The sequence below is a fragment of the Andrographis paniculata genome, unplaced genomic scaffold (genome assembly GCF_009805555.1).
Source record: "Andrographis paniculata isolate CXL003 unplaced genomic scaffold, ASM980555v1 Contig76END, whole genome shotgun sequence".
Taxonomy (NCBI): Eukaryota; Viridiplantae; Streptophyta; class Magnoliopsida; order Lamiales; family Acanthaceae; genus Andrographis; species Andrographis paniculata.
This window is the reverse complement of record NW_026137613.1, coordinates 814,928-937,897: the sequence shown is the minus strand read 5'-3', so window position 1 is coordinate 937,897 and position 122,970 is coordinate 814,928. Positions and strand designations below refer to the sequence as shown.

At 31.7% G+C, this 122,970-nt stretch overlaps 9 protein-coding genes, 4 long non-coding RNA genes and 2 pseudogenes across 20 annotated transcripts; 9 read left to right on the top strand and 6 right to left on the bottom strand.

Annotated features, from left to right (window-relative positions):
- Window positions 1–1,779: 1,779 nt before the first annotated feature.
- LOC127266487 (cell division control protein 48 homolog C-like) lies at window positions 1,780–7,656 on the bottom strand (annotated as a pseudogene).
- A 3,028-nt stretch (window positions 7,657–10,684) lies between these two features.
- On the top strand, window positions 10,685–13,582 carry LOC127266551 (uncharacterized). Its single transcript, XM_051296821.1, has 2 exons — window positions 10,685–11,075; window positions 13,116–13,582. The coding sequence occupies exons 1-2, from the start codon at window positions 10,785–10,787 to the stop codon at window positions 13,539–13,541; spliced, it is 717 nt and encodes a 238-aa protein (XP_051152778.1). The 5' UTR covers window positions 10,685–10,784; the 3' UTR covers window positions 13,542–13,582.
- A 555-nt stretch (window positions 13,583–14,137) lies between these two features.
- LOC127266574 (increased DNA methylation 1) lies at window positions 14,138–21,631 on the bottom strand. The gene is made up of 7 exons (XM_051296856.1): window positions 19,616–21,631; window positions 18,807–18,939; window positions 18,649–18,716; window positions 17,523–17,758; window positions 17,314–17,400; window positions 15,776–15,875; window positions 14,138–14,769 (listed from the first exon to the last, which is right to left on the bottom strand). Exons 1-7 carry the CDS (start codon window positions 21,299–21,301, stop codon window positions 14,572–14,574), a joined length of 2,508 nt encoding a protein of 835 aa, XP_051152813.1. The 5' UTR covers window positions 21,302–21,631; the 3' UTR covers window positions 14,138–14,571.
- Window positions 21,632–22,267: 636 nt separating this feature from the next.
- LOC127266486 (zinc finger BED domain-containing protein RICESLEEPER 2-like) lies at window positions 22,268–25,470 on the top strand. Its single transcript, XM_051296744.1, has 4 exons — window positions 22,268–22,281; window positions 22,604–24,649; window positions 24,739–24,802; window positions 25,268–25,470. Exons 2-3 carry the CDS (start codon window positions 22,607–22,609, stop codon window positions 24,769–24,771), a joined length of 2,076 nt encoding a protein of 691 aa, XP_051152701.1. The 5' UTR covers window positions 22,268–22,281; window positions 22,604–22,606; the 3' UTR covers window positions 24,772–24,802; window positions 25,268–25,470.
- A 7,737-nt stretch (window positions 25,471–33,207) lies between these two features.
- On the bottom strand, window positions 33,208–34,979 carry LOC127266485 (uncharacterized). Its single transcript, XM_051296743.1, has 7 exons — window positions 34,941–34,979; window positions 34,659–34,856; window positions 34,476–34,517; window positions 34,409–34,422; window positions 34,089–34,269; window positions 33,726–34,004; window positions 33,208–33,645 (listed from the first exon to the last, which is right to left on the bottom strand). Exons 1-7 carry the CDS (start codon window positions 34,977–34,979, stop codon window positions 33,388–33,390), a joined length of 1,011 nt encoding a protein of 336 aa, XP_051152700.1. The 3' UTR covers window positions 33,208–33,387.
- A 4,342-nt stretch (window positions 34,980–39,321) lies between these two features.
- On the bottom strand, window positions 39,322–41,596 carry LOC127266519 (uncharacterized). Its single transcript, XR_007842152.1, has 3 exons — window positions 41,251–41,596; window positions 40,258–40,340; window positions 39,322–39,854 (listed from the first exon to the last, which is right to left on the bottom strand). It is a non-coding gene; the product is annotated as an uncharacterized LOC127266519 (long non-coding RNA).
- Window positions 41,597–44,078: 2,482 nt separating this feature from the next.
- Window positions 44,079–49,130, top strand: LOC127266571 (probable LRR receptor-like serine/threonine-protein kinase At1g67720). The gene is made up of 9 exons (XM_051296853.1): window positions 44,079–44,270; window positions 44,467–45,031; window positions 46,111–46,580; window positions 47,110–47,245; window positions 47,324–47,395; window positions 47,477–47,545; window positions 47,695–47,766; window positions 48,507–48,578; window positions 48,676–49,130. The coding sequence occupies exons 1-9, from the start codon at window positions 44,201–44,203 to the stop codon at window positions 48,716–48,718; spliced, it is 1,569 nt and encodes a 522-aa protein (XP_051152810.1). The 5' UTR covers window positions 44,079–44,200; the 3' UTR covers window positions 48,719–49,130.
- Window positions 49,131–52,877: 3,747 nt separating this feature from the next.
- On the top strand, window positions 52,878–60,467 carry LOC127266541 (cyclin-T1-4-like). Of its 6 annotated transcripts, none has more exons than XR_007842156.1 (8): window positions 52,878–53,013; window positions 53,807–54,449; window positions 54,564–54,645; window positions 54,835–54,963; window positions 55,449–55,624; window positions 55,877–56,513; window positions 58,011–58,449; window positions 58,531–58,669. XR_007842156.1 is itself a non-coding variant. In XM_051296809.1 (7 exons), the coding sequence occupies exons 2-7, from the start codon at window positions 53,812–53,814 to the stop codon at window positions 60,131–60,133; spliced, it is 1,203 nt and encodes a 400-aa protein (XP_051152766.1). In that variant the 5' UTR covers window positions 52,878–53,013; window positions 53,807–53,811; the 3' UTR covers window positions 60,134–60,467. The 6 variants fall into 6 exon arrangements, 1 of the variants encoding a protein (XP_051152766.1); XR_007842155.1 differs by having other exon boundaries at window positions 55,877–58,290; window positions 58,408–58,449; XR_007842154.1 differs by having other exon boundaries at window positions 55,877–58,290; window positions 58,531–58,673.
- Window positions 60,468–73,639: 13,172 nt separating this feature from the next.
- On the bottom strand, window positions 73,640–76,172 carry LOC127266561 (OVARIAN TUMOR DOMAIN-containing deubiquitinating enzyme 7-like). 2 transcript variants are annotated; one of them, XM_051296837.1, is made up of 4 exons: window positions 75,793–76,172; window positions 75,313–75,665; window positions 75,143–75,218; window positions 73,640–74,095 (listed from the first exon to the last, which is right to left on the bottom strand). In XM_051296837.1, exons 2-4 carry the CDS (start codon window positions 75,633–75,635, stop codon window positions 74,009–74,011), a joined length of 486 nt encoding a protein of 161 aa, XP_051152794.1. In that variant the 5' UTR covers window positions 75,636–75,665; window positions 75,793–76,172; the 3' UTR covers window positions 73,640–74,008. The 2 variants fall into 2 exon arrangements, with proteins under 2 accessions (XP_051152794.1, XP_051152795.1); XM_051296838.1 differs by having other exon boundaries at window positions 75,313–75,496.
- A 2,014-nt stretch (window positions 76,173–78,186) lies between these two features.
- LOC127266576 (uncharacterized) lies at window positions 78,187–79,024 on the bottom strand. Its single transcript, XR_007842165.1, has 3 exons — window positions 78,904–79,024; window positions 78,616–78,773; window positions 78,187–78,506 (listed from the first exon to the last, which is right to left on the bottom strand). It is a non-coding gene; the product is annotated as an uncharacterized LOC127266576 (long non-coding RNA).
- Window positions 79,025–83,433: 4,409 nt separating this feature from the next.
- LOC127266560 (uncharacterized) lies at window positions 83,434–85,551 on the top strand. Its single transcript, XR_007842161.1, has 2 exons — window positions 83,434–83,476; window positions 84,250–85,551. It is a non-coding gene; the product is annotated as an uncharacterized LOC127266560 (long non-coding RNA).
- A 12,232-nt stretch (window positions 85,552–97,783) lies between these two features.
- Window positions 97,784–101,382, top strand: LOC127266421 (uncharacterized). Of its 2 annotated transcripts, XM_051296666.1 has the most exons (9): window positions 97,787–97,959; window positions 98,527–98,636; window positions 99,121–99,155; window positions 99,236–99,339; window positions 99,423–99,531; window positions 99,749–99,762; window positions 100,191–100,292; window positions 100,456–100,574; window positions 101,134–101,382. In XM_051296666.1, the coding sequence occupies exons 1-9, from the start codon at window positions 97,912–97,914 to the stop codon at window positions 101,171–101,173; spliced, it is 681 nt and encodes a 226-aa protein (XP_051152623.1). In that variant the 5' UTR covers window positions 97,787–97,911; the 3' UTR covers window positions 101,174–101,382. The 2 variants fall into 2 exon arrangements, with proteins under 2 accessions (XP_051152624.1, XP_051152623.1); XM_051296667.1 differs by lacking the exon at window positions 101,134–101,382 and having other exon boundaries at window positions 97,784–97,959; window positions 100,460–100,795.
- Window positions 101,383–103,351: 1,969 nt separating this feature from the next.
- Window positions 103,352–104,973, top strand: LOC127266581 (uncharacterized). Its single transcript, XR_007842166.1, has 3 exons — window positions 103,352–104,391; window positions 104,486–104,623; window positions 104,698–104,973. It is a non-coding gene; the product is annotated as an uncharacterized LOC127266581 (long non-coding RNA).
- A 1,779-nt stretch (window positions 104,974–106,752) lies between these two features.
- LOC127266484 (uncharacterized protein At5g39865-like) lies at window positions 106,753–107,558 on the top strand (annotated as a pseudogene).
- Window positions 107,559–110,055: 2,497 nt separating this feature from the next.
- On the top strand, window positions 110,056–111,569 carry LOC127266483 (exopolygalacturonase-like). The gene is made up of 4 exons (XM_051296742.1): window positions 110,056–110,190; window positions 110,266–110,580; window positions 110,715–111,233; window positions 111,318–111,569. The coding sequence occupies exons 1-4, from the start codon at window positions 110,056–110,058 to the stop codon at window positions 111,567–111,569; spliced, it is 1,221 nt and encodes a 406-aa protein (XP_051152699.1).
- The last annotated feature ends 11,401 nt before the right edge of the window (window positions 111,570–122,970 follow it).

Sequence of the window (122,970 nt, the reverse complement as noted above, 5' to 3'; positions counted from 1 at the left end):
TAAATAATCATATCACTGTAAAATTATCCTTATTTTTTTATTATTATTACACAATTGCCACTACATTTTATACTAATATATTCACAGGGCAAAAAAATTATTTATCCTTATTTCTTATCGACTACTAATATAATATAAATATTCTTTAAATCGTGTGCCCAACACAATAAGATTATACTTTTGGGACAGAAGAAATAGTTTTATGTTAAAATCCGACACAAGTTCTAGCAGTGTAGATCTAAGTATATAGATGTACTTGTGACAAAGCTACGAAGTGGAGCTAATTATCACCACCACACACAGCCACGTGAGAGAGAGACAAATTAGTTTGATGGAAAAAAATGTGTTTTTGTTGGCCAAAACATTTTTTCTATTGATTCGATTTTCGTATATCTATATATATATATATATATATATATTGGTCTGGTCAGTTGGTCATCGGTTGGATGGTTAGCGGTCGAATAAAGTAGGTCGGCTCGCTTGGTGGGTGCGGCCAAGGAGTTTTTTGGTTTAGCGATTGGTCTGTGGATTGGTCGGTTGGGCTATTTGAGTTCTGAAATTGATGGAGGCGTTTGATGTAACCGACCAGACGACGTTTCAAAATGTTTCGTCTTGGGCGGTTGAGAGCGGTTGCTGACGATGGTTTCAAAACGTCATTTCAAACCCGTACAAAAGTAGGTTAAAGGCTAAATTGTCATTTTCGAAATGAGGGGCATGATAGACTTTTCAAGTGGCAGATCCGTACAAACTCGTCTTTTCAAACCAGTAAAAAGGTAGGTTAAGGGCTAGATTATCATTTTCGAAATGAGGGCATGATACACTTTTCAAGTGGCAGATCCGTACAATCTCGTGTTTATATGATACTCCCTCCGTCCGCTTACAAAGTTTACATGTTTCTGTTTTGGGACGTCCAATTACAAAGTTTACATTTCATTAAATACCCTACTTTTTTCCACAAATACCCTTACTTTACATCACATCATTACTTTTACACAAAAAAGTAAAGGCAAAAATGTCATTACACTACTTTTAACTACTCACTATAATTAAAATGGAGGGAGTATAATATATATATCTACGTCCTATAATTAGATATCTATTTGTTTTTTGCACGTAAATTTAAAAATATTAATATTATATTGGGATATAGTAAAAATAAAATAAAAATAATTAAAATAACTTTATTAGTATGTATGATATATATTGTATTGCCTTGCCGTATTTTAAATTTTTAAGCATTATATTTTAATAAAATATATATAATATGAATATTATTTTGTAAATAATAAAATTTCATATAATACAAATAAATAAAAAATATATATATTTATTTATAATTGAGGTAAAACTAATTTAATAAAAAAAAGTTTTAAATATAGACATATTAGAAATTTAATTAAATTAATTTATATTTATTAAAGTATATTTAATATAAATAAATTTACTAAAAAAAAAAGTAATAACAAAAAAAAAAGATTATATCTAATGAGTGAGTGTTATATATATATATATATATTTTTGTTAAAAGTTAATATTTAATACAAAATAACAAAGGATACAAATGAGCTGACTGATGGAATAAAATATATTAGTAAAAATAATTATGGTTTAATACAAATATATATAAATTAAGATAATTAAATAATTTAATTAAAAATAAAAATTATAAAATTTAAAATGTAATTAAAATGTTTAATTATTTTTCAAACACTGAAAGAAATAAACTATGTGGGACAAACTAAATATAAAAAAATATGACATTTTATGTGGGACAGACAAAACTTTCAACACTAAACAAATAAAATTCGATGATTAAACAAATTGATGAAAACTCAATATTTTAAACTACCACTATTTAAATTAAGGAAAAAAAAAAAAAAAAGGTCGTAATTGAGAGAGGATAAATGCTTATAGACCTTACAAGCTCATCAAAGCCATCCCTTGAGTATTTTTTTTGCCAATCGATTGTAGTGTCTTAATTGCTGCACCAGAAAAAAAATAAAAAAAATTAAATATACTAATTGTAAGGATTAAACAATTTTGTTAGTAATCCAATAAATCATATATAGTGCATTAATAATTAATAGAATGAAGAATCACCACCTTATCTGAAATTGAAGGAGACACTTTCCTCAATGCTATTTTGAAATGAGCTTCTTCGATTGTGTCGGGTTCAAAAGGATCATCCCTTGCAGCTTTAGCAGCTTCCTTCATCTGTCATCATAAAAATTGTAATTACACTTAACATCTTTAAAATAATAATAATAATAATTAAATTGTAATTACGTTGACGGGATTATAACCCACCCGATTTTTGAAAAATCTGAAAATTGCACAAGTTTTCCTCGCATTTTACAAATTATTGCACATCTCCTATATATTACGTGAGGCTCTCGTATTTTTTAAAGCATACAACAAAATTCTGTGCAATATTTTATAAAATATGAGAGATCCTCGGGTAGCTTCTAACTCACAAGGGGCGAGAGAGAACAACGCAAATTTTCAAATCATATGAGTTATAAATAATTTAGTCAATCTAGACGGCATTTGCAATTTAAGGCGAACATCTAGAATAATGATAAGCTCTTGCAACATATATATATACCAGTTGTTTTAGATCTGCACCACTGAAATTCTTACAAGCATCATCTCTCCCAAGGGCCATAAGATCCACACTAGTGTCGACAGGTTTTTTCCGACCAAGAGCTTCCAAGATTAATCCTCGATCGTCTGGACTAGGGAGAGGTACATATATGGGTTTACCCAATCTCCCTGATCGGAGAATAGCTGGCTCTATTTTCTGAGGCCTAGCAATAAGTCAACAAAAAATATTATATCAAAAACTAACCAAAAACACTTAATTCAGCACAATGGTTCAGCCTCCATGAATAAGTCAGGAGGCCAAGAAAAAACGAAAAAATAAAACTTATTGTATTCACCTATTTGTTGCACCAATTATATAAACACTGTTCCTTTTTACTGCGCCGTCAAGCTCTGACAATAGCTGTATGATACAACATCGACAATTTCATAACTATGCTAGCATGTTTCTTGAGATGATGAGATGGTGAAAGGAATTTGTAGGGGAACAAGAAATAATCTGCTAACCTGGTTGATGATGCCCTCAACAACCCACCCCCCTTCCTGACCATGTTTTTTTGTTATTGAATCGATCTGATAGAAAAACAAGAGTGCAGAAAAACGATCAAATTGTTGTAGACAAATTACAATGCAAGGCTGGAGTCAAAAGCATAATCAATCTCCCTCTCTGTTTCCGGTGAAATAGATAAGTCAAGCAATAGTAACTAATACTTTAAGGTAACTACAGTTGTGATTTAAGCAAAGATTGACCCTGGTTGAGGATCTTATTTTGGAATCGTCTCAAGCTCGATTCTTTGAAAAATGTTCTTTTTTAGTCGAGCTCGAGTTGAATCTATCATATATCAAAAACATAAAGTGTTCATTCTATCAAACTAAAAAACAGTACCTAAAAGTGTTATTTAATATGGTATCTGAACGATAGGTCCTATGTTCGAGTCCCACTGTCCTCCTTCGTGAAATATTGTCCACGTGCAAGGTTCGTGTGAGATGAATTTCACCTTGCACGTGAGGGGTGCGTTTAAAGACTATATAATGTATAATTATATGATACTTTTTCTTACTAACTTCAATATTTAGGTAAGATAATCATGTAGCAATAAACAACGATCAAGGTTGGTGGAAACATATCAAGAATGATCACTACCCCTTAGTTAGGGGTTCAATGTGAACTATATTAACGGTTTTGGAAGATCTATCAAACCTTCTACAATTTTTAAGTTTAGCCTTAAGCCAATTTCTGGCTGGAAATTGATTGTTATAAGTGAAATAGTTAGTAGAACAATATTCCAGTTCGGTTTCAAAATAAACACTGGCCATTGTTACACTAGAAACAAAAGCAAATTGGCCTACGAAAACAGTTATCTTTCTTGCACTCCCAAATCGTCATTAATATGTAGTATTTCGTAATTGTCTTTATTTATACTTTCATATACTTTGCTACTAAGAAGGGCCTCTAAGGCTCTATTAGAAGTCAAATATGTCAATAGGACATTGCAAGGTATTCGATCACCTAGATGATAGGATTCAATATTCGCAAAACCTTCAACTAGGAAACAACAATTTGCAACACAATAGACTCCATGTGAAATCCATTATTGCTTAGCAAAAATTATCAAATGAGTAAGAAGAGGAATAAATCGTTTAATATTTTATACAAACACTACATGACCATGTTTGGCGCACCTAACATTAAAAGACATTAGTGCAACAGTCTTGTTAATGCCAATAACCCATTCAATCTCAGAGTTGAATTAAAAAGAATGAAATTAATTATGAACAGGCGAAACTGTTAGTGTAAATAGAGCAACTATACTAATAGAAGATGGTACCTCATCAAAAAATATTATACATGGAGCACATGTCCTGGCACGACGAAAGAGGGTCCGCACAGCTGCCTCGCTTTCGCCAACATACTTATTGAGGAGCTCAGGGCCCTTCATTTAAAACAACAATAATGTGAAGATACTGGTGAAGAAGAAAAAAATAAAATTGAGATATATATTTTTTAATTATAGCAAATTAAAAATAACCTGGATATATATAAAATTAGCTCCTGCTTCATTAGCAACAGCTTTGGCAATCAATGTCTTGCCGCAGCCTGGAGGACCATGCAGCAAAATTGCAGTATCCAAGTCTACGTCAAATTTCTGCAAACATGAAAAAAAAGTTATGTTGCTTCTCCTTTTTCCACTTATTTACATATTAATCCTCCAACAAAAAATGACATGGTATATTTCGCCTTCGTTTACTTTTTCTTCCCTAATAATTTATATTCTTCTGCAATTTATTTCAAATTCCCTAAGCATAAAGTGAATGAATCCAAGTGTAACAGAACAGGGTTTCACAGTAAGTGGAGCAAAAAGTGGAGAAATTATAAATATGGAACAGTGTTTTTTTATTTTTTTTGATGAAGCTAAAAATTAAAGAAGAAAGTAGAGCCCAACTGGTACAACAAGACCAGGACATGGGTAAAAAGAGAGCAGCAAAATTACCATACAATATAAAACATAAAATTCAATCGAAAAACATATACCAATCAAAGAGGAGTATTACCAAGAGCAGAAAGCCAAGAAAAAATGCAAGAATCAAGATATTACCTTGCTTTTTTCAGGATGTTTAATACAATTAATTATACTACATTCAAATTTGTGTCTGAGCCGATGAAGGCCTCCAATATCATCCCGTTTCACATCTGGTACAGTAGAAAAACCTTCTCTTTTCAAGGAAGGTTGAACGAATTTAGCTGCTTCCTGCAATCATTTTAATTATATGTATTGTTAGAAGTTTGAGTTGCAAACCACAACGATAATCAAATTAATGAGAAAGAAAGTTGAAACAGGATATTTCACGTTGTTACATAAACTGAGAGTTTCATCAAATATTTTAAACATATATTAACAATTCAATTTTTAAAATGTGACAGAATTATAAAACAAAGATATGTTTAAATTTTTTAAATATATATCATGCCCAAAAAAATTGTCCATGACATATACATGCGCATCTTATGCATAATCCCTTTTTAACGAACGAAAGAAAAGGTTTAAAGGGAGACTCACTTCCATAAACATCTAAAACAATAAGCAAAAGACAGTGATGTAATACTGAAGCCTAACGAATCAAAGGGCCTATGTAGATTAAATATATATTTGTGATCATTAAGTTTTATAGTGATTCAATAATATAAAATAAATAAATGAATTATCACACTACTTAATTTTTATAGTGATTCAAGAATATACTCCAACATCAACACAATTGACTATTTATGAAGGTTATGATCGACTAAATAGGAGTTACCTCAAAATCAGCCATAGTCATGCTAAGCCCCTTAATTTCTTCCTATGACCACTGTTGCCTCCACCATAACTTGCCTATTGCAAGATCAGAAGGCTCGGTAAATTTCTTGGCTATAATTCTATCAATTGCAAAGTGACCAGCATTCTTGGCAAGCTCTTCCAAGTCAGCTCCAACAAACCCAGAAGTGGATCTAGCTATTTTTAAAAAATCGAAGACTCCTTCAAGACGCATATTGTGTGTGACTGCCGATAAAATTTCAGCCCTTCCACATTCATCTGGGATACCTAGAGCAACTTCAATATCAAATATTCTGGGCCTCCTTAAGGCAGGATCAATGCCATCGGGTCTATTGGTTGCTCCCATTACTAGAATATGGCCACATTCACAATCAAAACTTCCAGAAGATGCATTGCCCTCAGTAGATTTTAGAGGCCTATTTGATCGGTCCATGCATTTCAGCAGTTGTGTTACAATGCGTTTCTCCATTTCTCTCTGCATATTGACCCTTTTTGAAGCAATTGCATCGATCTCATCGTTGATGGAGTGGTCCTGTATGCTTTTGCAAACAAATTTCGTATGCTTTCTTCTGATGCACCTGAAAAAATTTACAAAATAATCCATTCATAGATTTTCAAAGGCTGACAGTTTGTTGGAGCAATTTTTTTCAACTTATGTCACCTCAATACAAATATCATGCTAGTAAATGAGGTTCTCAAAATAATTTCTTATCAATAACAACCGTGAATCAATCTAGGATCATATAAAAGTCTAATGTTTAATTTAGGTTACACAATCACACATAAAGAAAAGACCATTGTCATATATAAAACTTGAGGGATAAACAAAAGCATATAAACACAAAAAATCAGTTTACTCCATGTTAACACAACAATTAATTCACAATTTCCTCAATGAACCAATGGATGAATGAAGAACATATAAACAATAAACAATCCAAATCAATTTACTCTGCATTAACACAATAAGTAACACTGAAACACAATGGATTAGGTTAGCAGAACTAATTTTAACAGTTCCAATCAAGTCACAAATTCATTAGCTAACCGATAGATGAATTAGCTGAAACCCCAGATACCAATTCAGTAGCAGAAACTTCATAAAGAGGTCCTCCAACTTCATCGGCAATGGCCCGCGCTAGGAAGTTTTTCCGCAGCCTGGTGGTCCGTGCAACAAAATTCCTCCATGGGGCTGCAATCCCAAAGAAAGAGGAATATGCGGATGTCGCAGAGGGAAAATAACTTTCTTAATCAAATAAACAATCTCACTGCTCATTCCCCCAAATGTCTCAAGCATTGAACCCTTAGTCTCAACCTCGCCATTGTTGTTGTTGTCATTCTTCGTAACCGCCTTACGTAAATCGCATACTTCGCTCAATACGTTTAATTTAACATCATTGTTGTAGACAACATCGAATTCTACGGCTTTGGATTCCTCGACCTTCTCAAATTTAGATGACACAGTGGACGACGCGGCGGCGGCACCGCTGCTGCTGTTTTGAGCGTCGCCGCCGGCGTTCCTCTTACGAGTTTGCTGAGACTCTGAGAGAATTTGGTGGACGCGTTTGGTGAAGGGCTGTAGCTTGTGGCGGGCGTACTATGGGTATGTCGTCCGGAGGTCTTCCACTAACCTTTCAACTGTGGAATGATCTTTCGTAGTCGCGGACTTGATGTGCCGGCGAAGAACGCGATCAAAATTTGATCGATTCTCGCCGCCGCTCCTTCGTATGCTTCGCATGGCCGCCCGATGGCTTGTGTTTGTGATTGAGACAAACATGAGTTGCTTTTAATATGTATATATATATATTTGTTATACGTATATACCTAAATATGAATGATTGTGGAATAAAGAAAGATGTTTGTTTTTTTTATTTTTTTTATTTTTTTTAATTTTGATTTGGGGTTGGTATTAAAATAATATTTGACACAATAATTATGAAAAAAAAAATGTATTTTTTAAAAAAATACAAAATTCAAATAATAAAATTTGAAAAAATTAGAATAAAGAAACATATTCCTCCAATAATTTAGAATATATTTATGCAATTCATATATCTATATATCTATATATATCTACCATACATACATATATTTATTCACATATCATCCTATGTGCTCTCTCGGTCGCCAAATTTATTTTCACTTTTATTTTTAGTAAGTTCATTAAATTTATTTAATTATTAATTTTGTCAAAATCAACGAATCAATATTTAATTATTACCTTCAATTCAATATTTATTTACAACAGATAACACAACTTTATTACGTTGTCTCTTCATATATTTTATTTTTTAACTAAATTTTCAAAAATACTCTCAACTACCTATCATATTTTCAATAAAATTTTTAATTTTCTTTTAATTCTCGTATCGAGCCCAAATGGACTAATTTTAATGAATATATAATAACACACAACATACTATACATATATTATTATATATATAAGCCGCACACACATTTATATATACACAATATATATAATATAATACAATATATAAAATAGTAGTTAGCCCTAGAAATAATTAATATTTTTATTAAATAATGTTATACTAATATTACAACAAAATTTAGATTAAATAGGATATTTTAAAAGTTTTAAAACTTATATTTTACTTTTTATAAATAATATTTATACTCCCTTTTTCCCACTCAATTGATAGGATATTTAAGATAGCTATGTATAGTTAATAATTCTCCCTCCGCTTAAAAAAATGTCTTATTGAGAGTGAGTACGAAAACTAAGGGATAATTAATATTTAATTAAAAATGGGTATAAAATAGAAGGTAAAAATTAAAATACTTTTACTTTTTGAATAATTTTAAAAAGTCGAGTAATAATTAGGGATAGTTTAGAAAAATAGGAATAAATTTGTTATAAAATGGGGACCACGATTACTAAATAGGGAAACAAGACACTTGTTTTAGGACAAACGAAAATGAAAAAATAAGACAACTCTATTGGGACGAAGGGAGTAATCAATTATGATATTACTATTTTATTTTTTATATAATTAATAATATTGATATTTTAAAAATAAATTTAATATATATAATTAAAAAATTAGAATATATATTTAAATATTTAAAAATTATATTGCAATAAAAAATATATGTAATATATATTATTAGAGAATAAATTTTTATAATACAAGTAAATATAAAAAATATATGTATTTATTTATAATTAACATAATCTAATGTTATAAAAGAGATAGAGTTTAAAATGTATATAAAAATATTTATTTTTTTTTATGAGAAATTGATGTTATATACTATCTCTGTCCGGCTCTAAAGTCTCATTTAATTTTTGCGTATTTGATATTTGAATATTAATTATTATATGAAAATATAGTACAAATTAAGGGGAAATAATAAAAATATTTTATTAGTGTATTATAATACTATTATAATGACATTTGTGCAAAAAAATATACAAATATAAGGATATTTTTAATCCCTCCGGTCCACGTATAAAATATATATTTACTGGGTAGTTAAAAGTAGTGTAATGACATTTTTGCCCTTGCTTTTTGGAGTAAAAATAATGATGTGATATAAAATAAAAGTATTTGCGGAAAAATGTAAGGTATTTAATGAAATATTTACTTTGTAATTGGACGTCCCAAAATAAAAGTATGCATATTTTCTAGTTGGACAGACGAAATATTAAATATGATGATGCAAAAGGTAAATGAGACCCTTAGAGACGGATCGATAAAACATTATATAGTTAATTAAATTAATTTATATTTGTTAAATATATTTTAATTTAATAAATTTATTCAAAATAAAATATGTCAATGGTTATGAACAGCTAAAAACAAAAAAAAAAAAAACTATTAATTAAGATGAGATTGATAAAATATAGTATTATTAATATTTAATTTATAAAAATATTTAAATTTATAAATAGTAAAAACAAAAGTAGGCAAAAAAAAAATCGTTTCAAAACACTAGAAAAACAAGCCCTTATTATATTTTTCTTAATTTTTATTTATTTATAAAAACAAACCCTTATTTTTCATTTACATATTCTAACTTATGAGTTTTTGTTGTAGACTTATATCGAATTCAAAATTAAATAAAAATTGCTAATTAGTATTTCTTCCGTCATGGCCCTTTTTATTTTTTTTATTCGTCCATAAAACATGATCATTTTTATATTTTTAAGTACTCTCTCCGTCCCATTGCAATGTTATAATTTTTCATTTTCGTCCGTCCCAAAATAAAGTTACTATTTCCTAATTTAGTAATTGTACTACATACTTCACATAATAAATACCCTTTCAACTTACAATATATTACACAAATATCATTACTTTTATATTACACTATACTAACATATGGGTATTTTTGTCTTTTTTACTGCAATCCAATATAATACTAATATTCAAAAATTTACATGTAAAAAGCAAACACCACCATTGTTGCTGGACAGATGGAGTAAATTTATTTCTCTTAAAGATACTTAACAAATAGAAATCAATAAATAAATATTTTTATATATATTTAAAACTTCTCATCTTTTTATAATAAATAAATACTATATATATTTTTTTAATTTATTTGTATTATATAAAATTTTATGTAAAAAGTTTATCGTTGCCGGGATCGAGGAAATATATTTTAGAGATGAGTTTTTGGAGTTTTTGAAATTTAAATTTTTTATAAAAAAATATTAATATTTAACTTCAAAAGAAAAAATGTATTTAATATAATATTATTTTAAAAATAAATATTCTCAAATGAATAAAAATTTGTAAGGTAAACTAACGAGCCTTTCTCATACTAATTTGTGTTTAAATGACTTTGGAAAAGATAGAAATTAAAAAAGGCTGTTATAGAAGATAAGAGAAGCCTCCCCCAATGGCGGCAATGGCGAAGATCGGGTTTCATCTGCATCACCACCTTCAACTTCAACTTCCATTTTCAATTCCGCCTCCGAACGCCTTTTCCTTACTACAGATCCAAAATCCCCTTCGCCATTTCCATTCCTGTACAGTTTCCACACGCAGTCGCTGCTGTCTACACAGGTCTCGCCGGTTTGACTCCAACGCGGAATCCTTCAATTTAGACGACAACGACGGCGACGAAAGCACCTCAGAGCAGTGGCTTGAAGCTCTCGAGGATTATATCGACAGCATCTGGATTTTTAAGGTGCTTGTCCTCTTCAATCGCGTTTTTTTTTTTTTAAAAAAAAAAAAAAATTATATATATACAGATACATGTGTTGTGTGTGTGAAATTTACTGTGCTTATCAGTTAGTTTGTTGGATGCTTCGATTGGATTATACGGCTTTCAGTTCTGTATTTGCTTGAATCGATGATTAAGTTAGTTACAATTAAAGTTGTTTGGAGTTTGATTTGTCTTGGAAGATTTTCCAAACCTAACCAATCTGCATTTTTCCCCAAACTTGTTTGTGCCTGAGATTCTGTGCCGAATGAACTGGTGATCTTATTGAATTTAAAGGAGAATAATTGTTAGGGTTGTGATTAGATAAGTTTTTGAAAGTGTAGTACGTTTAGACACAATTTTTTGAAGATTTTTGTAATTTTGGAAGTGATGATATTTTTTAAAAAATAACTAAAGTCATTTGAGTGAAAATTGGTTACCTAAATAGAGCTTTAGTGTAGAGCTTTATTATTTATTGTGTATTTTTTTCATTTTTTTTAAAAAATATGAAAATTAGTAACGGTTACACGAATTTCAAGTGAGTTTTGGACTTCGAATTAATTTTTTTGGCGAATCTATAATTTGCCAGTTATGTCCAACAAGACAAATTATACTGAACAATCAGACTTAAAATAATTAGAATTAGAATGTACTCCCTTTGACTCCCTTTTTATTTATTTATTTATTGTAATAAAATGTTATTGAAACTGTGTTGAAAATTTGATATAAATAAAGGAAAATGATTAGATGTTGAAATCATAATTTTAGTATATGGGTTGAATGGATTAAAACTTATTTACCTAAGTTACATAATTAAATAATATAATTAACATAATTAAATATTACTCCATTTGTTCCAAAAGAAATAGGAATAATAATATTTAATTGAAAGTAATGACTAAAATGTCCCTACTTTTTTAAGGATTTTAAAGAATATGTTAGAGTAATATTTAGAAGTAGTTTGAAAAAGTAGGAATAATTTTGTTATAAAGTGGAGATAACAGTTACTAAATAAGAAAACAAGACCCTTGTTTTGAAGCGGACAAAAATTAAAAAACAAGACAACTCTCTTGGGATGGATGTAGTATATAAATTTAAGGATAACATGGGCGCTGAAACTAACAATTTTGCACCTTATTCATACTGATAAATAAAAGTGATGTTTTGAATAGAAGATTATTATATATATATATATATTACCTCTGTCCTACTTAAATTGTCCTATTTTGCTTAGAAGATCAAGATTAAAATACTAAATAGTTAATTAAAATAAAAAATTATAAATTAGGAGTTTTAAAATGTAATTAAAGTATATAATTATATATATTTTTTAAAAAAGACAAATTATGTGTATGAACGGAAATAAAGACCGTAGACAAATTAAGTGGAACGAAAGAAACAAATAAAAGATAGACATTTTGATGGTTTTTTTTTTAAAATAAATTGTTAGACCTTAAACAAACATTTTGGTGTGAGAGATCTAGAAATAGTAAAGAATTAAATAAAATTAAGTATTTTATTTTTTGATTTTTCTTTAAATATTTTTTTATAGATAGTTAAGATCTTAAAGAAATATTTTGGTGACAGAGAGTTTCAGAAATTAAGTAGGTAAGTGTTGGACGTGATGTTTATATTTGAAAAATATATTTTTGATATAACATTAAAAAAAAAAAGGTATCTTTAAAAGAACGATCATCGGTAGAATATTATGAAAAGTGATTCGAAAAGATACTTAATTGATCCCTAAGTATGAATTGGATGATTGTCCTTTCGAGGATATATATATATATATATGTTAAGGACATTTGGCATATCTTGTATCTTTTGCATGATGTCGAGGTTTCATCTCCGGCCGGATATAAATTACATTTCCATTTGAACAATTCATATGATCAATACATGTGATTCGAAGATGGTTTCTTTCGAAGTTATGATGCAATTACAAGGGGTCAATTTCATGCTTTCCTTACTTTCTAAATGTTAAAACTTGCGGCGATTTTGATCAAACAATTGTCATCTACACAGGTGTTTAGATCCTATGGTTGGATGCTACCCGGTATTATAATATCGATGCTTCTTACCACGGGTCTAAAAGCATTTCTATTGGCATTAGCCGTCCCCATCGGGCAATCAACCTTTGCATTCGCAATACGGAGATATCAGAATCGAGGGAAGATCAACACAAACACGAAGACAAAGAGAAAGGTGAATCGAAAAAGATCAACTCCCTATAATGGTTCGAGGATTTTTAAATTTAAAGACAAACAAGAACAGAGTGTTAAACAAGAGGTGAGAAAGAAAAATAACGGATATAAATCATGGGGTTCGGAAAATGTTGCTTCTGTACGTAGAAGTAGTCCGAGTGTGTCAAATTTTGGCGGATGGGACGAGCTGGATGAACTAGTACAGGAATCTAATGTAGAATCCGCGAGACGGACGCCCACAAAGTAAGATAGGCCAAAAATTGACGAGTTGAGGTGTGTTTCTTTCGAGTTTCTATACAGTTTTTTTTTTATGTTTCTCGAAAAAAAATTGTTTTATTTCATAAAATATTATACGAAACTTTATTTAAGTAAAACGTAAATTGCATAATATTGTGAGCGGAAGAAGTATATATATATTATATATTTTTTTAAGTAAAATTATTTTAGGCCATCAACCATAAAAAAATTTCTAATGGAGTTTCTTCAACATTCCACATTTTACTCTCTTTAAGCTATATTACAAATATATATATATATATAATATGTATTTATATTAAAATTATTTATTTTTCAAATTAATGTTAAACAAATATATATTAATATTTGTATCATTATATAAAGAATAAAATTGACAAAATAGAAAAAAAAAAAAAAGCAAATATAATTATTATAATTATACACAAGAAAGTTTGTTCATTTAGCTTAACGAGAATATTTCTCCATAAATATTATTAAAAAATATAATATACATATATAAATACAATATATATACATATAATAATATATTTCATACATTTACAAGAATCAACGATTAAACACAAATTATTATTTTTCCTATTATCAATATAATTCTTTATACTAACATAAAAAATATACATTTAAAAATACAAAGTAAACAAACCTGAGCCAAAATAGTTAACATTTGTGTGTAGTTAACCTTCCTTAACTATTTTACCTGAAATCCAAAATTAAAGATACTATTTTAATAAATTTGCTAAAAATAATATAATCCATCGTCGAAAATGGATATTCACGAGCAAGCACCATATGCGAAACAATCTCCTAAACCTTGAGATGAGCGTAACAAAATTTCGTGATACAATTGAACCTTTGGAGAACAACAACAATTTTTCTAGTATATCCTCAACTTCCTTTGTAAGAAATCCGTCAAGTGTTTCTTGTATCGTAAAGATGTCCGATGTACCTCGTGTAAAAATTCTTAGCGAAGTGTCGTTTGCAATGATTACATTCTTCAGTTATAATCTCTTGTCATTTCATCACAAACTCGAATTTTCTTGCGCCACCAACTGCTTCTGCAGCATATCCGTTCCCGGAAATACCAACATGTTTAAGGACTTCATTTCTTTCTTGGCGGCATCCTCGACTTCATGGAAACCAAAAGCTGCGGTCCATGTGTTCATATGCTCCGATATAGCAGGAATAATCAATTTCTCGACCTTCAGAGAAGAAAGTTCCTGGAATCGCAAATTTATATATATCAAATAATCGGCTCGCCAAGCCAAAGAGAAGAAGATACAATTGTTCATTTTCAGACAAATTATTTGCAAGAGCTCAGCAGTAATGAAAAGTTTTTAACGAAAGCATATCAATTAAATAGAAAGCTATACCTATGTTAAAAAAATAAAAATAAAAATTAACTGGATGCGATCGATATGTTTTAACCAGCTAGAGACCTACAATTGAATAAACAATGTAAAATATATAGTGTGTTTGCTTTCATTTTTTTTTTTACAATTCTCAATACACCATTTCCGATAAATATTCCCTCCGTGAAGGGTTTCATTTTTCATTTTCGTCCGTTGCAAAAGAAGGATACCATTTCTTAATTTAGTAACTGTATTATCTTCTAACATAATAAATACCCTTTTAACTTACAATATATTACGCAAATGCCACCACCCTTATATTACAACCCAATATAATACTTAATATTAAAAAATCTACGCGCAAAAAGCAAACGTTAGTCTTTACATGGGACGAAGGGAGTACATTTATTTCATCCTAACTCAATGTATGTATTGTAGGTCTTTTTCACTAAAAAATATAAATTTTCTATGATAGTAAAATAGCCCTATATACATTATTTAACTAATTTATCTTTTTTCTAGAGACAAATCTAACTTTTTGTTTTTCTATTTATTATTTATAAATGAAATATTAATATTCTAAGATCTAAGCCTACAGATAAATAGATAGATTCAAGGAGTATTTTAATAACAATTTCACTGTTCTCAATAACTACCAAAACTTATAAAATTCCTAAACGCGATCCCAACCTAAATACTAACAAATGGACAATCAGAATCTGGAAATTTGATAAAATCTTCACCCTTCCAAAATATTATGTACTCAAAATTAATAAGTACTCGTGCAAGTTAAAAATTCAAGCATTACTCAAACTAAATCGATATTAACTACGTAATGTTCTTTGAGAATATATATATGATGAATATGACTTACCTTTTCAATCACGGACAAAAGGCGACGGCACATTCCTTTCCGTCTATAGATTTCACGAGTTCCAATAAAAGGCATCTCAGCGACACGACTTCCATGCAGCCTGACGAGGGTATGAAAAAATCCATTAGATTGCTTTATCTATTTGGCTATAAGCACGACCAATCCACTTTAAAATGTACATAGTGCAGAAACTAATCCATGAATTATTTTCCCATCATTTTTATCGAGGTCATATTAGCTAAGACATAATATGTCATTGATCTTAATTGGAAAAACTGTTTTTTTAGTCTCGTAACTGACCTATTTATCATTTTAGTTTTGTAACTGGAGCATGTATAGAAAAGGTTCCACATGTCCATCAGGTGGCGGCGCCTACCTGGTGTGACAGGCGGGTGCCACGTGTGCATCTTCGGCGCCAAATGACCAATTGTGCCCAAAAAAATTTACTTACGGAATAATTTTTATACAAACTCTATTTACGGGACTCAAATGATAAAGGAGTCCGTTACGGGACTAAAAAACAATTTTTCACTCAAACATTAAAATTTTAAAATAGTATCACAAGGCTCTAGAATGCTCATTTGAAAACAATTGTTACATATAATTATGTAAAATTTTGTTTATCATCACAATATAATTTTATATGTTTATCATAACCTTAATATGCATTAGCTAATCCGAAATTTTATGCACAATGACCATGCCATGCCATCGATTGATCTTTCTGTGTAAATGGTCACTTCATCAGGAGTGTTTAGTTCAAGACAATTAAATTGACCGCTTAATACTAATGAAAATTTCGATCATGGTCTTTATATTTCAAATGAAACCAATTTTGATTGTTTAAATTTGGAAAACAATCTATAACATGTACAATGTTGAATATAATTCGTCTGGTAATAGTAGAAATCTTTTAAAATCCTCAAACAGACTTCTACTATTTAACAAAAAAATTCTCCTCTAAAACATCCATTCAAACATTTATTTTTCATTTTTTTTATAGACTAAATTGTACAAAATCCACTCGTGGTTTCATGAAATTGCACAAAATCCCCCATATTTCTAAAGCGTCAAACTCCCTCGTGGTTTCATAAACTTTGCGTCTAATCCCTCAGTGGTCCCCTAAAATAGTAAATATACTTAAAAATAGTTATTTTTCTCACGTTTTAAAAGTTTATTTTTACTATTTTTTTAGGCTAAATATATAAAAAATAAATATATTTGTAATTTTAGAGGTTTAGAAATTGAGTATGTAATATTTATACGCAGTTTGAGAGCATTTAGATTAAATACCGTTAAACAAGGACTGCTGAGGGGGTTAGACGCAAAGTTTATGAAACCACGAGAAAGTTTGACGCAGTTTTAGAAGTACGGAGGATTTTTTATATTATATTAAAAATCAATTTTACATCCAAAATCTAAACCTCATACAAACACACTTGATTTTAATACCTCAACTATGCTTTATGCTTTGCAAGTGATCCACCGTAGTTGTAATGCAAAAAAAAAAAAAAAGATCCGCAAATAGTGTTTATTACCTGACAGCTGCCGTAGACATTATTTCGTCACCTCGCTCCAATATAACAGTATAAAATCCATGATAATTGAGCCGGTTAAAATTTGATCTGCAACATTAGAGAAAAAATCAGTGGAATGCTCACGACGACTACGCTCAAGTGTTACAAAGGCATTTTTATCAAAAACAATATTTCGATCTTCTGCTTTTGCATAGTCGAGAGCAATTTACCTGCAGTTATGAAAAACATTATGGATTATATTTATCCCACTCCTTCTGTCAATGATGGGCAAAAAACACTCGTCCATGACAGATAATGCAACAGATAGCTTAGAGTTACATTCTACCCGCTGTGCAAATCCACGGTCAGAGGTATCCGAAACATCAGATCGTTGAATAAAAGACCATGAAAAGCCACCATCGAACTCATGTTTGACTCCAAGAATCTTTTGAAAATGATCGTAGAGCTGTAGAACGAAAGTGACTGTGAGAAAATTTTATGACAAAATCAAAGCTTATTTATGAAGGCTTAAAACAGCAGAATCAACAATGCAATCAATAAATATCTAACAATAACATAAATTCTGACAAAAACCGACGATCCCAAATCTTGCGCGATAAACATGGAAATTATTGGTGTTCTTGTGCAATAAAATGTAGATTCACAAGATGGAGAGGGACAATATGATAATGGTATATAGTATGATATTTTCGGGCATTCGATAGTTCAATATAATAGCGAAAATACTGCATATCGTTTTGATATTTTGGTATTCGATATATCGGTATATATCGATACTTCGGTATATTGATGCAAAAAATATAATTCTTAATTTCAGTATTTTGGTATATACTGATACTGTACTAGCGATTCGGTACACTAAATTATCTGCATATACCCAATATTCGGTATATTGATACCAAAATTATCATTTTTAACTTCAGTATTTCGGCATATACTTATAATGTACTAGCGAATTGGTATACTAAATTATCGGTATAGTAATACATATCTATCATACTGAATTTTCGGTGCAATATCGCTAGGTTCTTTTCAACATACCGAAAAATTCGATATGGTTAGATATTTTCGGTATAAAGTACAAATCTATCTCTAGGCAGGCCAATGCTACAACATTCTATTATCTAAAGGAAATGCCCAAATTAGTTTTCTCTTTGATGCCTTTGGTTCACTATCTTTCCACATTCCAACAAAAAATTTGCTCATTCAGCAGAATGAAGTCATGTAAACAATTTACGATTTCTTATTGAAGACCTCAGCAGTAAATATCATCATTTAAGTTCTCCATTTTTAACAGTTGATTGCATAAGGAAATCTAATGCAATACAAAAGTACCTCCCGGCACTTTAGCCCACAGAAAGATGCATCATTTGAATCGACAGCTCCGCAGCATGATTTGTGATCTATAACAGAAACATAGATTTCAGTATAGCTAAATTGGATGAATAAGTGTCTTTGTGAAACTGTAACGGCCAGTGGTTGCAACGGCTTACATTTCTTCTCACAGAAGCTGCATTTGATAAGTTCGTCGCCAGTAGTATCATTTTCTTCAGAAACATTTCCACCAGACGATCCACAAAATTTGCATGTACAATTCGGACAGTGCCAATCACCTTGAGGAAGCATCTGCAATAACCAAAAGGAATAAATAAAATCGAGAACTCTGTTTCAAACCAAGCACCAAAAATGTGTGATTAAAAGTGTGTTCTTTTACAAGATTTTGGCAAATCTACACTATTCACCAAAAATTTTCCAATAAAATAAATCAATTCAAACACTTATTTTTCATTTTTTATATTATACTAAAGTATTTACATTCAAAACATCACATCAACACTTATTTATATCATATCATACAACTACTCAAATTCAAAATTTTTACTATTCAAATCACAACTCAAAATCCAAACCTCAAACACACCCTGAGTATGTTCCACAATCTACGACATATTGAAAAAAAAAGAGAGAGAGATGTTAGACTCAAAAGGACTACATATAGCTTCGAAAAAAGTTCATGGAGCAAAATTCACACATCTTCAGCTTAACCCGTAGATGAAAAATATTTGTGCAATTATAAAAGAGCAACAACAACAACAACCAATATATGAAATTATGTCGGAAAATAAATCAAACACTTATTTTTCATTTTTTATATCGTAAGCAAAATCAATTTTACATTCCAAACAGCAAATCAACAACTATTTATATCATATCAAACAACTATTTCAATTCAAACAAACACCCCCTAAAAATATAGCTAACAAAGTATGCAATGGGTGAGCCATAGCCATAATCAAAGTACCTGAATTTCCAAACAGAGCTGATGAAACGTCGACGGACAACTATCACAACAAACCAAATCACCTCCATCGCCGCAAATGCCGCAAGTATCATCGTCCGGATCATCGCCATCAACATCAACAAAATGGAAATCACGACGTCCAGACTTCTCCCGACTGTTCCAGGCATCAATTTGACACTGCAACAGAGATGATCCCGACTCCAAATGTATATTTTGAAATGGCTGACGCAGATTGCTGCCGGCGTGCAGCTCAAACTTTGAAACCGTGACGATCTTGCTGCAGCAACTACAATGGATTCCATCTTTCGTCAGCCAGCCTTCCAGCATTACCCGACTCTTTTTCTGGTTCATGTATCGAACTTTTTCACTTAATTTCGCCACTCCCGCATCAATCAGCCACCCCAATATTGTTCTTTTCCCTTTATACGGCACATATCCGTCAAAATCGGAAGTTTTTCCTTTATCAGAGCCGCGAACCAAAAGGGTGCATCTACCCGTTACTTTAGAGACAATATACGGCCTCTCCATTTTCCGGACTTTTCCACTTCTCGACTTGAAATTCCGCTCCACATCAGAATTTTCCGAGCTATCCGTAGCCTCCAAAACAGAGGACTTCTTAGCACTCTTTCTTTTCGTTTGTCTTGTAAGTATGTTTACCAAATCTTCGGAAAGATCGTTTTCGCCGTTGTCGTCCCCTAACTGTTTTTTCAATGCATCATAAGCTTTAATAATCGACCAGTACGCCGTTCCATTAGGATTGATGTACACGGCATCCAAGTAGTTTCGGTTACGCCGTGGCCTATAATCTATCGTCCATTTTGCATCAATCAGCATCCCTCGAATCTTGTCGCGCAACATTTGCTTTTCTGTACTCCCGCCACTGCGCTTAGCCTTTTCTTCGATCACTTTTCCTTCAACCCTTTTCTTCGAGCTGCGAGAGCCTGCATTTGGTGATTCCAATTGGTTTTCTGATTCATAGTCATTCTTGCCTCTTTCCAATTTCCCCTTCTTCGATTTTGTCAACGATTCGTCCTTCTTGACATCATTTTCACAACTAGAATTTGTTCTTCTTCTTTCTGCATTGCCACTAGAATGTGAGCTAGAATCGATCTTTTTCTTCTTGTTCACCATAACCTTCAGCACTCCATTCTTTCCTTGCAACCTTATTGCTCGATCGCCATTCTGTCTATACTTCAACCTCAATAATGAAATCGGCATATTCGCCTCCTCGTCTTCATCCTCGTCTTCCTCCAACTCCAAACCTTTGTTCCTACTGCCAGAACCATCAAAATACAACAAATCTTGTTTCCTTTTCGACGAAAATTCATTGCCAAATTTCCCACTGTTCTTTAACCTACTCTTGAAATGATCATTCCTCAATGTATGTCCATCAAATTCATCGTACTCGTCGAACTCAAATAAATCCAACCTACTCTTCTTCGGTGCACTGCCATTCTCAATCCCAAAGTCTCTGTTTCGAATCTTACCATTCAATTTTTTGTCACTCACTCTTCTTCTCATAAACTCCAACGATTCTTCCTCATCACTCGAACCTGAAACAGACGGAATTGTTCCTTTACTACCTGAATTCTTCTTATCCTCGATCTTCTTCTTCTTGATTATCAAACACCCAGACGAGCTGGTCTTCTTCTTCAACACTTCCCTCGATCTTCTGCCCCCTTCCATGGCGTGCGTCTATACACGAAATCCTTTGAATTCCAAACGAGTTTCCTACTTCCCAACGCGTAGTTTGAAAAGGCTTCCCAATTCCGCAACCAGATCTGAAGCGGAACGAGAAATCCACCCAGAATACCAAACGGAACTCGCTAATTGGAAAGAAATTAATGACTTTGTGATATCAATTCCAACTCAACAAGGCTGTATCTGTATGCTTGGGAAATGGAGAAAAGTGTACAAGGGAAAGCAAGGAAACTGGGTAAGGAGAGATGATGAAAAGAATCAACAGTGTGTGCCAACGCGGCTCTCTTTGTAAAATGTAATCCTCCCTCCTCCATTAGAGACCTTCAAAATAATAGTAATAATTATTGGGTTTGTTCGTGAAGTAGGGGTGGAAATAGGCCAGGCGGCCTGTCAGGGCCTATGACCTGGCCTACATCAAGCCTGGCCTGGCCTGTTCTATTTATTAGAAAGATCAGCTTCAGATTTTTTTGTTAAAGCCTGTTTATATATACAGAATAGGCTTAGGCTTATGAAAAAGCCTATTTACTAAACAGGCCGGCCTGTTTAATAATAATATTATTATTATATAAAATTATTTTTTATTTTTATAAAATAAGAATAGTTTTATATATAATAATGATATATATAAAAAAAAAATTTAATTATAAATTTATTAAAAAAAAACAAAAATAAAAATAATTTTTATCCCAATAAAAAATTTCAAATATGAACAACTACTGCATACATGTTCCTTTTTTGGTTTCTTTTATCATAATTCAAATATTATCCCGCTGTAAACTGAACAACAACTGTCCATATTCCTTTTCCACCGCTGCAAGCCTGCAAGCCTGCAACTGCTGCCAGACCTCCACGCCGTCCAGGGTTTTGCAATCTTCTTCACAGAGACCCACTACTTTTCTTTTTCCTTCTTCTGTCTTCATCGCCTCTTTTTTTTTATTGCTACCGGTGGAATTTGGAAAAATAAGGTAAATATCGTTTTTATATGTTTTTTTTCGTTATTTTTATTTAGATATGAATTTCAATATATATATTTTTTGTTTTTTTGTTATATTTTATTTATCTTATATATTTTTTTATGACGTTTTTTTTGTTTTTTTATAACGTCATTTTTTTAAAATAGTTTTGTTATTTTTATTTTTGTGTTTTATATTATTTAGATTAAAATGAAAATTTTATATTTTTGTAGAAAAATATAAGATATATATTTACAAGAATGAACAGTTTCTGATATTTTCGTTTATAATGTATATCATTAATTAAATAAATTTTTTATTTATTTTGAAGCAGGATATGGCTTCGATGGATGAAACAAATATTTTTGATCTTCCATCTGATACACACAATAGTATATCAGTGGATTCCCTTTCAAGCCAACCTGTGGATGATAACAGAAATGAAGACGAAAGGAATTCAAATCAAGCAAATGAAGGTGCCAATAGGAAAAAAAGGAAAAAAACTTCAATTGTGTGGAATGACTTTGATGAAATTCAAGTTGCTGAAGGTGTTAAGAAAGCTATTTGCAAATACTGTAAAAATGCATTTGCTACTGGGGGAAGAGGTGCGAGCACAAGCCATCTAAAGAGACATTCAGAAGGGTGTTTGCAGAGGTCAGTACAAATGGCTTCACAAAAGAAACAATGTGTCATTCCTTTTAAGCCATCCAATTCAAGTAATCCGTTTATAAGTCCGGGGTTTAGATTTTCTAATGAAAAGATGAGGGAAGTCATTGCCACTTCTATTATGGTACATGAGTATCCTTTTAGCATTGTAGAAGACGATGCTTTTATATGGTCATTTCAGTATGCGAACCCTGAATTTCAGAAAGTTTCTCGTAAGACGATACGAAGTGATTGCATAGCAATATATGAAGCAGAAAGAAAAGCATTGAAGGAATTATTAAAGAGTGTGAGCAAGATTAGCTTGACAACAGATATGTGGAAATCCAGTCATCAAGTGATTGAATATATGGTAATCACTGGTCATTTTATAGATTCTGGGTGGAAGCTTCAGAAAAGGATTTTAAGCTTTGTCAAGGTGCCTGCTCCAAGGCGAGGAATTGATGTAGCCAATGCCATTTTCAAATGTTTGAAGGCTTGGGGGATCGAAGATAAAGTGTTCTCAGTATCAGTTGACAATGCTTCATATAATGACTCGTGCTTGAGGTATCTAAAAGACTACATATCACGCAGCACCAGGCTTGTCCTCGATGGAGCTCTATTTCATGTTAGATGTTGTGCACACATATTGAATCTTTTGGTGCAAGATGGGCTTAGTCGAATCAAAGATATCATCCATAATGTTCGTGAAAGTGTGAAGTATGTAAACTTCAATGATTCAAGATTGAAGAGTTTTGGTGAAGTAGTTGAACAAAAGCATCTAAAAGAAAGGAAGTTGATAATTGATTGTCCAACAAGGTGGAATTCTACATATCACATGTTAGCCGCTGCTTTAAAATTCAAGATTGTCTTCTCAGAATACCAAGAAAGAGAACCTCATTATACATTTGCACCTTCAAATGAAGATTGGGAGAAAGTCGAGAAAGTTTGTAAACTTTTAGAGGTTTTCAACTTAGCTACCAATTTAATATCTGGAAGTGAATATCCTACTGCCAACTTGTATCTTTCAGAGGTCTGGAAAGTGAAGCAAGTAATTGATGATGCGACAAAGGATGATGATCTTTTTATGATACAAATGGCAACGCAAATGAAAGAAAAGTTTGATAAATATTGGGGTGAGTGCAATCTATTGATGGCTGTTGCAAATGTATTGGATCCGAGAGTTAAATTTCATGGTGTTGAAATATGTTTTCCAATGATATACAAGTCTGAAGAAGTTGCTGCCGAGTATGTGAACAAAGTGCGTGCTTCACTGCAACAACTATATAATGATTATGTGGCCTTAAGTGTTGAAGAATCATCCTCAAGTCAGTGCAATATGGCTAACATCTCCTCTGCCACCACCCAATCTGAATCTGCGATAGTTACTGGGTTTGATCAAATTATGAGTCTTGTAAGAGCAAAAGAAGCAATTCCTGTATCAAAATCTGAATTGGATGCCTATCTCGAGGACAGTGTTTATATTCCTGATGGAAATATGTCTTCATTTTGTGCCTTGGAGTGGTGGAGGAACAACAGCATGAAATATAAAGTTTTATCGAAGATGGCTGCTGATGTACTTGCGATTCCAATATCAACGGTAGCTTCAGAGTCTACATTTAGTGCTGGAGGTAGAATTATAGATGAATATCGTTCAAGATTGAATGAAGAATCTATTGAGACACTAATTTGTGGAGGAGATTGGCTTCGACATAAATACAACTTGAAAAAAAAGAAGGTAAATTTTATTATTAACTGTCTTTTCTTTATCTTATTCATCACCCACAATATATTTTTTTCTAATAAAAATATTTCTCTCATTTGAAGGTGAATGAGTCTTTGAAGGAGATAAGCTTATAGATTAAAGAAGTTCTTTAATACTTTGGTTGCGGTACGTTTTAAATTTATAATATTTTCTGAAATTTTTTATACAGATTAATTGTTTGAAAATCTGATTTTTTTAGTAAGATATTGTTGTTGCATGATGTATTTTGGGAGGATTCAACTTTGATTTTCTGAAATTTGTTGCAGGATGTATTGTTTGAAATATTTAGATAGGTTTGCAGGTGGTTGTTTTGATATTACAATTATTTATTTATTTTTTTAAAAATATTTGGATAGGTTTGCAGGTGCTGAAATTTTAAATTTTGATTTCAGGAGTGGAAATGCTAATGTCCAGAAGATATTATTGATCTATTTGCTATTTTTCTCTTGAAACTTTTATTGTATTGGTAAGTAAGATATTCCTTTTTTCTTTTTGTTCTAATATAATTTTTTGATGCTTTGCGTAATTTATATATAGAAGGAAGAAATTTCAGATATAATACTAATTTGATCAACTTTTGTACTTGAACAGATTTAATGGTTTCAGAAACTTTGGGGGAATTTGCAATTCTTGTGGCTTGTGGCCTGTGGGTGACGTGAACTTGAAAAACTATGTTATTAATTTCTAAATATTTTTGTCGAATTTTTTAATATTGCTTCTGAGTTAGCGTTGCTTATTTCTTTGTTAGAACAATCAGCTTAATGACAATAGATTGATGTAAACTGTTTTTTTTTTTTTTTAATGTCATTATGCAGTAATTTCTATCAGCTTTTGTCTGGAGTTTGCAAGACTTATTCCCAATAATTATATATATATTTGAATGAATTGTAATATACGTTTTTTTGCAAATTATTAGTATAATATATTGTATTTTTATATGGCAATAAAAATGATTATTTTTGTCATTAAAAAACAGAATTTTTTATTTTTTTATATATAATATAAATAATTGTATCTGTTTTATTTTTTATTTATAGTACGAAATTTACAAAAAAAAAAAATAATAATAATAATAATAAATTATTATGTAGCCTTTTAAACAGGCTCGTAGGCCAGGCCAGGCTTTTAAAAAGGCCAGGCTCAGGCTTTAAAAATATTTTTTTTTAGGCTGGTAGGCCAGGCTCAGGCCATATCTTTTTAAGACAGGCCAAGCCTATTTAACCAAAGCCTGGCCTGGCCTGGCCTATTTCCACCCCTATCGTGAAGTTAATACTCGGTCCAACTTAAATTGTCCAAAAATAATTATAATTTAATAGTAATAATTATAAATTAAAATTAAAATACTAAAAATAATTTAATTAAAATATATAATTATAAAAAAAAAAATAACAAATTACATGAGATTAACTTAAATAAAAAAAAATACAAATTAACTAAAGGCAGACCAGGCCCTTGCCCAGGTCCATAATCTGTAGGGGCTCCAATATATATATACACTTTCGTATACTAATATATAAATATATACTATTATTATTAAATATTTTATAGAATATATTAAATTAATTTTAAACAAAATATTAATTTCATATTATTTTTTAAATAAATTGTGTTTATAGATTTTTTTAATTATTTATTTTAGTATGTTTATTTAATTGTATGATTTTATATATTTTTGTCGTGAATTATGTAAAATTACGAAGATACGATGAGGAGTACTATTTTCTGTGTTTTTTATATTTTTATTTTTATGTTTATACATTTAAATTTGTATATTCTATTATATTTTTTGGTAATATTTTTAAAAATTGTATTTACATAAACATTAAGGGTGTGTTTGTTTGGGGGTTTGGATTTTGAGTTGAGATTTTTTAATAGTAAAAATTTTGAATTTGAATAGTTGTATGATGTGATATAAATTGGTTTTTATGTGATATTTTGAATGTAAAATTAATTTTTAGTATAATATAAAAAATAAAAAATATATGTTTGATTTGATGTTTTTGGAGAAAAAATGAGATGAATAGTGAATTTAAAATTCAATCTTCCAAACAAACACACCCTAAGTTTATTTCTTTACCAAAAAAATTTTAATATATTTTTTTACTATTCAAATCCCAACTCAAAATCCAAACCCCCAAACAAACACAGCCTGAGTTGATTTTGAAAGCATTGGTTTAGCTAATTGAATTGTTGTAATGGGTCATGGAATCATTTTATTTTTTTTTTGTTGATGTGTTTTAATTTAGGTTTGCTTGTTTTATTTAGATTTTGAGTTTGCGAGGTGATTAGATCTTTAAAATTTTATAGATTTTGCTAAGAAATGAAAATTTAGTAATTTTATAATTGAATGATTCCTCATTTTGATTTAAAAGATTATATAGAAACCAAAATATATAAGTCGAAGGGAAATTTCTATTTGTATTTTCAGTAATGTTTATTTTGTTACAAATTTTGATAAAAGTAACTATGTCTGATAGTTCATCAAAGGCAAAACATAGAAGCAATATTGGCAAATTCAATTTGAGATATAAGAATCCATTATGTCAATGCGAAAGATACACTGTTATTAAAGTTGTCGGTCCACAAAAGATACCGAAGGTAAATTATTTTGTAATTGTAAGTTTGGACAATTAGACTTTTTTTGTTGGTAGAAACATTTGAATCCACAATTAAAAAATACAGAAAATCCGCACAAAATACATGATTTCAATTAAATAAGACGAACAAAAATAATAAAAATATACTTTGAGATGATACGAAAGAAATATCTCAAAACTCAAAACTAAACTCTCAACTAACAAACTAACTAATTGAGTTGGGCTTAGGGTTAGGGCTTGGGTATGGGTATGGGTTTGAACTCAATTTGGTGGCTGAATAAAAGTAGGCCAATTTTATTACCTATGGATCCATTGGATTAGACCAATGCTAAAAATAAAATTCCTAACCTAAAATATATATTGCTTTCTCTAAAAAAAAAAAAAATATTTCCTCCATTCTTAATATCATGACATAGTTACGGTAGACACCAAAATAGGTATAATTAATAATTAATTAAAAATTATTAGTAAAATTAATTACAATATAATACATGTACAACGGCACGGTGCTTCAACAATTGGAGAATGCATTTGTTTTACTTTGCATATTACATATGAGAGAAAATAAATAAATAAATAAAGAAGTAAAAAAGAGAACAGTTTAGGAACCTTATATTTCCTCATGTTTAGTATTTTGTCCGCTTCAGTGTGGACACGAGAATTTAGAAGGAGTATAATTAATAAATAATTAAAAATATATTAGCGAAAATAATTATTGTATAATAAATGATTAGTATAACTAAAATTATAAAAATTATAAATTAAATTTTTTAAAATAAAATTAAAGTGTATAATTTTTCGGACAATTGAGCATAAATCCCTCTGTCCATTTATCAATTGGGATTCAGTTACTAATGATAAAATATTTGTCTGCACTCCCCCCTTTTTCCTTCTTCGTTCTTCTTCCTTCCTACTTGTTTTTTTCTTCATTTTGTTTCTCTTCGCGCAAAAAATTCTTCTCAATCCGTTGTCCTCTTCCGTGATCTTGAAAGCCACATCCCGCGCAGGTAAGGTTCTTAAGTGTTCGTCTGATTTTACATCGCCGCTTCTTGTCTGGTTCGATTGAAAAATTCCCTAGGGCACTCTCCGACTCCTGTTCCGGTTCCCTGTCGTCGGCGGTCGGTTGATTCGGTCGAAGAACTCCCGAAGGCTGTCACCGGTTCCCTCGCCCGTCTTTCTTGTTTTCCGGTGAAATTAGATGTACCGGGTGTGTTTTTGTATCGATATCTTAGTTGGGAAATTATTATTTGGAAGAAAATGTTTGGGTATTATTTTGGGTGATTTTGATAATAAATTTTGTTGCTATTTAGGGTTTAGGGGTAATATTTATTTTGTGAAATGGGTAATTTGTTGCTATTGAGGATCAAGACATTACTAGAATTCCGTAAGAACATATGATTTTAGTGTATTATGTGTAAGATTGTCTAATCGCCCATACGACCTAATATAGTTCATACATCCACTGGTTGGATCGTTAGGTTCCGATGGACATGGAGCAAAGTAGTTTGAAATTATTAATTATATGTTCCTATGAAGGTGAGCATTATGTAATTGGTTTAGAAGAGGGCACCACGCTCGAGGATCTTTACCGGAATCTATCGAAAAGATGGAATAAGGTGAGTGTTGAGGCGGTGAAACTCCAATATATTGCACCTATTCAGAAAAGCTGACGTTATTATGTGACGATGATTTCGCCAATATGTGGAAAATGCATATCTTGTTAAAGGTAATGTTTGTGGATATGATTGCACGGTGTAAAAGCGAGCACCAGAGCGTGCCTCTCCGAAGCACGGTTGGACGCAGGTACTTTACTCATCATTTGTAATTAAGTAGTCTTTATTCAACTTTGTTCTAGAATGCAGTCACAATTGTGCCTTATGAAAGAATGCAGTCTGTAAGCACTTATAATGCAGTATGTAAGAATACAGTTTGTAAGCACTTATAATGTCATGTTCAATACATCTAAAAACATGTTGTTTATAGGTTACGTTAGTAATAATTCTTTCATGATATTGGCATACAACAATACCGTGGTATATTGTTGCGATGTTGTTTGTAGGTGGTAAGTATCCACCTCCGCGATTTTGTAGCAACGCGGTGCAGAACGAACCACGAAGAGATTGTAAAGATATGTAGTGGGGATATAACGTCTTGAAGGTATTTAACGATTTTCACTCCTTCTTTACACGCCACTGTCAATATCCTCTAGCAATCCGGTTTAGGTAGATGTACCATGATCGATGTGTTGAAATTTCCGTAGCCCGTGGCATTTACTGCATCACGTAGCCTGCTGCGGTGAATAGATGCAGTTGTTCTTTAAATACCCTGGATGACACGGTAGGTAACCGTAGACACCGTGGACATACTCGGTTGAGTAAGATGGGTACCCATGTTTTTCTATTTACGAAGAAAAGATCTGTTACTATATAGAATTAGAACTACTTACATCTGACAGAATTTTCATTCTTATTATTGTATTTGTACTGCAAGGGTGAGACCGAATGTTCGGGATTGAATGAAGATGGCGCATGTGGTATCTTTATTCCCGACGAAAGTACTAGTCTGATTGCAATGCAGAGATGCATTGTCGGGGAAGGTCAGACATTCAAGGGACCGCAGGAGTTTAGAAAGTTATTGAAGAATTATTCTATTGCCACTCATAAACACTTCAAGTACCAAAAGAATGATTCGAGCAAAATTATTGCGGTGTGCATCGACAAAGGCTGTGGTTGGCGTATTTATGTATCCTTCCATGCTTGTGATGCGTCATTCAGCATTCGTAAGTGCAATTTACATCACACATGCACTCTGAGTCTATTGCAATCAAGTGATAATCCAACAACCGATGCGAATTGGATTTCTGAAGTCTACAAAGATAAGATACGCTTTATGCCAGCATATAAGGCATCCGAGATCCGGGAGCATATCCAAACAGATTATAGGATTGACGTGAAATATCATAAAGCATGGCGTGGCAAGGAGAATGCCATAAGGGCAATTAATGGTGGAGGTAGAGACAGTTTCTCACAATTTCCGTGGTACTGTCATGCACTTCGGGAGTCAAATCCGGAAAGTATTATAGATTGCGAAGTTGAGCAGGCAACCAAACATTTCCAGCGTCTTTTTGTTTGTTTAGGTGCATGCCGGCTGGGTTTTTTGAGGGGTTGCAGGCCCCTACTCTTTCTTGATAGGACGCATATAAAAAACAAACACAAAGGGTGTCTGCTAAGTGCAATTGCAGTGGATGGGGATGATGGGATGTTTACTTTAGCATTTTGTGGTACGTAATTTGATATTAGCTACGGTTGTCATTTTGTTAAAATGCTGGGTATAGCTGTTCGTGTGTGCTGTTTTCCATGCGATTTGTTATACGTTGGAAACATTTGTAGTTATTTGTATTCTTATTTGTTGACTTGCAGCTGTGTCTACGGAAAATAATGAAAATTGGGAGTGGTTTTGCTGGAAGCTGCGATCTGTTTTAGAATGTGAGGGACGTACGGATTGGAAACAGTACACATTCTTCTCGGATTGGCACCCGGGTTTACTAAAGTCAATCCCATGCTTCTTTTCTGGAGCACATCATGCGTACTGTCTTCGACACTTAGTGGACAACTTCCGTACCTAGGTATATGTATGTCAATATTAATTTGTAATGAACATCACTGGTTATGATCAGCCAAACAATGTCTTCTTTTTTTAGGTTATGCGGAGATACCCAATGCATAATAAGAAACGATGGACCGCTGTCTTCAACAAGGCCGCCTATGCTCCGTTGAGGAGAGATTTTGAAAACCACATTAGTTCTGTGGTCGAATCAATGCCATTGGCCCGGGACTTCATTACCCAATCACACCCAGAATGTTGGGCAAATTCACTATTCAAAGGCACTTGTCGGGGAATAATAAATAATAACATTGCTGAGTCATGGAATAGTTGGGTGAGATCCGCGAGGTCAATGCCATTCGTTGGGATGTTGGATGCCATTAGAAGGCAAGTGATGGTAAAGATGAATGAACGCCGCGAAAATTCGGAGATAATGCACGGAAGGCTTTGTCCAAAACAGGAGAGCAAGTTGGCACTGTTGTACATGGCGTCTCGACGGCTACAGTGCAGTTCATCCTCTAGAACTGTATTCGAGGTAACCGATTGTAATAAAAGATACGCAGTCGATTTGGAGGCACACAAATGCTCTTGTCGAGAATGGAAAATGTTTATATTGCCCTGCAAGCATGCCTGCGCTTGCATTGAAAAATGCAGTATGTCAATTTATGATTTATGCGATCTTTACTATAGCATTGAATGCTACAGAAAAACGTACCAGGAACCAATAAATCCCGTACCGACGCATGATATGGACGTGATTGTTGAAATTCAGGCGGACCAAATTCACCCTTTTCCGTAATCTGTCCAATCAGGCCGGCCAAAGAAGCGAAGGCTCGAGTCCCAACAGGTAAAGAATCCACGATAATGTGGTCGTTGTGGGTGTCTTGGACATAATAGAAGAAGTTGCAAGCAACAAATAGATTAGCGAACCTTTTTTTCATTGTACATCTTTTTGGCTTCCAAGAGTATATATTAAGACAGAAGGTATGGATTCAATAGCTATATTGTAATTGCTTTTTTGTGTCTCTAGGATGTAACCGGTTGAATCCACCGACTTATTTGCAGTAGTAAGTGGTATGTACCCCTTTCACGCAGGTATATGATGAAGTTGTGGAGGTTCATAGTTATATTCTGCAGGTATATTTTTCATGTACTGAGGCATTTGATGATGTAGCTCTGTAGGAACGGATGGTTAATATAATATCTAATTGTTTTGAAGGTACATGCTATCCTATTTTTTGGTTATTACTAGGAGTTATAGTTGTATTAAACTCGTCATACTAACCAACTGCATATGTCATACAACTTAAGTATTTGTTGATGCATTCTTTAACCATCAGTAGTAAATACATGCTATTTGAAGTAAAAAAAGATTGTTTCCCCAGCCACAGGTAACCAGGGCATACATAATTGCAACTGAAGTATAATGTCACGGTTGTTGTAAGTATGCAGTAGCTTACGGAGGGTATATGCATTAATGATTCCAACATATAGGGTTGCGGTCCGAGTACAAACCATATCTCATTTTGTTTCTACGGTATTTAAATTGTATTACCGTGTAATAACTTGGAGGCGTAGTATTGATTAAAATTCAGCACACAGCTAAGTACCAGACTTCCACATGCCACACAACTATATTGTGGTTATATTATCGTGTCTATTCTATTGTGTTCTAATTCAATTAACGGGTAAGCGATGTAAGTTTTAACCGTGGCCTAAAACACGCCATTCAAGATTATAGGGTTGACGAGAAACACTACCATGGTTAAACCAATACACTCTTACCATCATTTCGTGAATATTTTAAGAGAAAAGGCCGAGTCCCCACCCGCAGGATACCAGAGCATTTGAAATGGTAACGGAAGTATAAAGTCTATTTCTGTAGGTATATAATAGATACTATAGGGTATTTGTATTAATGACTCCGTTACTTATGCATCTGAGCCGAGTACCGGACTCGCTGAACGAGGTACACAGATTGCGTACGCGGGTATCTGTGTTGTAGTTGTAAGTATCCTAGTTGTAGGTATAGTAGCACTTATCTGTAACCACGTGTTTCTTAGCATTTCGCAGGAAATAGTTGATTGTAATCTAGACGTTGGCCCACACGCAATTACTAGATACCCATGTCCCGCACAAATAATTTGTTGTAATATTATCATGTTGTTTTAGTAGTGTTTGTTTTAAATTAACGGGTAAGCCCTTGCAGTTTCACCGGTCGATTAAAACATGGCGTCCAGTAGGGTTTCATGAGAAACGACGACACGGTTGAACTAATTCAAAGTGAACGCTATTTCAGTGATCAGTGCAAAAGAAATGGCCGGTCCCACAAACGCAAGTGACTTGAGCATGTAATATATAAATGGAAGTACATACTAGTTTAACGTAGGCACATAAAAGCTATCAACGGGTATCACCACACAACGCAGGTATATAATGAAGATGACAAATCAATCCACATAAAAGACATTTACCAATTCCATCAGGGGTTGGATATTGTTCCATCGGGGTCTACGTTTCAGAGGGGGGACCTTTCAATATCCTCGCCGCAATCATGTATCGGTAGCTCTTGACATCACCGAAGTCCTCGCCGAGGACGCCCACGACATTGACATCTGGACCTGCCCGCGCATAACACTCTGCGAACATGCAGACTAAAGGTCCACAGGCCAGCGTTTCACCCTGGTGTCGGCATCTAATGTACTCGGGCGTGTCGCTGACCATAGGCCATAGTCGTGACGCGTTCATGTACAACGATAAAAATCGCGTCTGCACAAATAACGTTACTCTTTCGTTAAGGAATTCAGCCTACCCATAGGCAATTAATTATGATCATTCGACAAACGTACCAATTTCTTTGCATTCCCCTGGCCGAAGGGGTTGCGCATTGAGTTACATTCCAACACAACGCGTTTGACGGTATCCAATATGCAGAGATGCCAGTGGAACCGGGTGTGTACGGGTAGAAATATGTACCGGCACCCAGACCGGATTTTGTCCATGATTCCGACGATCTCTTGGCCTACGGTCACTTGTAGCGAGTTGGAAAACGCGAGCACATTACCCCTATTGATGATCGGCTTTTTCGCTCCCCTGTTTGGTCGTGATAGCGCGTCGTTCACGGCTTTCTGAAAATCAAACACAGCAACCAACGCAATAATAACAGTGTGATTTGTAATACTAACCGTATAAATTTCAAATAGGATACTCACAGCTACGAACCATGGCACACAACCACACCGCACCTGCGGATTGTGTTGGAGCTGATATTCATTGCTGCATAGATGATGTAGGTACGCGTCGATGACTTCGCCTTTCACAGCTTCGTCAAACAGTAGTTCTAAAACGGCATCAGACGAGACAGACACCACGCCCTGCTGCCATACAGTGTCCCTACAAGATGATAGTCGCAAACGGATAAAAACATCAATTGAGAAAAATATATAAAGCCTTAATAGTGAATAGCAATACCGGACGGCGAATGACGCGAGAAATTATTCAATGGTGTTCGTCTCATCCTCAGATAAGGTACCCTTTCCACAATAGCTGTCGTTATTGCGATATCCCTCCCATTTTTGTGCTCCAGAGTATGCTACAACCGTAGCATCCAAGTCTCCATCGTCGCCGACAACAAATAGTTCCTAAACCAACAATGAAGATAATCATGTTTCCGTATGTATCTGTATTTATTGTACAGGTATTGACTCAGAAACACTGGGTATTTAAGAATCTATCCGAAGTATTTCAAGCCAGACGACTGATATTTGTATCAAACTACGTACCTGCTCATTATTGACGTCGGCCGCTAACTTTCCTTTCGCCCTCCATGATTTTCTGGCTTTCTTAATTCGCGGTGTCGACACAAGTGTCACAAATTCAGGCTTCTTCTTTCTCTTCCGATCCTTACGTGCCATTACACCACGTACGATCGATGAATCTGCGGCCCTGCTACAAGTCTCACGGTCGGACTCATTGGCCTGCTACAATTTCAACAAAGCAAACAATCATTCAACAGATAGACAACTACGACTTACAAATTGTACTTACTATATTAATTAGCTTACCTTGACATCTATCGGTGCAATATAAGGAACAATGGCCATCAGTTGGTTAAACTTTTGCAGGCCATCAACCCCTTCGTCATCTGACTCGTTTATCGGATCAACTTCGGCCAAAAGGATGTCCATTTTTTTTTGCTTCGTCGCTCGGTATTCGTTCGCTCTTCCGCTGCCTCGTCGGGATCCTTCTCAGTCTGACTCTCCTCCTCCTCAGTTTGTTTCTCCTCCTCCTCCTGACCCTGACTCTCCTCCTTAGTTTGCTTCCACTCCTCCTGACCCTGTTTCTCCTCCCTGTCGGCCTGCTTCTCTTCCTCCGAGTCCTCTTCGGTCTGATCTTCCTCATCCCCGTGCAGTTGTTTCCTCTCTGACTCCACAGCCATCCGGTCTGCTGTCTCCTCCTCGCCATCGCTCTCATCTTCGTACTCACCTTCACTGTCGTCATCGACAACACCAGCTCTAGCTCTTTGCAATTTATGAGCAAGTTTGGCAATTGCAGCGTCTTTCTTCCGCAGCTCCACCTTCAATGCCGCAATTTGCTGAGCTGCTTCCTGCAACATATGTTAATAATGTCATATAAGAAATTATTTTATCAATTTACAATGGTAGCAACATTAAATAATGCATTTACCTCTTAAGCATGGCAAATTGCACGAACAAACTTTTCTTCCGTGCCTATCCGATAGAATTCCTGAATATCTGACCGCTTTAGGGATGTCAATTCACCAACTGCATGAACCCTGGACATTGGACCGAGGCTATTCAGCTACCGAAAGAGATGCGGTACCTTCGGAAGGCACCGTGCCTTGTCCAAAGTTGGAACCCTCTCATTGAACCAAGCCTGCACATATTGTAATAGACATTACTGCCAACAATAATATATATTGTGCAATATGCCAAAATAAGTAGAAAAAATTAACAAATCCGATATTACATTGCTTACAAACAAACCGGCGGTGCAGCCTGTCAAATATTCTTTCCCGGACTTGAAGTCGCTTATAGACTTCAACAGATAACGGTGACTTGCGGGTCCCCACGCATAGTCACCAATCGCAGTCAGGTTTTCCACCAACGGTAACAAAAAAAGGGGTACAAAATAATTCGCAGAACAAAATAAAATATTTACAAAAACAAGCAAAATAAAGAGACGGGCAATGTCCGCAACAGAAAGAGGCTCCAGCCCCTGCAACAGAGCCTCACGCAGCTTCTGCAACACCTAACCGCGGGTTACAGAACGCGGCTTGCTCCCAAAAATCCGAACAAACCATTCGCTTTCGACCGATGTGTGTTCGGTCACGTAGACTCCTTTCGCATGTAGTCCTAAGACTACAGAATATTCCTCAACTTCAAAGGGAAGCTCAATGTCACTTCCAATCTTGAAGGACATAGATTCTGAACTAAAGCTATTGACGAGGGCAACAAGTCGGTGCCACAGAAACTTCATTTTCAGGCAATCTAAAAAATGCCCGAACGGGATCATTTTTATGGTTGTGATGTGTTCGTCCATCATGTGTTGCTTCAGTTTCCCCACCTCATTATGAAAAAATGGTAATGCAAATCAGTTAATTACTAATTTGTGCTTTTTCCCTGGCCTGTAAGTAAAAACCATAAGTCCACTTTATCAAAATATCTAATTTAGTTAAAAGTTTTTCACAATTTATCAGGAGTAAAAACGCATTCCGAGTATACAATAGTTCTATACAGGTATATTACTTAGCAAATTAGACCAAACAAATGAAACTCCTGGTACCTAATAATACCATATTTGTCAACCCACAAATATGACTAATTACCGAACAATCCACCAAAAAACTTAAAATATGCAACTTCGAGTAACTAACAAATATACATCTCCAAAATTAACAAAATCAAAGGTAAAACAAATATAATCACCCAAAATCGGTGCATAAATAGAACGCCAAACCGGGTTTCCTGGCCAAAAATTTGAACAATTTCAAACTCGTTGAACAAACACAACACCGAACACCAAGGGCACCTCATCACCGAACCGAGGCATACAAACACGGGACCAAAGCTTCTACCCCAAACAATCGAATAAACTACGGTATAAAATTCGATTGTCAACAAAATCATAAAACGAAAAGGGTTTCAACCATAAACTTATTTCTTCGAACTCCTCGTGGGGGATCACGGCGGGTTCGCTCACTACAAAAAAATATCAATTTTGTAACAAGATTTTCTCGTTGTTAAATCCATTTTTTCCGTTACTAATGATATTAGAGACGGAATTTGAGATGAAATTACGTTAGCTACGTGAACTTTAGGAACGGAATTCCGTTACAAATATACTAGTTTTTTGTAGTGGCTGTTTTCCTCACCATTTCGCTCAACGAATGTGTTACTGCTTGATCGTCGAGTTCGCGATGGTCGATTTGCTTCTCGAAGAACTAGGGCTTGGACGGAGAGTGGGGGAAGTTAGGGAAGGTTTCAGCTCTTAAATCGTACGTATTTTTTGTGATTTTTTTTTTTTGAAAAAAATCACAAAATAAGGTTCGCAGTATTTAAATGGAATTATCTAATCGTATACTGGGGGTAGAGCGGGAGGTAATGTATGTATATATTATAAAATTGGAAGTATTTATTAAACAATCGTAAGTACATGTTGTATATACAACTGTGATTGAGTGGAAAATACAAAAAGGGAGTTATAACATATCTAATCAATAAAGTAGGGTTGCAGATCAATTAATTTACAATGGGGACTGAATTGCAAGTAAATTAAACTGATAGAGATTTTAGTCCAAGTCTCCCATAATTCTTTTCCAAAAAAAGAAAGTGACAAAATAAGTGGGACGGATAGAAATGGAAATGTGGACATGAGAAGTAAGGCAATGGAGTATTTTTATTTTCGTATATTCTACATAATTTATTACTCTCTCCGTCCACACACAAAGTAAACATTTACTTTTGGCGCGATGTTTAAAAAATAATAATATTTTAATTATAGTGGGTAGTTAAAAGTAGTAAAATGACATTTTTTGCCTTTGCTTTTTGGTGTAAAAGTAATGATGTGATGTAAAGTAAGGGTATTTATGGAAAAAAATGAGGTATTTAATGAAATGTTTACTTTGTAATTGGACGTCCTAAAATAGAAATATGTATACTTTATAGCCGGACAGAATGAGTACGTTTTAGAAAAATCATACTATTTTGGTCCCAAAAGAGTTGTTTTATTTTTTTATTTTCGTTCGTTTCAAAACAATTGTTTGTTTCCGTATTAGTGAACGTGGTCCCCACTTTACACAAAATTATTCTTACTTTTCTCCAACTACTCATAAATTATTACTCTAATCTACTTTTTAAATTTTTTAAAAAACAACGGTAATTTAATCTTTTATATTTTACTTTATAAATTACTTTCAATTAAATACTATTATTCCTTCGTTCTCGTGTCAACTCCTAACAAGACATTTTTTATGGACAGAGGAGTATATTTAACTGTTAATTCTACTAAAATCCTTGATTCGCAAATTACTTTCCTTGTGAGTCCTGTTTATATTCCTTGTAACTTCTTATTTCTTCCCCACAATTCCCAATTTACAATTTTACATATTTTTACCAATAAACTTCCAATTTTGCCCTCAAAGTAATATTTTATTTATTATTATATATACCTAGTGTAACAAAAACCCTTAATTTATGTAAATAATTATTAATTTAATTTTTTTTTTTCAAAATGACTGCGAGCTAGCGGTATAGAATGTTCGAAGTATATATACATTCACTTATTTATAATTTATTAAATCGAAGATTAATATTCTTTATAAATATTTTGTATTAAGATTTAATTGTTGCAAACATTTAAATACATATGTGATTTATTTTTTATTCGATCAAAATTAATATTTTTTTATAAATATTTTGTATTATTATTTAAGAGTTGCAAATATAGTATTTCTTTTATAATTATTTACTTTTTATATTTTTTATCTATCCACTTATTTATTTATGTTAATGGTAAAAAAGTGATATTATATGAATAAAAATTAAAAACTTTGTGAAGATATGAAAAAAAAAAAAAAATTGAAGTTAATAAAACAAAATAAATAAAAGTATTTTAGGAATTTCAAGTTTATATGGAGTAAAGAAGAATAAATTAATAATAATTGAGAATAAATAAGAACTTAGTGTATAAAAAGTAAATACAAAAATTGAATTTAGAATTAGACAATAAAGTAAAAATTACTCATATTTTAATTATATTTAAAATTTTTATAATAATTATCTTATTTTTAATATATAATTATTTATATTATATAATAATTATTTTTATTTAATACAATTTTTTATAGTTTCATTGCTACTAGAGTACACGATTTCATCAATCTTGTGTATATGTTATGACATGGAGTTTCAAAACTAATACCCCTTCCTGCAAACATTTAAAATTGTCTTATTGTTACTCAAACATTTAACTCGCATTAAATAATAAAATATAAATTATAATTAACTGACATATCATCCCAAATTTTCATCTTTCTTTACACATACAAAATTGTCTGACTTTATTTAGACACCACGCGCCGGACCCCCCGCGGTGCCCGGGACCCATGAACCAGATCCACAATTTATCATGAATTTCAAGCTACCGTCTACCATGATCCACCTACTACAACCCACAACCCATCACAAACTATGAGCCACCACCTACTACAATCCACAAAGTTCAAAACCCAATTTGTGTCCAAAATTCAAGATGATCGGTAATCCTAATTGATTCTTGAAAATTTCAAAAAATTTCTCTAACAAGCAACTGATTTTTAAAACCACCCAACACGATCCACAACCTGTCACGAGCTACAAACCACTATCTACCATAATCCACCTACCACGATCCACAATTTATCACATGAGCTATGAGTCATCGCCTACCACGATCCGCAATGTATATAGAGTCACTGCCTATCATAAACAACCACTTTTATAAAATAAAATATTTAAAAAATATTTTTTTTATTAGAAATAAAATAATGATTTAAAAAAATATATTGTAACCATGGGTATGTTTCATTTTATCAAGTTTGAAAATTGTAGGTTTAGATTTGATATTAAAATAAAGTATGATGAGATGTTTTATCAATTGTGAGAGAAAAAAATATATTTTTTTCAAACAAAAATACAGAATACAAATAGTAGATAATTGAAGTTTGGAGTGTAAAAAAACACAACCTATATTTCTAGAATTAAAACTACGTAAATACATTTGTAGATTAGAGATTACCTTATTTTATTTTTTTTATATAGACTGCAATAAAGTTTGACAGCAAAGTAATTTGACATATGTTTACAAATTTAGAAGATTCACCTGTTCAATGGCTGAAGGCCAAAAACAAAGCCAGACTTGCGCCTAGCTTTTTTCTGTCCAAGAAGAGCGTCCAACAATACCATCTGCATTTTTATAACAATTATCGTAAATTTCAACAATAGTCTATGAATTTTAATAATTACAAGGCTTGATAAAAAAAAAAAATACTTGAAAAAAATGAAACAAATAAACAAATAGTGAAATGTGTATATATTTATGCTTTGTCTAGAAATTCAAATTTTCAAAGATTGGAGCTAGCTGATGAATTACGATAAAAAGCATACTCCTCCTCATGGCGAAGAGCAAAAGCAAAATAAAAGTAATAATTTTTATAGCTTCCATATGAAAATCACAAACATACTAAAAAATTTTCCTATTGACATTTTAAATCAGGGATCTTTACATATGCAATAAAGGGCGAAATGAAAGGCTACCATTTCTTAATAAGTGACCACAAATAACATATAGGGCATCGAATCGGGGTAAAAAAATTGTCAAATTATTTTTCGGCACACTGAATTAATGATTCGGGATCCTCACATAAGTTCAAATAGTAAGAAACCATTGAAATCAGCCAAACAAAAGCAAGATTCTCGATTGAACTATAGCTTCGAACAATAAAAATAAAAGATAATCAATTCTTGCAACTAATTGAGCATTTAGGAATTATCAAATCTTTATATTTAGTCTGATGGGAATCCAAAGGCAAAAAGAATTGAAGCGCATTTCATACTGTCTACTTTCATTTAACAACAAAAATTAACATTCCATAAAGAAAATCTCCCTTAGACAATGTAAATCAACCAACAAACAACAGATCTACAATTCTGATAAAAAATAAAATGTTGTTCAATAATGGCGAAAAAATACTGAAGTTAGGGTAAAATTATTGTAAATAAATATGGAGCATTAACAATTAGGGATGAACATGTACTAAAAAGTACTAAAATTTTTGGATCTAGATAAGAGTTAAAAAGATAGATCGAGGCTTACCAAATTTCCCGATTCCGCCCAATCCCAAACTAAACCGAAATGAATCATGCATCCCCGTTGTCGCAGCGGATGAAGCTATAGACTTTAATTCGTCCATGGATGACGAAACTGTACCCTCAGATCTGAGTTGATGTTGCAGGCAGGCTTATGCGCTCTTCCAAAATCGATTTCGAGTTTGGTAAATTTTGGGCAAAATGAGAAATGGACTTTAGTGCGAGAGATTAGATAGCAGTGGAGATAGAGATTTAGGGTTAGGGAGAGAGGGCAAAGGAATCCATGGCTGCGCTGGAGGGGAAATGGATTGAAGCGATGCAAAGGCTACAGGGTTAATTAGGGTTGTGATATAGTCTATGGCTCCTTTCACCCACCGAGCGCTTTTACATTTAGGGTGTGTTCGTTTGTAGAATTCTACCGTTCATTCAATTTTTTTTTCCCAAAAGCATCAAATCAAACACCTATTTTTCATTTTTTATATTATACTAAAAATTAATTTTACATTCAAAACATTACATCAATACCTATTTATATCACATCATACAATTATTCAAATTCAAAATTTTTACTATTCAAATCCTAACTCAAAATCCAAACCCCGAACAAACACACCCTAAACTGATTTTTTGGTGTTATTCGTAATTATTTAAAATATATTATTATATTTTAATTTTTTAATAAATAATTTAATTTTTTTATTTTTCAAATTTCTTTTATTTTTATAAAAAAATATTTTATATTATTTATTATTATTTGTAAAAATCGTAACTAAAAAATAGCGTTGATGAGCCCAGCCTATTAATTTAAAGATTTAATTGGTTTTTATTAAATTTTAAAATGATTTTTAAAAATATGAAATGACTATATTTTAAAAATTCAACAAAATAAATCTGGATTAAACAGTAAGTATTTGCTGTATGATTTTATTATTATTAATATTTAATTTGTGCGTCAAAGAATTTTTTTTTTTAATTTTAAATCTCAAGTTTTTATTATTTGAATTTAATTTTTTAAAAATATATATATTTTTTTCTAATAAAATATGTTACTATTAAATATTATTTTAATATCAAATTCAAACTAAAATTGTAGTCTAAAATGTTGAGTTGTCTCAAGCCATTTAGGGTTTATTTGTTTGGGTATTTGATTTATTTGAAGGGTGTGTTTGTTTGGAGGTTTGGATTTTGAGTTGAGATTTGAATAGTAAAAATTTTGAATTTAAATAGTTATATGATGTGATATAAATAGGTGATGATACGATATTCTGAATGTAAAATTGATTTTTGTAATAATATAAAAAATGAAAAATAGGTGTTTGATTTGATTTTTTGAGGGGAAAATTTTGGATGAATAGTAGGATTTTGTTAAAAACCTACAAACGAACACACCCTAAATATACTATACATTCCATTTTTTCTCTCATAAATATCAAATCAAACATATATTTTTTATTTTTTTATATTATACTAAAAATAAATTTTACATTCAAAACATCATATCAACATGTATTTATATCACATCATACAATTATTCAAATTCAAAATTTTTACTATTTCAAATTTTAACTCAAAATCCAAATGCCAAACAAACACACCCTTGGAATGAACGGAAGCATCAATTACATTTCAACACGGACAATTATCATTATCTTGCATTGAAATCAACATCGAATGAATGCTAATAAGGAGTAGTTTTGAAAGTTCATTAATTCTTCCGCCCATTCGGTATCCTATCACTACGAGACGGAATCATTTTTATAACGAGATTTTTTTTTGTTTTTAAATCTATTTTTTTTCGTTACTAATTATATTAGAGACGAAATTAATGATAAAATTATGTTAGCTACGTGATCTTCAGGGACGAAATTCCGTTATAAATATACTATTTTTTTTAATGTATCATGAGCTTTCTCCTTAAATTTATTTTTAATTCATAAATTCTATTTATAATTTTAATTTAAAAAATATTTTTGTTACAATATTTTTATTTTAATCATAGTTCTATTTTTTACTAATATTTTATTTTATTTATTATTTTTAAACTGATTTTTTATATTTATAATTCACATTGATTTTAAAAAAAGGTTAAAAGAAAAAAGCTAAAATAATAATTAAAATAATTAAAAAATAAAAAAGCAACTACTAAAAATTAGCATGAGATTTGGGGTGTGTTGGATCTCCGACGAGATGTCTTGGTAACAAAGTTATCATTTTTGTCGTGTAAAAGATAGTTTTATATGGAATAAATTTAAAATCGTAGAGTTATAAATTTAAATTTTGACGCCTTGAGATCCACGTATCACACATGGGATGTGTTTGTTTGGGGGTTTGAATTTTGAATTGAGATTTAAATAGTAAAAATTTTAAATTTAAATAATTATACGGCTTGATATAAATAGGTGTTATACTGATGTATTGAATGTAAAATTGAATTTTAGTATAATATAAAAAATAAAAAAATAAAAATTTTAATTTAATGTTTATATGATAAAAATAAAGAGAGAACAGTAAATTTAAAATTCAATCCCGAACAAACACGCGCCAAAGTTTACTCATATTACACTGATGAAATAAAGGTTAGAAAAATTCTACACTATAAAAGAAATACAAATATATCATTCTTATACAGTACAACAAGTCCCAGCTATGGCAAACTATACTTCTCCAATTAATCTACTCCATTCAAAGAACGGGCCCCACATAAATGAACGGTTCCGATTGACACAACCTTAGGAACCCGTCAAGAAATGCTTTTGACTTTGGCGATGCTTCTTTCCCGCGTTGATCAAATGCTTCACCCTCTTCCCTTCGTCTTCTTCCCCAGTTCGATTGCAGTTACAGTTGCAGTATTCTGCCGACGCCTGACCTGACCCATTCATCGTCCTCCCTCGTTTAATTGCAAATGTGTACTTTAATTTCTCCGCCTCTCCTTCCCTCCTCATGTCTACCCGTTCACCATGATCGACCTCTTCATCTCCTACATGCTCCTGCTCCTGCTCCTGCATTCCCTTTCCCAACCAGTCAGAGGTAGTTTTAATTTATTTATTTTTTTTAAAAAAAAGGGAAGAACAGTAACGGAAGGGGTACATCATATGATATCTGATTCTGTGTTTTACTTCTACACTCGCTCTGCAAAATTTCAGCAGTTCTATCGATTTCGATATTATTTGGGTCTAGGGTTTCTTAATTTACCCCCAAATTATTCCCTGATTTAAATTGGCAGGCGTGCTTATAGACTGTGGATCCAACTTCCGTTCCTCAATCAACGGCCAGGAATGGCTGCCAGACACTGGCTACATATCCACCGGCACTTCCAAGACGATTACGGCGCGAGGGCAGTCCCAAATTCTCTCTACTGTCCGTACATTTCCTCTGCAGGGAAATCTCTTCAGGAAGTTTTGCTACGAAATTCCTGTCAATAGAGCTCAGAAATACTTGATCAGGACGACTTATTACTATGGTGGAGTGAATGTGAATGGGAATAGGAATTTGAATTTGAATCCTCCAGTGTTTGATCAGATCATAGATGGGATATTTTGGGGTGTGGTGAACACAACTGAGGCTTATATGAAGGGAAATTCGAGTTATTACGAAGCTATTTTTATGCCAAAGGGGAAGAATTTGAGTGTGTGTTTGGCTGCAAATGCTTACACTGATTCTGACCCTTTTATATCTGCCCTTGAAGTTGTGGTTTTGTTGGATCAGGTTTATAATTCTACTGATTTCAATCATTATGCTTTGAATTTGATCGCCAGGAATAGTTTTGGGCATGATGGGCCGGGGATTCGGTGAGCTTTGCGATCTTGTTTATTTCTATTTGATGTGTTGAAGTAGTTTTTGGGTGAATAATTAGCTTTTTGTTATATTGGTTTTGTGGCTAACCTTATTTGAGTGAATGGTTGGGAATTTTTCGTGTTTGTTTTGTGTTTTTGGATTTTCATATCGTTACTTCTATTGAATTGTCTGTGCATTGTTTGTTATTGTTTAAATAGTAGTATTGTATTCATCTGAAAATTCGAAGATTACATGCTTGTTTATTGTTGGCATGTGGAATTTGGATTATTGGATTGTTTGATTCTTAGTGTACAATGATTAAATTGTTATAGTAGTAAATTTTATACTTTTCCTGTTCATAAAATATATGTTCATTTGAGTTGGACATTGGTAGTAATGAATATAGTATTATATTAGTTGATTGTGACATAAAATATGAGTATTTTGAAAAATATACGAATGAGTTAATAAGGTGAGAGAATTTTGAGAAATTGAGTGTGTAATGGTTGTTGTGTATTTGTAAATAAGTAGAATATTGAATAGGATAAATTAAGTAGTGTGTAAGAGTTTGTTGTTATAGATAAAAAATGCATATTTTTGTTTGGTAAAATAAACATATATTTGGTGGATGTATTGACTTCAAGTTGCTCCGGTGATTATAAATCATGTTTGATTTTTCAAGAAGAGTAATTAATCCTCGGTGGTTCTCCCATGTTATAGACTTGCTGTATTTAAATTCGAAGAAACCTTGCTTTTGCATTCTCACAAGATTATCTCATCAATGCAATAATGGAAGAAGAATCTTGATGGCTGCAGATCCTGTGATGATCCGGCCAAGTCAGTATAGTGCTAATTTGATTGGGTTAGCATATGCTATATGGGTGACCAACATATATTTATACTCTGTGTTATAAGATAACATATGTTGAATTATAATATAATATATGTTGTATTATAAATATATATTGGTCATTCCTATAGTATATGTTGATCCGGTCAAATCAGTATCATGCTGACTTGATGCCCAATCTTGATCATGTTGTTTTGATAGTTTTCCGTTGTCTAGCTAAGAAAAGGTATGTTTGTTCAACAGATACCCTGATGATCGTTTCAATCGCTATTGGGAGCCGTTTGGACAAGACACATTCCCCCAATTGAGTTCACAAAACCTCTCTGTTTCAGGCATATGGAATCTGCCACCTCAGAAGGTGTTCCAAACACGATTGGCAAGAAGCCAGCCGGAACCTCTAAGGCTAATGTGGCCTCCAAATCCTCTTCCAGTCGTCGTTCCTCCATATAACTATTCCATTGCTCTTTACTTTGCGGATGATCAAATTTCACGCAGCCCAAGAACATTCGATATAACCATAAACAGGGTTGATTTTTACAATAATCTGACTCTAACTCCATCTGGGGTCGTCATATTTGCGAATGAATGGCCTCTTGCTGGAACAACTGACATAACCTTGTCGCCTGCTCCTCAATCTACTGCTGGCCCTTTAGTAAATGCTGGAGAGGTTTTTCAAGTGATTCCTGCTGGTGAGAGGACTCTTGTGCGCGATGGTACGATGCTCTACTCATAATTTGGCTGTGTGACATATAACAATATAGATTTTATTTTTTCCTTTCAGATTTGCTCGTGTGTGTTTTTAAAATGATCATTTTTTTATATATGTTTATGCTTATAGCCTTGAAGGTTGATTGAGCTTTGAATTTTTTGAAATTTTCTAATTTGAATTCATTCTGAAATCAATTAGCATGTTGAACTTTTCGAATTCGCACAGCCTTTGTTCTTCGTGTTAGGTATCTTTGTGGGCTTCAGCCGATCATGGCGTGTGAGATCATATGAATTTTGCGGCTATGTATACAGAAAATTTTGAAACTTTCGGTATGATTCATCTAAGGTAACTTTTTCAAGAACATCATATCAAATACAAATTTTCTTTCACAAAACATTAGTAACATTTTACTATTTTTTTTTTTTCAAAACTCCAATCTATATAAACAATATTTTGTTAATTTATTTTCTTAGCTTATCTTATGAATATAATTTCTAAGTATAAACAAAATGTTGTGGCTTTCTTATTCACAGCAATTGCCATGGTTAGTTTGAGAAATAGCTTCAGAAACCCTCCGATTGACTGGAAGGGCGATCCATGCTTACCTAGCCGGTACTTGTGGACTGGAGTAACTTGCTCTCAAGGACCTCGGATTCGGATAACTATTCTGTAAGATTCTTACACACTACTTAATACATCGTAATGCTCAAACTAATGGAAACTCGTCGTACTCTCTGTTCTGTTCAGAAACCTCATGAGCATAGGTCTTGAAGGCTCAATTTCTCCGAGCATTGCAAAATTGACAGCACTGACTACTATGTGAGTTATTACATAGCTGCGATTGATATACTTACACTTACATCTATATATCTTTTGTTGATTGCTTCTAGATTTTAACAGCTTGCTCGGAAATAATACCTTGCATGGGACAATTCCGGACCTGAGTTCATTGAAGGAATTGGCTATTTTGTGAGTTAATAATCTTTAGATTTTGTTAGATATCGATTCATTTGAGTTCGATGAAAAGGGATATACTGATCCAAGGTTTTGCATTTGGTTAAAATCTTCTACTTCGCTTTTTTATTTTTTTCCTCAATATGATAAAATTTTCATTTTAGGCATTTGGAAGATAATTTGATCAACGGGATACTTCCTCCGTCGTTAGGAAACTTGACAAAGTTACGTGAAATGTAAGTTATATGCTTGTTTCATTTATTTATTTATTGTCGTTGAGTTTGAGTTCAACGATGGACTTACGAATAGCTTTTGATATAGCTTATCCCAAAATTCCTTTGACTTACAACATGTGCATGATCTACCTATATTTACTTAAATTAATGTGTAAATGCCCATTGTTTGTCGAAATTTTAGCAATTTTGAGGATTCGTTTTCTTTGATTTTCTTTTGATATAAAGTATCTCAATTTTCCTCGAAAACACTATATTCAATACACATTCTCCATACATAACATTCGCATTCAATAACTATTTCATCTCAAAAACATTAAAATTTAAAATGCATACATGTACGCACAAAACATCATAGGAAAACTCCGTCGTGTTTTCATTTATATTTTGGTCTGTTTTTATGATTTTTATATAATCTTCTAATATTCAATTTCCTAATTTTTGTCAAAAAAAACATAGCATCTAATATTAATTTTTTATTTAAAACATCACATCCAACAAATTTTTCATTTGAAATAACATCAAAACACAGAACACAATAAAGAATAAGGAGTGAACAACTGTCTTTCGATTTTAAAAATTTTGAGAAAGAAATGGATATTGAATGTAATATTTTTTTAGAAAACACAGATGTAAGCATAGTTTTGTCTAAATGTACAAGTTTGTGTTATATGCATTCTGTTGGCTTGAATTGTAACTTTAAAGACTGAATATATGTTTGATTTTTTTTTTTTTTTGCTCAGCTTTGTGCAGAACAACAACCTATCGGGTGATATACCGAAGACACTTGTTCAAATCCCGGGATTGACACTAAGGTACCCTTCCTTCAAGCTAATACACCTACACTACTATCATAAATCTTCGATTAGAAAAAACAACCAAAATGAAATATTTTTCTTCTTATCTTTTCAGATATACTCCGGGAAATCCATCAATCATTCCACCCCCGTCATAAGATTGTTTGATCAACCATTCTTTTGGTGGCTAATAAACAATTCTATATCTTGTGGATTGAGGTCAGTCTTTTTATGGTTAGTCCAACTGCATTTCGAGATAAATGTTTGTTTATTGAGTGAAGTAATGATCGATTGTTGTCGAAATCTCTTAGCCTTTTTGTTGGGACTGTGGTGCTTTGTGAAGAAATTAGATCTTTTTGAAACCTTTTCTTGTGTAGTTCTCAGCTAGAGCTAGTAAAGAATGCTTCCTTTTTCTGATCTATGTGGATATCCAACGTTACAAAAAATCAGCTTCAGAGCTAGATTCAACACCTGATCCGTCTCCTATTATGTTGTCCTATTCGAATTTTAGGGAAAAATTCATAATTGTCCCATGCGACTTGTCATGGTAACATTTTTGGCGGTTGTTTGTGCGCGGAATTAAGTTATTAAGTATTGTGCTGACAACACTTTGAATATTGACAGACATTATACATGCGACTTGTCATGGTAACATTTTTTTGGCGGTTGTTTGTGCGCGGAATTAAGTTATTAAGTATTGTGCTGACAACACTTTGAATATTGACAGACATCATATAACATATAAATAAACAATACAAACTTTGTGATAATATAAAATAAATACTATCATATGAATAGACAATGGTCAATGCATAATAATATTCCATAAAACATATATTATCATTGAATTCAACTCATAATATATATATATAGAAACAGCACACCATTAAAATATGATTTTACTGCACATGATTGCAGTATAGTGTTGATTAGTTCTAATCAATACTTTAATCAGTCCCAACACTTTTAGTCTAATTATTAGCTTTGTGACGTATTTGGTGCAATTCAAATAAAAATATTTCGTATTTGGTCCAAACGGCAAATAATAGGGCCTTAATGTATATATTTAAATTAAACATTTATTTTTGAAATTGAATATAAAAAGTACTGATATTTGTATAATAATAATAAAAAATAGAACAAACATAAATGATAAAACGTGTCAATTCTTCTTATACAGAGGGAGTATTTGATTATGAATTCATTAATATACAATTTTAGTGACATTTTTTTCTCTTTTTCATAGGAAAAAAAATATGCTATAATTTATTTTAGAAAAAATAAATATTTTACGAAAAATGTTCGTACTATTAAAATGTTGACTTACATATTTGCACGTATCGTAAATTAACAACTTATCTAAATTTGGAGTGAACCGAAAATATCAGATAAAATTTTTAGAAATCAATTTCAATAGAGAATAATTTAATTTACATGTTTACTTACTATCTATTTCTCTAATAAGATCTTTTATGTTTGACTCTTAAAGTAAGAAATTACTATTAGTTAAATTAGTATTTTTGGTTTTTAGGTCGCTTTGGTGAATCATGTGAATTTTGTATAATTAAGATAAAAAATGTAATTATATTTTTTCTTAGTATTTTCAGCTTTTAGGGCAGGGCCTAAATAATTTTAGATGGCCGAAAAACAATGCTGATTGAATCCGTTGGGTTGTCCGACTAATATTTTCTAATTTTGAAACAAAAAATGTTTATATAATATATATATATTGTACTTAGGATTTTTAGGGTCTAAAACAATATTGGTTAGTATAAACATCGTCAATTGGTTCATTGGGTTGTTTTGTACAAATATTATGAATTTCATCGAATTCCAAGACAAAAAATAAGTACATATCTTTTTAACGTTTCGGGTGTCATGACCTTAAACGACCATAGATGACATAAACATTGATGGTCATTTCATTAGATTGTTTCAAATGAATTATGTGAATGTTAAATATTTTATTAGTATGTTTTATTTTCAAGACTAATAATCTCCGATGGTCGAAAATATAGTTGCTATATTCGGTTGATCATTTTAGATAAACCATGTAAGTTTTGTCAAATAAAAAGAAATCATATTTTTAAACATTTAGGATGTTTATGATTCTAAACGATTTTATATATGACCAAAAATACTGCCATAGGTCACTTGCCTCGCCTAGTGTGACTTGCCTGTCGAGCGTAGTTTGCATGGTATTAGGTTCGGCCGAAGGCTTACTCAGTGCGCACTTTCGATAGCGACCGCGAGTTCTCACGTCATTAAAAAAAGTACTGCCGATTAACAATTAAAATGATTTTTTTTTAAGTATATATTTTGTCATTTTTTGTTATTCAAAAAAAAATATTACCTTATTCAAAATTCATTCCAAATTTTAGATTTGTATATCTCTTTTTAATATATATATATATACTCAAAACTGCATGTTTATTTATAAAATTAATTTTTATTAATATAAATAAATATTTATACTTCCTACATTTAGTAAGCATATATTTTGTCATTTTTTATCATTTAAATAAAATTATCCAATTTTTTTTAGTAAATATGAATTTCATTACATACTATAAATATCTTCACATTTATATATATACTCAATTATAAAAGTAAAATAGTTTTAACATGTCAAAACCATCATAAACTTAAAAAAAAAGTATTAATTTATAAGTGGAAGGGAGATTATATTTTATTTATGTGTATTATTTAAAATTTTATTTTTATTCATATTTTATATATTTTAAAATCAGAGTATTATTTTAAAATATTATTATTTTTATATATTTTAAAAATATTAAAAATCGATTATTTTTTATATTATAAAATAATTGTAAAGTTAAATTATAAATATATATATCAAATAATTTTAACCAAAAAGTGAAAAAAATAATAAATATGGCCTACAATATGATTATATTGAAAACATGGTCGTGAACATGGCTGTGTTGAGAACATGAGCAGGAACATTGTGTTGAGAACATGGGCATGAACATGACTGTCGAGAGCAGGAACATGGCTGTGTTGAGAACATGGACAGGAACACGGCCGTGTTCAAAAGTGCAGGGTAATCAACACGGCCGTGTTGAGACCAACACGGCCGTGTTGGCTGCCTGGAACACCCAGTCATCTTCTGAGTCATCCAACACGGCCGTGTTCAGTCCCAGTCAATGAGACTAAAATTGATATTTTCATTTGAGCGAGACTAAAATTGATAATTTTTTTTTAATGGGACCAAAATTGATAATTTTGATATTAAATAAGACAAAAAATAATTTTTACTCTGAAAAATTATATTTGAATAATTATTTGATACGATATAAAAAAAAATTAAGCTAATATTTTAAATATAAAATTAAATTATACTCACACTGTCTCACTTACCATGTACATATTGCTGTTTCTGTCCGTCCCACGTCTCAGGTTACTTTTTTTTTTTAAAAATGATTATCTTAATTTTATTTTAAATTTTCTAATTTATTTTCTTTTAATTTTAATTAAACTAATTAGTTATCTTAATTTTAAAATTTATATTTTTAAGTTAATTATTTTCATCAATATATTCTTAATTATCTACTAATTATAATTATCCTAAATTTCCGTGTCTATGGTGACCAAGACACCAAATGTGGGACGGAGATAGTACTATAATATAAAAAAAATAAAAAATAGAACTCTCCGTATCCATCCATTTTTATTTGTGTTTCTTTTGATGAGTTTGAAAAATATTTGATTTGAATTTTGTATAAAAATAATATTTGATAGAATATTTCGTGAAAAAAAAAATTATATATATATATTTTTTCTGAAAATACAGAGTAAATAGTAAAATCTGAAAAAATATTAACAAAGAAACATAGTAAAGCTAATTCTAATTAAAAAAATGTAGAAACTTTTCTTACACTTGGATTAGTTAATTATTATTTTTTAATATGAAAAAATCCAATAAAATACAGAATGAAAGTAAGGGTGTGTTTGTTTGAAGGATTTTGGTGGATTTCTATTATTCATTCTATTTTTTACCCCCAAAAACATCAAATCAAACACCTATTTTTTATTTTTTATATTATACTTAAAAATCAATTTTACATTTAAAACATCACATCAAACCCTATTTATATCACATCATACAACTATTCAAATTCAAAATTTTTACAATTCAAATCCCAACTCAAAATCCAAACCCCCAAACAAACACACCCTTAAGTGTTTCTTTTACTTGAGTTTGAAATTTTTTTTGTCCGAGTCGAGAAAAAAATTAAAAAAACAGTGGCCAAATAGTAAAATTAGAAAAAATTTGATTGTAAAAATCAATTCAAACATACCCATTATACCTTCCTTTATTCTGCCGTAGGAAAATCAAAACAAACGCAAATCGTTTATTCCTCTTCTCCCTTTCCCCCTTTCGCAATTCAAGTCCAAACCTAATCAGAAGTTTTCGATCAGCGTTGATTCGGTATGCCCGATCGGATTTAGATCTGTACCTGCTGTTGAAGTAGATTTTTATAAATTTGTTTATGATCGTGAATCTATCTTTTGAGTTTCTTGCCCCTTTTTCCATGTTTTAATGTACCGGAGTTTAAGGCTGAAATTTGAATTTTGTTGATTGCCCTTGTTCACATGGATCGTCTTCAATAATGTTTATCTATTTTGTGGTTAATTTTAACCTTGTGTATCTCGTTTTGCAGAAATTCAGTAGAATCCGCTGTATTTATTTATTTTAATAGATTGGCTAGTGATGATAATAGATATTGAAGAGCAATATTGTCTTAATTGCAGTGAAACATATTGTTGGATCAGCAAGAGATTAGTTTTTGGATTTAGACAATTGGAGTTAAAGTAGATAGTGTGATGCTATGCCTGTCTTGGAGAATAATTTACATGTGCTCTGTTTTCCGAAATTTTTAGGTGTTAGTTTATATTTCGGCACCGTATGCAATCCCTCTTAAGTAAAAAAAAAGCACCGAATGCCTATTTTTCATTCAAAGCTTGTGTCAGAAAATTTATTTTTCATTCAAAATATCATATCCGATGCCGATTTTCCATTAAAAAAGATTTCAAAAACACCCTAGATACAAACAAAAACGTCCATATATATATTTTTTTCTCATGTTACGAGTCACTTGTAGTAATTAAATATGTTTATTATGCTCTGTGTATATATGTATCTTTCTTTCTTTAGCACAAAATTTTAAAGTTTTAATTAATATTAAGGTGAGTTTACATACTCACTGTGAGGTATTGGACAGGAGTTATGTCGGTTGCACAGCCTCATCAGCCACAAGGTGGTCATTTTCGCACAAATGGTAGACAAACTTATGGTAGAAACAGCAGAGCAGGCATGAGAGCCCCAGCTGCTGCCGCTACTAATTACAACTGTTACTACAATAGTCATCCAAACTTTTATCCCATGAATCCTGGTCTACTCGGTGATTTTTCTCAAGGCGTAATGCTGGATTGTCCCAATTATGATGTGGTCTGTCTTGATGCTTTGCCTTCAAAGAGGAGAAAGGTCTCACATCCGTCTTGTGCAAATGCTGGGAGAAACCATTCACAACAAACAATGCAACAAAATGCTCTTACAAATAATGCTGAATGGTGGGAACACGTACCTCAGTTTGTTAGAACCTTCTGCAATGCCCCTTTAGTCAGTGAGAACCATTCAGACATTGTTGCTGCTCCAAGGTCTGATAACGCCAATGCACATGCTTCAACGACCTCCAAAAGGAATAGGTCTGATTTTGAGGATGATGCCGCAGCTGTTTTCATGTCCAGAGATGAGATAGAGAGGTGTTCTCCTTCCAGGAAAGATGGCATAGACGTGTTACAAGAGACACATCTACGATATTCATATTGTGCATTCCTTCAAAATCTTGGATTTCAGCTTGATTTGTAAGTTATTTATCCTGTAGGAAATTTTGTAGCAATTTGATGTGGGTTCTTATTGCTATTATATTTTATATATTTGTGTTTACATATTGACACACCATTTCCATTCATGTCCAGGCCACAAACCACTATTGGAACTGCCATGGTTCTGTGTCATCGTTTCTTTCTTCGCCGTTCCCATGCATATCATGATAGATTTGTAAGTTTCATCCCTATAAACTGGCACTTTGTATTGTTTTTGAAACGAGGTTTGGATGCTATAAATCTTCTGATTTGAGGAAACTCATTATATCTGAACTACTTTCTTAATATTTTCAATCTCGTAAACTGTATTGTACTGTCGAGTGTCAATAGAAAAGCTGATTAACATATATGCTTATTGCCGCAGCTAATAGCTGTTGCTGCACTTTTCCTTGCCTCGAAGTCTGAGGAGACAGCACGTCCTCTCAATGATGTATTAAGAGTATCATGTGAAAGTTTGCACAGGCAGGAGCTAGCGCTTCTCTACATGCCAATTGTTAGTATCTACTGTCTTTCTATGTTGTGTGCATTTTTATCTCCTTTGAGTGCAGTGGCAATCCAAATTCATAGTTCTCAAAGTCAAGCATTTGTCTATTCTACAATAAATCAGTGGTTCAAATGCTTTCTTGAAAGCCCAACTCTTTGATGTCCATGGACATAAGTATTTGTTTGTATTCTTCCATATACATCATATTCAATCATCAATGTTCTATGTATATAGATAAGCCAATGCAAGTATAGAATGCTCATGTGCCTTATTTCTATTTCCTAAATATTTTTATGGATGTTAATGACGATTCTTGCAAATGCTCAAATGATTTTATCAGTTTAACAAAAGCTATTTATTCTACGACCCAAATTATTACATGCCCAAGGAAGTCAAATATTATGTTAAAAACAATCTTGTTTCAGAGCTCTTGTTACAACTATCATGATATTGCTCATGCAATTAATATACAAAATTTATTTGATTTTGAATAGGATTATTTTGAACAATACCGTGAGCGAATACTGGAGGCTGAACAGTTGATTCTAACTACGTTAAACTTTGAGCTAGAGGTGCAGCATCCATACGAATCTCTGACATCCACTCTTCATAAGTTAGGCTTTTCGCAACCTGTTTTGGTGAATCTAGCCTTGTGCTTGGTCAGCGAAGGGTGAGTATGCTGCTTAAAGTATCTCTATTCATACTACTTTTTTGGTAAACTTGATTAGGCAATCACATCTTTGACAACGCTGCTTGGCGCACATACTGCTGTTAAAGGAGTGCTGTGATATCTACAATTAGTAGGATAAGTTTGAAGTTGTTAATGATGTCATTATTCTTGACTTATGTTGTAAAGTGCTATACTTGTCTTATTTCTTCATGGAATTTAATATTGATGTTTTGGATTGGCAAATAATTGCAGGGTCTATAGGCGATTAGCATGCTCACCATATGATATTAATAGCTGGTGGTTGATTTGCTGTTCATCAAATGTTTTGTTTTCATCTGAAGTGAACTAGAGATACCTTGTCGATGCTTTTCCATGCTGGCATGTTAATGACATTGTCACTGGCTTTAGAAGATAGTTCATGGATGAATTGAACTAAGTTAACAATTGGATCTTTCTGCATTTGGATATCTCTGTGGTTCATGGCTGTGGAATATGCCAAGGTTTTAGCTGAGCTATTTCAGGCTGTGGATTAACTGTCTTCTTGTTGACGATGACAGTCTAGCTGTGCACCATAAGAGAACTGGTTTTCTTTCCCTCTCTCTAAAAGCATTTGCTCCTAACAATGAATTGACTTTAACCTCTCCACCTTAAGAACTTCCTGGAACTTGGACACCCTTGTTTATCTTTTCTCTCTGTGACTAATTCGAGCTTCACAATTCCATTTTCATATGGCTTCCGATTCTTGATATTTAACCTTTCTTCTGGGAAGTTTGGGCAATCCATTGTTTATCCTTTATCTAACTGTCTATCCACACGAGATGGAAACAGGATCTGACAGCCGCTTGATAAGATTTGGGGTTCCCTTGACATTATGTTGGAATTTGAAAAAGTGAGGAAGGGGGGAATAATTTAATTACTATCAGTGCATTGCACGAGGAGCATCTTGTCATCTTCCTTCGGCAATTTACTAAGTTTTAGTCATTAGTTCTTCTCAGCATGTTTTTGTTCTTCAAAGATCATACACATTACGGAAGCAAGCTTTATAAGTCTTGGATGGGTGTAGATATATGACCCTCCTCCCTCCATGGGACAAATATATAATATAAGAAAGGAATAATCACATGGTGAAATGATAAAATTGCTTTCAAAGTACATGTAGGGGCAAGGACTACCTGAATTTCTTTTGGTTTTTTAATTTGAGTTCTTATATGCTTATCTATAGGTCTTATATATGGTAAATATTTATTTTATCTAATCTTGTAGATGTGGCTAGAGAGTAAGTGAAAGAAATGCTAAAATGTTGTTGTCTTGGATGCTGTTACATTATTCCTATCCATCATCTTTGATTTGTACACTGCAGTGTGCTTTTAGTGTTTTAGGTAGAGATCTTACTTGGGATTGGGATGTAAAAGTTAGTTGCCTCCAGGTTTTCAATATATGCTAATGCTTAAGTTGATAGGTACCTATATATGTAAGTGAGTTATGGAAGGTAGTGTTTGGAGAATATTTAACTTGAAACTTTGCAACATTAACAAGTCACTGTTCTTTACACTCCTTGATGACTATTCTTACATGTTTAGAATCTGTTCACAAATCATGTTTAAATTGTTAATTTTTTTTCTTTTTTTTTGAGAGTCCATTAATACAACTTTTATAATGATTTGTCGATACCTTCCTGTGATTGTTGTATTTACAGTATAATAATTGAACTTTCTCCCTATTTCACAAAGAACTTTCTTGAAAAAAGTTCAATCATCAATGGTTTTTTATAGTCAAAATATCAACTTTGGTTGCTCGGCTAGTTTACAAAAGCATGGTTATTGGATGTATATTTCAAGATTTCAGTTCAGCCTTTTCTTTTCTTTCCTTTCTCTTTATCTGTGTAAAGAATAGTAAATTCTACTAAGAAACTATTACGGGGAAGCAGCCACTGCTGCTGGACTAGCCATTGCTGCATGTCTAGATCTGGCTGGCAAAGAAGGCTGCCCCTTACACAGGCCTGATCGTGGCCCAAATGTTGTGGTTGTCTTAATAATTATGTTGCGAAAAATGTAATTTTGGCTCTGTAAGTGTCATTCATTATTATTTTGGTTTGTAAGTGATACCCCTTATTATTTAGTCATTAATTGCCAATGTTATTAGATCATCACAAAGTACAAACTAAGAAGTTTCTTCTAAAATTGATTTGTTATTTCTTTTCTTCGGAAGATGTAAAACCATTAAATTTATGATTACATGATTTTTTCATTGTTGAAAGCTGCATGTATATATTGTGTAAATGGCAAAAATAAATGAACAATTATATTTTAAGTTCACAGATACATGCAATTTACAAGCAGTTTGATATTCAACTTTTGATGAGATTTGGCATTTGGCTATGTAGCAGCTGTTACCGACTCACTTTTGTACATGCATTATGATATCCAAGTTTTAAGGTGGTTGGAATCAGTCAATGAAGTTTAGCTGGCATGCTGTCTATTCTGCTATTCTACAGCCCGTTTAAATCAGTATGGTTTTGCTATAGTATGGCAGCAGAGGGGGGCAGGGGACATGAAGTTGATATAATGTGTAGTCAGATGTAACATGTTTTGTATATTAGGGTATTCTACCAACACACTGCAGGCAAATCTTGGGTTATTCCATCTCGGTTGCTGCTTGCCTAGTTGGTACGAAAAGATTGTTTTGGTTTTCATATTAGCCCTTTTAATTGAATAATGTCTATTGCATAAATTTACCTTCTCTAAACAATTGTGAAATGACCATAGCATTTTCCTACATATCAGCATAAGACTATGTTGGTTCAATCGTTGGTGTTTTTTGAAATGGTATGTTAGCTATCTGTTGTGTCTAGACATAAACAAATAATTTTTCGTGCTTCTGAAGCCAAGTTTCTTTTTTTTTTGCAGGCTTAGGAGTTCTCTATGGCTTCAGTTCAAACCTCATCAGATAGCTGCCGGTGCTGCCTACCTTGCTACGAAATTTTTAAATATGAATCTTTCTTCGTGCCATGATATCTGGCATGAATTCAGAACGTCCCCTTCTGTGCTCAGGGGTAAGCTATACTTATGCTCATTAGAATCTTCGAGGAAAAGTCAAATGAAGGAATAAATAAAATAAACAAATTTTCTTCAATTTTGTGAAGATTGTATACGAGGCTAGGTTTAGTTTCTTAGCTATTTTTGCTTATTAGTTTCCTTGGGGAAGAAGGGAAATAAATATAAAATAAATAAGCAAATGTCGATTTTGTGAAGATTGTGTTATGGGGCAATGCTTAGCTTCTTAGTTAGATTTATGTCTTCACCCGTGTTCACTTGGTAGGGTTAAAATGGAAGAACAATTTTTGAATAATACAACTTATGATTATACTCAAACTTGGTATAAATGAAGTAAATCTAGGGACGATTTATTATATCTGATGTTTGGCAACAAATCTACATCTGATCCATGTTAATAAAATTGGTGTGATCTGTCGTAAAAGATTCTTTTATTGTATCCTATCATTTTAACTTGATAGCATTTCTAATACTACAAATTATTGATACTGGTGGACTTGCATGGCCTTTTTCTATATATGCAAATAAATTGGATTGAATAATTAAATATTTAAATCCAACTCTTACTTAATTCAAATGACCATATTGATACCGATCATCGAATAAAATGAATGGGTTAAAGGAAAGGCACGTGTAATGTTGATGATATGCTTGTGCATAGACACTGTCTGAATATTTGAGTACATCATTGAGAAAATATAGATTATACAGTTCATATTGGAAGGAGACAAGAAATGCCTATGAATAATTTGGAAAAATAAAGTAAAAATAAATATACGACATTGAAATTTGCAGCTGAGTATTTTCTTCGAATATGATGACCATTTATGATTGATGCTGTGAGGTTCACATCATAGGCCAAGTAATGGTGATGATGATTCTATGTTTGTAAGCTTTCCATATTTTCGTGATTTATTTTATTTGTGTTATATGCTTCGATTTTTTACTCCACTCAGCTTATTAAAATGGTAATTATAAATAGTCATAGGTCATGTTTACTTGAGTTCTTACTGCCTTTCCTTTGAGAATCAATATCTTTGTTCCCCCAGTTTTTTTAGATGGATTAATTTTTTTTTTTTTGGTATGGAGAATTGTGTTAAAAAATATAAAATATGTTATTTTAAGTTGAATATTTGACTTTTTGATTTTTTGTAACGAATATTTGAAGTTTTTTTTTTTTTTTTTTTTTTTTTTTTTTTTTTTATAAAAACTTTAAAGTTATTATTATTAAATTTTTTAGGGAATCGCAATGGAAAAATAGTGTTGAGAACATAGTGAATATTTACTGCCTTTTACAGTAACATAAGTGGCTAAGAGATGTGCAATGATTACTCTTTGATAAGCATCCGATGATTTTCTCACAGATTTTCTCATCTATTTTTCGTGCTTGATACTTATATTTACAATGAAATACTTGTTTTCAGATGTCGCCTTTCAACTGATGGAGCTATTTTAAAGAAGTCGAGAGCGCGATTAATCTTGTGTCCACTCGACTCCAGAGTCTAAACCACTGTTTGGTTTGCCGTAATTTTAGAGGTAAACAAATTATACGGCTTAGTTCCACAGCATGTTTTCTTTATCTTGTGTGTAGAAAGATGGATATACACAAATATGGGGCATAGATGTGACAGCTTGAAATGCTTGATATCTCGATATAGAATCTTTTTTTTTTTTTTTTTTTTAACTTTGATGTATCTTCTTTTTCTTTATTTACAGCCCTTGTAAGGTATGCATATATATTATCCCTATTAGCTGTTCTAAATAGATTTGTCTGTGATACTTAAAATGACATATGTGTTGGATGAGATTTTATTTTTATTTTTATTTTTATTTTTATTTATATATTTTTTTAAGTGGAAAATTTTAAAAATACAAGGGTTTGTTACTTTAGCTTTGTATTTTGTGTTTAGATTTTTGGTTTAATTTTAAATCATCATTGAGGGAACTTCTTCCACTTATCCCATTGTATAGATATGGATATAACAAAAAATAAAAAATAAAAAAAAAAAAGAAAAAAAGAAAAAAGAAAAAAAGTATACCCTTCCTTCCAAAAAATATATATTTTTTATTTTTAAAAGTTTGTAGGGTTTGTTTGTGTTGTTATAAATTTTAAGTTTTTACTATTTGAATTCTATTTTAAAAAAATATAATTTCTTTATCTTACAAAATATCTCATCAATATATTATTTTAATATCAAATTCAAATTATTATTATTATTATTATTATTATTGTTATTATTATTATTATTTTTTTTTTAATTTTAATCTATCAAAAGAAAAATTTATTAAGTCTTCGGATTTTCAGACTTAGATTGTGGAACACAGTTCTATACTGATTTTCATAGCATTGGAACAATTGATGCTTAGAGTGCCGAAGGATATTTAAATGTATTAATAATAATTTCTACTAGATTAAATTTAAAATAATTAATTAGTATAATTAAAAAATATATTAATTTAAATTTTCAAAATAAGATTAAAACTAGAAAATAATTAAAATTATGATATCAATTTACTCTAAACCATAAATCCTTAATAAATTTCTTATAATATTTTATTTAACATTAAAATTTTTATGTCTCCAACCAAATCTACATAATCTAATTTACATTATGTTTACTTAGGATAACTGATTTTAAGTTTTGGCTTTACTTAGATTCTTGGGAAAAAAAAATGATTATATTGGAATCAAACTTAATAAAATTAATTAACTTTAATTTCATTACAAATAATTTTAATTATTTTGATGTGAATGTAAAAATAATGACATGTCATCCTTGATTGTACTGCAAAAATCCTAATAATATACAACTAGTAAAATAATTGAAAGGAATATTTTTTTTTTATTTAAAGCATAGAAAATTGAAGTGTAAAAATTCAATACATTTCATATATTTATGTTGCCAAATTGGAAGAGATTGGGATAGTAAGAATCATCAAATTCTTACTTGGGTTGAGCAAATGCTATTGTTCCTGCAGGTACAATTGACTCATTTTGATATTGCAAATGAGACATGATATTTCATTGTTGCTCGTTTTCAGACTTCAGATTTTTCTTATTACTATCAGTTTTGAACCACGCTGAGCTCCGCCTCTCTGTTAATGAGTTTCTTGCTCAGGTTTAGTCTATTTGTTATCGTCTCATGTAGTTACAGATTAGTCAGGACCATTTTGACCTTATTTAGATCTCGATGGCACTTCGACTTGAATGTGAGGCTGTTCATGGTTCACTCCTACGTCGACATCCATATCCTACTCTTGATGCTGCCATTCAGGAGATTATTTTAAGGAGCCCAGTCTCCAGTTGGCTAAGACACTGAATTCTGATTCTGCTTTAGTTGTGTCTCGCCAGTCCCGATTTGCTAGTACTAGATGTCGAATTAGCATGTCTCATGATCACACTTGGTCCACCTATCCGAAGATTGAGTGCCACTCTTGTCGTTTGTATGGCCATATTGCTCCGTCTTGTCCCACAAGATCTAAGCGTTCAGGTAGTTCTACTCATAGACATTCCGGTAGCTCTGCTCCCAAACATTGAGGTGGTTCAGCTCTCAAATCTTGGGAGCCTAGTGGTCTTCTTCGATTGCTTCTTCTTCGGTTACCGCTGCTACTACTAATGATACTAATTATTCGTCTTACAATCTTCACGCCATCAGTGATGCAAACGAATTCTGCAGTGTCTACCATTCCAAATACATCTACTTGGTATCATTCTAGTTGTTGTTACCACATACGACCTCTAATTGTCGTAACTTATATCTATGTCTCATGATTCTACTACCTATACATACGATCAATGGTACTACAATGCATATTAGCCGCATTGTCGTGTCTCCTTCCTTCCCTATATCTTTCTAATATCTCTAAATATAAGATTTCTTTCTTAATTAAAAAATCACGATAACAATATATATATATTATTATTATTATTTTTTAAATAAATCACACAATAACACACAACGAATACACGAAACCCTAATTCTCTCTCTATCGCATCCCTTCGAACCTCTCTCTATAGCGCAGCCATGAATGATTTTACTGCTCTCAGTATCCCTCGAGTTTTCACTGCTTTTCAACACTGCATCTGCATCTCTTTTCATTTTTCATTTCCCTAAATTTGACAAACCTCGAAATCGATTTCGGAGGAGCGCGTATGCCTGTCTACAACTTCAACTCAGATCTGTGAGCCGAGCTTCGTCATCCATGGACGAATTGAGCTTCAACCGCAAGAACAGTGATGCAGATTCTTACCGATTGGGATTGGGTGGTACCGGGAATTCTTTTGGTAAGCATTATTGAATTTATTTTTAAATTATTTTAAATTTGAAATATTGCATAGATCTCATGCCTAATTTGTTAGTGCTCTATTTTACAATAATTTTTTAATTTCATTTTTTCTTAAAAAAATGAATACATTGAATTTTCTCAATAAAATGTTAATTCTTTGCCGTTGTTAAATGGAGCTAGGCAATTTGCTGTTGGAAGACTTCACTTCTTTTTATAAAAGTTTTAAATTATTAGTTCAATTTACGTTTTATTTTTTATTTCTTATGTATATATATTTAAATACTTTAACGTGAAATCAGACTAAAATATTTCTTCCATTATTGTTATTACAAATCAGTGTTCAATATAAATTTTTTTTTGGGTACGGACCATCAGCATCATGTTGATACAATATTAGCTTCATATCATAAAAAATTAGAATTTAATGATTGGGATCAAACAAAGGCGGGACGATAATTGCTCAAACTAAGGGTACAAGGGTTTAGGTATTCTTCTTCGATCTGTAACATTTTTTCGTACCGATTTGAAGCATTCTCTATCATATTGTTATTCGATTCACATTCTTTATCAAACATGTTCACTCAATCCTCGACTGCATCAATTTGTTTTTAACTTCGATTCTTCGTCTTCAACTTCTTCAACCCACTGCCTCGTTTACGCGCTCATGGTTGTTGATTTTTTCACTCCTTCCATGTTACCCAAGTGATTTCCTCATCTTGAATGTTCACCGAATGCTTTTTATGTTTATACGGAATGCTGAGTTTACGTGGCTGAGATGATGATATGATGCTTTATGATATGCTAAATTGGTTTTGTGTATATTATTGCAGTCCTTTTTCCCATTCTGTTGTTCCAACCACTGAGTGTTGTTTTCTGTGTCCATTTTTCGTAAGAATTTTTTTTTATTTTTTATTTTTGTCAATAGCTTAAATGCTGTTGATGGATGGAAATCGGACTCAGTGGTTTTTGACCGACTTTTTGGGTATTTCCGACGGGTTACAAAGATATTATTTCCCGATCCACGGTGGGACGCCCAATATGCAGTTGAGTTGCCACCCGACGTTATGCAGCCGGATATCTACAGTTGTAGTATTTTCACTATGTTCTACATGGAAAACTGTCCCCTTGACTTGTCTGGGCAGGCTTGTGAGCGAATTGCGAGGCGTGAATTTTTAGATAGGTTGCGAAAAAGGTATTGTGTACAAATCTTACTGCAGGAGGAGAATCGTAATATTGGGAATGTGAAAGAGAGGTCATTACTTGCTGCTGGTGCTAAGATTGCACACGAGGAAGATGAAAAAGCTGATGTTCAACCGTTCAAGGGTCGTATAAGATGGTTGCACGAAAACATGTTGGTGTGCAAGGCAAGGTCGAGGGCGAGGGTGAGGACGAGGTCGTGGGCAAGACAAAAATTGAGTGTGATGACTGGTTTGTTGACTTTGATGAATTGAATTTGAAAGGATTGTTGGTATTGGTGGATCGATTTAATTTGACTAGATTGTTGGCGTTCATCGATGGTGGGTTGAAGTTTAACTGGTGATTGATTTGTTGACTGTAGTTTTTGCAAAAATTACTGCTTAATACTCATGCTGCTCGATGTTAAAACAAGAGATGCTGAACGGTACATAGTAAAATGATTGGTTTAGTGTATATATATGCTGGCAGGTTTAGAATGAATGCTAAAGCCTTGCATGACTTTAGCAGTAACTTTTAAATTGACAATTAATTTTGCAGCAATTTCTGGAATAACATTATTTCATTTGATCATTCATTAACATCCTAAACACATTTGTAGATAATGTGCACTGGTACTCAATAAAATGCTTATTGTTATTCGACAAAATGCTTGGTCTTGTATATGTAAGTGCTTAACGTTAATTATTCACAATACTTTGGTATTAAATCATGTATGAACTGACAAAAAATCAATTTTCTTGCATTTATCCCTTTGGTTATCTCTCTTAATCATCATTTGATATTTTTTTCGTCTCCCAGAGTTGTTGATTGACACATTTCTTTTAATTCTTCCTTCTCATGTAGTATGAAGAATCGATTAGTTTAATATCATATATATTTCAATGAATATAAAAATATATACGAACGTAACTGTTGTTTTCATCCGTCGGCATTCCCTCATACAAGTTTGGGTATGCAATTGTGTCGTGAAGAAATTAATTGAATTTATGTAAGAATGGACTGTAATTTTTCGGTTCAGATGCTATTAACTTTGCAGAATTCATGAACAAGTGACACAATGATTTGTATCTTCCTGAAAAATCCATTTCCTCCCGAGTAGATGTTAAGCTTGTGTGGTGCTGCTGTAACATCCTCCTAACATCTTTTCTCCATCGATTCAATATGTATTTGTCTGGGATGTTTTTGAACTGTGCACACCCTGTTGCTACAACATTCCAGCATTTTTTCACATATTGCACGTGCACTCAATTGAAGAAGACTCTTGAATATTGATGCGCATAAGATTTTGATCGCTTGTCTTCTCCCTATTATATACAAGATATGTTGTCTTTTTTTCATCTTGTGCTATGAATTCAAATGATCTTTGGTGTTGCTCTTGAAACAATTGAATGAGATTCGGTGTGTAGAACATTGCTGTAGATTTCATCAATGGGTTGAACATGTGACTTGTAGCCAACCGTCTGTCCCGTGCGAAGTTTTTCTGTTGTTCCTCATTTTCTCTATGATTCTCCACCACTCCTTGCAGTTGATAAAGAAATTGAACAATATTATTGTCCGACTGTAAAAACCTGTTCAGCATACTTACGTTCAATCAACAACATATACGAAGAACAAACTTGGCATTCTAATCCATTAATTTCAGCAGACGAGACAAGTAAAGAAGCATGTTCAATTGCTAAAGCATAGGGGCTTTTAGGTTGCATTTTCAAATATTTTCAATGAAAAGTTAAGTGATTCACTCAGTTGTGTTATTTTAATCCCTGCAGTAAAATATTGTCTTGTCCAAGTCGAAGACCATCGTTGTCTCAATGAATAAATATTCAGTAGCCACTTATGAGGCCATTTGGAGAAGCTGCAACATATATTCTCACTGAAGGCTGAATTGATTTTCATCATGTACCCCATAGAGAATATATTGAAACATCTTAACAAATCTGTGTGTATAATGCAAGTAGAGTAGTTGTAATTGGTATATTCAATCATCAAATTCATCATTTAGCTGTAATAATTCCAATATACCTTGTAGTGTAAAGAGTACTGAGATTTTTTTTTGGCATTTTGTACAATTTTCCATGTGCACAGAGTATAGTATGTTGTTGGCATTGTCTCTCTTAGTGCTGGAGCCATATCCAAATCTTGATCCGTAAAAATAGTTTTTGGTGCTTGTTCGCCCATGCACTTTAAGAAGGTATTGAAAACTCACTTGAATAAATCTTGTGTTTCCTCGTACAACAGCGTGGCCCCAAATCTAGATGTTTGGCGGTGGTTATTAAATCCCACGAAAACACTTGATGTTGCAATATTGTTAGGATCAGATATATATATATATATATGAGACGCCGTATAAAATGTATAAAGATGCTGTCAGATAGTATTTACAATGCTAAGTAATTGAAGATGAAATGCTGGTTAAATGAGATGAAACGCTGACTACGCACAGAAAAAAATGTGGTATGTTTACCTAGTGGTTTGTGGTTCTTATTTGTTTGGTATGTGGTATCAAACGTAATAGAATCCCCAAACAATGCGTAGTCTTCCCTCATTTTTGCACTTGACCAGAATATATTAGCAATTTTATCTTCATAATTGACTTTAATTTTATAAAAGAAAAGAGATTATCCACTGATCTTTGGCCAAAGTACTACAGTAATGCATTTGCTTTGCCGTCCTTCAAAATTTCTTTCATTCTTTTCTTCATGTGATTCTTCAGGTCCAACTTCAGAAACCCCACATTTTCTTTTCCTTCAGCAACCATTTTCATCCAATTATACGATGATCTTATTGGTAGTCCAACTTCTTGATTTGTATTTGCAATGATTAAATGTGATTTATCAATTCTACGATTGGATACAAGCATGTGCTTGTGTTTTGTAGGATGTAGATCATGATTGTGTAATTGTCTTCAAAGTCTCTCACTTTGTACTTTGCATTTTCCTTGTCAAACTGAAGCCATATCTTTGAATTACAGTCTGTTCTCGTTTCATGACTACGATGCATGATCTTTATCCTTCCTGACTCGCTGCTTTGGTTTAGATGAATCTCAGGATGATTTGGTTTCACATTGCTACCATCTTTGAACCTTGTTTAAGATTGGAAAATATCGATCATTTAAAGTTTTGCTATAGTAAATCTGATTTTTTTATTGTTAATTATATTTTTAAAAATAAGAGAAAATATTTATTAGTTTGGTGTAATAATGGAAGTAAGGAGGAATTAAATATATAAAAATTAATATGGTGGTTGGTAAGTAGGTAATTAATATAGCGTATTAGGTAGAAAACGAACTATATAAGATTAATAGATGTTGTCTATAAATAGCAGGGAAAATGAATTTTTTTACATGAATATAAGTGGAGAGTGTAGAAAGAACTGTTATTTTGGGGAGTACAAAGAAGTAAGTAGTTGTGTTGCAATGATAAACACAAAATTGCAGTCATGTCAAATGATAAATATAAATTGGAGAATTATGAGAGTTGGAAGAAGTTCTACAGCTAAGAGACAAAGCTTTCCCAGGGTTCACAAATTTTTTCATGTAAGTTTTTTTTACCTTTTCAATAGTGTTAATTGTAAATAATAATTTTCATACTTAAAATTGTTCGTTATTCAGGGTTACTTTAGGTTACCATTTTCTGGGATCGAGCATCTTCTATCAACTTGGTATCTGAAAACCTTGCCTGTATCAAGATCAAGTTATTTCATTTTAGGATGAAATCTTGACCATCTTGTAGGGTTTCTTCCTATAACTATAATAAATGATTATGGGGAGAATTTTCACCTTGATAGCGGTTCCCAATCCTGATGTTGGTGAAATATCACCCGGAAAGAGATCTAAATAGGCCTATCCAAAGTTTATGTAGTTTTGTTATTAGTTATTGAGAATTGTAAAAGTATTATGTGGAATTATGATGTTGTTTGAGTAAAGTATTTTTGAAATGTTTTGTGAGAAGAAATAATGTATTTTTATTAATATGTATGTTTTTAATTGAGAATGATATAATATATAAAAGAACAAACTCTATGATTGTGGGAGATGTTTGTAGGTTAATATATTACAACAACAGTCATCTTGTAATTTTTGATATTTAGCCACAAAATGTGCTTTAGGAAAAGTTTGTTATATAAGAAAAGACTTAGATTAAAATTTTCTATCCCACAATTAATATAATTGAGACGTTCAATCCTAATGAGATCGAGAAAGAAACCAAAACCAACCCTAAATATGATGCAATGCAAAATGTAACTGTCGAAATTTAGATGAAAAAAATATCAAAGAGCTCGACTTGATTAGCCAAATGTGTTGAATGCGATCTATTAAGATTTATTTAATACTAGTCCCGTAAGGGATGGCCTGGTGGCGTAGAGGTTGGACTTGTGACCGTGAGATCATGGGTCAAACCCCCAACGCCTCACGTCACCTGCCACACATGGTTCGTGGCCGAAGGTTTATCCAGTGCGTAATTTCGATTTAATTAAGAATATATAGTCACAGCTCGACCATTTTCATTGACTCCCATTTCTCATCTTATATATATATCTATCTATCTATCTTTCAAAGTTGCATGTCCACTTTTACGAGCTTTTTATTTTCTAGAGTTTTGCATCTTTTTATTTAATTTTTCATTGGTTGTTATATATCATAATTATTAGAATATGGGTGCGCCAAATATGGGTGCGCCAAATATCATAATTTTATGTATTTTTATATTGATATTATTATATATATAATATATCTAAAGATATAGAAATGTACATTCCCGTGTAAACATAATTTTGGCACAGAATAAACGGTGCCACCAAACCTGCAACAGTTTCACTGCATTATCCGCTGTTGTTTCTTGATTACTATATATCTTCTCATTAGCAGAGTTTGTCATCCAAAAAATAAAAATAAAAACTAAAAAAAAATATTTGTCAGTATCTATTTGGCACCAAATTCGTGCCACAACAATAAATAAAATATAATTTATCGTCAAATTAGTCCCGTAACTGGACCCTTTTATTATTTTAGTCCCGTAAGTGGAATATGTCGCAAACTAGTTTCATAAGTGAAAAATTTTCGCTGTTTAGGTCCTCCGGCGTCGGAGACGCTCGCGTGGCTCGCCGGAGGCCACGTGTCCCCGCCGGGCGTGGATTTTAATTTTTTTAATTTTTTTATTTGGTCCAATTAAAAAAATAAAAAAATAAAAAAAAAACCCATATGTCCGCCAGGTGTCGCTGATCTGGCGGGACACCTGGCATACAAGTAGCTTCCGGCGAGTCACATGGACGTCTCCGGCGTCGGAGGATTAAAACAACAAAAATTTTCCACTTATGAAATTAATTTGCAACATGCTCCAGTTACGGGATTGAAAAAGACAGTTCAACCAAATAATATTTGTGGTCCACATTTTGGCAAAGCCACAACAACAATAAATAGCATTCACTTTGGTGCCAAATCGCACAACAACATAAAATAATATTGTATAAAATTATATTTTTATTTCTGTTCAGCCGCAAGTTGATTGTACGGACATTAATTATATTGCCCATTCATAAGGATGGACAGCTTGTCGAGTCCTTCCCACACTCTTGTCCAAATAGGCCTCAGGCGAGGGAGGATCATGCCGGTGAAGCAAAAAATCATCACTTTCATTAAGGGTGTGTTCGTTTAAAGGATTTTGGCAAAATTTTACTATTCATTTAAATTTTTTTTCTCAAAAGTATCAAATCAAATATTTATTTTTTATATTTTATATTATACTAAAAATTAATTTTACATTCAAAATATCATAACATCTTCTATTTATTACACATTATACAACTATTATAATTCAAAATTTTTACTATTCAAATCTCAACTCAAAATCCAAACCCCTAAACAAACACACCCAAAGTAAACTGATCGGAAATAATAATAATAAATAAATAAATAATAGATAGAGAATACATTAATTACTCAAGTTGCTAATTTTAGATATAGTATTATGATAATAGTCTTGTCTTGAATTCTCTACTATAAAAATGGCTTTTGTATCTATTAATCTCGACCTTTCATTTCTATCAATCTATTCAGACAATCACAAACATAGTTTGATCGAAAAGTTGTTTTAATTTTATGTTATGTTACCATTTCAACATCTATGTAATCTTGCCAAAGAGAGTATTCATTTGTCGCATTTGGATAATCCAAGTAGAGAACTTGTTCCGCTTGTTGTGCAAGAATATAGTGTCGTCGTTGATTTGAAGTCGATTAACTGATTAATATATAACTTTGTTTCATATTTGTTGATTTGCATCTATAGTTCCTTACCAAAAGAAATCACAGCACCCAACAAAGCTCAATCCATCCATATCCTAATACATATATGTGTTCTTGAAATTTAAATCGAGAATTGCTTTCTATACTACAAGAAAATAATATATTTGTAATGAAATTATGTCCATAAAATTCACGTAACTAATGTAATTTTATCCTTAATTTTATCTCTAATGTCATTAGTAACAAAAAATGAGAATTTAAGGATGAAAAAATTTTGTTACAAAAATACTATTTTCTTGTAGTGGAATACAAATCAGAATAAGAAATGCATAGATGTATCAATAGTCAATTCCTAGGAATAAAATTAAGGTATAACTTAGTAAAAAAATTTGAAATTAAAGTTTAAAATATGTTAAAATAATAATAATAATAACAAGCAATTGAAAATGTCGAATCTTAATTTAATTACTAAAAAGAAAGTTATATAAATCACATTAATTTAAATTGGAAATGTATAGTTTTGTTCCGGTCTTAATGCTCAGAGCAACAAACATATAAAATTACTATTTAGAATATTTACTTAAATTCCATTTCTTTAATATACAATATATTTTCTTAAAATAATATTCAAAAGTTAAAATTCAACACTTAAAGAAGTCTGACCTATGTTGCCTTAACAACCAATACATCTATTGAGTTTCAAATTTTATTATTCATTAAAAGGCCACAAAAAGAAAATCACATAATGCTTAGAGGCCCAAAAATAGGAAGGTGACTTTAATTAGATTGATTGATATTATACTTTTAATGTTATTTTTTCCCAAATAGTAATTATATGAGATGGGAACGGTTAAAGTGTTGAATTGGAAAATTCGTAATATACAAGTAACATATATTCTTGTTATACGTAGTACATGGTGTGCATAATAAAGACATGTAATATAAATGTACTTTATAACAGTATGTAGTATGATAAAATCAACTATTATTTATGATAATTCAAAGACTATTATTCTTGTATTTGTATTGTTGGTTCATAGTTACAAGTATGCTTTATATCAGTATGGTGTGCTAAAATCAACTATTATTTGTACTGTATAAGACTATAGCATGTGATGTTAGTTTATGTGTTGTATTTGTATTATATGAATGCATTTAACACCGTAGCTGCCCATATGGGACCTAATTTCTTTTTAAAAAATAAATAAATATATGTATATAAATTCAAAATTTTATTTTATTTTTATAATATTAATTAATACTCCCTCCGTCCCAGTTCAAAGGGGTTCTTTGAGATTTTGTAATAAATTAAGAAATAATTGTATTTTACTAGTTAGTGAAAATGTGTAAGATGTTTTGACATTTTTGACATTTGATTTTATGTAAAAAGTAATTGTATGTGTAATAGTATGTTTGTAATTTAAGTAAAGTTAACAATATTTTGGTATTGGTGTATGATTATTTTTACTAAAATATGAAAAAGATACTATGGAGTAAGACAGACGAAAATGATAAAAATGATATTTTGAGTTGAGACGGATGGAATATAAAATTTTATTTATGTAATTTTTAAAATATTTAAGCACATTTTTAATTTTTTTTAATTATATATATTATATCATAAATCAAATATAAACACACCCTTATTTTTCTTTTATTTATTTATTTATTTATTTTTCCCAATTCTTTCTTTCCAATATTTTATGTTGTGTCCTTCCATTCCTTCCATCATTGCCTTTCCATGGACTCAAACTTGAACCCGAAGCTGTCATCACCATTCAATGCATACCATACATTTACAGATCCTCGCACAACCCTTAAGACCATCCATTTTTCTTACCTCTGGCCAACTCCAGCTCATGGCCTATTTTTGGACGACAATCGGTTAACGTCAATGAGACACATTGCAGCTCCGCTTTTCACTACCAAAAACTCTGGCTTTCGCCATGAAACATTGACTCGTAACAATATGTTTGTAACAAATACTAATATTAGTTACGGAGTTTATTGTAATAAAAATTCACGACACTTAAAGTTGACCATTTTATCTCTTACGTTAATTTGTTTGTAATAACCACCAAATGATACAAAATAAAGTATAAAATAAATTTGTTACGCAATTATTTTCTAAAAAAAATATATATTTATTCTTTTAAATTATATTAAAACAAATTCAAAGAAAAGGAAAAAAGTGTTTTTTATTAATAAATTCAAGTGCCGAGGCATCCTTCGCTTAGAGGCTATGTCGAGTTCAATCCTAAATGAGTGTGTGTGGGGTTAAAAAAATAAAATAGCAAAAGTAAGAGAAAATTTATAGAGTTAGAATGAAATATCTTTTTAGGTTAAATATATATACATGTGTATTGGTTTGTCTAATTTTAATTTAAATAATATTTTGTAAAAAAAAAATATATTTTTAGGAGAAACTATATGAGTTGAATGATATGGCTTAGTATCCGAAATAATCATACAAATTATAAATGATGGACACATGGTTAATCTATATCATGCATGAAATTTGAGTGGGACATATATTTTAATACGTGTCGAGTGTTGGTTTTGGATTTTTTTGCCACATTTTAATATATTTAATTATCTTTCGTTAATTACAATGTCAAATTCTCCATGATTCATTTATAATCCCCGCCGGCTGCGCTCCTAGGAGTTCGCAAAAATCACCAGCATTGTTCAATTGTAAGTTTTCGAGAATCTTAAAAATACAAAAAACTAAGATGTGTTCAAGTAATTTTTTAGAATAACTGTATAGACAATTTAAACTTGTGTAGCTTCACCTATTTGACAAAATATATTTAATGTGTTCAAATTTTAAAATGTATCCATTCGAGGATGAGCACAAAATATTGGCAAACTATTGAAGACATTAAAATGATTAGTGTGTTATATCAAACACCAGTAGCCTACAAATTAAATGATTACAACCGGTAAGCCACACTATTTTGGTGTGTTATTTCGAAAATCATCATTAAAAACTAAAATAAACTTTAGGTTATGTTCTTTTGTGGATTTTACCACAAATGTTTACTATTTAAATTCTTTTTTCATCCAAAAATATCACATCAAACAATTATTATTATTATTATTATTATTTTATATTATACTACAAATTTATTTTATATCACATCAACCTCTATTTATATCACATCAACCAACTATTCAAATTCAACTTGTTACTATTAAAAAATTCAAACCCAAAAATTGAAATCCACAAACAACAAATAATAAGAGAATATAAAATTCTTTTAATTACAAAATGTACAATGCTCGTCCTCATTTTTACATTATCTTAATTACTAAAATCTTCATGACAGAATTGGGGTTCTAGAAGGCAGGCCGGGTTAGACAGCGCCCCTTACATAACTATACTCTTCCGTGAGGCATCGGTGAGGGGACGGAGCTAGAAGGTTGCATTCCGGTGCTGGCATACTTTTCCATGTCATATTAAAAAGGCGGATAGTCTCCACCACCACACCTTGTCGTAATGGTTCTATAGCATCCATCTACACTACCAAAAACTTACATTTGTTGCGTGGATCTATGCATTTCTTGTGCTTTCATCATCGTCCATAGCAATTCTTTCTCGGCTTGCAGTTACAAGCCGTTGCCGTTTGGATTCGCAATATTTATCAAAGGAACTTCATCTTCAACAACAAAGGGTGTAAACATCGTTGGATTTTCCTATCAAACGAAACATGTTGGTCAAAACAATAATCTACAATTGTTAGATTTATTGGGACAATTAATTTTATTTCGATAACAATCAAATATAATCTCAATATTTTGAATAACAATCTAAATTATTATTTAATATTATTTTTTGATTTGTTAGCTAAATTTATGATGGATGGATTTATTTACTTATAAAAATCAACGGGTTACTACGACCTACTCTATATAAAAAAATAAAAGTAAACTACTCCATCATGTTCGTAGAGCTAAGATTTGGAACAAAAAAGAAAACATACACCGATCTACCTTATGGATACAACCGAAAAACTCTTTCTAGTTCTCTATTTAGGATAAGCAATGACTGAATGTTTGAGATCTGTGATTTATTTTTCCATAGCATTCTATATGTTTTAATTGATATATTCTAACATCCAAAGGCGGAACCAGACCAGGATGAAAGGGGGGGCTAATTTTTAAAATTTTGAAACGATCATCATCTATTTGTTATCCAATAATTTTATAATGGAGTTATCATATTTCGAAAATCTTGCAAAATATCAATCTACACTGACAACTGCATATTACAAGATGAATTTTGTATTATATGAAATTGATAAATAATAAAAACATTTATTAAAAAAAAGCTGTTAAAAATATCATTTCCTGTGTATTTGGTTGAGAAATTTTTGAAGATTTTTTTTAATTATTATATATTACTTTTTTGTTCATATCTATTTTTATATTATCAAAAAATTATTATGATATAAATTTTTTTATTATTCAAAATTTAAATTTTTACATAAATATTCTATCAATTTTTTACAATTTTTTAATTTATTTATTATTTTTTATATTATATATTATAAAATAAAAACAAAAAATTAAAAATCATAAGGGGATGGGGTGGGGGAGGGGGGCTGGAGCCCCCCTTGCCCCCACATACATCCACCCCTGCTAACATCAATATTATACCAAATATGCCAAAAAAATTCATATGTAATTAAGATTAATGTTAAGAACACCAAATATTATAAATTCTCCACACTATATGTTCACCTTTAGACATTTCACCACCATTCTTCTGTACTTCTCATGATCATCTTCATCTTCTTCCAATTGATCTGCCAATGCCCTACCAGAAAAATAAAAAAATAAATTGAATAACACCAACAACAGTGATGGACAGATTAAATTAATTCTTTGCTTAAAACAACAGGAAGAGGAACCTGAAAAGGCAATTCCGTCTGTGGTAACTTGGATTATCAATCTTTAATTTCAAAAGATCGACCTGGCTCCGCAATTCGCATGCATTGCTTTGTTTACCTCCATCCAGGTTGAATCCATTCAAGCGCATAGGGCAAACATAGTCGATCAGAGCTCTGACTGTGAATGCGTGGAGTGCCGCCGTCACTGTCAGTGTGATTGTGTGTATATGAAACAACAAAATCACATGACAGTTTCTAGAGGAATTAAGCTTCAAGAAAGCAGTATCCTCGATAGACATCGCGTCTCCACCACCACCGTATCGTAATGGTTCGATAGCATCCATGACGCATAAAATCTACTCTCATAAGGTTTTCTTTTTTTAAAACAAGAAAGCTCTATTAATTTACAAAGAGTTCAAATGACTTACTAGAACGAAAAAAAAAAGAACATTAATTACTAACATGCTTGTGAAACAATGAAGAAAATCACTAATAACTCACTTGTTAAAATCGTCGCCAAATATCATGAAAGGTGATAACCGGAACAAGAAAAAAAGTCGAAACACAATCGAAACACGCTATGTGGCTCAGATTTTTGTAGGTCAGCCACTATTATCAAAGACGAGACCAAAACAGCGACGAACAACTCTGGCGCCGGCCAACAGCACCCAGGAAACACCTATCTTCTACCCAAAGAAGTGAAACCCCACTCTCACAACGGAAACGTAATGAAATAGAGAAATCGAACCGTAAAAATCCTCACAAACACTCCCCAGAGCATACATAAAAAAGAACCTCTCAATTTCACAGTGAAAAATCACCGGAACCACCGGTATTGCAAGTGAGACAGAGTGAGAGAGAAAGAACCAACGGCGCACACATAGTATTGTGTGTTTTGTGGTGTGCTGCAGCAATATATATTAAACAATGAACGGTTCAGATTGAAGCCCTAGGATGGATGGCTGAGATTTGATGTGGGGAGACGGGTCACATACGGGTCAGGTCAACACGGCATTTGGATCGGGTTGCAGCTCATAGAAAGGCAATGATATGGACGCGGGTCAAACGGGTCGGATCTACGGGCCAAAATACAACGAAAGGCTTTGCAAAAATTTCTTTCGGTTATAAAGAAGAGAGCCAGACCAATGTGGTATTTATTATGGTGACACGTGGGTGGTCCGCTACATGCATGAAATTAGCGTGTGACGCGTATTGAGATACGTGTCATACACTATTATGGTGGACACGTGGTTGATGCGCTCCACGCACGAAGTTAGTGTGTGACGTGTATTAAGATACACGTGAAACACTATTGGTCTGCTCATTCATAAAATTAGTGTGTGATGTGTATTGAGATCCGTGTCAGCTACTATTTTTGTGAAATGTGGTTGATCCGCATCATGCATGACATTAGTGTGTGATGTGTATTGAGATGCATGCCAGACATTATTTTGGTGAACACGTGATGGATCCGCTGCATGCACGAAATTTGTGTGACACGCATATTGAGATACGTATTAGATATTATTTTGGTGACACATGGTTGATCCACATCATGCACAGAATTAATGTGTGATGCATATTGAGATACGTGTCAACCACTATTTTGGTGAACACGTCGTTGATCAACTTCATGCACGGAATTAATGTGTGATGCATATTGAGATAAGTGTTGGACATTATTTTGGTGAACACATTGTGAATCAACTTCATGCACCAAAATGGTGTACTAACTACAACAAAAGACCTATTTTATGCCTAATGTATATCTTTTAACCTAAAATTATCATATTTTATTCTAATTCTGGCTTTTTTTTTTTTTTTTTTTTTTTTTTGTTTGCTTGTTTTGCTCTGACTTTTTAAATGCACTTCAAATGTGAAAGTATATATATTTTGCGTGTAAAACAAAAATGCTTAATATTATCGCCATACATTATTTATCAAGACACAAGAAACTAAATATATCAACTACAAAAAAGCCTATTTTATGCCTAATATATATCTTTTTAACTTAAAAAACTCATATTTTATTCTAACTATGTACTTTTTCGTTTTCTTAATTTTTTATTTTAGCACGAATTTTCAAATATATTTTACATGTAATTGTATTTAGAAAGATACATGTAGTTTTAAGTAAAAAAAAAAAAAACTATTTAAATTTCTAGACATTCCTAATTAAAAAAGAATAAACTAATCAAAATATTTGGGATGGAGAGAGTAATACATATTATAAGGGGAAAAAAAATCTATTATTTAATGGTCTCCATTCAATTTGATAGAATTATAAATTTAAAAGACATTTATTTTTCTTTCAAATACCTATAAAATATCATAAACGATATTTTTGTCCTTGCGAGAAAAAAAAATAATAATCAAAATCAAACACCAGAGCTTGCTTTGATATTGGAATACATATGATTGTAATGTCGAGCATGAAGTCGAGTGTTTAATATCGATATTTTGTGTCGATGCTAGATAATCACTACCAAAAAATATTAATTTGACTTCATAAAATGGTTTTGGAATTTGAATTAGATCTGAGACTATTTTCTTAAAGCTTCAGAATTTGCCTCAGAATGGTGTCCAAAGAGTAAAATTTGAGGTCGCTTTTTCAATGGTCTCAAAATTTTCGAGACCAAATCCAAAGCTGCAGGCATCATAGGTTAATATTAATTTCTACTTGTCTCCGAATTTTCGAGACCACTTTTTTTGGGTTTTGGATTTCCGAAGCATTTATCTCACTCTTACATTTCAATTATACATCAAGAAATACGATCATTTAATGTTAAATCTATGGATAAATCTAATCATTCAAGGGAAGCACTTAAAAATTATTCGAAACGATAAATTAACATAAACAAAATCACTTGACAATTGCAATTGCCATTCAACAATGTTGGTGAGAAAATAAGAATGCGTCTCCGTAACTCGAATTTATTTTCACATTTATTCATATTACAGCCGCATCCAAAATTCACAATTACATTCAAAACATCACATAAACATATATATTTTCAATTCAAAAAAATTCCAACAATACATCGATCTTGAACCACCAAAACAATCCTAGTGGATGGAGTTTAAGCAAATTTCGAGATACATTCGAGTAGAAAGTCTGGTTGGGGTTTATACTGATGGAGTAACATCTTAAGCCTCATGCCTCCTCATTAAGCCCTTCAGACTATTCCACATCGTAATAGTTCGATAGCATCCACCTGCAACATGATTATATCGTCGATTGTGAGTAACGGCACAAATGAAAACAACAGGCTATGCAAAATTAGGGGGGGCAGGGTAAGGAGAAATAAATTTACAAAAACTCACAGGATGCCATCAAACACGAGAATCTTCATTAGAAAAGCTTGCCAAAGACAGATGGATCAAATCCATGGTTCTTGCTCAACTTCCATTTATGTAACTCCATGTTCAGTTCATAATAGGATTCACTACGTTGAATCCACGCTCTCCCGCCGTCCAATGTTCTGCAAACAAGAAGATCTAATGGCTTAGTATCCTAAAAGATGGCACAAATAAATAATATTTTCAATGGCGATAATAACTAGAGGGAAGCATAGACAAAAAGGAAAGCTGTAAATAACTTAGATGCCGAACCTGAAAAGACTCTTGCGAAACATTGTCAATAACCGAGAAAGTTGCTACTGAAAAAAGAGAATATAAATCTTCTCGCTGCTCCCAAATACAATTTGTGTGTGTGTGTGCAAGAAAGGGAGGATCGGGGGTCTATTTATTGAGAGCCAACGGTGGACACTCTTCGATCCGTTTCATACACGAAACCAGAGCTCAACACATACCCCACTACGTGTCAAGCAGTGCTCGATCTTTTTCATGCATAAAATCAGAGCGCGACACGTACCCCACTACGTGTCGAGCAGTGGTCGATCTTTTTCATGCATAAACTCAGAGTGCGACACGTACCCCACTACGTGTCTAGCATTGGTCGATCTATTTCATGCATTAAACCAGAGCACGACACGTACCCCACTATGTGTCGAGCATTGGTTGATCTATTTCTAGTATGAAACCAGAGCGCAACACATACCCCAATTATGCGTAGAGCCTCCTTCTGTGTGAATTTGATTTAATTTTAAACTTAACAACTGGTCTTTCATTTTTAATCTAATGATCCCTCCGTCCGATAAAATTACCACACTTAAATTCAGCACGGAGATTAAAAAATAATAATATTTTATTTAAAAAGTGATAAAAAAAAAATAGTTGGATATATTTTAAAAATTTAAGTAAAAATTAAAAATAAAGAGAGAATATAATAAAAGTAGTGACATTGTAAAGAAATGTTGAATAGAAGATAATGTTTAAATGTTACTTGTTGGTTGTGCCAAAAATTAATAATAAGTAAATTGACTGAACATACTAACAGGACATTTGAAAATAAATTTAGGAGATGGATGAAATATTAATTTCTAAAACAAATTGGCAATTTATCACAATTGTATTTAATGAGAATATTGCAAAAAATATCTTATATGTATATCCATTATAACTTTTGTCCTATATTTATCTAGTTGATAAAATATATCATACATGTTTAATAATAATGCAAGTACAAACAGTAAAGAAACATATAAAAAAGAGAACATAATTAGGACATAAAACTACATAATTTAAAAAGAAAAGTACCTTTAGAATTTGCCAAGACGTGCATACAACCCACTAAAGCTCTCTTGATTTTGTATGCTTAAGTTTATCAACACCTACCGTATTTATAGCCACCTAAGGATAAAAGCTTTTGGTAAGAAGTCGACATGGAACTACGCCACCTCCGGATTTATATCCATCTAAAGGAAATAGAATATGTTGCAAAATCGATGTGTGACTAAGCCACACCATATCAATGTGAACTCGTTAGTTGATGACTCACTAGAGTGAATTCTAAGAGCAAATAAACTTCTATGGTCATGTGGTAACAATGCCTAGGGAATTAACAAAGATACTTCTAAGCAAAAAGGAATTTTATCAAAATGCAATACAAGTAATTGAAAATCCTATATGTTTGGATACTAATACTTTTCAAGAAGTTATGTTGTCTCTTACTTATTATCATCAGAACAATGTCACAAGATCATTTAATGTTACATACCATACAAGGTAAATATTTGGAAATCAAGTTAGTTGTGTTAACAAATTATCGACCAAAGCACTCCACAATCATATGAAAACCAAAAACAATTATAAAAACAAAGGTTGGTGGCGGCATTTTCTTCATTCTTGACATTCACAGAAATATATTATCACGTATGTGTACACACACTTGTATACCTTCAACTATTTTATTTCTTGCAATTGTGCGCAAAGTTAGGGAGCAAGAAAAACTTAAACAAAAAAAAATTACCGGATGTTATCGTAAACTGGGAATTTTGTTAGAAAAGCTTGCCAAAGACAAATATATGCAACGAATGCTTAGAACATATATAATGGTCATATTTGGTTCACAATAGAACTGCTGAATGAGAACAAGGAAATTCCAATCGTTTCCACCTGCAAAAAAATAAAATGAATGGATATATCACATAAATTAAAGATCATAATGTTTAATATTTCATCTTTGTGAATATAAACCAAGAATAAAAGCTATTATCTAGCTATTATCAAGTATTGTCCTATGTCGCCTGTACTTATTGATTATCTTTCAGAATAAAAATTGACAAATGCAAGTCTAAGAGAGTCATTGCAATTCGTTAACAAGGTAATGCTGATTTTATAATCTCATGCTCTTCGTAACAATTCATCTTCTTACCAATTTACACAACAAACAAAATTGAAGAGGAATTACCAATGGATAAATCCCCAATTAGAAAAAACCCTAAGGGTCTATATGGTTCAAAGGAGGGGAGGGGAGGGGAGGGGAAGGGAAGGATTTTAATAGAAGGGAGGGGAGGAGAAAGAATATTAAAATTGTAATAGTGTGTTTGGTTGATATGGAAGAGAAGGGAAGCGACACGAGGAAAAATAGTATTACTTTGATTAATTTATTTATAAAATGTAATACAAAATCTAATATAATAAAAACAATAATTACATTATTTATTAAATTTACCAATAAAGATAAACAATAGTTTTACGTATAAATAATAACACAAAATTACAAAAATTAGGGTTTGCCACCACAGAATGAATCAAGATTGGAAGAGTAACAGTAGCGCAGCGGAGAACGTCCATCCCTAATTAGGGTTCCGTGGAGACGGTTTCGATTTCAATCCCGGGTGGATTAAAAAAAATGTTTTTTTTTTTAGTTCTACAGTATTTCTCCAGTCTTATAAATGTGTTCTCAAAATTTTTTGGAACTGAAAATTTAAAAAAATATATTTATAGTATTTTGATACTATTTTTGTACTTTTTATAAGTATAACATTGAATTTTTTATAGAATTGATAATGTAATTTTTTTATTAAAATAGAATATGTGTAAAATATATATTGAGTTCATTTAATTATAACATTTATATAAATAAATAGTAAGTATAGATTTTAAATAAAGATTTTTTTTACTAAATACTCATTTCGAATTCGAAATATTATTTTTACCATTTTCTTATATCCTATTCAAAAGTATCACTTTTTAATAAAAAAAAATCATAAAAATTAATATCAAAATATCTAAATTTTTACTTAAAATACAAATATGTTATTACACATATAATTATTTTATATTTGTATATAATAGTAGCAAACTTTTGATAAATAGCCTAAAATCATAAAATTAGCATAACTTTTACAAAATATAAGGAGTAAATAACTTTTTGTCTTGTAGGAATTTGAAATTTGCTTCATTTCTTCCTTTTCTTTGAGTAAAGTTAAATTCCGGGCGAACCATAATACTATGCAAAAAATGTACTCACCGTTACAAATTCGAAATGGTTAACTTACGTTTACAAGTACATGATCTTCTTGTTGTTGCCCGGATTGTCCTTAAGTTCCCACAATGATGGATATAAATTTTTCAAATATTTACGAATGTTTCAAGCTCTTCTCCTTCCGGCTCCATCAGCTTTGATTATTGGTGATTCCTTGCGGAAGTTGGTAGGCAAAACGCCATATTTCCCCCCTGCGGATGGTTATCACGACTCCAGTACCTACTGCTCCTTCAGTGTTGGAACCATCAAAAGTAACGAGCCATATTTCCAGCCCAACGTACTCCGTGGGGGCGGCCTGGATCATCCCAGGTGCTCGGCCAAAAGGTCTGCAATAGCTTGCCCCTCATGGCTTTCAAGGGTTAATATGTTAATACGAATGAAACTAACTTCATCGCCCATTTAACCAAGTGGCCTCGGATGACTGAATTTTAACTATATTAGGGGAGCTCTTCAAAAGACAAAATGAAGGTAGAAATGAGTCAATGGGAGAAAATCCAGTTGACATGTTCACTATGGTAGTACACTTAGACAAATTGAGGTTATGCACAATCTCAGTTGGCCTTGATGATTGAATGAAAAGGATTGTCGGCCTTGCATTCAGTAGTTAAAGACTAAAAGCGAAAGAGAATTTGTACTTCAACTAAGATAATGTTATGCTATGAAGCTCAAGCTGAAACTTGGAGGATTAGTGGATAACCAAGGGTTTGGGTTGCAAGCTCATTAGTTTACATTAATGCTTATAAAACTCGTTGTACTATCTCAAAATCCATCTTGATATATCCTGTGAAAATAGTTGGCTTGACCACCCCAGATATAGGTTTTCCAAATACGGTCAATAAATTCTTATCTTTTCAAGCGTCTGCGTTCATCGTACTTTTTAATACTTTTGTTTCACAACCAATTTCTTTTTTTAATATTGACCCCAAGAATTTTTTTTTTTTTTTTCCTAATTTAAATAGTTAGCCATCTATTCGGTTAGCCCATCAATATTTGAGCAAAGTGGTGGTTTCAATTTCTTGAAGAAAGCTAAAATTAGTTCTCTAAGTGCTTTAAATTTGCGAACTTTATTGCCCAAATTTTAATGTTATTCTACCTTGTTAAGAAATTTTATTCGCAATGAATATTTGGTTTGAAGCCTTCCTTAAGCACTTGGGCCAAACCAAACAATTGATGCCCAATCAATGCCGACCATTGGATCTAGGTATTTGATCTTGCCCGTTTATTCTGGGTATAAATCACCTAATCAACATCTTTAGTTGTACTCCTTACACCCTAGCCGATCTCCTTGAGAAGGTGCTTTTTTCTCTCACTTTCTTATTCCATGCCGTCCTTGTTTTAGCCATATTCGACTGCCTTTAATTAATTTTTTTTTTTCGAATTTTCTCCGAATTCTGTCAGAGAATTTTTGTGAGGTTTCTCTGGATTTTTATTAGAAGAATAAAATTCTCATTTGTTAAGTTTGAGGGGATTTGTGGCTTTGGGAGTTAGGTTTATGTGTTATTTTTGTTATGCTTTGCCTTTTTCCTATAATTACTCACAAAGATTTTAGGATGGTATGTATTTGAGCCAACACATGAAAATGGAGTTCTAAAGTTTTTATTTTTTTTTATGCATTATATGCCTTATATTTTAGATCTGTTCACTACAAGAAAAAATCATTTTTGTAACAAAACTTTTTTGTCTCTAAATCTATTTTTTCCGTTACTAATGACATTAGAGACGGAAATATGAATAGAATTATGTTAGCCACGTGAACTTTATGGACGAAATTCCGTTACAAATATATTATTTTTTTGTAATGGTTATATTTTTACATTAATAAGTTGTTTTTCTTTGTGAAAGAAACAGTTTCTTAGTGGATTGAAAACATGAACTCTTAAATGTTTCAACATGTCCTGCAGCATAAATTAATAGTATAAGCGATTAACATGATGATTGATTGCGATCATATGGTACACATATTAGCTCATTATTCAACATGTTTTAAAAGTTATATCATCTTTGTTTCTCTTGACTTTAGTCCTATTGCGATCATGTATTTTTAAAAAACATTGAATCTTTTGCAGAAGCATGCAATGCTCTCAGAACAACTCAAATTGTGAATATGGATGATTATGCATGTGGAAATGATGCTCAAATTGCTCTTGGAATTGATCATCGTATCGAAGAGGCAACATAAAGGTGCATTCTTATTGATTATGTTTGTGATGATGACCTATACACATATGTAATTTAGGGCAGCAAGATATAATTTGTTGACTATACAATCATGGTTTTCTCGCAAGGTAAATATGACTAGAGATTGTAATTTCTATTGTTGAAACTATTGTGTTTTTCATTCTGAAGTGTATCAAAGTATATGCATTATTATTATTATTATTATTATTATTATTATTATTATTATTATTATTATTCATTTGAAATTTTATAAAAATTGGTATAGGCATATTTTTGCAATTTTTATTTAGTTAGTCAATGTAATTTAGTATCGCTACAAAAAAAAATAGTATATTTGTAACGGAATTCCGTTCCTAAAGTTCACGTAGCTAACGTAATTCCATTTCTAATTCCGTCTCTAATATCATTAGTAACGGAAAAAGTGAATTTAGGAACGAAAAAACATCGTTACAAAATTGAAAATTTCTTGTAGTGGTACGTGTGTTTTGTATATTTCTTCTATTACAAAATTACCATGGAATATAGATATCTTATATAAGAACATGCACCTCAAATTTCATTTCTAATACTTTAGGCAATTCTAAGAAGATTAACATCGAGAATTTTAATTTTAATATTTCTAAAATTCAAATATATATGTCCAAGATGGTTCTGGAAGATTATTTGTATTTGTTCTTAATTATTTTCTAATTTCTATGTTGGCATAATAAGCAGTTACTTATTTTTGCAATAGGAGTATGAATTCCTTGTTGACCATTCGACATTGTAAAATATTGGATGATTTAAAGTTTTGTTACAGTAAATTTTGAATTTTATTGAATTATATTTACAAATTGGAGGAAAATATTTATTAGTTTGGTGTAATAATGAGTTAGTTGGCAGATGAATATTAAATATATAATTTAGTAAATTATTAGGATGGTTGGTAGGTAGGTAATTAATACGGCGTGTTAGGTAAAACAAAGGTATATAAAATTAATAGGTGTTGTCTATAAATAACAAGAAAAATAAAATTTATAAAACAAGAATGAAGTGATGAGTGTAGGAAAAATTGTACAGGGTCCGTCTCTTTAGACCAATTTTTTCAAGGTTTACTATTTGGACTTTATGTTTTTTCAAAAAGAAAAAAAAAAAATTATCTTCTAAAATATCCTATCAAATATTATTTTAATACCAAATTCAAACCAAAATTTTTCAAACCCAAGCAAAAGAAACACACCCTGTCAATTTCCAAGAAAAGTAAAAAAAAAAAAAAACAAAAGTGATTGTGTTGCAATGATTAACACAAAATTGCAGTCATGTCAAATGATAGATATAAATTGGAGAATTATGAGTGTCGAAGAAAGTTCTAAAGATAAGAGACAAAATCTTTATAGGGTTGTCATTTTCTTCAAGTAAGTTCTTCCCCTTTTCAATATTATTTTTTAATGTAATGTTAGTGTTTATGGGAAGGAATAACTTATATACTTTTAAAACTGTTTATTTTTCAGGATACTTTAGGTTGGCATTTTCTTGCATCGAGCATCCTCTATCAACTTGCATGTGAAAGATTCATCTATATCAAGATCAAGTTGTTACATATTAGGATAAAATCTTGACTATATTGTTGGGTTTTTTTTTTTCCTATAATTATAATAAATTATTATGAGGATAAGCTTCGCTCTTAATGGGAGCTCCCAATCCTTCCGTTGGAGCAACGTTACCATCGACTATTGAAGGCAGAAAGAGATCCAAATAGGCCTATCAAAGGTTTTGTTATTAGTTATAAAGAATTGTAATATTTTTATTGACAATGTGAGAACCCGCAACCGCTACTTTTCGAATTGTAAAAGTATCTTGTGAAGTTATGATGTTGTTTAATTTGCGTGATGTATTTTCTTTAAATATTTTGTGAGATGAACTAATGTATTTTTATTGAGAAATGTAAATATATATATTTTCCCTGTAATCTTCTTCATGGCTGAGTTCATTTCCAACAATTCAACTTCATTTTATCCTCCCCTCCACCGAAGAACATATGCTCACTCGACCATTTTCATTGACTTCCATTTCTCATCTTATATATATATATATATTTCAAAGTTGTATGTCTAACCTTGTGAAGTTTTAATTTTCTACAATTTTGCATCTTTTTTATCTAAGTTTTCATTGATTATTATATTTTATAATTTTTTAAATTGATTTTAAAAGGTGTGCCAAAATAATAATTATTTTTATATTTTTATATTGATATTACATATATAAATGATATATGTAATGATATATTTCGTAATATATAGAAATGTACACCACTTGTTTCTCTATCAATTATTGGCACCAAAAAATAAAAAAGATAAAAGAAATTTTGGCGCTGAATTCGCAATAAATGAAATTATTTTTTGTGGTCCACATTTTGCCGGCGCCGCAATAACAATAAATGACATTCACTTTGGCATCAAATCGCACCACAACAGAAAATAATAATTTTGCGGCGCCAAATTTACGCCCCTAAAATAAATAAAATTATATTTTTATTTTTATTCAGCCGCAAATTGATTGTACGGACATTAATTGCCCATCCAACAGGATGGAGAACTTGTTGGGTCCTTCTCACACTCATGCCCAAATCATATGATATACATAAAAGGTCTGTTATATGTAATAATGTGGACATTAAATGAACACCTCATTCAGTCACTTGTACGATTTCCGACTTCTAAATTTGAGTTGTAGTTTAGATTTGCTTAGCTAAAAACACTTATGGCAAACTGATGATTAAAGAAAAAAATCAAACGATTTTCCTTGTCAACTATATAACTGAATACAATGAAATAAAATAGGCTAGTAAGGAAATGGTTTGGGTACAAAGGTTTATGCTCCGATATTGAATTGAGGCTTCACTATATTTGAGAGCTCTTCCAAAGAGGAAATGAAGGTAGAAATGAATCAATGAGAGAAAAATCCAACCGACATGATCACTCTGGTAGTAACCTTAGACAAACTGAGGTTCTGTACAATCTCAATTGGCCTTGATGATTGAATGAAAAGGCTTGTCGGCCTTGCAATAATTAGTTAAAGACGGAAAGAGAGAGTTTCTACTTCAAGTAAGAGAATGTTACACTACGAAGGTCAAAGTGAAGCTTGGAGGATTACTTGATAACCAAGGGTTTGGGTTGCAGGTTCATTAGTTTACATTAATGCTTATAAAAACTCGTTGTACTATGTCGAAACTTATATTAATATATCTTGTGAAAATAGTTGGCTTGACCACCGTAGATGTAGGTTTGCAAACACGGTCAATAAACTTTTTGTATTATTTTAAAGGATCGAAATTGAAACCAAACGCAGAAACTAAATATGCACTTTTATTAGAACTTGAAAACAAAACACAATCGTAGACAAGATCTAGTGAACACACGCCTATTGTAGCTCAGAATATTCAAAGCTATACTCCAATAGACGAAGAGCAACCCGTAAACAACAGCACGACGGTTGACGGCCAATAGACATCCACCGGTGACCTAATCTATAACCCCAAATCGAAAACCCCACACTCTATCGGAATCAGTTCAATTTAGGGATAATCGGACAGTAGAAAACCTCACCAATCACTCCCCAAGGTACACAGAAGACTCACCTCTCAATTTTATGTTGAATCGGCCGGAAAAACCCAACGTCGAACTTTCAATGACTGAAGGAAGAAAATATCGCGAGTGGTAGAGAGAATATTAGTGAGAAATGAACACAGCAGCAATGCATATGGAATTATGGGTAAAGGGTAGTCTCAAGAACATGTAAATCTTACCTTAGAAAATCAATTTTTTTGATGATGTTTATATGGTAAAATCTGAATGTTATTATGTGACCACTGTTTGCAAAAATGATTGGTTGGTTGATTCGGCATGCACCTATCATATGACACCTCTAAAAATTATTTTTTTCAGTTTATAAAACTTGAAAAAAATACCTTCACAATTTAACCCAGCTGATATGGGGACAAAGACGCTGCCTGTTTCAAACTTTGAATCATGCTTAAGAATTTTAGATTTTGATCCCCGTTAGGTGTTTACTGTTTCCTACTATGTTGTTTCTTGTATTTTGTTTCTGAGTAAATACTAACTTTGTGTTCTAACACAGGTGGCTATGATGATTCCCCTAGGCACGCCTCACTTTATCATGCCCAAAAAGGTGGAGATTTTGTTGAGTTTTGGCCTGTGATTTATAATGAGGTTATTGTATATTAAATTAAAACCCATAACTGTGAAGCCGTGGCCCAATACCTTTGGCCCAACCCACTAATAGATTTATTTTCTAAGACCAAATATGAGTCGTTGGATGAAGAGTTTTGTTCATGGCCATTGGATTTGTGTTAAAGGGTGTATGATATGATACTTATGCCGCTGCTCTTCAGATTCATTCATCAAGACATCTAGATCGCGTTTTCTCTCTCAGCTTATTGTCTCCTTCCTCTCAGTTCTGTGTACGATCGATTGAGGATCTTGTGTGAGGGTTTTACTCTAAGTTTATGGGCGAGTGTTTCCTAGTGTAAGATTGAGAGATTTGAGCGAATATCTTCTTGTATTCGTGAGGATTGACTGTGCGAGTGATTGTGGTTAGGATTTGGTGTGCGGGACTTAATCGGTTAGTTGGGGTTGTTCTAGGCAGAGCTGGAGCCTGTGTTTCCTTTCCACGCATCGATATTTTTTCTAGGGTTGTGCAAGGGGTTGAGCCGAACTTCTCTTTGCGTTTTCGTGCTTTATTTTATGTTTGATTCAATACAAGAGTTTTTAAGTTTTACTGTATTGTTTCTTGTTAAAATTAAGTTTTACTATACAAAAATACAACACTTTTGTCTTTCAAGTGTTTACTTTCATCTTAATTTCTGTTAGTTTTGTTTCACAGCCAAAATTATTTTAATATTGATCGCAAGAAATTTTTTCTAATTTAAATATCTAGCCATCTATAGATAGTTTAGCCCATCAATATTTGAGCAACGTGTTGGTTTCACTTCCTCGAAGAAAGCTAAAATTATTTCTCTAAATGCTTTAGATTTGCAAACCTTATTGCCCAAATTTTAATGTTATTGTACCTTGTTAAGAAATTTCACCTACGATCGATATTTAGGTTGAGGACTTCCTTAAGAACTTTGGGTCAGACCAAACAATTGAAGCCCAATTAAGCCTCACTATCAATGCTAGCCATCGGATCTAGGTTTTTTATCTTGCCCGTTCATTTCAGGTATAAATCACATAGTCAACACCTTTAATTGTACTCTTAACACCCTAGCCGATCTTCTTGAGATTTTTTTTCCTCTCATTTTCTTATTCCATGCCGTCCTTGTTTTAGCCATATTCAACCGTCTTCAATTTAATTTCTTTTTGTTTTCTCCAATTTTCTTCAAAGAACCTTCGTGAGGTTTTTTATTTGTTTATGCATTCTATGCGTTCAATTTTAGATCTGATATATTTTTACATTAAGATGCTTTTCTTTGTGAAAGAACTAGTTTCTTAGTAGAACGAAAACACAAATCCTTAAATGTTTCAACAGTCCTACAAAAAAAAGTATAAACGATTAACATGATGATTGATTGCAATCATTTTGTACACATATTATCTCATTATTCAATATGTTTTAAAAGTTATATTTTCTTTCTTTTTTCTTGACTTTAGTCCTATTGTGATCATGTATATTTCAAAAACATTGAATCTTCTGCAGATGTGGAATTGATTAGACATTGTACACATATTAGCTCATTAAAAGGCAACACAAAGATGCATTCATATATTGATTATGGTTATGATGATGACCTATACACATGTGTAATTGGGGCATTTGTTGGTAAATTCTTCATCAAGAAATAGTTTGTTGACCATATATAATTATAGTTTTCTAGCAAGTATGGTAAATATAACTTTGAGATTGTAATTTCGATTGTTGAAAGTACTGTGTTTTTCATCCTGAATTCTATCGATGTATATGCATTATTTTTTTGTTTAAAATTTTAGAAAATTTGGTATATATATGCATATTTTTTAAATTTTTATTTTTGTCAATATCATTCAGTATATGTGTTCTATTGCTTTTGTTACAAAATTACCATGGAATACAAATATTTTATATAAATATATATGCCTCAAAATTTCATTTCTAATACTTTAAGCAATTAATTGTAAGAAGATTCAAATAAAGAATTTAAATTTCAATATATTTCAAATTCAAATATATTTGTCCAAGATGGTTCTAGAAGGTTATTATTTTATTTTAATTATTTTCTAATTTCTATGCTGGCATAATAAGGAATTACTTATTTTTGCAATAGGAGTATGGATTTCCTTGATGACTATTCGGGATTGGAAAATATTGATGATTTAAAATTTTGTTACAGTAAATCTGGATTTTTATTTTTGATTTTATTTACAAAATCAAGAAATATATTTATTAGTTTGGTGTAATAAAGAGATAGTTGACAGGTAAGGAGGATTATTAAGTATTTATTTTAAAAATTATTAGGGTGGTTGGTAGGTAAGGTAATTAATACGGGCGTGTTAGGTAAAAAAGACCTATATAAGATTAATAGGTGTTGTCTATAAATAGCAAGAAAAAATTATTTCATAAAACAAGAATGTAAGTGAAGAATGTAGGAAAAACTTATATTTTTGCAGAAAAATATAAGTGATTGTGTTGCAATGATTAATATAAAATTGCAGTCATGTCAAATGATCGATATGAATTGGAGAATTATGAGAGTTGAAAGATGTTCTAAACATAGGATACAAAACCTTTTCTAGGGTTGACAATTTTTTTCGTGTAAGTTTTTTTCCTTTTCAATTTTATTTTTAATACGATGTTAGTGTTAATTGTAAGGAATAATTACATACTAAAAATTTGTTCATTTTTCAGGGGCATTTTAGATTGCCATTTTCTTGCATCGAGCATTTTCTATCAACTTGGCATGTGAAAACCCCATCTCTATCAAGATCAAGTTGTTCCATATTAGGATAAACACTTGACTATATTGTTTGGTTTCTTTCTATAATCATAATAAATGATTATGAGGATAAGTTACATCTCCGATCAAGATGTTGGAGAGATATCACGATCGACTATTGAAGCTGGCAGAAAGAGATCCAAATAGGCCTATCCAAAGTTTATGTAGTTCTATTATTAGTTATTGAGAATTGTAAAAGTATCTCGTGAAATTATGATGTCGTTTGAGTGATGTAATTTTATTTTAATATTTTGTGAGAGAAAATAATTTACTTTTATTGAAAAATATGATTATGAATATATATATTTTTGTTATAATCTTGTTCATGATTGATTTCATTTCCAACAATTTAATTTTATTTCATCCTCCCTCCACCAATGAACATACACTCACTAGATCATTTTCATTGACTTCCATTTCTCATCTTATATATATATATATATCGGAGTTGTATGTCCACTTTTTGCAAAGTTTTAGTTTACTAGGATTTTGCATCTTTTTATCTAATTTTTCGTTGGTTGTTATATTTTATAATTTTTTAAAATCTATTTTAAAAGGTGTCTCAAATATAATAATTATTTTTTATTTTGGATATTGATATTACATATATAATATATATAACGATATATTTCATAATAAATAGAAATGCACACCATTTGGAAAACATTATATTGGCAAGCAAGAAATCGCGCCAAACATGCAACAATAAATATAAGGATTTGGATCCGGTGCCGAACAGCCAAAACTCAGCACCGTGCTGAGCCGCCTAAGATTTGCCGCAAGCACCGCCATCTCATCCTCCACTACCGTCACCGCGGCTCCTGTTGCCATTTTCATCTCCTTCCACCTCCGCCGCTGTTGTTCTCTTTCTATTTCACCATCACTATGGTCGCCTCCTCCTCCTCCATCACCACCATTGTTGCTCAATTGTTCTCCTCCTCCGCCACCACCATCATCGCCGTCCAACTGTTCTCTTCAACCACCTCCACCGCGGTTGTTCTCCTTCTCTTTCACCATCACCATGGCTGCCTCCTCCACCACCATCACTTATCACCGTCCAACTGTTCTCTTCCACCACTTTCACCGCTGTTGTTCTCTTTTTCTTTTACCATCACCACCACCGCCACCTGCTTCTCCACTGAGCTGCTTTGTGCTGCTGTCATAACCATCACCAGCAAACCCAGCTCATCACCATCTCTGCATCTGCCACTGCGGCGCTACTGATACTATCCACCTCATCATCATCAAACTCATTATCTTTTTCACCATCAAGATCCAATGGTTGAATTTTTGGACTATCAGCACCTGATCTGAATCGTAAATATAAAATAATTTTTTTTTGCTGCACTTAATCCCATGCTACAACAATAAATGAAATATATTTGGATGCCGAATTTAACGCCACACCAATAAATAATTCATATTGGCGCCAAAATTAGTGGCATAAGCATAAAAAGGATTTTTTGTGATTCATATTTTGGCTGCGCCGCAATAACAATAAATGACATTGACTTTGGTGCACCAAATCGCATATAATTAAACGAGCGGAGCCGTTCATGAATTCGGTTCGATTAAAGCTCGTTTATTAACGTTAACGACCTGAATCGAACAACATAAACAAACTTGTTTAGTTAACAAATAAGCTCGAGCTTTGTTCGCGAACGTTCGTTTAAATAATATATTTATTATAAATATTATATATACATATAAAATTATAATTTATAAATAAATAAAATATTAATTTAAAATATATAAATAAAATAATTTTAAATTTTCTCTATAATTTATATATAAATTTAAAAAAATAAGACAAACGAGCTCAAACGAGCTTAATCGAACTTAAACGAGTCGAACACGAACACGAACTCAAACAACAAAAAAATTCTTAACGAGCCGAGCTCAAACACTACGAACGAGCTCGAAAACTTAACGAACGAACACGAATCTTGTTCGCAAACATTAACAATCACTTAAAATTTGACTCGATTCGGCTCGGATCATTAAGAGCTCATAGACCGCACCAAAAACATAAAATAATATTTTTGTAATGTCAAATTTGCGCCGCTAAAATAAATAAAAACTATATTTTTATTTTTATTCTACCGAAAATTGATTGTACGGATCTAACATTTATGGGGCTTGGGAAAAAACAAATTTAGGGCCGCAATAATTAAATGTTTTTTATATTAAAAAACTTATTATTTATTTTGAAATTAATAATAATGTTATTATACTATTCAATATTACTTTTTAAAAATAAAAATATTATTAATAATTTTTATATTAAATTATTATTTAAATCAAAATTTAAATTCAAAATTCAACAAAACTTTTCAAAAGAAACCGGCCCATGTTGCCTTAACAACTAATAAATTTATTGAGGCCCAAATCTCATTAATATTCGTTAAAAAGCCCAAAAGAACCCATAATGTTTAGAAGCCCCAGAAACAAGAAAGTGACTTTATTTCTTTTCTCTTTTTTATTTTAAAAAAAAATATTAATATTGAACCATAGATTTTTTCTTTTATCCTTTTAATAAAATATCCTTCCTCCGTTCCAAAAACTATAGTTTGGGTTCTGTTTAGCACGAGCTTTAATAAATATTAATATTATATTAATAATGGGTAAAAAGTACGGGTAAAAATTTTTTTGCCTTTGTGAGTATATTAGTTAAAAAAATAGTGACAATTGTGTAATAATAATAAAAAAAATAAAAGTAATTTTATATTGATATGATTATTTATGGAAATGAGACTATTATTTTGGGACGGACAAAAATGATAAACCAGACTATTGTATTGAAACGAAGGGAGTATATATTATTATTTTTTTTATAAAATTAGTTTATATACAATTTGGTTTCTATAATTTTTAAAATTTACCATTCATATTTATATGTATATATCAACACACTCTTATACTTTTGCTTGTTTTTTTTTTAAATGTTTTCTCCCATTTTTGTTTTTTATTTTTCTTCCCGAGTGTTTATGTTAGAGCGACGGCAATGGCTCTCAGAATTACGGCTTCACCATCTGAATCGAAGTTGTCTTCTCCCCTTTAAGGGTGTGTTTGTTTGGGGGTTTGGATTTTGAGTTGGAATTTGAATAGTAAAAATTTTAAATTTGAATAGTTGTATGATAGTGATATAAATAGATGTTGACGTGATATTTTGAATGTAAAATTGATTTTTAGTATAATATAAAAAATAAAAAATATGTATTTAGTTTGATGTTTTTGGGGAAAAAAAATTGAATGAATAATGTAAATCTAATTATATAGATATGTACATGGGTGCACAACAGGGGTGCACAACAGGGGCGGATTTACACGGGGCTAGGGTCAGCTGACCCTCAACTTTCAAAAATATATATATTTTTTAGCGTGAAAAATAATAAAATTATATGTTTTTTTGTCATACAAATTTGTGTTTATTTAATTGGGTACGAATTTTAATAAAAGTAAGTAATAATTGTTATTTTTTTTATAGTAAAAAAAAATATAAAAATATAATAAATTTTTACTTAAAAAGAAACAAAAATATTTTTACTGCTGGTTCCGTCACTTGTACACATGGTGACATATGGCCATGTTCGAAATGCCACCGCTATTCTTTTCGTTGAACACGGTCGTGTTTAAAATATAAGTTGAATGTGGATCACTGCTGTAGCTCTTATGTTTTTCCATTCCTTCCATCATTTTAGGCTTTTATTTCCTACAAATTTTACTGCACTTTTTATGACTAAGTTTACTGTGCTTCCTTTGAGATGCCTTGATTGGAGACACGATATTATGCATGGATTGGGTATATCATGGCGATATTTGTATTTGTATAATTTTTTATACAAATATCTCTTTATTATATTACAATAAACTAATTAAAATATTTTTGTATTTTTTTTTTAATTTATATTACGTTTTAATATAAAAATTAATATTCAACATCAATGCGCAAAAAGTAAATGAGACCGTTAGAGTCGAACGAAAATTGTATTATTTTTTAGGTAAAATTGCTTATAACTCCTCTGTGGTTTCGAAATTCAGCGTAAAATCTTCCTGTATTTTAAAAATTGCATGGTACCCCGTTATACTTTTAAAAACGTTGCATGAAACTCCACTACCATGAAACTTTCCTCGTCGTGTGATAAGAAGATGATTTCCTATCTATATGTTTTGCATGACAGAGGGGATTTTATGCAATATTTTTTAAAGTATAAGTGAGCATCATGCAATTTTTTAAAGTAAAATGGGGATTTATGCCGAGTTTCAAAACTACAAAGTGGTTTCATGCAACATTTTTTAAAGTATAAGGGGACGTCATGCAAGTAGATGGGGAATTTACGCTGAATTTCGAAACTACAAGGAAGTTATGGATAATTTTGCTTTTTTGTTTTTAAGTTTTTCAAAATTATGTCATATTTATTTTTTTATTATCACTGTAATTATGTATATTTTATTATTTTATTTACAGTAAAATATTTTATTTATTTAAATTTTTATTACTTATAATTTAAGAAATAATAACAATTTTGATACTATTTTTTTTTCTACTCTTCTCATAACATTTTATCATTTTATTAATACATTTTTTTTATAATATTTTTATTTTATTTTATTTTTTACATATTTAACATTTATATTATAATATTATTATTATTTTTTAATTATAATCGCCCCAATGGAAGAGTATATACATTAGAAGTGTATAGTATTCTCTCCAATTCAAATATATTCGTTTTTTTTAATAAAATATTTTTTATTTTAATAAAAAAGACTTCTATACTTTTTCTAATATTACCATGCTAAAAAATATTAAATATTACGTTCGTCCGGCTCTAAAGGTATCGTTTACTTTTTGCGTGTTAATTTTTTAACTTAATTATTATATTAAAACATAATACACATTAATAAAAAATTGCAAAAATACTTCAATGAACGTCTTATAATAGTAATATAAGAATATTTGTAAAAAAAATTATACAAATATAAAAATATATTTAATGTCAACTACAATGACGTAAAAAATAAATTTGACCCTCAAAAGGGGACGAAGTGACTGTATATTTAATGGATTTAAGGATAAATGTGACCTTTTATTTTTATTGTACTATTACTTATAAAATATTAATAATTCCTTCCCACTCCAATATACTCTTTTTAGTATTTTATTAGTCAGTAAAAATATATAAAATATTTTGACATTTTTATCTTTGATTTTACGTATAAAATAATTGTATATAATAGTATATTTATAATTAAATAAAAATTTAAAATATTTTGATAGTATTAAATAATTATTTTATTAAAATTGAAAAATGAATAAATAGTGAGACATACAAAAAATGATAGAAATGGTTGAGATGGTGGGAGTAATATACTTAAAATTCACATTCAACAAAATACATGCTCCCTCCGTCGGTCCAAGCGCTTATTTACTTTTTTGTGTAACTGTATTTAATATTAAAAATATTTTTATGTTTATATAATTTTTTTTTTGTACAAATATCCTTCTACAATTTTTTTTTTATTTTTATATAATAGTTAATATTTAAAGATCAATACCAAAAAGTAAGTAAGATCTTAAAATCGGAATGAGGTAATTAGGGCCGACCCTGGGCCCGAGCGATAGGGGCGCCTGCCCAAGGTCCAATCTAAATAAGAGCCCATTATATATTTATGTTATATATACAATATTTATATATACATATTATTTGATTTTATTTTATTAATAGAATAATATGATTTGATGGTTAAGTGTTATAAATATATTATAAATATATTGAATAAACTTCATTTTTCATATTTCTTGGTCGATGGGAAGATGATTTCTCGTCTATATTTTTTTGCATGGTAGGAGTTTTATATAACGTTTGTTAAAGTATAAAGAAACGCTACATTTTTTAAAGTACATGAAAATTTTATACTAAGTTTAAAAACTATACGAAAATTATGAATAATTTTATCTTATTATTATTAATATTTTTTGCATAAGAATACTAAAAAAAAATGTTTTTTTTATTATTTATATTTATCATAGATAAAAAATATTATATATATATATTTAAGGACCCATAACTTTTGTTTCGTCCTGTGCCCTTCGAAAATTAGGAGCTGTAGGTAATATTCCCTCTGTCCCACATAATTTGTTCCTATTTTTTATTTTCGTCTGTTCACGTAACTTGCCCTTTCTATTTTTGAAAATATAATTATACACTTTAATCGCATTTTAAATTTTATAATTTTCTTAATTTTAATTAAATTATTTATTTATCTTAATTTTAATCTATAATTATTTTTACTAAATAATAATTACTTTTACTAATACACTTCTTGATTACTTACTAATTATACTTTACCTAAATTGTCGTGTTACGGAGAATGTTACGGAGAGAGTATAACTCAAGACCAAGACGAGAGAGTATTGGAAGCCAAAATCCAAGATCAAACCCCAAACAAACACACTCTAAAGAACCAAAACAAACACGCTCCAGTTTTCTTCAATTTTATCGTTTCGTCTGTCTCATGACGGCGCCGTTTCATACGTTAGCGATAAAAAAAGTGAACTGTAAACGACTGAAGCGCGACGATGGCTGCAGTCGAAATGCACGCCTATTTCTCTAATGCCTTTCTCAAGGTGATGATTGTTAGTTTAATAGCTTTAAGTCTCTGATTCCTGTATTTAGAAGTGATATAATCTCCCTAGATGTTTAATTCTAATTTCAATTCTGTTCAAAAGTTTGATATTTTTATTTTGCTCCCGAATCTTTGTTTTCTGCTTGTATTCGTCATAAACGCATTCCAACAGAGTACAATCTCTCAGTGTTGTATGTTTTAAGATTGTGGAGAGAGGAATTCAAGAAAGGATTTAAGAAATGGTAAAATTTAGAGCGTAAACTTTTAGATTAGCCCTAATTTCATTCCATTTGTGATTTTGATTGTAATTTTGGGAATTGGCATATTGGGGCTCTGGTCTGCTGATGGTCTTTTTTGATTATTTGCTGGAATTTGCATTTTATATGAATGTTCACCCTTTTGTGGTTTATGTTAGAATTTTTTTAACAGAAAGTGGGTAGAAGTTCAGAGGCCTGTGTTGCTCAACTTTTTAAAAGTTTTGGGGATAAACTTCACATAATCTTATGTTTACTGCCAGATTAAATTTCTACAGTGTATATTCAGTATTAACCTCCTTGTAATTGAACAGATTGTCCCAATTCAAACGCAATTTGCAGGTGTCTCCATACCCTGTCAATATTTTAGCAGAGGCTACTTCTCTGCCGAGACTAGTTACAGGGCACGTCAGTATTTACAAAGGTACTTATGAGTAAGCATGTTGGACTGAAGTTTTAGTATTTGTTCTGATGGTTTATATTAAATTGAGTACCGGAAGCTGCTGATGAGGATCGACATTTAACTATTAGAAATGGTGTATTCTTGAGAGTTGAGGGTGAGCTATGAAATCCCAATTTTTCTTTTAGAATGCTGGTGGAAACTATAAGGCATTGTGAAAAGTAGGTCTTGAGAATCGATAATATTCATATGTAATAGTGAAACCTCACTGTAATGAAGTAAAATATGATCCTGATTATTGTTTTCAGGCTAGGGTTTGCTGCACTGCCTGCCAGGATAAGTGAGTTTTTATTTTTCTTAATCAGTAGATGTTATGAAATCAAGATGGCTTGAATCTTGATTGTGAGCTTGACAGGATTATAATATAATTGTGAATATGTGTGCGGTAAAAAAAGTTAGAAATGTATCGTGGGATTTTAGTTCATTGTTTTCTGATCTTGTTATGTAGGAGTTCAAATAAAGCTATTGAAGCTGTCGTTCCAGGTGAAAATTGAAAAACTTTATGCTCTTCATTGTTTTGCACAATACTCAGAACAAATAACTCCTTTCATCTGCGCCTTTAGGTGTGAATGACGACGAAATCTTGTCTTCTTCTTCACCATCTTTTTCAATTGACGACTTCACTGTCACGGCTACAAGCTCTGCTGATAAAGATGACCAATTAAAGGTGAGATATGGCAAATTTTATTATAAGTGTTGTAATGATTTTTCTAATGTGTTTTTTTTTCACATCTTTTTGTCTCTTCACAGATAGCTGTAGAGGTATCCGGAAGCAAAACACAAGAAATTTATGATGTAGTTTTCTCGAAAATGGTTGATGATGCGCAGCCGATACCTGGATTTAGAAGAGTTAAAGGAGGTAAATTCTACAATTGAGTAAGCGCGAGTTACATTGTTCAAGATCATGTCTATAAAAGTCATTCTCCGTCTTCATCTGTTATGATGACGAACTTTTTGTTTAGTTTTTCAAGAAGTTCCATTGTTGCACTCTAACTTTATCTATGATGTTTTTTTGTTTTTTTTTTCTTTTTTTTTTTTGCATTATTCCTTGCACCGAACCAACATGGAAATTCCAGGGAAGACACCTAATGTAAGTCCCAGAGTGCAATGATCTTTAAATTTTTAAAAATTTTAATATCTGAAAATGCTGTGTAACGGGATCAATCTAATCTGTTAGGGTGTGTTTTTTTGTGCATTTTAGTTTTTGGGTTTGGATTTTTGAATAGTAAAAAATTGAATTTGAATAGTTGTTTGATGTGATATAATGTTATGCTTTGAATGTAAAGTAAATTTATAGTATAATATAAAAAAAGAAAAGTAACTGTTTGATTGATATTTTTGGAGGAAAAAAATAATTTGAATAGTAAAAACTTGTGGTAAAATTCACAAAAGAACATAACCTAATTCAGTTATTGTCTTGCTGAGCACAAAGAACTCGATATATTACAGGTGCTTTTAGTTATTGGCTTGTTTTATGGCACGGTTCACATCACGTTTCCACATGACATTGCAATGCAGATACCAAAACACATTCTTCTGGAAATACTTGGACCGTCAAATGTGTTTGAACAAGTCATTCGGAAAGTAATCAACACGGCAATTTCTGAATACGTAGCTAAGGTTTGTTCTTTCTTCTTGTTCAACAAAAGTTGAAATCACTGTATTAGGAATCTTCTGAAAGTGCCCCGAATTCCTATTCAGTGCTGTAGTGCTCGGTAGTAACATTCTTCCAAACTCGATTTTATATTGAAAAAATAAAAATCAATTGTTATCTTCCGTGCAGGAAGGTCTAAAAGTTAGTGAAGATCTACAAATTGAACAGAGCTTAGAAGATCTCATGGCTGGATTTGAACCTGGCACCAAATTCAGATTCGATGCTGTTGTTCGCAGCCGAATTTTAGAGTGAGCGAATAACTACTTCGAGTCTGCACAAAACAACCATGATGTTATTTTTAGCGAGATTTAGTTATGTTATGGATCCATACAAAATGTAGTGGGTGTGTTCTTTTGTGTTTTGTGTTTCTGATTTAAAATTTTTTGAGATAATTTGGATTGATGTGATGTTTTGTGACAAAATTTATCGATGTTTATAAAACACATCAAATGCAACCTTTTAAGGTACATGCCAAATTGCACAATTAGGAACATCTGTTGTAATTATTGCTTCTACTCAACTTCTTTCATAAAGATAAAGTAAAAAATTGTTACTTTTAAATGTAAAGTTTCAAGTAAATGTAACTTTATATATATATATATATATATATGTATATATATATATTACAACGAACTTTTCAAGTTTTAAAGTAGTTAAATTCAGTATCATTTCAAAGAACATTTCGAGGCAGTTAAATTCAATATCGATTATCATTTCAAGGGATATTGCTTCTTCGTCACTAATCGAACTTTCTGGTAGAACACTTCATATCTACACTGACTTTCTTCATCACTTTGTTGTTAACAGGTTGTCTCGTTATAAAAGAATGTTTCATTGGGTGGTTTAGTGACGATCTCATATGGGGACAGTCGAATTGGTCTTGTTAGAGACTCCCATTTGTGGATAAATAATTAGTGGTTGTATTTCTCTAATAGTTCGAGCTTTTAGGTGACACGGTCATTCTATATCTGACAAGTCTAACCGGTAAGATCGGATGAGATGGTGACTTGTTTTTTGTGAGAAATAAATTATAAAAACTCAAAAATTGTATTATTATTCATAACGAAAATATATGCTTATAAATATACATAATATACTGGCTCGATAGACTCAAATTTAAATAAGATAAGAATTCACTCAACTAATAAAAAAAGAAATTGCGTGCACAAAGCGTATGTTATATGAGTTGTGTTCATGATTCGAGCACATAATGGTCGAATAAAGAAAAGCATTTTAACATCAATTATGATCGTTGTTTCTAACATGAGTTCAATGACTTTGATACTCTTAATATCGACAAGTTCACAATAATTGTGTGTTGATTCCTGTAAATGGAAAAATGGCTGAAAGGACTATCAAAATCTCATTGCTATGGATAAAATTGCAAAAAATATCCCACATGTATACTCGATATCACTTTTGTTATGTATTTATTGCTGGCAAAATATATTCTATATATTTGCAAAATTCGCTATATCTATTCTTTGGCCGCCCGTGATTGCGCGGCCAAAGGACAAAAATAACGACTTTTGAAAACAGGTAGGATATATTTTGGCAGCGACATAAATACATGACAAAAGTGATAATGGGGTATACATGTGGAATATTTTTGGCAATTTTCCCATTACAATGCTACTATGTAGCAAGAAAGAGATAAATGGTATCTCGTAAAGGAGGATCTGGTGGTGTAAGTATTGGACTTGTATCCTGAAATCATGGGTTCAAACGCATATATCAAGACACTGATTTTTTTACAAAGAAAACAACATATATATACTAAATCTAAAACATATCCCATAAAATACAAAATAGACACAAAATATTCACCTAATAAAAACAACGAGGAATAAGACTAAGGTTGTTGAGGCGGTGATTTATACTCGAAATGAACGGACAAGATCAAATGTCTAGATCCGATGGTTGAAATTAACGGCGGGGCTTGGCAGGCCTCGATGGGCTGTCCAGGCCCAGGCATATAATTAAATAAGGCCACGACCAGAAAATCTATCACGACCAAATTCCTTAACAAGGAACATAATAAAATCTTTGGACAATGACATTAAAAAAATATAATACACTAAGGCTGTGTTTGTCTGGGGGTTTGGATTTTGAGTTGGGATTTGAATAGTAAAAAATTTGAATTTAAATAGTTGTATGATGTGATATAAATAGGTGTTGATATGATGTTTTGAATGTAAAATTAATTTTTAGTATAATATAAAAAATAAAAAATAGGTGTTTAATTTGATATTTTTTGGGGGAAAAAATTAGATGAATAGTGTAAATCCAATCCAATCCCCCAAACAAACACACCAACAAGAGTCATCATGTTCCTCAAATATTGATCGGGAAACATGTCCATAGGGTAACTAAAATTAGACATAATTGCTCGTGGTCAAAATCTAAAATTAAATCTTGGGTATTCTTATAAAAATAAATCTGATTTAGAAAGGTTTCAACATGCCTTGAGGAACGTGTGTTTCTTCATTTGTTTATTAATTTTATTTCTAATTTCTATTTTTTTTTTTTCTAACTTTATATATGCAAATTTCAAGAACATGATCATTAATTAAAGAATTTAAATTCACTTATAGTTTGAATTTGATAGTTTTTTATTACATGGTGTTTTTATTTTCGTCTGTTTTCAAATTTTAAATATATATGATCAAAGAATACACAAGAGATTACTATTTTTAGGGAACTTATTCTTTTGATTTCCATGTTAATTTTTAATGTGAAAAATATTTTCATGGTGGCTAATCTCGAAAGTAAAAGATTAATTATTTACAGCTTTTGTACATGAAATTCATCACTATAATTTTATATATTTTTTAAAACAAATGAAAAGAATAATTATGAGGTTGGTGTATTAATGAATTAGTTGGCAGGCAAGGAAAATAAATTATTGAGTTGGTGAATTATTGTTTATGGTTGGCTGATAAATGAAATAAGTTGGTAAGAATTTTGTATAAATAGCGAAGTGAATTGTACATATGGTCATCAAAACAGAAAAAAAAAAAAAAAGAAAAACGTTTATGTAACTACCAATAAAAGTCGTCACTAGCTTGTCCTAAAAACGGAAATTGCACGAAGAAAAGGTTTTAGTTACGGTTTTTTTTGGTAGTAACAGTAAGCAGATTTTTTGGTAGTGGTAAAAGCATGTGTTAGTTTTTTTTTTTTTTTTTTATGAAGTAGGAACCCGCATCCGCTACCCGAAAGTGCGCACTGGATAAACCTCCGGCCGAACCTAATACCCTGCAGACCAGCATGTGTTAATTGTTTTGCAATGATGATTCAGTCGACGCTGCAAATGATCGATATAAATTGGAGGCTTTTGAAAGCTGAAAATAGTGTTGGATTTGGGTTCCTTCAATGTGTGAAGCCCAAGAATTCAAGTTAACTAAAAAGAGTTAAGCCCATTTTTGTCAATGGCTGCCCTAGCCTCATAGTTGGGAGATGGGTCATTTTTTGGTGCTTGGTGCAGAGATTTTGAGAGAGGAACAATTGGTATCTACGACACCTGAAAGAATCGACAAGCAAAAGAGAATTTCTTCAACTCGATTCCGATCAACGGTCTCATATCCTTGGATGTTTTTTCTTATATCGTTTTACTGTTTACTTGTTTGGATTCGATTTTGAATCTTATTGGTCGGGGATTGGAATGAGTTGCTAGTAGTTGGGAGATCTCTTGTGATTGGGGTTCGATTCTTGTAATTAGGTGTGGAGTTTGATAGCCCTTTTGGTTGTGGTTATCTTTGATTGTATGAACTTTTTGATATAGTAGATTTTTATCCTTCATTTGAAGAGTTTTTTTTCGCTGTTAAAAGTTTTGGTGTCTCATATTGTTATTTCTATTGTTTATTAGTGATTAACATTCATCGTATTTTGGTAGAAAGAATAATTGATTGAAGAGAAAATGTTTGATGGAACAGTTTGAACACCCTACTTAGGCGTGACTTAAGGAGTACATCGCATCTGATTTTTGTTTGCATTTTGGATTTTCTCCCAGCAAATAGTTCTAATGTTTCGAGGACATGGCTTTCTAGGGTTGTCAAGTTTTTTCATGTGAGTTGTTTCCCTTTTAAATCTATCATTTTAATAGAATATTGACATTGTTCTAATTGCAATTGTTTTTTTTCACCAAAATGTTTATCTTCAGGCCCAAGTAGCTTCTATAACTATTGTAGGATACACAAATAACAAGGGAAGATGTTTCAGCTTGGATACACAAGTAACAGAGAATAAATTCCATGGCTTCATCTTCTTGAAATTAACCTACACTGCTAATAAGGGAAAGGTAACTTCTGATTTATATATTAGTTGAATTGTATGGATTAATGTTCTTCATGCTAAAAATTGTTCCTCTTTCAGGGATGATATCATGTCTGTTCTTCTAAATTTGGCATTTCGAATGCTTAGATGTGAAAGCTTTACCTCTATCAAGATCAAGTTGGATTAATATATGATTATGAAAAGATGCCCTCTTGAAGATATTATTATGGTCCTCTGCATAGAGATCCCGACTTCTGAAGGAGCAGCACAAAAAAGAACTTTGATTGTGAGGGTAGATTTTAGGTTAATATTTACATTATAGCAACTACCTTGTAATTGTTGATATTTTAGCCACAAAATTGTACTTTAGGAGGTTTTGTATATAAAATAAGACTTTAATTTGTTTTATATCACAATTAATATATACCACAAATTACTATAATTGAGAAATGAAACCCTAAAGAGATCGAGAAAGAAACCCCAACCTCAATAACAGTTTTCACCATTGGCGTCGACTTCCACTTCTTCCTGATCGGGCTGTAAAAACTGGCGTAGTTATAGTGCTTTGATTTTCTCATTCTAATTATTATCAATGTAAATGTTTGTCTTATCTTATATACATTAGAAGAAAAAGAAGTTTTAACTACAACTTTCTTACTGAAATTACAATTCAAGATTTATTTATTGTAACATATTTATTTATCTTAAGTTCGACCGGGGTTTACCTAGTGCGCACTCTTGAGTAGCAGCTGCGGGTTCCCACATTATATAAAAAAATAGAATGCCGCGGAAAATTTGGCACAACATGGCATGGAGGTATGCTAGTGATGACAAAATACCACACCGATTAATAAAATAATTTTTCGACGTCGAAATATGCTCCTCAATAATTATTTATGCCCCCAAAAAATAATAATTAACTTAGAAAAATAGATCGAATTTGGTGAAAAAAAAAAAAATGATCGACGGCCATATTGGTTGTGCCTTCAAATTACTTTATTTTATTTTGTCGTGGTTAGGTAATTATATTTTTATTACTCTATATTTCTCTTTATATATTTATACACTTGTGTTTCAATTTGTTTTGAAAATAAATTTGTATTTTTTCTTAATTTTAGTTTTAATAATAATTTTACCATTTAATAGCAAGTAAGTGGTTTGACGTACTCCACCATCCTATGTAATATGGACGTATTACTGTAGACACGAGGAATTTAGGTAAAATAATTAGTAAGTAATTAAGAAATGTATTAGTAAAAATAATTATTATTTAGTAAAAATAATTATAAATTAAGATTAAAATAACTAAATAGTTTAATTAAGATTAAAAAAAATTTAAATTTTAAATTTTAAAATATGATTAAAATATAGAATTAATTTTCCAAAAAATGAAAGGACAAATTATGTGGAACGGACGAAAATAAAAAATAGAGACAAATTATGTGGGACGAAGGGAGTAATATTTTACCATCAACGGAGGGCTCCGACAATTTCTAGGACAGATCGACAACCTCCAAGTGACGCACAATGTTCAACTCCGGCGGATCAACAGTGGTGGTTCCCGACGGTCGGCGGCTAGGCGCAGCGGGACAGCGATTCCAGGCAGCTCTGACTAGCTGCCCTCTGGCGATTCCGAACGGCAACTGCTCCTTCTCCGGTGAACCAGCGGCTAGGCATCAAAGCTTCGAATCGCACCGATAGATATTCATCTTTCAATTCTTTTACCTGGCGTTAGGGATGAAAAGTTTCGGCTCAGTCCATGGTGCGAATGGGCCGAGATAATGACACGGCAAGGTTGCGGTCGGCTCCTTACTCTAAGCCTCGAGTCGGGGTATTTGCAATTTCCGTCCCTATATTTAACCGTCTTTTCAATTTGTGTCCCTATAACATTAATTTCGTAAAAAATGTCCTTCTTTTTTGCTAATCTGCACAAAATCTAGTCTAAACGGTAATTAGAAGAATATTAAAGGTAATTGAAGAATGGCGTTAACGGAGTAGGCACGTGCCACCCACGTGACCGTGCATTAGACCGAACCGGTTTTCATTAGACCCGGTTCTCCACCGAACTGGTTCGGTTCAATCCCGGTTCGGTTCGAACCGCTTCATATCTTCTCCACACCGATCTCATTCCCCCATTTCTCAGTCCAATCGCTGATGGGCTGCGTTTCCTCCGCTCTGCTTAACCAGGATGACGACTTCTCCCAAATCGGCGCCTCCGCCGCTTTCAGCCACCACATTGTGTCCCTCACCTCCACCACTTACGGCCTGTTGACCCTCGACGCGCTGGAAACTGAAGCGCCGGCGAAGACAGTCCTCCCGCCGCCGCGGACCACTCTCGGCTCCCTCTTCCCCAGCCCACTTTCCGAGCCCCGGTCGCTCCGGCACCAGCCATGCTTCAAGACCATCAATTCTTGGGACCTCATTTCCGGACTCGATTCCGACCATATTCCCAGCTTCCGATTCGCCCCTTCCAAGATTTCAAATAATCCTCCCGTCGTCGGCGGCAACAACGAGAATCTTAGCCCCAACGTCGGAAACCGGCAGCCGCCGCCGTCGTCTTTCGCCAAGGATCTGAACCAGTTCCTGAAGGGATTCAAGCGGATCTGCCCGCCGAACGGGGAGAACAAAGTGGTGCTGTACACCACCAGTCTTCGAGGAGTCGGAAGACCTTCGAGGACTGCAATGCCGTCTGATCTGCGATTCAGGGATTGGGGATTCCGGTGTGCGAGAGGGACATCTCCATGGATAGAGGGTTCAGGGAGGAACTGAGGGAGCTGATGAAGGGAAAGAACGGCGGCGAATCGGTGGTGCCTCCGAGGCCGTTTGTTAAAGGGAGGTACGTCGGTGGCGTGGAGGAGGTGATGAAGACCGACTGGACTGAGATCGGTGTGGAGAAGATATGGAGCGGTTCAAACCGAACCGGGATTGAACCGAACCGGTTCGGTGGAGAACCGGTCTAATGAGAACCGGTTCAGTCTAATGCACGGTCACTTTGGTGGCACGTGCCTACTCCGTCAACGACGTTCTTCAATTACCCTTAATATTCTTCTAATTACCGTTTAGACTAAATTTTGCATAGATTAGCAAAAAAAAAGGACATTTTTTACGAAATTAATGTTATAGGGATACAAATTGAAAAGACGGTTAAATATAGGGACGGAAATTGCGAATACCCCTTCGAGTCTAACATAAAACTTCCATGATGTTACCTTTAGCAAGATTTAGATATGTATGGGATGCATACAAAATGCAATGGATGTGTTCTTTTGTGTTTTGTGTTTCTGATTTAAATTTTTTGTGATCATTTGGATTTAATACAATAATAAAAAAAAAAAAAAAAAATTCAAATACTCATTACAAAAGTAAAAAAAGTCAAAAAAAAAAACCTGAAATATTCATTACAAAAGTCAAATATTCAACTTAAAATAATATATTTAATATTTTTAATACAATTTTTCATATCACATACAAAAAATCATTTTATCTAAAAATGCTGGGTGAACGAGAGCCACTTATTTTAACCCTATTAATGCCTTGTGTTTCAAGAAATTTGTATGAGAGTAAAACAAAATAATGTTGCGGAAATTGGAAATCAAGAAAGCACATAAGAAGATAAGATTTGTTGACTCAGTTTGATCAGAATGATCTCTAACCAAATATTTTTACTAGTGTTTTTAGGTGTAACTTACATAAAAAAAAAAAACAAAAAAAAAAACACATCAAGTATATAGAGATTGTCTAGGTCATAACCCTAGCGGGCGGCCCAATAAATTGTACAAATAACCCAATAATCTCGAGGGGTTGGATGTACGGTACTTCTTCATGCTACAACTTGAGCTTCACAACATAACAAAAAACACTCGAAATTTATGCAAAATTCGATCATGTTAAATGCTTGGAGAATTTTGTGTATGAATCAGAGTGTTTTTGTGTATTTCACTCTGTATATTATTATGTATATATATATATATATTTCAAATAAAGACAAAGAACAGTATTGGTAAATGACTGAAGTTCCTTTTCATTTAAATTGAACAGATCCAACTTAATTTTTGAACCGAAGAGATGCAATCCATTCTAGTTGCCATATTCAAATTCGAGTTATTTAGAAGGTTTAGTGTATGAACTTATTAAATCTAATTTGTAATTTGAAAATGATACTTTTCAAATTAAATTTAAGAGACGTCAATATTTGAAAATTACATAACTTTCTAGGAATTTGTAACATTACTAGAATTTTGGGTACTAAGGAGAAAAATTTTAGTACTCTCATTCATTTAGTCATGATCATGATTAAGTCATTCTCGTCTATTTTCCGCATTCATTTTTTTATTCCGCACTTCTTCATTCCATATGGTATTGGCATCATTTGAGAGCACACCCCATGTAAACTTTGTTGAAGATACAATATCTCTTATCTTCGAATGAATCTAAAGACAAAAAAATAATAATTAATAATAACTATCAGTACTAACAAAAACAATAATTGAAAATTTACAAATTTCTTTTAAAAAACATTAAAATAAATCTACTCTCCACAAATCATCAATGAAACTAAAGAATGTGTTTTTGTTCGACTTTTCGAACATTATTTCTAACTATTAAATCGCTATTCACCAAAATTGTGCCATAGAGTTTATATGTTCTCAGACTTCCAATGTCGCATTGCTGTATAAATTAGTGTTTATATACGTGCATTAAAAATACTTTTTTTCCTAGTTTTATTATTTGGATATGTATTATTAATAAAATTCAGAAGACTAAAGAAATAATGTTGGATCACACGCCTGTTTCTTTATTCTCATTCATCACAAATATATAGAAGATTATACGCACGAAAAGGTAAGGCTAAAATCTCTCCCTAAAATTTTTCCTACTTAAAATACAAAGATATTTCTACTAGAATTTCTCTATACCCAAAATATATATAAACATTCCTTAATAATTATTGAGAAAAAAGTTGTTAGATCATCTTTCAAATGCTTTCTTTATTCAAATATATTAAGCATTTTCTCATTTCAAATAAATTCAAAAAAAAAAAAAATCCTTCAAAGTTCAAACACATACCAAGAGCCAAATAAAACACAAACATAAATTTTCAATAAAAGTAAAAAAGTAATAGTCATGAGTGAGAACTTTTGTTTGCCCAATTGATCATAAATAATCAATTTTAGTAACACAATATGCATATAAGAAGAATTTTATTAAATCCAAAAGCTTTGTAAGTAAATTCAAATTTTAAGTGCACGCATGGTAACATAATTAGTAAAATTGGCATGTCACTTATGACAAAATTTTTAATTTCAAAGTGTAATATTTTCCATGATTAAAAATGATCGAAGTTTATACCATATTAAGTCTAATAATATTCCTGTCCATTACTATATAAATTCATTACAAGTTTCTGTACAAATTTTCATCAACAAATAATTAAGGGGGAAAAAAAGGATCGAAAAAATGGCGATGTCGATGAAGCTCATTCTCTCCATTCTTTTCATCTACTCATTGGTTGAGCACAATGTTTGTGCCCAAAAACCTGTGTTGTACAATATTAGAAGGTACGGCGCAAAACGAAATCAAGACATCGCCAAGGTAAAAATGCGACGCTATGTTGTAATGCTAGTCGAATATACTTGAACTAATATTTCTTATGCACACATCCAATAGGTTCTATCGAACATATGGAAGGAGGTCGTTGGGTCGACAAGGCCAAGCAAAATATTGATCCCAAAAGGTACGTGGTACCTTAGCCAAATAAATATTGGAGGCCCTAACAAGGCGCCGGTAGAGCTTAATGTACGTGGAACCGTGAACGCGCCTGTTGATTTCACGGTGATGCCGGACAAGAAAGCGCAATGGATTACTATACAGCACGTGAATAGTTTCACCATAACCGGTGGTGGTGTTTTTGACGGGCATGGCCAAGAGGCGTGGAAGAAAAATGATTGCGTTAAAAATCGCAACTGCGTTCAACTTCCTATAGTAATTTATCGACAAGTCCAATACTATTTACTCGTTTTTTTTTTTTTTTTTTTTTTTCAATTTAAGCTGTTCGAGAACTAACTCGAGCTGTTGTTTTGTGTGCGTGCGCGCGTGTTTTTTTTTTTTTTTTGTAGAACTTGAGCTTCTCGGCAGTGAATAACTCTCTGATTGAATATGTGACCTCGAAAGATAGTAAGAATTTCCACGTGAAATGTATCGGATGCCAAAATGTTGCATTTCGCCATTTCACAATTTCGGCGCCTGGAGACAGCCCTAACACAGACGGCATTCATGTGGCGCGCTCCTCAAACGTCAACATTACAGATTCGGTAATAAAAACAGGGGATGACTGTGTCTCAATCGGAGATGACACTCGCGAGCTCCATATCCAAAATGTGGCGTGTGGGCCGGGCCACGGCATCAGCATAGGCAGCCTCGGAAGGAATATAAATGAAAAGGATGTGTCGGGGATATACATAAAAAACTGCAACTTCACCAACACTGAAAATGGAGTAAGAATAAAGACATGGCCGTCTGCACCGGCCGTGCTGACGATATCAAACTTGCAGTTTCAAGACCTGATCATGGAAAATGTTGGCACCCCAATCGACATCAATCAAGAATATTGCCCGTATAATTTGTGCAAGAAAACAGTACGTACAATTACTTTCTCAATTCGATAAAAAATTTCAACAGTTAATTATTTCTTACACACTTTCACTAATCGACATCTACAGAGTCCATCTCAAATCAAGATCAGCAATGTTGTCTTAAAAAATATCAGAGGCACATCAGCGACGCCGGAGGCAGTAATTCTCGACTGCAGCAAAAGTAAACCGTGTGAGAATGTGGTAATCGGCGACATCCATCTACGATACAAAAGGGGTGGAAATTCTCGAGTAAAAAGTGCGCGAAGTGTATGCGCCAACGTGAAACCAATACTCAAAGGCAAACAAGATCCACCAATATGTGCACATAAACCATTCTGATACAGATAGAATAGAAACTGAGACTTAATTCCTATGCTAAGTTATTATTCAGCTGGCAAAGTATTGTACACAAAAACCATCAAGAATCTTATTATCTTAATTAGAATAACCAAGATAAACCTATTGGAAGTAATTCTTACCTAGTCGAATTTGTTAATTAAGTGGTTCTAATTTGAATTGATTTGAAATTGAATTTGAATTTGAATTAATATCTTGAATAATTGTTTCTATGAATAGTTTACCTATATGGGCTATAATATAGCATATTGTAATGCATGAAATCAATGAAAATCTTCTAGATTTCTAGTATCCATTTTTGGTTGTATATTGTTAAGGAAGATAAACATGTATGTATTTGGTTGTGTAAGGAAAGATGTATCACATACATATTGTAATCTAATGCATGAAATCAATGAAAATCTTTCTCCATTACTATTATCCATTTTTTATTATGCCAATTAAGGAGAATTGATTATGAGAAGAGCTTTGCTTTAGATGCGGAAATGGAAAGGTTTCTCTCCGGGGGTTGAATTTTGAATTGAGATTTGAATATTAAAAATTTTGAATTGGAATAATTGTATGATGTGATTTAAACATGTATTGGTGTGATATTTTTGAATGTAAAATTAATTTTTAGTATAATATAAAAAATAAAAAATAGCATTAAGAAAGCTTAGGAAATAATAATAATAATAATAATATTTATTTATTTATTTATCCCATTATTATTGGTTATATTAAAATATAATTTTAATTTTATCTCATATTTTTTTCTATAATTACCTAATCCAGTTATAATTATAAAATTAAACTCTAACCATATTTTTTCTAAAATTAATATCATCTTCATCTTCCTTTAAAATTTGTAGTTATTATTATTGTCGTTAGTATATTTTATTTATTGGATATATTATTAATATAATTTTTACTTTTGTATTGTTTATTATTATATTTGTCCTTTATAATCTTTCGAAAAAAAAATAATAATCATTTTTTTACCAGACTTACTATTTAATTTTTGCTTAAGTCCCTGGAAAAATTCGAGACAACATTGTTAGAAATAAAAAAAAAAAAAAAAAAAAAAAAAAAAAAAAAGTTGAAATTTTTAATCACTCTCAATATGTTTTATTGGATTTGCTAACAAGAGACATTTCCTAGTCTTTAACCAATTTGACAATTCTCGAGTTTATGATGCTCGGAAGTAAGATACACTGTCCAAATAAGATTTTGGAATAATTTTTAAAAAAATAATAGATGTCTCCCTACTGGTTGTAGTCGGAGTAGATTGGCACCCTGAAGATGCCTATCGTCACGGGCAGCCGGGCAGCATGAATGTTGCATGTGGTTGTGGCCTGGACATTTATATAGTAGATAGTCGGGTGTAGGGATGGCAATGGGTCGGGTCTAGTCGGACCCGAGATCGGGCCTGAATACAAATGGATTGATCGGAGACTCGAATCGGACCCGATTATACTCAGATTTAACTATATCTGGATCTGATCCGAACAATATCCGATAAGACCCGACAGACCTGAATTTTTTTTACAATTCTTAAAATTTAACTTAAAATTAGATTCGAACTCGAACTCGGACTCGGACCCCACATATGTAGTATTAGAATTTATATATTTTATTCAAAAATATTATAATAAAATAATAAAATAAATAAATTAAACTAAAAAATATTTTAAATATAATTTATATTATTAAAAAATAATTGTTTTCATATATATAATTAATATGGTAGTAATATTAATCGGATCCAGATCCGAGTCTGGATAGGGTCCACCCTTGGACCCGAGACCCGACTCGGACCCAATAAGGGTATACAATACCCGATTCGGACCCGGACCCAATACTCGAATAATTGGATCCGACCCCAAATAAATAGATCGGGCCCACTACAAAAAAATAATATATTTGTAACAGAATTCCGTCCCTAAAGTTCACGTAGCTAAACGTAATTCCGTTTCTAATTCTGTCTCTAATGTCATTAGTAACGGAAAAAGTAAATTTAAAAACAAAAATTTTTTTCTTGTAATATATATCGGGTGTGTGACTGAGCTTTCATCCAAGTCCGGGTGGTCTAGATGATGACTGCTTTGATTGCCGTAATGACATGGAGAATTTGATGCAGCTTATGTCGAAAAATTAATTAAAAAAAGAAAAAAGAATGAAAGAATGAAACCTTGCATCACTCAATTAACGATGGAATCTGAGTTTATAGCCTTGGCTGCAGCCGGTAAAAAGGCAAAATAGTTGCGCAACCTGATACACGAGATTTCATTATGGATGAAACGAGTTATATCAATATATTTATTTGTTCTTAGTAAGCTAACCACTTGACAAAAGGGTTGGCGCGCGACTAAGTGCACAAGTAGGGATGTCCAATTAGATTTTCTAAATATGAGAGACCCAATTTTCCTCCCTTACAATGCTAGACGCAGAATTCAATGTAAAAGCTCACATTCAGAAATTCGAACACATAATTCGTATCATCCCAAAGTATGTGTTTGGTCTTGCAATTGTTTAGGTTGATGTTTAACTTCTTAATAGTTCCTTCGAAAAAGTGTAACGCAGGTGCACGGTTTATATGAACTACCTATGCGGAATTGTCCGCTTTAAAAAGCTCAGACTATGCTTTTTATGCACCTGTGAAAAGTCTGTTTAAAATCTTAAAATAAAATAAATAAATAAATAAATAATAATAATAATAATAATAATGATAATAATAATAAAAGATCAGCTACAAAATTAAAAAACAATTTATCTTTTTTTTTTAAAAAAAATGTCAAATTAAATAATTATATCAAATTCACACGCATCAAATAATATAAAACAAGTATACTTTAATTTATCAAAATATAGATTAGTTTAATTTCCAAATTCTTAATTATTTTTAATAATTTTTATTAATAATGACATACTTTCTAAATTTTAAATTTTATAATTAAATTATTGAAAAATTTATTTAAGATCATCTTAACGTCTTAACGGATATTATATATATATTAAATTTTTAGAAATAAAAATTAATATTTAAAATTATTATAAATTTCAATCAAATAGTAATTTATATTTATAAAATTTAATATAAAATATATAATTAAAAAGATCTTTTAATTTGATTTTGCCCCTGCAAACGTCGGGAGCTTCCCTATCAATAATATTTATTATAGACTTATCGTATCTAACCCTTAAAGAATGTGGTCCACAAAAGACTTTCGACCTAAGGCCCTCCTTACTTGCCCGGCCCAATTCATAAAAGCTCGCTTAACTTTCACATTTGATGTGGAACATTGGATCAAGGCATTTGGTCATCACCATTCATTTCAGGTATAAATATCCTATTCGCCGGCTTTGGTCACATTCCTAACCTTCGCCTTCTTTATGAGATGCCGATTTCTCTGAGTTATTTTTCCATTCCATCACTATTCTCGACACATTCAAGCTTGTGAGTTGACTTTCTTTCTATTTCTTCCCTTTTCTTTGTTAGAAAACTTTGTGAGGATTTCTCTATGTTTTTTTTTGTAGATTAAACTTTGTGTTTGTTTGTGCTTTATATTTTGTTTTTGAGGAATGTTGTCTTGGTTCTTTGTTTTTCTTGGTCTTAATTTATTGAATTTTTTGAGTGGTACGGATCCAAGCCTACATATATAAAAAGGAGTTGTATTATTATTTTTTTATATATATATCTTTTTTGTGTCTACGGGTTATATTATAGATTTAATATATTTTTTCCTCTAATAAGTTTTTTCTATAATATATATATATATATATATATAAATGTTGTGAAATTTTGGTAGATGCAAAACTTAAATGCCTAAATGTCTTGAAATGTCTTGGGACATAACTTAGTAATTTCCGGTAGTAAACTTGATGCTGATGGTGATTATATTATCGATTTATTGGTTAAGTATTGCCCCGATGTACTTGATTTTATTGTGTAGGTTTACGAGTGTTAGATGATCTGAATGACCAGTTTCACCGTCATCTAACAATAAGCATATATCTTTATTTTTCCAAACACCACTTTCTATAGAAAGGAAATGCCACTTTAGGTATTATCTAATTTTAAGGAAGCATGAAATGCAATTTTAATTAAATTATTTTTCAAGTGACATACTTTATTATAATGAAAATTTTTTTTAAGTTTGTTTGCAATTTTTATTCTTTTATTCCACTGAGTTTAATTACATGGTTGGTTAATCAATGTTTGTAGTTAATAAAAACCATTTTTTTTTAGTAGGTAGGTGAATTGGTTGGCAGTTAAATTGATACTCCATCTGCCTAGTAAAATTTGTAGGTTTGGTTTGATAGCAAAATTAAAAAATAATAATATTTTAATGTTAAAATAGGTAATAAAAAAAATAGATGTATTATAAAAAATTTATAATTGATAAAAAAAAAAAAAAATAGTGCTTACGTATTAGAAAAATAGCGGTAAATTCATTATTATTTTGTTAAAATAAAAATAATATAATTGTAGATGAATAAAATTATTTACTATAAATAAATTGGGCATAAATTTAGCTAAAAAATAATAATAAGAACTAGTTAGAAAGTATATATTAGCAAGTTGCTGGAAAAATATATATAATTAATTAATATATTAGCATTAGGTGAATTAAATGTATAGGTATTTGGTAGCCAATTAATATATGGTTTTTTGATAGTTAATAAATATATCTACAGGTAAGTGAATTAATGCATGTTTAGTAGGTAAATTATGAGTATTTTTGTTGCCTATAAATAGAGATGTGGATTGTTGGTATACCACAAGTGAAATTATTTTAAGATAACTCAAATATTGTACTATTATTTATAATTAAAATCGGGGCTAGACACGCCCCAACTACTCTAAAATAACTAAAATATCTCTAGCATTGCCTCAAACTCAAATAGTGTTGCATAAACAACATGAGTTTGTAAGGAAAGATCGAAGATAATGTAGCCAGAATCGTCCACTGTGTTAGAATCAGAAGCAATGGCTTTCAACTGAATTAGAGTCAGAAACGACGGGACTTTCACCGGAGTTGAAAATAACGCTACTCTCACTGGAGTCGAAAACAACAACGACGCTGCCGTCTAAGGGGGCTATATTGCCGTTGCCTTGGAGGGAGAATGAGCCGTCGAGTTTGGCGATTCCAGCTCCGAAAGGGAGCCTGGAGCAGAGTATGAAGCAGTTTTGGAAGTGTGGGGAGTATGTGGGAGCGCTTCCCGGGTATTGGGATTATTCTTCCAATGGAGGAATGGATCGAGTTAGGGTACACCCTAAATTCTTACATTCAAATGCTACCAGCCATAAGTGGGTTCTTGGAGCTTTTGGATATAACTTACTCGATGAAGTTCGCAATGGAGCAACATATGTCAACATTGATATGTCCCATAACCAAAACAATTATGGGAGCAAAATGTTGCTAATCGAAGATGATGGTGGCGGAATGGACTCGGATAAAATACGACACTGCAAGTCTCTTGGTTATTCTCCAAAGAGAAAATTGGCAGATACTATCGGACAATATGAAAATGGCTTTAAGACAAGCATCACCATGAGACTTGGCGCCGATGTTATAATATTTTCTCGGAGTCTCGGCAATGATGGGAAAAGGTGTACACAAAGTATTGACTTGCTCTCCTATACATTTTTTAGGACCACAGGGAAAGAGGATATTGTGGTTCCCATGCTTGATTATGAAAGAGCTGGAGAAGATTGGATAAGAATTGGTAGACCATCGATCTTCTACCGAATGGAATCAAAATGTTGAGGCAATAGTGCAGTGATCTCCATTTTCAAGTGAAGCAGATCTTCTCCAGCAATATATATAATCTTTGGGAGGATGATGAGGGTTTGCTGGAACTTGATTTTGACGCTTATCGACATGACATCCAAATCAGAGATGAGGAAGAACATGGATATGGCCAAAAAATGCCCCAAATCAAAGCACCTCCTGTTGATATTTTTGTACAATATTATCTGCTTATGAACATATATGAATTTCCTGTCAAGATAAAATTTTCTGTAGTGAAAAAAAAAAAAAGTTAAAATTTTAATAAATTTAATCTTAGATTGAATTTGAAGATTTGTCTCAATTCTTGGAAGAATCATACGAATGATTGCATCTATTATATTAATAGTTGCATCCCAATATAACGCCATTTGAAATCTATAACTATGATGCAACTCTGGAATAAGTGAGAGCACTTACAACGGGGTTCTTACCCCATCTAAGAACCATAATATAATGATGTAACTTGTCACAATTTAAACAAAAATTAAAATATAAAAATCATTCTCTTCCGAAAACCGAAAAAGAACAGTATTTATTTATTTATTTTTTTTGGGTGTTGTGGAAAGCTATCCGAAAATGTTCAAGTGACCTAAGGTGACGGAGTTTGAATCGATGACCTCACGGTCACACGATCCAACCCCCAGGTCGTCCTTTCCCGGAGGACAACAGTTCTTATCTTTCTTTCTCCTTCACGAGGAGTAGAGAGAAAATATAGATATTTTTTAATTTTATTATATATATATATTATATTTAATATAAATTATAATATTATGTATAAATATTGTTTGATTTTATTATTTTTAAAATTAACAATAATATTATTAAAAATAAATTAAAATATTATATTACATAAACATAAATATACAATATTACAATTTTTATTAAATGCAAAATGTTATAATATATAAAAGATGTATTTTAAATATATATTATATAAAATTTATATTAAATAAAATAATAAATTTATTGATATGGAAGAGAATAAATTTTAAAAATTTTATTTTGGGTTGTACAATGTGTGATAAGAACTGATTGAATTTTTTATGAGTTCTTAATTTTTATTTTTTTTTATGACGTGGAAAAGTGCGCACTGGTTAAACCCCCGACCGAACCTAATACCCTGCAAACTAGGCTTGATAGACAAGTCACACTAGACAAACTATGTGTGGCAGGTGTGACCTGAGACGTCGGGAGTTTGAATCCATGACCTCACGGTTACGGTCCAACTCCATTACCACCAGGCCGTTCATTACGGAACTTTTTATGAGTTCTTAATTGATTTGACATGACGTGGCAAAAACAGAAAATATAAAAATGGTTCTTATATAATTTGCATTGTAATGGTCAGAAAGAGAATGAGATTTTCTCTGATGTATTCTATTTTATACATATTTTTTTATGTATTTAAACTATCATATTCAATAGTTATATATATATATATATATTACTTTACAAATATAAATACAAATGAACACACATCAAATAATGTAAAATGATACATTTTAATTTATCAAAAGGTAGATTGTTAAAATACTTTAATTATTTTTATTAGTTTTTTATTAATAATGACATAATATTTTGTTAAATTTAAATCTTTATAATTAAAATTATTGAAAATTTATTTAAGATCATCTCAAAGTCTTGACACATATTATATTTAAATTATTTTTTTAAAATAAAAATTGATTTTAAAAATATCTAATATAATTCTAAATTTTAAAATAAATAATATTTTATATTTATTTTTAATATAAAAATATATAATTAAAAAAATCCTTAATTTGATTTCGCCTCAAATTCGTAAATGTCAAGAGTGGCCCTGCCAATAACATTTGTTATAGTACCTAATTTTTAAAGAATGTGGTCCAAAAGACTTTCGAGCTAAGGTCTTCTTTACTTGCCAATCCCAATTTATAAAAGTTCGCTTAACTTTTACATTTAATGTCGAGCGTTGGATCTAAACATTTGATCATGGTCATTCATTTCTAGTATAAATATCATACTCACCGGCTTTGTTTATATTCCTAACCTTCGCCTTCTTTCTCAGATGCCGATTGTTTTGGTCATTTTTCCATTCCATCACTATTCTCGACATATTCAACCTTATGAGTGGACTTTATTATTATTATTTTATTTTTTTTGCCCTTTTTCTTCGTTAGATAAACTTTTTGAGGGTTTCTCTATGTTTCTTTTAGTAGAATAAACTTTGTGTTTGTATGGTTTGGATCTGAGCCTACCTATAAAAAGGAGTCGTATGTTTTTTTGTTGTTGTTTCTATGGATTATATTATAGATTTGATATATCTTTTCCACTAATAAGTTTTTTTTAATGTGTATATATATATATATGTGAATTTTTGGTAGATGCAAAACTTAAATGCCTAAATGTCTTGCCACATAACTAAGTAATTTCAGGTAATAAACTTGATGCTTGATGGTGATTATATTATCGATTTATTGGTTAAATATTTCCCAATTTACTTTATTTTATTGTATAGTTTCATGAGCATATATCTTTATTCTTTCGAACATCTGTCACTATTCATTTTTAAGTGACATACTTTATTTTAATGAACAATTTTTTTTTTTTTTAAGTTTGTTTGCAATTTTAATTCTTTTATTCCATTGAGTTTAATTACATGGTTGGTGAATCCGTGTGTAGTTAATAATCTTTGGTAGGTTGGTGAATTGGTTGGCAGGTAAATTACTACAGTACTGACTGTCGGGATAAAATTTTGTAGGTTTAGTTGGACACCGAAATTAAAAAATAATGATATTTCAAGATTAAAGTGTGGTAGGTAAAAGAAAAATAGAGGTATTATAAAAATATATATATATTTAAAAATTGATTAAAAAATGTGTAAATAAAAAAAATAGTGATAAATTAATTATTATTTATTAAAATAAGAGTAATATAATTGTAGATGAATACAATTATTTATTATAAATTAATTGTAGATAAGTTTAATAATAGAATAAAAAAAAAATAGTTAGAGAGTATATATGAGTAGGTTGCTAGAAAAATATAATTAATTAATATATTGGTGAATTAAATATTTATTAATTTGGTAGCCAATTAATATATGGTTTTTTTGGTAGATAATAAATATATATATATATAGGTAGGTGAAATAATGTATGTTTGTTAGGTGAATTATGAGTATTTTTGTTGCCTATAAATAGAGAGGTGGATTGTTGATATTTACACAAGTATAAAATTACTAACATCAAAATATGAGCAAAAACAAATTTAAAAATTAAATAATTAAAATATCTCATTCATCTCTCTCAAATTCAAATGGTGTCGTATAAACAACTTGAGTTTGCGAAGAGATATCGAAGAAAATGTAGCTATTATTGTCCACCGTGTCAAAATTAGAAGCAATGCTCTCAAGTGAATTAGAATTAGAAATAATGGGACTCTCAACAGAGTCAGAAACGACGGGACTCTCATCGGAGTCAGAAACAACGGGACTCTCGCCGGAATTGAAAACGACGAGACTCTCACCGGAATCAGAAACAACGAGACTCTCACTGAAGTTGAAAACAACAGGACTCTCTTCGAAGTGAAAAACAACGATAACGCTTCCGTCTAAGGGGGCTCCATTTCCGTTGCCTTGGGGAGAATGAGCTGTCGAGTTTGGCGATTCCAGCTGCGAAAGGGGGCCTGGGAATTGGGATTCTTCCAATGGAGGAATGGATGGAGTTAGGGTACACCCTAAAGTCTTACGTTCTAATGCTACCAGCCATAAGTAAGTTCTTGGAGCTTTTGCTGAGCTTTTGGATATAACTCACAAGATGAAGTTCGCAATTGAGCAACATATGTCACCATTGATATGGCCCAAAACCAAAAAACAATTGGATACTATGTCTATAACGAAGTAAAAATGTACATCAATGTTTTTTTTTTTTTTTAATATTATCATGACGTATAGGGTTTTTATATATTTGTATTCCAAAGTTTACTACTATCTAAAGGCAAAAAAAAAAAAAAAAAAAAAACATCAATAAAAAATTGATAATAATCATTTTAACCAATTGCAACATATCCATATTTGGTTTTAGGTTTTGGACTATTTTTATTTTACATCTTTACATCTCCTCTACAACACTGCACAAAGTTATACATTAATCAAATATATCAAAATTCAATGTATGACTAGAGCGCTAAAACAAATAAACAGTTCGCGAACTCAACTCGGTTCGTCTCAGTTGAATTCGTTAAAAGTTTGTCCGGTAAGTTAAATAAGTCGAACATGAACATAAATTTTGATTTGTTATGTTAACAAATGAGTTCGAGCTTATTCCCGAACGTTTGACAGTATATATTAAAAAAATTAATTAATATATTTATATTTAATAAGTATATATATCTTTATAAATATTATACTTACTTCTATTTTATTTAAATTTATTAATATAAAAGTATAATTATTATTTATTGAATTTAAATTTTTAAAAAATAAATAAATAAAAAATCTCTTAATGAGCCGAGTCGAACCAAACACAGACATAAAAAATTGCTAAACGAGCCGAGTTCAAATAAAAATTTCAACTCGTATTTCTAAACGAACGACCACTAGTCCAACTCAGGTCCTTAATAAGCTGAACTGAAACATGACAAATTCGGCTCAATTTGACTCGTTCACAGCTCTATATATGATACAAATTTAGAGACTGGCTTACTGACTTTGTACAAATATCTATGGATAAGATTTGATTTGAAATTATATTCTCAAGTTCTATTATTAGATTGGATATTGTATCTCTAATTAAGTAAAAGGTTACATCAATATTTTTTGTGAGAGTGAGATATTGGGTTTTTAAATATTAATATTCCAAATTTATTATCCAAAAAAAAATTTACTTCTACTTGTAAAAAAATCAAATTTAAATAAAATAAACAGTCTCATACGCTCTTTATTATTTTAGGATTGTAACTTAACAACTATTTTGCAATTATCTGTTTTTTTTTTTTTTTTTTTTGCAAAAACGATTTCTTGACACAAAAAATGACACGTCGGCACAAATATCGCTTGTCAGAGCTAATATAACGAACACTTATTCAAATTGTCAGCCACACATTTGCCGCACATGTAATATTTTATTTTTTATTTCAACCAAAAAAATATTTTGCTATTTGGTCCAATCGAACCAAAAGTCAATCAAAAAAAAGAAGACAAGATCGGGAACCCACATTCTTCTTCTTCATCATCATCTTCTTCTTCACCTTCCAACTGTAATTGTAAAAATCATCCACCGTGTGTGACTTTTTCATCGTGCCTGATTTGCAGGGTATTAGGTTCGACCGGGGGTTTACCCTGTGCACACTTTCAGATAGCGGCTGCGGGTTCCCCAGTCTTGAATGGTGGAAAACTCCTCCGATTCGATTCCAATCTTTTATTTGTTGGATTTATTATTATATTTGTTGTTAATATCATTTTGAAAATAAATTTAATTATATTTTTATAAGGCCTACTATTTGTTTTTTATTAATTACACCCTCTGTTCCACTTAATTTGTCTCATATTTCTATTTTCGTATGCCTCACATAATTTGTAAAAATATAATTATACACTTTAATCAACAAAATTCATAATTTATAATTTT

Bases quoted from the DNA above. Each gene is read 5' to 3' on its own strand.
- LOC127266551 (XM_051296821.1), top strand. From the start codon at position 10,785: ATGGCGGCAATGGCGAAGATCGGGTTTCATCTGCATCACCACCTTCAA. The intron at 11,076-13,115 runs GTGCTTGTCCTC...TCATCTACACAG, and splicing joins ACAGCATCTGGATTTTTAAG to GTGTTTAGATCCTATGGTTG.
- LOC127266574 (XM_051296856.1), bottom strand. From the start codon at position 21,301: ATGGAAGGGGGCAGAAGATCGAGGGAAGTGTTGAAGAAGAAGACCAGC. The intron at 17,759-18,648 runs GTACTTTTGTAT...TTCGTTCTACAG, and splicing joins GTGGGCTAAAGTGCCGGGAG to CTCTACGATCATTTTCAAAA. The intron at 17,401-17,522 runs GTAAATTGCTCT...CTAATGTTGCAG, and splicing joins AATGTTTTTCATAACTGCAG to ATCAAATTTTAACCGGCTCA.
- LOC127266486 (XM_051296744.1), top strand. From the start codon at position 22,607: ATGGCTTCGATGGATGAAACAAATATTTTTGATCTTCCATCTGATACA. The intron at 24,650-24,738 runs GTAAATTTTATT...TCTCATTTGAAG, and splicing joins ACAACTTGAAAAAAAAGAAG to GTGAATGAGTCTTTGAAGGA.
- LOC127266485 (XM_051296743.1), bottom strand. From the start codon at position 34,979: ATGGCCATTGTTCCTTATATTGCACCGATAGATGTCAAG. The intron at 34,518-34,658 runs GTACGTAGTTTG...TTGTTGGTTTAG, and splicing joins CCGACGTCAATAATGAGCAG to GAACTATTTGTTGTCGGCGA. The intron at 34,005-34,088 runs GTGAGTATCCTA...TTTGATTTTCAG, and splicing joins GTGTGCCATGGTTCGTAGCT to AAAGCCGTGAACGACGCGCT.
- LOC127266571 (XM_051296853.1), top strand. From the start codon at position 44,201: ATGATCGACCTCTTCATCTCCTACATGCTCCTGCTCCTGCTCCTGCAT. The intron at 47,546-47,694 runs GTGAGTTAATAA...TTTTCATTTTAG, and splicing joins TTGAAGGAATTGGCTATTTT to GCATTTGGAAGATAATTTGA. The intron at 48,579-48,675 runs GTACCCTTCCTT...TTATCTTTTCAG, and splicing joins ATCCCGGGATTGACACTAAG to ATATACTCCGGGAAATCCAT.
- LOC127266541 (XM_051296809.1), top strand. From the start codon at position 53,812: ATGTCGGTTGCACAGCCTCATCAGCCACAAGGTGGTCATTTTCGCACA. The intron at 54,646-54,834 runs GTAAGTTTCATC...TTATTGCCGCAG, and splicing joins ATGCATATCATGATAGATTT to CTAATAGCTGTTGCTGCACT. The intron at 58,677-60,101 runs GTAAGCTATACT...ACTTGTTTTCAG, and splicing joins GTCCCCTTCTGTGCTCAGGG to ATGTCGCCTTTCAACTGATG.
- LOC127266561 (XM_051296837.1), bottom strand. From the start codon at position 75,635: ATGGATGCTATCGAACCATTACGATACGGTGGTGGTGGAGACGCGATG. The intron at 75,219-75,312 runs GTTCCTCTTCCT...TTTTTCTGGTAG, and splicing joins AGACGGAATTGCCTTTTCAG to GGCATTGGCAGATCAATTGG. The intron at 74,096-75,142 runs GTGAACATATAG...TTCGTTTGATAG, and splicing joins TGGTGGTGAAATGTCTAAAG to GAAAATCCAACGATGTTTAC.
- LOC127266421 (XM_051296666.1), top strand. From the start codon at position 97,912: ATGGCTGCAGTCGAAATGCACGCCTATTTCTCTAATGCCTTTCTCAAG. The intron at 100,293-100,455 runs GTTTGTTCTTTC...TCTTCCGTGCAG, and splicing joins TTTCTGAATACGTAGCTAAG to GAAGGTCTAAAAGTTAGTGA. The intron at 100,575-101,133 runs GTGAGCGAATAA...TGTTGTTAACAG, and splicing joins GTTCGCAGCCGAATTTTAGA to GTTGTCTCGTTATAAAAGAA.
- LOC127266483 (XM_051296742.1), top strand. From the start codon at position 110,056: ATGGCGATGTCGATGAAGCTCATTCTCTCCATTCTTTTCATCTACTCA. The intron at 110,191-110,265 runs GTAAAAATGCGA...CACATCCAATAG, and splicing joins GAAATCAAGACATCGCCAAG to GTTCTATCGAACATATGGAA. The intron at 110,581-110,714 runs GTAATTTATCGA...TTTTTTTTGTAG, and splicing joins ACTGCGTTCAACTTCCTATA to AACTTGAGCTTCTCGGCAGT.